This window comes from Suncus etruscus, chromosome 8 (genome assembly GCF_024139225.1).
Source record: "Suncus etruscus isolate mSunEtr1 chromosome 8, mSunEtr1.pri.cur, whole genome shotgun sequence".
NCBI lineage: Eukaryota > Metazoa > Chordata > Mammalia > Eulipotyphla > Soricidae > Suncus > Suncus etruscus.
The window spans coordinates 11,694,925-11,836,635 of record NC_064855.1 but is presented as its reverse complement, the minus strand read 5'-3'; the positions used below and the strand labels follow the sequence as shown (position 1 = coordinate 11,836,635).

General features: G+C 49.5%; 2 protein-coding genes across 5 annotated transcripts; one reads left to right on the top strand and one right to left on the bottom strand.

Moving 5' to 3' along the window:
- Positions 1–24,977: 24,977 nt before the first annotated feature.
- GRAMD1B (GRAM domain containing 1B) lies at positions 24,978–107,002 on the top strand. 4 transcript variants are annotated; one of them, XM_049777918.1, is made up of 20 exons: positions 58,551–58,889; positions 74,731–74,941; positions 79,344–79,364; positions 85,401–85,485; positions 85,856–85,959; positions 86,560–86,655; positions 87,997–88,077; positions 89,206–89,321; positions 89,953–90,109; positions 90,964–91,153; positions 93,337–93,480; positions 94,168–94,286; positions 94,392–94,534; positions 96,917–97,020; positions 97,511–97,714; positions 98,151–98,241; positions 99,972–99,983; positions 100,351–100,458; positions 100,764–100,881; positions 102,509–107,002. In XM_049777918.1, the coding sequence occupies exons 1-20, from the start codon at positions 58,831–58,833 to the stop codon at positions 102,596–102,598; spliced, it is 2,253 nt and encodes a 750-aa protein (XP_049633875.1). In that variant the 5' UTR covers positions 58,551–58,830; the 3' UTR covers positions 102,599–107,002. The 4 variants fall into 4 exon arrangements, 1 of the variants encoding a protein (XP_049633875.1); XR_007498236.1 differs by lacking the exons at positions 58,551–58,889; positions 99,972–99,983; positions 102,509–107,002 and adding an exon at positions 24,978–25,179 and having other exon boundaries at positions 98,151–98,253; positions 100,764–100,805; XR_007498234.1 differs by lacking the exons at positions 99,972–99,983; positions 102,509–107,002 and having other exon boundaries at positions 98,151–98,253; positions 100,764–100,805.
- A 3,166-nt stretch (positions 107,003–110,168) lies between these two features.
- On the bottom strand, positions 110,169–125,402 carry SCN3B (sodium voltage-gated channel beta subunit 3). The gene is made up of 5 exons (XM_049777974.1): positions 124,689–125,402; positions 116,412–116,575; positions 115,097–115,322; positions 112,896–113,034; positions 110,169–111,280 (listed from the first exon to the last, which is right to left on the bottom strand). The coding sequence occupies exons 1-5, from the start codon at positions 124,741–124,743 to the stop codon at positions 111,217–111,219; spliced, it is 648 nt and encodes a 215-aa protein (XP_049633931.1). The 5' UTR covers positions 124,744–125,402; the 3' UTR covers positions 110,169–111,216.
- Between the last annotated feature and the right edge of the window lie 16,309 nt (positions 125,403–141,711).

The following is a 141,711-nucleotide window of genomic DNA, read 5'->3' as shown; positions in this document are numbered from 1 at the left end:
GAACCTTCTTTTGGGGCTGGACCAGCCCTTGCTGACTGTCAGCAGATCTGTGCAGGTGAGCCGTCACCTGCTCCCAGTTTCTCCTGCTCCAGCATTTCTTCTCTGCCTGCAGAGTTCTTCCTTAATGTTCTGCAAATTGCTCCTTTCATTGCCCAGGTCATTGCTGAGATTCCCATCTGGACAAGCAGCAGGATGGGTGGTGATGGGAAACTGTGTGGCCCTGAAGGAAGAAAGACCACCCCACTCTTTTTGGGGGGTGGGTCATCCCCGGTGGTGCTTACTGATTATTCTTGGCTCTGAACTCAGAAATTGCTCCTGGCAAGGTTGGGGACCATATGGGATGTCAGGAATTGAAACTCTGGCCAGTCCCGGATTGGTTGTATGTATGCAAGGCAAACGCCCTAGAGCTGTGCTGTCACTCTGGCCCCACCTCCACTATTATTGTTGTTTGGTTTTGTTTTAGGGCCATACTCAATAGTGCTTAGGGATTACTCCTGGTAGGCTTGGGGAACCATATGGTGGAATTGAACCTGGGTTGACTGTTGCAGCCCAATGCCCCACGACCGCCACCATTTTCTAAGCCAGGTGAGGGAGGAATGATGGTGAATGGGTGATGGGCCAGACTGCCTCGGCATACCCTATCTGCCTTCGTTCTCCACCTGCTCTTGCTCTGGGGCTACACAGTTGGGCCTTCTTACCTATATGGCCCAGACCAGTGGGTCAGTGCTGGGCAGCAGATGCTGTGGGGTCAGCTCCTCGCTCTGCCATCATGGGCTCAGGAACTAAGGGACCAGAAATTGAGCCTCTGGGATTTTGCAAACCTCTGTCACAACAGTTATGCAAGTCACACACAGGCATTGCTGCACGACACCTGCTTTGAGTTACCTAACAAGACAGGACTTTTGAGAGGCTTTGAGGGAAGGAAATGCAGTTTCTCTGATCTCTCCCTGCATGTGGGCCTGTGTGTGGGCATATGAGTCTGGGAGACCAGGCTTGAAGGGTTGCCCTTAGAACATGGCTCAAATACTGGGCCTTTCTGCTGGCAGCCTGCTCAGTCCTGCTCTCGTGATGAGCCCAGACAAGGAATTTCAGTGAGCAAGGATTTCAAGTATTTTCTATCCAGGAGGCCCATGCTGTGACACTTCCCTGCTCTGACTCTTGTCCTGCAGGACTGGGCTGGGGAGGCCCATCTCTCCCATTCCTGGCTTCTTCTAGCAGTCTTTGACCCCCATCTTGGGAACATGCAGAGAGATCTTTGGGTAACGCTGTGTTGCTCTGTCTCTCCTGTAGTGCATAAGTGCCGAAGGCAGTTGGGGCTATAGAACTAAACTCCATAGTGTTGTTTGATTGCTTCTTCCTTGGACTGTTCTCAGGGCTCCCTCCCTTTTGGCCATTTCTCCTTGTCTGAAGAGGTTGATCTTCTGTGATTCAAAGAAATCCATCACCCCAAGTTTGGGGAGGAAATGTAGGAGGATGTGGTTGCTGAGTACCCTCAAACACAAATTCCATATGTTCTTTATGTGACTGTACTAGGAGAGTTAATAAGTCAAGTTTGGGGTCAAACTTCTGAAACCTCTGGTTAGCAATTTGGCCCCATTGACTGCTTGACTTTGGGCACTGCAAAAGGGCCAGTTCCACCTGCCTGATGCCCTTGTAGCTAGAAGTGAGACTGAGCTATGGTGGTTTGGAGCATCTTAAGCCATAGGTGGAATCCCCTGAGATCAAGGATTGAAGTCAGCTGTCACTCTCTTAAGATTTGTAGAGATCTCTCTCATCAAGAAGCCCTGAGTCCCATGCTGCATGCTCCCACCAACTCAAGCACCCCTTCTTAAGCACTTAGCCCACTCTCTGAATAGCTTCCATAGTGGGACATTTATAAAAGCAATGACGTGGGAAGGGGAGGGTGAAGGATGCAAATTCTTCATTAAACAAACTAAAGGGCCAGAGTGATGGCACAGTGAGGGAGAGCATTGCCAGGGTTTGAGCCCTGATATCCCTTGTCCCTGAGCCTGCCAGGAGTGATTTCTAAGTATAGAACCTGACCCCTGAGCACCACTAGGTGCTCATAAAACAAGAAAAATAATAATAATAATAAAAAAATCAACCAGGATCTTAGGAGATGGCTGCAGAACTGCAGAGCTAAGCAGAGACAGCTCAGGGTGTACTTTGCTGGTGCGTGAGCAGTGAGTGGGAGCCTGGAGGTTTTATCTGTCATCACTAATGACAGCTGCTGTTTAGGGAGTTTACTGCATGCTCTGCACTGTCCTTCACTGGGGCTGCCTTGTTTAATCAGGACAGTCGTCTTGATGGTGATGGAGCAGCCCTTCTACACGTTCTGTAGAAAGGAAACTGGTGCATCATGTAAGTGCAAGAGCTGAGATTGGACTCTTTGAAAGCTGAGTCTAGGGAAGCTGCTGGTGTGTGTGTGTGTGTGTGTGTGTGTGTGTGTGTGTGTGTGTCTGTGTCTGTGTCTGTGTGTTTCTGTGTCTGTGTCTGTGTGTGTCTGTGTGTGTGTATCTGTGTGTGTGTCTGTGTGTCTGTGTTTGTGTCTGTGTCTTTGTGTGTGTGTGTGTGTGTGTGTGTTTGTGCCCTCAGGACTGGAATTACACATGGGCCCTCTCCCCTCCACACTCCTTTTCTCCCTACTGCCAGCTTTTCCTGCCTCTTCTCCTGAGAAATTGCCACTATAGAGCAGGACAAAGAAACAGAGTGGCCTGTCCAGGTCTTATGTCTTTCTAGTCCCATGCTCTGCAAATCTGTTTTTCTTTATAGTCAGTGTCTAGATGGTAATGAGACTTTTACCTTTTTCTTTCCTTCTTCCTTTTCTTTCTCTTTCCTTTCTTTTTCCTTCCTTCCCTTTCTCCCTCCTTCCTTTCTACCTTCCCTCTGTCCTTTTCTTTCTTTTCTCCCTTCCCTCTTTTCTTCCCTTCTTCCCTCACTCCCTCCCCATGTCTGTAGTTTAGGACAGGGAGCCTGTTTTATCCAGCAGCCTGGTTTATAGGCACAGCAAAGATGGCTACACCATCATCACACTCAAAACTACATCTCCCATGATGCAGCAGCAATAATTTGGGCACCCTGGGCTTTGAGCCTGCTTTACTGGGTTTCTTTGCAGCCTTGGCCTCCAAAGGCAGGAGTACTTTCCTGCAGAAGTAGGTGCAGTGTCCTGCTTTCTAACTATCCCCAGAGCATGAGAGTCTGGCCTTCCCATCACACTGTAACTAGTCCTGTCTCTGAAGCCTGGAGCAGAAGGGACTCCATTTTGTTAACATAAAATTTAGTTTCCATTTAAGGCTAACAAGGTTAAGTTTCATGTAAGGGCTAAGCTTCTATCCCAGCAATAATGACGCAGACCTCAAGGCCCTATAAACCACAATATATCGCCCCCAACAATAATGACACAGACCCCCAAGGCCCCATAAACCACAATATAGCACCCTAGATATCTAACCATAAAATGACATGATGTAAAACCCTAAAAACACCCTAGATAATAGCCAATCAACTTAAAGGTCAAGACATCCTACTTCTAGCCCTATATAAAGTGGCTTGTGACCCCTTGGTGGGGATTTTTTTCCTACAGGAGATGGTCCTGATCAATCAACTTATGGCTTGTTGGTTGACCAAATAAAGCTTTCCTTTGCTTTATTTCAATTGTGTGGTCTCGTCCTTCAACTCTGGACCCTAACATTTGTGGGCTTGTCTGGGTTCAAATGACATAGACCAGGTCACCAACATAGCTACCAAGGTCTCCTGGATATTCTGAGACCTCCTCGAGGTAAGTGAAGGCCTAAGGGAGATGGGGCTTGAGGTGTGGCCCAAATGGGAAAACTAGATCCAGAACTGCCCCCAGGCTGGAACTAGTAGGGAGATGCTCCTCTCCTCCCTAGGATAGTGGTAGGATCCGTGAGGTTTGCAGCTGGAGCTGCAAGGTTTAGAGGAATCCTAGAAGTCGCAGAAGGAGCTGCAAGGTAGAAAGGACTCCCACTACCCAGTGTTCTGAGAGGGTCAAGGGTTGTGGCAGGAGCTATGAGGGTTTGGGGTGACGCAGGCAGTAGCAGCCATACATTCCCATATCTATTTTGGGCACCCAGTGTGTTGTTATTGTTTCTGTCTTTTGTGTTGTTATTATTTCTGTCTTTTGTGTTGTCTTGGTTGGGACTATGAGTCAGGGGAACTCTAAGGAAAATGCCCCGTCCCCTTGGGGTTGGTGGAATTTAGTTTGAGCTCAGCAAAATTGTGTGTTGTGCTTTTTGTGCTTGTGGTTGAGTCTTGTGTCTGTCTTTGTTGTATAGTTTAATCTGCAAGTCTGATATCAGTCAAGGATTGGAGTGGAAGTTGACAGGGGCTCAATGGCCCTGGGGACATCTGTGTTTGTTGACCAATCTCAGCTGCCCTCCTGTTTTCTTAGGTGAGAGCAGAGGAACACCAATTGAGCTTATCTGCATGCATATGGAGAAAGGGGGAAGGAGCAAGAGAAAATGAAGGAAGGAACTCCCAAGAAGCCAGGGAGGTTGTTCCCTGTACTCTCTCTCCATGAGATCCATGCCCCAAGGGAAAAACAGGAATCTAAACCCCTTCTTCTCTTTCTATTCACACTGCAGTACTGTAAGAGTTTTTCTTGAAAACTAGGGACTGTGGGAGGGCCTGTGTGGAACCAGGAAGTCCCGACTGGATGGGGCTGGCAGCTGACAAGGGTTGGGGGCAGAAGCACTAGTCTAGCCCTTTCCAGTCGTGGAAACTAGCTGGAGAATAGCAGGAGAGAAGTTGGATACTGATAAGACCAGCAAAAATGGGCTCTGGCTATTAAAAAAAGAAACTATTAAGACATTGGGCGTTGGAAGACTTTCGAAACTCAGGCCTGAAGGAGTAAAATCCTCCAGAGAAGAGACTAAAGAAGCCCAAGGTCTGGTTCTCTCTCTCTTTAACCCCTACTCCCCAGGAATTTCTTCACTTTGGGCATTTATTTAGTCTTTGTTTAGGAATCATCTGTAAATAGCACTGCTCTAACCTAACTGCCTATGCCCCAGAGTCTGGGATCTTCCTCTTTACCTTGGTTAAACACAAGCACCCTAAATAAGGGTTTGGAATGTGATACATAGAGTCAGAAGTTAATGCGAATTGCTCAGGAGAAAGGATCTTACAGTGATGTAGTGCTCCTCTTTTTCTCTCTTCCTCCCTTCCCTCCTTCTCTCGTCTAGCTTTTCCACTAAAGACTTGACTAAAAGGAATGAGTGACAGAAGTGGGGGCTTCTGGTTTCTGGCTCAGAAAGCAAACACAATTCTGAGATCTAACTCAGCATGCTGGAATGTATGCTTTGCATGCAGTGTGTGTGGGTGTGTGTGTGCTAAGTTTGATCTCTGGCATTATGTACAGTCCCCTGAGCACCATCAGGAGTGACCCAAGCTAGGACTAGCCCTGGAGCACTGCTGGGTGTGGCCCAAATCCAAACCCAAATCCAATACAAACCGAAAGCTAAGGCTTCAAACTGACACGTGAATTTTCTTATTCACATCCGGGCTTCTCTGGTTAGGATCAGAGACATACACATCCAAGCACATTTTTTTCAATTTTTTTTTTATTTGAGTCAGAGTACAAATACTCGCTCACTGAGTAGGGTATGTGCCTCATAATTGCCTTTGAAGCCAATCCAGGTTCAAATCTCCAGCATCCCATATGGTCCCCTGAGCCTGCCAGGAGAGATTCCTGGGTGCAGAGCCAGGAATAGCCCCTGAGAATTGCCAGGTGTGCCTCAAAAACAAAAAAATGATTTTATTTTTGTGGTGCCAGTTCCAGGGATGGAACCAAAGACATATGAAAGACAAAATATCCTGCCTCGGCATTTGGTCTGTTTTTCCCCTTTCCCTTTCAGCACTGGTCTTTTGATGTTTTCCTTCTTAAAAGTATTTTTGGTTTCTAGAATTGCTTCGTTCCCTCCTGTCACGAAGCCTTGTGTTCGCTGGCTGCCAGCCCTGCTCACCTTCTGTATGTCGGTTGGTTCCTGCACTGGCATCCCAGGATTACTGATGTGGGTTCAAGGCCAGACACTTGCTTTACATCAAACCTTCATACATGCATCCTGCTGGGCGGCCATTTCGCATCTGCTTCTTGTGCTGGACCAGTTGATGCCTTTAAGAACTGAGCCCAGTTCTCCGAATGTGGCGAGACTGGGTGAATGCCACAGCTCCCATGTTTGTGAGAGTTGCTGGAAATAGAACATCCTTGATGGGGACTGGCCTTCTGCTTTTTGTTTGCCTAAACACATAATAGTCAGCCCAGAAACAGACACAATTGCAGGCTACTGCAAGCACCAGGTTCATAAGCAGATATGTAGTTCATAAGTAGTCCAGCTAGCACAGCCCATTTTCTCTGCCCTCCTTTTGGGAGGTGATAGAACCCCTTCCTCAGATCTTCCCTAGACTTGTACCTTTCTCAGGCTGCAGTATTTATGGCAAGACCTCCAGGACCCAGGTGCTGAGGGCCAGGAAGTCAGTGCATGGCCCAAGCAGCCATTGGGTGGCCCTTTGCTTTTTTCTTGTGCCTACTTCCCACCCATCTTCCTGGCTCATGCCATGGCCCCATGTCTGAGCCATTCACCTGTGGTCCCCTTGGAATATCTAGGTGGCCCACAGAGCCATATGGCCTTGATCAAGGGATGGTTTGAGGGCCAGTCTGCTGCTCCCTACCCTGTTCTTAAATTGAGATGGTTCTGTGGAAATTGGCTCCCCTTGGTGCCCTGGATAAGGCGGACAAGGAAAGGGAGAAGAAAAACATTCTCTGCTGGTGGTGAAGAAAGAGTCAGACCTTCAGAAACCAGCACTCCAGTTTATCCCCAGGTCTTCATGTTAGTCTCAGCAGGTGACAGATTTGGGTAAGTGTCTTGGATAAATTTTCTGCCTAAAAAAAGTGAAGGTGAATTTTTGGTTTTGTTATGTTGAGGTTGTTTTTTATTTTTATTGGCCATGCCAGGGGTCAAACGCAGGACTTTACTTGTATTGCCAGTGTTTCACCACTAGCCCTGAGTCTTTAAGTCTTATTAAAAGCATTTCCCCTGAGCACAGACTCCTAACCCCTTGGGTAGCCCAAGATTCTTTTGTCCCCCTAATGATTAATAATGCACTTTTAAAATATGGTATCATCTCCCAAAGGAGGAACCCCAAAGGGAAATGTCAGATTCATTGACTCTTATTGTCTACTGCTCTGAGGACAGGAATGGGGGACAGACTGAATGGGGAACAGACAGGGCCAAGTCTGACAGTAAGTAATATGGGGGCCAGAATTGAGGACATGGGGGGGAGTCTACACTCTACCAAGTTGTGTGGCCATGACCTTGGGCCAGTCAGTGAAGGTCTGTGGGTCTCGATTTATCCACAAGGATTTAGGAGAGTTAGAAGTGCATGTACCTGGGAGCATTTTGCATGGGGGGTGTCTTCTCATTTTGGGGGGTGCAGCCGGTGCTGTATAAACTGATAGAATTGTTGGTGACATAGGAGCATTCCTCAGCTGGTGGGCCTGGTGTGTGCAGTCAGGCCTGAGCAGAGCAGAGCCAAAGTGGGATGGGATAGAGGGGATTACAGGTGGGAGCAGTGACTTGGGATCTTGTCCACCCTATTGCACCTACTGATTTTTCCTTCTTATGAGGTAATGTCAGTTTACTGCACTCTAGTGACTCTCCTATATATGTTTATTTTTATTTTGTTTTGGGGGGCTGTGCCTACCATGGCCACTTGCAGGCTCAGCTCCTGGGGGGTGACTCCTAGTTTTGTGAATGTCCACGTAGCTGAGGGTTCAAATCCAGACCTCTTGCATGCGTAGCCCATGCTCTTAGCTACCCGTCCATTCCTGCTCTCATATCTCTAGCTCTTGCTCCAGTCTATGCCTTCCTTCCTTCCTTCCTTCCTTCCTTCCTTCCTTCCTTCCTTCCTTCCTTCCTTCCTTCCTTCCTTCCTTCCTTCCTTCCTTCCTTCCTTCCTTCCTTCCTTCTTTTCTCCCCCCTCCCTCTTTCCCTCCCTTCTTCCTTTCTTTCTCCCTCTCTCTCTCATTCCCTCTCTCCCTTTCTTCCTTCTTCTGATATTCAGTGTTTCAACACTAATCCCACCACCAGTGTGACCTTCCCTTACCAGTGTCAGCACAAACAAGTTTACTTCCTATTGTTTGTTACAACACACAGGCAAATGGATTGATCAAAACTTAGGTCAACAAGGGCCCATTTGAAATGATTGTTCTGTGTCTATGTTGTTCACCAAAGTCATTGTCTGAGATTTTCCTGGGTTGTGGTTGGTGCTAGCTGAGACTTCCATGTTGCTGTTGAGGCGCTCCCACAGGGATTGGGAGATTCCTATAAAACTTTCCCATCAGGTTTGCTGTGACCAGGGTTGCTCTGCTGTGGTTTTCATGCTGGGAGCTGAGAATGGAAATGTGGGCTGCTTCTTTTTCTTCGGGTCATACATTTCCTATGCACAGCATCTCTGTGGAATTGGGAAGTGAGATTGTTTTTTGTCCCCCCCCTCGGGTTCTCTGTTCCAAATCTATAAACTGAAGCCAGAGCCTTGGGGATTGTCTACCTGCCCCAAAGTGTGGGTCTGAGGTCATCACCCAGAGGACATCATTCATATTCCACTGAGAGAGCAGAGCAAGGTCAACAGGGTTTGGGAAAGACCTGCAGAGGCGTGAACACATTTGGTTTAATTTTCTTGCAAGAAGGCTATGGATCCTTATGTGTGTTATGCCTTGGCTGTCTTTGATGGCTACCCCTCGCTGTGTCCCTGCTAATCTCTGTGCCCTGGCTCAAAGCCTCAGAGCTCTGCGTCATATCATAAGGGCATGTACCCTGCCTCCTTCGTCCCTCTAGAAATGCTATTCTTTTGGCTTGCTCACTGCTGCTGACTTAGGGAGAGCCAAAGCAAAACTCACAGGCACCGGAGAGGAAACCTGGGTCTCTCCCTTCCAGCCACTGGCCCTGCTGGGCAGGGAACCTCAGTGATGAATGGGGTGGGATGAAGTCATCCGGCTCCACCAATCAGGGAGCGCTGCTGAGCCAGGGCCTCTGCAGATGCTGCCAGGCTGCTGGCTGCTCTCATGTACCTTTAGGCAGAGTCTGGCAGTCTCTGGGAGGGGTGGGTGCCAGTGAGCCGCCAACCTCAGTCAGGTTGGCCTCCTGTAGGCCTCAGTAGTCTGAAAGTTAATGCAAGGTGAGTGCTCCGCTGGGTCAGGGCCTCTCGCCACCTTGCCTCTGCACCTCTGACCTTCAGCACCTTCCTCCCGATGCCCTCACACCCCACCCCTGCCCCCCTCATCCCTTTCTGCTCCCCAGCTCCCGCTCAGTCCTGCCAGCTGGCCAGTTCCCACAGGTTCCTCTTCCTGGCCAGTGGGTGCCATTGACCTAGGTGATGGGTGGGTGTCTCCCCCTCTCCTCTCTGTGCGTGTACCCATTAGGGGGTGCCCCGGAGAGAACCCACTTACACCCCCCAGGCCAGGGGACAAACCCTTCCTATCCCACCTCCCTTTCCACCTGGCAGAGGTCTCTAGAAGGGGAGTCTTCCCCACCAGCTTGCGGGGGACTCCGGGCCTCTTTGCTCCCCCCCACCAGAGACATGGGGCTCTCTCGACCCCCCAGAGGTGCAGGCTGTCACTACTGACCCTGGTGACGCTGCCTTTTCTCTCTGTGGCTCCGCACCCACAGGCCAAGCAGGGATGGTGGAGCCAGCCGACGTGGCCACAGCAAAGGTAGGGTGGAAATGCTGCCGGCCGCACTGTGCGTAAGTGGCTTCGCTTGCCCAGTTCTGCCTTTGGTTCACTTCCCTCTCCCCTCCTCTCCTGCAGCACCCCAACTCCTCAGCACCCAGAGGGGTTGTGTCCCAGTGGAGGGGAGGGAGGGCACCAGGCTCCACAAGACACCGGAGAGGTTGGGGGCAGTGGAGGAACCTTATGGTCTTAGCTTCTCCTTAGCTCCTAGTTTTCACTTCTTTCATCCTTCTTCCTCCCTCCCTCCCTCCCTCCCTCCCTCCCTCCCTCCCTCCCTTCCTTCCTTCCTTCCTTCCTTCCTTCCTTCCTTCCTTCCTTCCTTCCTTCCTTCTCTTTCTCTTTCTTCCTTCCTCCTCTTTCTCTTTCTTCCTCCTCTTCCTCCTCCTCCTCCTCCTCCTCCTCCTCCTCCTCCTCCTCCTCCTTCTTCTTCTTCTTCTTCTTCTTCTTCTTCTTCTTCTTCTTCTTCTTCTCTTCCCTTCCTTCCTCCTCTTCTTCTTTCCTCCTTCCCTCTTCCATCTTCTCATCTCCTTCTCTTCCTCACCCACCTTCTCTTTCCTTCCTTCCTCCTCATCTTTTTTCTCCTTTCCTTCTCCTCTACTTCCTCTTTCCTCCCTCCTCCTTTTTTCCATTCTCCTCTTCCTCTTCCCTCCCTCCTCTTTCTCCTCCTCTTCCACCTCTCCTCCTTTTCCTCTTCCTCCCGCACCCCCTTGTCATCCTTCTCTGCTCTCTCTGCCTCTCCCCTGCACAGTCCTGTCCTCTGTTCCTCGCCACTGTCACACTCACACCTGCCCTTGGCATCTCTCTTCCCTCTGCTTGCTGTGTGGAGAATGGGTGGGGCTGCCGCAGGCTGGACAGACTCACCCTGCAGTGGATCGTAGCTTTGGGATTGGCCAGACCTGGCTTTTGAGTGGCAGCAGATCCCCGCTGTCCCCTCCCACAGGTCTGCAGCCACCCCCATTGGACAGCCGCCTGTCTCTGCATCGCTGGGTGCTGGAGAGCAGGACCCTCTCGGCCCACGAGAGGGAGCTCCTGAAACGCTTTCTTTCCTCTCCTGAGTCCTGCTGTCAACTTAAAATTGGAGTTTTGATGGTCTTCATCCTCCTTCCCCCAAACAAGGGGCAGCTGTGTGGCCTGTGTGTGTGCAGGCAGGATGGTGGTTGGAAACCCCAGTGGCTAGAAGCTTGGGGCACCAGTTGGGGCGGCTTGTTGTGTGGTCTGGGACTTTCGGAACCATTCTGGGCATCTTTTTCAGGCTCCTCGTGTTGTGTCATCTGGTCCAAGTTGCTTATTAACCTTCTCAGGGCTTGTATCTGGGGAATCTGGTGATGAGATTGCATGCATCTGTTGTTCTAAGCAGTCCAGAACCGTCGATTCATTCCTCCTCTTTTAAGACTAGAACTAGAAAGCCTGAGATAAAGCAGTAAGGAAGGCATTTGCCTTGCAGGTGGCCAACCCAAGTTCGATTCCTGACACTACATATGGTCCCTTGAATCTGCCAGGAATGATACCTGGCTGCAGAGCCAGGAGTCAGTACTGAGCACAGCCAGATGTGCCCAAAATCAAAACAAGAAGAAGACAAGAAGTAGGGGAGAAGAGAGCAGGATGATGCACAGCACCCCCAAAATTCCGTCCTTCTTTGTCCCACTCCTGTGGTACACACCTGGCTTTGGGTTTGGTTCCAGCCAGCCCTGATTTCTCTCATAACACCCCCATCAGTCTGACACCGCTGTCTCCAGCCAGGTCTGCTCCAACCTTACAAACCAGAGAACCTACAGACCCCTAAATGTTTCATCATCAACCAACCAGCTCTGAAAGCAGGGCTAGGGGCTGTCCTGGGAGAGGCACAGCTGAGGGGCCCAGTGATTTTTCTTTGTGGGGTTGTGTTTACATGGATATGTGAGGGTGCCTCTGCTCCTCCCACCCTCCCCCCTCCAGCACAGACTGCAGGTGACTGGGTAGGTGTCTATCCACCTCCAGCTGTGCCTTTACCCAGCTTAATTTGCTTTTTGGGCCAGCTGGTGAGTCTCATCAGTCATTAGCACAAGATGGCCTTTGACTTCAACTCTGTCATTTCTTTTCTCTTTAACCTTCTCTCACTCTTAGTCGCCACCGGTCAACTATGGGCTGTGACTCATAATTGAATGTGACGTTGACAAACATATTGAAAAATTTGTTTTAAATTTCCATACAATTTATTACGGGTGAATGTTTGGTTTGCATACGTATTTTATGTATCCATATGCCTGGGGTCTACAGATTTCCTGTATAAAGATTTCTTGAGGGGCCGGGAAGGTGGCGCTAGAGGTAAGGTGTCTACCTTGCAAGCGCTAGCATAGGACGGACCGAGGTTCGATCCCCGGCATCCCATATGGTCCCCCCAAGCCAGGAGCGACTTCTGAGCGCATAGCCAGGAGTAGCCCCTGAGCATCAAACGGGTGTGACCCAAAAACAAACAAACAAAAAAAGATTTCTTGAGTGGAAAGTTTAAGAATCCACTCACTAGTGAGCCTGAATGAGAGACCAGTGGGCAGGGCACTTGCCTTGCACGTGGCCAACATGGGTTTAATTTTTGGCACCCCCAAACTCCACCAAGAGTGATCCTTCAGTATAGAGCCAGGAGTAAACCCTGAGCACTGCCAGGTGTGGCACAAAAAAAAAAAAGGCTTCGTCCATTAACCACAGCCTTTGAAGGGGGTTAATTCAAGTGTTTGCAGTTTGTCTCAATGGAGTTTTAATCATTTGTATTGATAGAATTTTCTACCTCTGCATTTTTCTGGGAAGAGAATCCAAGATTTTCATCAGCTCAAAGACTCAATGCTCACAAAAATAGAAGAATCATGGCCAGGTCTAATGCTGCCATAAGAATCTATTTGCATTTTGTAACCAGGAAGAAAGGGAATCTGTCATGGCTGAGTTGTGGGATCTCTGATATTCTGTGGAATCAGCTGGGCCACTCAGGAAAAATCCATCACGTGAGGGCGGAGAGATAGTACAGGGGTACTATAGTACAACCCTGCTCCATCCCTGGGACCACATGGATCCCAGACATCACTGGGGGCAGACTGGGGGCTCCCCAAACACTGCAGTGTGGTCCAGGTAATTCCTGGCACCAAGGATCTGAGCAGCATTGCTTTCTCCCACCTTTGCATCGTCCTAGCTGCCAGGCTGACAATTTCCAAAAGTTGCCCCTGGGCCTGGTGAGCATTGCTTGGGAGACTCCCCCTTGTCCCCAAAAATAAAACACGTAATTTTGTGACATTTGGGATAAGGCGGGGAAGTTGTCTTCTCAAAACCACCCTCTACTTTTAGGACTCAGCCCTAGTCCTGCAGAAACTGTCCCTCTAGCCAACTGCAGGTCTCAGAAATGCGAAGCCTGCTGCTACCTTTTATCCTGAAATTCATACACGTTGGAGGACTGGGACTGGAACGATAGGATTGCAGGGAGGGCATTTGCCTTGTACATGGCCAATCCCAGTTCGATCCCCAGCATCCAATATGGTCCCCCGAGCCTGCCAGGATTGATTTCTGGGCCCAGAGTCAGGAGTCACTCCTGAGTGCTGTTGGGTGTGGCCCCCAAACAAACAAACAAAAATTTTGGAGGACTGAAACAAAATTACCAGACTTATTTTACCTCTCAAAGGGAGCAAGAGAGAATTGCACAGTCATATCTACCAGCAGCCTTGTTTATATTTCAAGAACACTTGGGGGAAGGGGTTGAGACACACACGGTGACGCTCTGGGGTATGCACTGAAAAATTGCTCCTGGCTTGGGGGAACCATTGGGATGTTGGGATCAAATTGAGGTGCATCCTGGGTCAGCTGCATGCAAAGTAAATGCCCCACCACTGCTCTACAACGCTCCAGCCCCTCAAGAACTTTTTTTTAACAGAAAATTTAAGAGGATGCTCTATCTAGCATCCCAAATACAAAATACTGAGCTTTGTGAGACGTACCTTTTTTTTTAATTGAAAAATCTTTTCCTATGCTTAAACCCCCCCCCCCCAAGATCCACCAGTGTGTACATCTTGCACCAGGTGTCCCCCTCCCCCTGAGGGAACTGTGGGGAGGAGGGCAGTGTGTAGAGGAGGATGGTCCCCTCACCCACTTGCTCTGCTCACACACAAGCCGTACCTCCACTTTGGGGTTAAACTTACCATAATGCCCGTCTGTCTGCTGGGAGGCCCAGAGTGTGGCCTGAAGCACCTTGAAGTGTATTTTTCTTTCACCTTTGAAGATACTAAGCAGAAACTCTCCTGACGGCAGGAAATGAAACCTCAGAATCCAGCCCACTAGCTGCAGTCTGCTCCATGCAAATAAACCTGCCTTTCTTGGCAGAGATGTTGCCCACGAGCTCCAGAGGCACTATTTCTGGACACCTGTCATGCAAATAGGAAGTTCTTGTCTTCATAAGAGGATGACAAATATTGGATTCTTTTTCTGGCAACCTTTTTTTTTCAGACCAGACTAGTCAAGAACTAATTCGCAACAGACAGATTTGAGTAGGTCAAAAGATAATCTTCACCATTGCTTGTTCATTGATGGGGGAAAAAAAAATTAAAAACAATCTGGAGGTCCTCAGGCTTTTCCGACTCTGTACTCAGGTTCTGGCATATTTGGGGAGCAAATGAGGCAATGGGTTTTATCTGGTGGCCATGTCAAGGCAATCACCTTATCCGCTGAACTATCTCTCTCTTGGGCTCCAGAAAAAATATTATTTAAATGAATTTCATTTTAAAATCTATGCCTCTCATGGCTTAAGGCTTTCAACTTGGGTTAGAATTATTGAATATAATTACTTAATTCCCATGTCCTTATCTGTTCTATTAGTTTTTAAGGGCTTCTAGTGATAAAAAAAAATTGGGATTTCTTTCATTGAAAATAGCGTCATGAATTGCCTAGGTCATTCACTGGTTGGGTACTCAAATAATGGACTCAAGTTATTGGTATTTTCTTTTCTTATGGTATCATCATGATTTTACAAAGTTACAAAGATGTCTGTGATTGAATATTGGGCAAACAATGTTTCAGCACCAGTTTCTTTCTATCCATATATGAAAGAGATCATTCTGGTTCTGAATCTCTCTCTGTGTCTTATTTCATTCAATATTAATACTCTCCAGATTTATGTAGGCAGCAGCAAATTATATAATTTAATCTTTTCTTACGGCCAAGTAGTATTCCACTGTATAGATCTACCATAGTTGTTTTTAACCACTCATCTGTTCTCAGGCACTTAGGTTGTTTCCAGATTCTGACTATTATGTTGCAATGAACACAGTAGTATAGGTGGCTTTTCTGCATTGTGTTTTTGGGCCCTTGGGGGCATTTTTTTCAAGAGTGGAATTGCTAGGTCATATGGAAGCTTAAGTCCAAGTTTTCTGAAAAATGTCTATCTTCTCTTTCTTAATGGCTGGACCAGTTGATCTCCCCCCCCAACAGTGAATGTGAGCTCCCTTTCCCCCCAAATCCCTGCAAATACTGTGTGTGTGTGTGTGTGTGTGTGTGTGTGTGTGTGTGTGTGTGTGTGAAAAATGTCAGTCTCTGTGGTGTGAGATAGTATCTTGTTTATATTTTGAGTTACATTTCCTGATGATTAATGACATTGTTTAGTAAGTAGTTGGAAGATCTAACAGAAAACAGCCCATCCATACATACCCCATATAGAAACTCTACAAAATTGAAAATACAAACAAATAAACTAGAACTTGATTTAGGTCCATGTTTCTTCAAACTCTGGATCTTCTATCCTAGGCTTTCTCCCTGTGGCCATGACCATGGTCCATACTAGTTGGTTGCTTTGAATTTCTCAAATTGTCCCCACCACTAGTTAGTCTGATGCCTGGGCATCCCATTCAATGAGAATTTTTTAACCTGTTGACCTCTTGGAATATGCTGAGAGTCCATGGAGGTAGAGCTACATAAGGTAAGATGTGCTGGTTTTGGGACCCAAGCTATAGCATAGCAAGTATGGTAGGACCCTAGTGATAGTACAGCAGGGAGGGCATTTGCCATGCATGCAGCCAACCCAGGTTTGATCCTGGGCATCCCATATGGTCCCCCGAGTACCACCAGAATTGATCCTTGATTGCAGAGCAAGAAGTAACCCCTCTGAATGGCCAAAAGACACATGAAAAAATGCTCCACATCACTAATCATCAGGGAGATGCAAATCAAAACAATGATGAGATACCACCTCACACCACAGAGAATGGCACACATCACAAAGAATGAGAACAAACAGTGTTGGTGGGGATGTGGAGAGAAAGGAACTCTTATCCATTGCTGGTGGGAATGTCGTCTAGTTCAATCTTTATGGAAAGCAATATGGAGATTCCTCCAAAAACTGGAAATCGAGCTCCCATACGATCCAGCTATACCACTCCTAGGAATATACCCTAGGAACACAAAAATACAATACAAAACCCCCTTCCTTACACCTATATTAATTGCAGCACTATTTACCATAGCAAGACTCTGGAAACAACCAAGATGCCCTTCAACAGATGAATGGCTAAAGAAACTGTGGTACATATACACAATGGAATATTATGCAGCTGTCAGGAGAGATGAAGTCATGAAATTTTCCTATACATGGATGTACACGGAATCTATTATGCTGAGTGAAATAAGTCAGAGAGAGAGAGAGAGAAAAACACAGAATGGTCTCACTCATCTATGGGTTTTAAGAAAAATGAAAGATATTCTTGCAATTATAATTTTCAGATACAAAAGTGAAAGGAGCTGGAAGTTCCAGCTCACCTCAGGAAGCTCACCACAAAGAGTGATGAGTTTAGTTAGAGAAATAACTACATTTTGAACTGTCCTAATAATGAGAATGTATGAGGGAAATGGAAAGCCTGCCTAGAGTACAGACGGGGGTCGGTTGGGGAGGAGGGAGATTTGGGACATTGGTGATGGGAACGTTGCACTGGTGATGGGTGGTGTTCTTTACATGACTGAAACCCAAACACTATCATGTATGTAATCAAGGTGTTTAAATAAATAAAAAAAAAAAAGAAGTAACCCCTCTGAGCACTTCCAGGTGTGATCCAAAAACAAAACCAAGAAACACTGGTAAGAAAGCTCAGAGATAGAGCCTACGGTCTCAGATGCGGGGGACCTGGATGTGCCCTGACTGGGAGAGATTGTTATGAGGATCTGATCACACTTTCTATTCTCTCATGTCAGGGTGCAACTTTCTGCACAGTCTGCCTCTGCCCTTTCTGATTGATGGACTCTGGACCCTAAGCTTGGAGAAAGGAACCAGGGGACTCACTTAAAGTCACAGAACCCTTATGGGTACTTGAACTTGAAACTCCCCCTGGGGGGGGGGGGGCTTGAACTCAGGTTCAAATCCAGAATCCAAGGCTAAAAGCCTCAACATCACACAACACATACCTCCGGACCTGGTGGCAGGTCCCACCAGTTAAGTTACAATAGTAGCTTTCAGAAACCCATATGAGGGGCTGGAGAGATAGCATAGAGGTAGTGTTTGCCTTGCATGCAGAAGGACGGTGGTTCGAATCCTGGCATCCCATATGGTCCCCCAAGCCTGCCAGGAGTGATTTCTGAGCATAGAGCCAGGAGTAACCCCTGAGCGCTGCCAGGTATGACCCAAAAATCCCACACCCCCAAAAAAGAAGCCCACATGAGCTCATCTTCTCATAATGGTGAGGCTCATAGGTGCTGAACTCGAGAAACAATCCTGGGGGAGGGGCACCTTGAAGCAGCTGGCTGTGGGGGCGTAGGTGTTCCCTCCCTGAGAGAACCTGGCCCCCTAACACCCTCACCCCCCCCCTCCTTGAGTTCTCCGGAGCCTAAACCAGGAGGCGAGGGGGCGGGGTGGCAGGGAGCCTCCTGTCCCAATTTTTCCAGCTGGCCTGCGAGCTGCTAGCAGGCGCTGCTGCATGGAATTAGAAGGGCGAGAATTAGGGAGGTGTGTGGGGGCTCCCTAGCCTGGGGGCTGTCCTGGGGTTCACAGTGGACAGTTCTAGATGCTTGTCTAGCCCAAGGGGTCTATGGCCTGCGATCAGGGGGCAGTTCTGGGCATTTCCGCCCCATGTGCAAAGAAACTCTGCCTTCCTGTTTTCAGCTCAGGACCATGCAATGCCCCAAGTGGGCATGAGCTGCTTCCACAGGGGCCTGGGTGCCAAGTGACCCAGAAAAGCAGCACCCCCTGCCGGTGCATAGAAGAACTTTTAGGCCAGGGTTGGGATACAGGGGGCCTCCAGGAACCAGGTTTCTCTTATCACTGGTACCATTTGGAGAACAGCTGGGAGAGGAGAGAAATCCTCCTCAGGCCTCCTGGGGTTCTAGGCCCCCTGAATTTGCTTTAGCATCCTGTCACTCCTTGGTGGTCGACAGAAGCCTGGGACTCCTGCATGGGAGCCATGTATTACTTTGTAGTGGACAGACACACTGAGGAAGTCTGAAGCCCCCCAACTGGAGTGTGGCTTTGTCCTCACTCGCAGGAGCTGAAGGAAAGTTCTAGATCAGCTTGCAGGGCAGGAGGGAAAGAGGAGGTCACTCTCCTGCTCTTCCTACAGCACCCTGAGTTGTGGGGACATGGGAAGCTTTATTGTTCCTATGCCCCCGCCCCCGTTGCTCTGAGGCACCCTGTCCTTGTAGTTGGGTTGGGCCCAGTGTGCATGGGACCCCTCATTGGAGGAGGGGCTGGGCCCTGACACAGATGAAAAGACCAGCAGGCCAAGCCACTGCCGGCAGCCCACAGGGTCACCCGAGGGCCAGTGACTCATCCTAGCAGAAGGTGGAGTGAGGCAGAGGGAGGGGGGCAGAAAGGGGGGGTGAGGTGCATCTGCTGGTCCCTCGAACAGGCAGGCTGCAGTTGGAAATGTGGATTGGGATTCTGGTTGCAGGTGGGAGGCTGGTTGTTGCGATGGAGAGTCGGGGTGGCTGCTCTACTCCCCACCTCCTCCTTGTTCGCTTCCTGACCTCCAAAATGCTCCTTAAATATAACACTCAGCGCCTGATTCCCCTGCCTGAGTCTGGAGTTCCAAGTCCCTAGCGTGTGACTGCAGCACGGATCTGGCCCAGATTCGCTAGATCCAAGCAGCCCGGTTCTGCAGCTCCTTTGCAGACCCCTGAGCAAGGTGGGGAGTGCAGCTGAGAGCCAGGAGGAGCTGGACAGCCACCCTGGGGGTGCTCTGGAGAGAAGCGCTGCTTCCTTCCTGCCCCAGATCAGCTCCCCAGACACCCCTGGGTCAGGCTGTGAGCTTCTGGAAGAGGAGCCCCAGTGTGGGGATTGGGGAATTGGGGGATTGGGGGTTGGAGTTCAGAGGTCTAGGTCCCCTGGCGGTTGCTTGATCTTTTCTATTGGTGCTGGGTTGGAAGTTCTCTCTTCTCTCTAGGAGAGGTTGGGTAAAGGGAAGAGGGTTTTAGGGAGGATGAGAAGAAAACCGTTGACATTGGCGGGAAATGCTCACAGGTGAAGGTTGTCCTACATTATATGAATGTAACTCAATCGTGAACAATTTTATCTGTGAATCAAAAAATCGTTGCATGAACAAACTTGTAACCATGATGTTATAAATAATACACACACACACACACACACACACACACACACACACACACATATCCACCAAGATAAATTTTTCTAGTTCTCCCCCCCAAAAAGGAAGACAGATATAATAGAGAAAAACATGAGGTCAGGGAGCTCCCAGCTTCAAGGACTGAGCACCCTGACTATCTTTCCAGTACAGTACTCAGAATTCAGGGACAGTCAACCCAGGGGCTGGGTAAGGGCAGATACCTATCAAATGCTAATAAAGCCTGAATGGGTCTTTACATCTCAAAGGGGGTGTGTGAAGGGAAGAGGAAGCTAATGCAAAGTCTCTGTATTGTCTTTTACTTCACAGACAAAAGTTGAGTGAATGCTGCGTTCAGTCCTTACATCATCTCTTTCTGCCACTCTCCATGAACTATCAACTCTCTAGCTAAACTTATTTGTTTCTTGACTGTCTTCATATACAACAAACTTGTCCTCCTCTTCACCCCAAAGCTGAGCTGGAGCTTAGAAGTGTACTAGCGAACTCTGGGAAAGCCAGGATGAAGACTATGCCCACTGCAGGCAGGGACAGTTGGAAAAGCCATTCTCGGTACTGGCTGAGTTGGAAAGAGGCAAAGAATCCCAGGGGTGTCCTGGATTGCCACCACCCCTCCCCAGAATGAGCTGAAGCAGAGGTAGGAGGACAGGGAATAGTCCTCGATTTAAAATTAGGTGGTTTTTGTTTATTTTGCTAAGTAGTTTGTAGCTGCAAAGATAAAATTTGGGGGTGCCTCCTTGGAAGTCCCTCCTAGGAATCTTCTGCCAGTCAGGCCTGCGGTTCCACATAAGGATCTCACAGTGTGTTGCGTCTCCCACCCCAAAGTCTGGGGATTTCCTGGGATTTCCTGGGATGTGGTTGCCTATTTGTGAACTAGGAGCCAAAACCCCAGTACTGTTTCTCTAGTCCTTATAGAGGATAGTTCTTGCAAAATTACGTAGAAAGATGAAGTGACACAGGTACCTAATACCTGTCCAGCCTGTTCTTCACAGGTCACCTTTCTTCTCCTTGTAGTGGGAATGTATCTGGTCTTGGTCAGGGAATACTCTTGACTCCGTGCTCTAGGGTTGTCCAGTGGTGTTTGGAAGACCCAGGAAATCGGTAATCAGAGCATGTACTCACAGTTTAAGCTCTCTCTCTCTCTCTCTCTCTCTCTCTCTCTCTCTCTCTCTCTCTCTCTCTCTCTCTCTCTCTCTCTCTCTCTCTCTCTCTCTCTCTCTCTGCCTTACTAAGCAATATTTCTTTCTTTTTGGCAGTGCTGGGGATCCAACTCAGGTCCTTCCATAAGCAACGCAAACACTGCCTCAAACATCCCCCTTCCCAATCTTTCCAAAGTTTCATGAACTTTGTTGTTCATGAGGTTATTCACCTCCTGCTCGCTCTCTCCCCCTCCACAGTGGATGCAGTTTCCTTTGACTTGGTTTCTCCCTTCTGCGTGGTACCCAAATGTACCTCTTCTGTTGCATGTGATGATAACTCATAGACGTTGTGCTGTTGCTGAATGGGGTTCAACTTGTAGAAAGTGGTTCACCTTGGTGCTGTTAAACAACTCTATTCTATTTTTCCATTTTGCTTGTTTTCTCCAATCATGGGGTCACCTCAGGTCTGTGGGAAGTTTCTCTAGCAGGTCCCTAAGGGGTTGCTTCATGCAGTGAGGTGTCCTGCCAGGCTCCTTTCTTGATGCTTCTGTAGACACAAGTGGCTTTCTTAGTTCCAATACTCAATCCTGCTCCCCAATAATGTGAGCCCTCAACCTTTTCCCCATCTACTAGGTCTGAAGTGAGTTCTGTTGGCATTTTAATGTGTGTTTTCCTAAGTAACCGGTGAGATGAAGTCTGTTTCGGTTTCTCTCTCTGAAAGTGCTTATTCAAATCATGACTTTCTTTTCCTCATTGATTCGTGGAATTTAAAAATGATTAAAAAAAAATCTTGCGAAGAGTTTCTCTTTCAATTACCTAGGTACACAGCGAATAGCATCTTCTAGAAAAACCTGCCTTTTTTTTTTTTTGGATGATCAGATGAACTAACTTTCTTCTACCTGGGGTTCAACTAATCCATTTTCTTGTTTAGAAATTTGCTTTCTGGGCCCGGAGAGATAGCACAGCGGCGTTTGCCTTGCAAGCAGCCGATCCAGGACCAAAGGTGGTTGGTTCGAATCCCGGTGTCCCATATGGTCCCCCGTGCCTGCCAGGAGCTATTTCTGAGCAGACAGCCAGGAGTAACCCCTGAGCACCGCTGGGTGTGGCCCAAAAACCAAAAAAAAAAAAAAAAAAAAAAAAAAAAAAAAAAAGAAATTTGCTTTCTGCGAATTTTTCTGGAATCTCTCAGGCAGTTGCCTATTATGGGGACTTATCAGCCAGATCAGGTTTTTTTTTTTTTTTTTTCATTCCTTTGCTTACTGCCTAACTTTGCTACAAGTTTCCTGGAAATAGCCTACATGTTCAAACTCAATGTAGTCTTGTGGGTCTTGCCAGCAGCTACTATCTAAGGTTCTCCCGCTTTTCTCGGGGTTTGAGGGTTGTCCCCTTCCCACTGTGCTCTGTGACACCAAGAAAAACCACAACTTAGTGTTGCAAAAAAATCTGTGAGGTTTTCCTGGTTGATCTGGTTTTCTCTGTTCACTAGATCTGTGATCTCTTCATAGTCATTGATCTGTTGATAATTCATCCAACATCATAAGACATTCTCCCCACCAACCCTTCTAAAATCTTCTACTGAACTGGAAGTTTTAGATGTTTTAGCTGGAAGACCTATTGGGACATCTAGTCTACCATGTTGCCAACTTCAGGATTTCAGTTTTATTTTTCTTGCCCTTCCTGATTTAAGAAATCAAAAAAGTAATCAGATTGCAGTATCTTGAGGAAACCAGAGCCTGATGATCATCTAACTAGCCCACTCTAGTAAGATATAAAGCTTCACATCTTAAAGTTGGGGGGGTCATGACCTATATGGGTAACTGTAGGTGGGGGTCGTGGGAACTTTAGCAGCAGTCAAAGGTTCTGAGTGCTTAGGGTTCAAGTGTTAACTTGAAATCAATCCTGTAATGCAGCCCAAGTGTTTGTGACTACATTTGCCTGGGTTCACTTCCTTAGGCAAAGAGGGGTCACGTGTGGGACAAGTTGAAAACATGTCTCCTCAATTCATTCTGACAATTTATAGGTCAAGGCACCAAAGAGGAGCCATAGAGGGAAGAAGCATTAAAGGAGAAATGTTTCTGCTGCCTGATCCCAGGCAGTTGTTTCATTTGGGGAAAGGCAACAACTTTCTAAGGCCATGTGTGCTGCATAATTGGAGATTTTCTTTTGGAGGGGGCAGAAAATGGCAGGCTCTCTCTCCAACAAAAGTCCTGGTTTCAGGGAGGGGAATCCAAGGGGGATTCCAAGTCAAAGATCATCCCCTAACCAGCTGGACTCTCCCTTTCCCCTTCCCTTAACTTATGCATCTGTGTTCCTCACATGGACACACAAGCCAGTTAACAACTGAGAGACAAACAGACAGACAGCTGGAATGACTTAAACTCTTCTTAACCTGGATTCTCTTTGTCCCAGGAACCTATATGCGAAACCCTTAGACACCAGCAGTTCTGATAGAGATTTTTCTAGAAGGTAGACTAGAGTGCTGAGTTAGGAATCTGGGCCTGCCTGCCTTCTTCAGATCCCAAGCCTGCATCCTGCTTACTGTTTGACATTAGCCAAGTGCAGACACCTCAGGGCTCAGCCGCATTGCCTGAAAAGACCAAAAGGCCATGGCCTTGCTTGAGAGGGAGAGTGTGCCAAGTACGTGAGAAAATGCATGCAGGTGTTGAGCATGATCCTGGACATGATGAGCCCACGACAGAGTCTTCCTGGTGACGCTGCAGTAGAGGCAGGTAAAGAGTATAAGGCAAAGGATTTGCGGTATTAGATTTACCTTGATGCTGGCCTCATCTCCCTGTCATTCTGAGTGACAGCTGTCTTGGGGCAACATCCAAGAACAGGGATCTCCCGGAGGGAATTTTCCTCTATTAAGAAGGACTCAGTGTTCTGGTCTTTTGTTCTTCTGTCCATGTGGTTTGTAGGGGCAATACTGTCAGTGGTCTGTAGGAATGTTCTTCAGTCTGGGCTGATCTCAGAGCTGGACACAGAGACTCTATTGCCCTCAGCCTGCTTTGGGAGCATTGTTGAAGGCCCAGCAGGCCTCCTGGGGGTTTTTATAGGCTCACCTGGACTCAGAAAGAGACTGTGGGGTGGGAGGCCAGCAGGGAGGAGATGGCTTCAATCTGAAACTTGCCCCATGGTCCAGTTTCACCAGCCTGTGGATGCCTTCCTCTCCTCTCTCCTCCCCTCTTCTCACAAGGTATATTGGCTCTGCCTTTTGGAGGGAACCTTGAGGAAGAGGAAGGTGGAGCTAAGCCATGACAGGTGCTCTGTGTGTGACCCCTGGATAGTATGTTAGTCTTTAAGGGCTCAGGTATGAACCAGATGCAGATGTCCCCGGAGTGTCTGTGGGTTGGTTGCTTTGGGACAAGTTTCAGGGTGAAGGCTTCTGGCTGGTTCAGTTGGAGGTTGCAGTCTCCTAATTAATCCGCTCTTTGTTCATTCTCATTCATCCATCCGCATTACTGACCCAGATAGTCATCTAGGGGAGAACAGAAAGGGCTGCACAGCTTGGGGTGGGGGGTGTCGGGCCTGCGGGGAGGACAGTTAGAGGAGTCGCTTCCCCTTTCCCAGAACTGTGTCAAGAGCTGGAGTTGGGCATCTCAGTGAATCCTGATCTCAGTGAATCTTGATCATCTCAGCTTGTATTGGAGAGAGAGAAACTTGATGGAGTGAATCCTAACCCAGGTCTTGGGGCCACCTTAAAGGGGGCCCCTCAAAAATCCCAGAGCATGGTGTGTTCACTCCAGACAGGCCCCACCTTGCTGCCTTGCAGGGAAGGGGGGTGAGGAGTCAGACAAGGTGGAGCAAGTGGGGGGGGCACACACACACACACACACACACACCCCTAATGCACTTCAAACAAGTCTGCCCAACTTGATCCCCCATATATTTGGAGGAGGCTGAATGGGGTGGGGTGCAAACCAAGACCCCTGCCTTCAGGAGAAGGGCCTTTGAACCCTTTGGAAGAGGACCCCCAGAGACAGACACAGCAGCCAAGCTCAGGGCCCCCCTCTTCTCAGTCTCCGGCTCCACATTCCTCACCCGCCCTCTCCCTGACTTTCGGTCCGGGCTGGAGCCAAAACATGTGCTGTGTCTTTAAATGGGCGGAAGTGGCTGGCAGTGCTTTGCTTGGGTACTGCATTGATTAGGCGATTATATGGAGCTGCAGGAGCTGCCGCCTGGGGGAGGAGAGGTGCAGCTTCTGCTGGGGTTCTGCTCTCCTTGGGCTCCCCCTGGGCTGCCCGGAGGAGCCCCTGGCCGGCTGTGGTGGGTGGGTTCAGGGTGAGTGACCAGCCAGCCAGCTGGCCTGCTGACTGTCAGTGCAAGGCTGGTTGTGGGGCTCTGCTAGCATCGCCATCCCCGCCTCACCTCACCTCTGCAGGACCTACCGTGGCAGCAGCCGAGCTCGGGCATCAGGCAGGCCTGGACCGGACTGGGGGGCAGCTTTGGGGCTGAGGAAGGGCGAGGGGCAGAACCCCAGAGCCAAAGCAGCCGCTCTCCCCCCAGCCCCCACTGCCTAGGCTCTCTCCCTCCTGCCTCCCTCCCTGCTCTCTCTGCTGTCTCCTGTCTCTTTCTGTGCTCAAGTCACATTACATGGGATTCTGTTCCGGGGGGGCCTTCGTTATCTTTTCCAATATGTCCTGGGACTGGGGCAGCTGTGCTGGGGATGCGAAGGCCACGGTCCGTGGCTGCTCGTGACTGGACTGATGAAAGGATTTAAGCTCTCCTGGTAAGTGAGACACAGCAGTCATCCCCCCCCCCCCAACCCTTCAGCCTGCACCCCGCACCCCTGCTGGCCTCTCCCCTCTGCTGCATCCTGGAGGGCTCCTTCACCTGGTGCTGGGAACCACCAGGCACTCTGCAAAGTTGGACTCTTGATTCCTAGAGGGGAGGTAGAGGGGACGTGAGGGGCTGTGGGGAGACCCTGCTGCAGTGCAAGCGTCTCCTCTTGCCAGGTGGTGCTGGCTGATGGAACTTGATGAAGAAGGAGCCTTTTGGGGGGGGGGGTGACTTGGACTCCATGGCATGCTTTCTGCCAAGGCAGACAGTGGGTAGGTGGTGGGGGGCTTGGACAGCTAGAGGGGCACTCTGGTCTTGTCTCGGGAGCCTCCTCAGATGCCCCCACCGTTGCAGATTGTGAGGAGCACCCCCCTGGAAGTACAGATGTATTCTGACCCCCTTGTGCTTGGAGTGGGGGGGGGGGCACTGTATTGCGGTCATAGAACTACTACAGTGTTTTTTAACCTGCGCTTGAAAACGAAAACCCTTCTTTCTGCCTCCAGCCCCTTTGAAGCAGCAGGGAAGGGGACTGGGTTAGGGGTTTGTTTTGATTAGGTTTGGTTTTTAGGCTTTCAGGCCACACCTGGTAGTGCTCAGGGCTTACTCCTGGCTCTGCCATCAGGGTTCACTCCTGGCAAGCTCGGAGGACCATATGGGATGCCGGAGATCAAACCGGAGTCAGTCGCGTGCAAAGCAAACGCCCTCCCTGCTGTGCTATCGCTGCAGCCCCAGAACATTGGTTTTTCAAAATCTGACTCAGATACGAAGAGATTTTGCTGGGGGAAACTTTGTCAGAGCATTAATCTGGACCCCTGTGGTGGGAGGAAGGCTCCTTGGGCTTACTGCTGGGCTTACTCTCTTCTGAGAAGAGGATGGGAGCTGGAGGGGTGGGGAGAAGGGCCCCTAAAAAGCCCAGTCCTGTGGTCACTGCAGCTGCAGGCTCTTTGGAGGAATGTAAAAGGTCTGGAGCACTTTAATGTCCGGAGCCTGAGCCTGTCCGGAGCCTGAGCCTGGCCTGAGGCCACATCCTGCTGTCCAGATCCTACTAAGTCAGATCTGTCTGTCCTGGAGACCTTTTAGTGAGTCTTGAAAAGGCACGTGGAAGGGGGAAGGAGGTGCTGAGGGCTTGCAAGCTCTTAACAACTGCAGGGGTCTGGAAGTGGCAAACTAGCATTGCCTGCAGTTTCTTAGGGTTCACCTCCCTGACTCTGGGCTTTTTCCTTGCAGAGCTGTTATGCTGAGCACTCCCAAACCTCCTGCAGAGGGATGGGAGTACCAGCTTCCTGGGAGGGGACCAGTTAGAGTCTTTAGTCTAGGTCTGTCCACACCTAAAGCTGGGCCTTAGGGCCTAAGCGGAGTTGGGCTAGGATGGGGGGGGGGACAGATGTCCCTCTGTGCCCCTTCTCAGCAGCCCTGGCTAGGGGTGTGGATGAGGGGGCTTGGCTGTCATTTAGGCTGAGACTACCAGCTCCCCCCAGGAAGTGAGTGCTGCAGGCAGAAAGACATTTATTTGCCTTTGGAAACTAGTCCTGGCTCTTTCTGGCTGTGTTCCTACAAGGAGAGCAGCGCCAGGCCAGGAGCCAAGACCCAGAACCCCGAAACCGCAGAACCCCAGAGCCCCCCAAACCCCATCCTGTCCAGCCAGATCAGGTGTCTGAGGACAGGAAATGTGTGTGGTCCCTAAGGCTCTGACTCTCTGTTCAGGTACGGATGCTGCAGCCTGAGTTGCTCTGCGGGTGGGTATGGTATCTGGGCTCAAAATTGGACTTCTCTGACCAGAGAGCCCTGCCAGGTGCTTTTTTTGCACCCATGGGGAAGCTGGGCACAAATGCCAGGTCAGACACACAGGCCAGCTGGTCTCAGTACCACGTCTGCATGGAAGGGGATGGAGGAGTGACCTTTCTGTTTCATTTCTAGAAACATCTCTGGAATGCCTGCTAGGGGTTAGTGGTATAAATATGTGGCTGAGAATGATAATGATAACAGTGACAGTGAGGAAGAGGCAGACACTGTTTCTTGCGTACTTCAGTGGGACCATATAACAGTCTCTCCCCACATGTTGCTTGACATGGGGTGAATCGTGGGGGGCTCGAGAGCATATTGTGCTGGTCTCTGAGCTCTATGACTCAGGTAGGCAAGGGCCTCCCCGGCCACACAGCTGATTTCTCACTCATCCGCTTTACTGTGCCCTCTGGATTTAGCTTCATGCTCTGTTGTGTCCTTTCTCGGGGCAAAGTTGTTCCTGTCTTTGCTATTGGTTTGGTTAGTTCATTAGACTCGTACATGTATGAATATGTAAGTATATGTGTGAATATGCATCGCCTCATTCCATCCATCCTTTCTCTGCTCTGTGAAGCAGCCAGTCTCCCTTTGAGAGCTAAAGACGTAGAGAAGAGGATTCGAATTGAGTTTATGCAGCTCATTAGTGAAAAGGGGGGCACAGGAAAGACTGGGGACCAGAAAAGGCCAGAGTACAGACTCTTTGCACTTGGCTACTCTTCCATTTGGACTACCACCCCCAATGTGTGTATCTTTTGTGTGTGTGTGTGTGTGTGTGAGAGAGAGACAGAGAGAAAGAGAGAGAGAAAGAGAGAGAGAGAGAGAGAGAGAGAGAAAGAGAGAGAGAGAGAGAAGCATACAGAGTGTGGGCTTGGGGGTCCCTAACTCTGTTACCCATCTATCCCTCTTTTCTACAGTTGTTGAACTGGTGGGAAAACTTTGGGGAATCATTGGCACTTGGGGGTGAGGGTGGATGGTCTCAGGCTGGCCAGTAGCTGCTGTCTTGAGCACTGGCACCTCATCTCATGGAGTTGTAAGGTTTTCTTAGGGAATGTTTTGAGGTGCAGCCTGTCTATGGCTGACACTGGCCTCCCCACCCTCCTTTGATGGGGCCCTTAGGCTCCCTGAAGGGGATTCAATGGAGTGGCCTCCTGAGAGTGAGGGGCAGACATGGAAGAGAGAGAAGGTGGTACCGACAGGGCTGAGCCAAAACAGAGATGGTTGTCACCGGAAGTGTGGATGCCAGGTGCTTTTCTTAAGAGAATAATTCAGCAGTGCTTAGGTCCTTCATGGTTATTGTGTGTGTGAGAGAGAGACATACACACAGAGATAGAGATACAGGCAGAGAGAGAGATTCCTCACTCCTTTGGGGTTTCAGAACCTTAGATGACAACAAGGCCTCGATATTATGGACTCTGCTTCCAGTGTTGGTTGTCTTGGTTCCCTCTGGCCTTGGCAGATGGTAGCAACATCTGTCTTGATTCTCTGTCCTTGTATTCCTGAGCCTCACATCTGTTGGGGTTGGTAACACAGTTTCCACAGAGCCTCAAGGCAGGGGCAGACCTTGAGGAAAGGCCATGACCAACAGTGTGAACCCTGGTCCAGCACATGAGGCCCAGCTGAGAGAAACTGGGTTTCTCCAGGCACCTGAGCCTGCTATGGTCTGTAGTGAGAACTGTGGGAGAAAGCCCATCCTTGCACACATGTTTGTACTGGGTACCCAGGCCCCAGATGCAGCTCTTTCTGTAGCTGTTAGGCTGCATGTGGGAGAGAAAATGGGTAGTTTTGCAGCAAGGAAAAGTAAGTAAGATTCGCAATGAGGAGAAACTGCAGAACTCTGTCTCTAGAAGATCAGGCGAGATTTCAAACCTTTGAGCTGCATAGAACTGGCCTCCCTGGGGCTCCAGTTCTGGGCCTATGTGTGGGATGGAGATGTGGATCGCTGGTCTGTCTCATACTTTGAGGACTCCTGGATCTTCCAGGAGAATCTGAATCTGGTCACCACCCTTTGACCTGCTGTGTGGTCTGACAGGGGATGAGTGTTTGCCTCAGGTGGCTGCTGGTTTTGAAAGTGAGATTCAATGACTGTTTGGGCCCTGTCCTGAGAGGCCCTCCAGGATTTTCTGTAACCAAGAGCAGAAACTGTAAATAAACCTCCACTTGAAAATGTTCAGTATTCATCTACAAACATCCCATAGTGGTTGAAAAGGGGGACCAGAACTTTAACCTTGGCCTGGGAAATCAAGTCTGACTGTCACCATTCAAGCATTGGTATTCGTGAAGGCCTGAGTGAGAGAGCAAGTGATCGAGACAGCTTAGGGCAATGAGTACCTCTCCCAAGGCTCCAGACTTCTTAGAACTGTAGGCCTGTCTCTCCTCTCTCCCAGGATACCCCTGTGAAGTGCACCTGGCTGCAAAAAGGCCTCCACCATCAGGCTTGGCTTTTGTCACTTGTTTGGTTAGCAGCTTTGAAGGAGGAAGAGATTTCTTTTGATAATATGGAAGCTTTGGGAAGACAGATTGTGTCTGATCATACTCTTGAGTACTTGAGGCTCTTTGCTGCTGGCTAGGAATGTCTTTTAACCATTAAGAAACTTCTTGTCAATAAATTGCCTTGCTGGTAGAAATAACCCAGATTTCCAGAGATGGAGTTAGAGCAAGTGATGAGTATTGCTGACTGGTGAAATTGTTGGGAAAGCTAAACTCTTACTCCCTCCATGAGTGCTTTTTTCAGTCGAACAGACTATGAGGAGCTAGAGAACACTGATGTTTTTTATATTGACTTATACAGACTCTGTCTGTTTGTTATTTTATGTTTGCAGAAAGACACTAACGTTTTCTCAGGGGAAAATAGATCCTGAAGAAACTTTTGTAACCTTGTGCCAAATCAGTACATGCATGGCCTGTTTTCGAACAGCTTAGCTTCCCAGCTATGTATTTTAGACCTTTAAGAATGGTTGGAAGAAGCAAGACTGGTATTTATTTATTTATTTTGTTGTTGTTGTTGTTGTTTTGGGCCGCATCTGGAATTGCTCCTTGCTCTGCACTCAGAAGTCAGTCCGGGAAGGTCAGGGGACCATATGGGATGTCAGGGATCGAACAAGTGTTCTACCCACTGTGCTATTGCTCTGGACCCTTGTTGTTGATGTTGGGTTTTGCTTTTTGGGTCATGCCCAGCGATGCTCAGGGATTACTCCTGGCTCTGCACTTCTGGCAGTGCTCAGGGAACCCTATTGGATGCCAGGGATGGAATTCTGGCCAGCAACAATGCAACGCAAGCACCCTCCATGCTGTACTATGGCTCCAGGCCCAAGAATATTATTTAAATAGGAGTGAAAAATTATATGAAATTCACAGATCAGTGTCCATGACCAGAGCTCCATTGTTTCACAGCTCTGGTCATTTGTTGGTGGAGAGTTGATGGCTCTTCCCAGGTGCTAATATTCGAGTTACAGGATTCTTATGATCACAAAACTCAAATACTTATTACCTGGTGCTGGACTCTAAGTTTGCTACCCCTTACATGAGTTAATGGAGATGCTTCTTGAGTGCAACAAAGTGCTATGGTTTTTTTTTGTTTTTGTTTTTGGTGTTTGGTTTTTGGGCCACACCCGGCGGTGCTCAGGGGTTACTCCTGGCTGTCTGCTCAGAAATAGCTCCTGGCAGGCACGGGGGACCATATGGGATTTGAACCAACCACCTTTGGTCCTAGATAGGCTGCTTGCAAGGCAAACGCCGCTGTGCTATTTCTCTGGGCCCCCAAAGTGCTATGTTTTTTTTACTGGATATATCCTCCCTTTCTCTGGACCCTAACAAAGTTATAGTGATGGCTAGAAGGATGCAATAACATTAGCACTATTGTTAAGTCCCAGTCTAAAATTAAAGGAACATAATAATAGAAAATATATCAACCCAGCAAGGGCCAGAACTATAATGCAATGAGTAGGACATTTGCTTTGCATGCGGCCCATTCAGGTTTAGTCCCCAGCATCCCATATGGTACCCAGGGCCCAACAAGCTCATCTAAACTCAGAGCCAGGAGTAACCCCTGAGCACTGCTGGGTGTGGCCCAAAAGCAAAAACAACATAGTGGCTTTCTCTGTGCATCATGAGACATATTTCAGATGTTCCCTATACCATATTGTGGAGCTCTGTATAAAGAGTTTGCAAGTTCACCTCTCTGTAAATTTTTTTTTTTTTCGGTTTTTTGGGCCACACCCAGTGATGCTCAGGGGTTACTCCTGGCTATGCGCTCAAAAATCGCTCCTGGCTTGGGGGGGAACCATATGGGATGCCGGGGGATCGAACCACGGTCCATCCTATGCCAGCGCTTGCAAGGCAGACACCTTACCTCTAGCGCCACCTTCCCGGCCCCACCTCTCTGTAAATTTAAAATTTAAATTTTAAGTAAATTTACGGCACAGATTATGCAACTGATCCAAGGTCATACAGCCTAAAAGTATACGGACTGGCATGCCAGCTTTCAGCTTCAGGTTCTGAACCAGTCTAATCGCAAATAAATCAGAAGGCAGAGATAATAATAAATAACAAATAATAAATAAAATAAATCAGAAGGAGAGAAGCAAGTTGAATTCATGAAAGGTTAGAGTAAGTTCTAAGACCATAATTTCCAACCTCCCTCCCACAAGCATACAATGTTTGAGGTCCACTGTTCTGAGTCAGTAAAGACACTTGTGGTATGAATTACAACTGCCAATGGCTTTTTAGGAACAGTGGGAAAGGTTGGGGGCTGTGTGGATGAGGCGATGTGTCTCTTGATCTCTGAAGAAGGAAGGCCACTGAAATTTCTAGAGCAATTAGACTGTCTGCAGGCAGGACAGAAGCAAGAGCGAGGATCCCTGGAAGGAGGGCCTGGCAGAGAGTGCCGGGTCACTGGGCAGAACAGGGAGAGGTGCGTGGGAAACTTGGGGTAGAAAGGCAGGCACCCACCTGCAGCACTGCTTCCGGGCTTGTGGGTGACTGCACTGAACCATGAAGACCCTCTAACTCTGGACGTCCCAAGAAGAAGGAAATGTACTGGATGTCTAGGCTCAATGAGCAGGTGCCCCGGGCAAGCACTGGCATGTAGGCAGCACTTGGGAGCAAGGATGAGGAAAGGATTGAGAAATGACAGCAGCACATATCTTGAGAATATTGAAACCATATTTTTACCATTGTTCCAGCTTTTAAAAATTGAGTTGAGAGAGGGCGGTGCAATAGCACAGTGGTAGGATGTTTGTTTGCCTTGCACACAGTCAAACCAGGACAGATCTCTGTTTGATTTCTGGCATTCTATATGGTCCCCTGAGTCTCCCAGGAGTGATTTCTGAGCACAGAGCAAGGAGTAACCCATGAGTTCTGCCAGATGTGACCCTCCCCAAAAATTAAATTGGTGGGCCAGACAATAGTACAGTGGGCAGGACATTTACTTTGCACATGGCCAACCCGGTTCAATCCCTAGCATTCCATATGGTCCCAGTACCTGCCAAGAGTGATTCCTTCGTGTTGGAATAACTGGTTTTCATTCTATTCAGGATAATTCTTCTTTGCTGGTTCTTATCACTCATTGGATTGAAGCACCTTTTGGATCGGTCTCTTACCCTACCTGTTCTCCACCCCAGGGGATGGTCTTTCACTTCCAATAAAGACCCCGGATCTCAGGGAGAAACGGCTTGCAGTTTCAGTTTTTCAACAACTGAGCTATCTGCCTGCTGGTCTTAGTGTTAGAAGCAGAAAGCTTGTGGTGAAATTTTTTTGGACATGTACCATCCCCTTTAATTTTGTGTGGATTATTTCCTGTGTCTGCATTTGCTCCCAGACCCGTATCTCCCCAATCCCTTGCTTGGGATTGAGCCATGAGACTTCCACATCACTTGAGTACAGAGTTAAGGAGTAACCCTTGAGCATCTCCAAGTATAGTCCAAAAGCCAATAAAATAAAACAAAATAAAATAAATAAAAATTGGGCTGGAACAATAACACAATGGATAGGGTGCATGGCTTGGGCACAGCCAACCTGAGTTTGATCCCCAGCACCTCAAATGGCCCCTCAGCCCTATGAGGAGTAAACCTAAGCACAGGTGTGTGGCCCAAACATTTTATATATATGTATATATATATTTGTATTTATATATATATGTGTGTATACACACACACACACACACACATCATACAGCTTTGCAGGAAAGGTGGCGTTTTTCTCATTTTACACATAAGGAAATGAATGTAGTTAATAACGGCACTGAGACCGTCAGGGACAGCTGAGCAAAGCAGGAGATAGATACCAAGATCCTGACAATCTCCCTGAGAAGAACAAGGAAGGTCAGTGTGGTAGAAATACAGGACTTCCACGGTGGACTGTCCTTTCCCTGGCTGCAGATGCTTGCCTGGCCAGGACAGCTGCTCAGTATTTGGCGAAAGGCAGGGCCCAGTCTGTACTAGTCTGGTGGCTGCCACTTCAGCATCAGCTCTTTGCAAAAATTATTCTAGGATTGAAGCGATAGCACAGCCGGTAAGTTGTTTGCTTTGCACATGGCTGACCCAGGTTTGACCCCAGCATCCCATATGTCCATTCCCTCCGAAGACTATCAAAAGTAATTTCTGAGCACAGAGTTAGGAGTAATCCCTGAGAGCCCACCAGATATGACCCCCCCTCAAACAAAACAAAACAAACCAAAACAAAAATTGTTCCAGTTTGTGGCATATTCTCAGTACACAAGAGTAGTGTGTGTGACCAATGTCTGTTGTTTGAACCATTGGACACTGGCTCTTCACCATAACTTAACACTTTCAATGCCTATTTTTTTTAGTTGTAGGTGATGTTGTCTTAAGATTTATGAAAGCAGGGGCCAGAGAGATAGCATGGAGGTAAGGCATTTGCCTTTCATGCAGAAGGTCATCGGTTCAAATCCCAGCATCCCATATGGTCTCGCGTGCCTGCCAGGAGCAATTTCTGAGCATGGAGCCAGGAATAACCCCTGAGCACTGCTGGGTGTGACCCAAAAACCACACACACACAAAAAAAGATTTATGAAAACATAAATAGGCTGGTTGGACAAGCCCCAGTGACAGTCTATCTTGGGAACAAAGCATGATGTAGATTTGTAGGTTTGACTTGGGGGTCCCCCACCCATAGGTGGTGACTGTGCTTCTTAGTTCTCTTGCTGGTGTATGCTTCTGTCTACACTCCCTCCTGAAACTTTATCCCTTGTGACCATGACTGTGGGCAGCTCTTAGGCTGTCCCTACCTTTTATTGCCTCATCCACAGTTGGGCCTAAACCCTTTTCCCTTGAAGGGGCTTTGCAGAATTTGGAGCATTACATACAGTAGTTCTAGGGGTGCAGAGAGACTGTCCGTCTGATATGTGGACAACACATGTAAATGTTGTAAATGTCAGCTGCCCTTAAACCCTTCGTTTTTTTTCTCTTTGGCTTTGGGTCATGGTCTTTGGCCTACAGACACCAACAGTCCATGATTATTTCTCACAGCCCAGGCACTGTTGAACAAAGTCATTCATCTTTACCCTCCTTGTTTTCTTTGTTTTGTTTTGTTTTGTCTTGTTTTTTGGGGGGTCACACCTGGCAGTGCTCAGGGGTGTTACTTCTGGATCTGTACTCAGAAGTCCTTCCTGGTAGGCTCTGGGGACCATATAGGATACTGGGATTTAAACTGAAGTCCATTGGTTGTGTTGACTGCATGCAAGGCAAATGTCTTACCTGATGTGCTATTGCTCAAGCCCCTGGTTTTTGTTTTTGACAACACAAGCAGTGCTTACTCCTGGTTCTGTGCTCAGGGATCAGTCACTCTTGGCAGTGCTTGAGGGACCATATGTGGTGCTGGAGATCACACCAGGCTCAGCCATGTACAAGGCAAGCGCCTTAACCCCTGTGCAGTCTCTCATGCCTTTGACTTACTTTGCAAGTTCAACAGGCCCCTTTATCACTGCTAGATACTGCCTCCTGGCCCTCAAGGGGACACAGCAGAGGGTCACATCACTGGAGGTCACAAGCGACTCACGGGGTGCTGACCTTTGTCAAGGTCCTGGTGCCCACTTGAGTTGATGTGTGAAACAGAGCCACACATGTGACTGCACATGTGACCACTGGAGTCTCCTCGTGAACTTATGCCTAAGGAGCACGGGGCTCTTACTGGTCTCCCTTGGGTCTTTTCATATTCTCGGGTTCTTCCCAGCTTCTCCAGTTTCTTAGTTCAGTTCATTTATTCCTTGTTACTTTATTCATTGGCTCCCTTGGGCTGGTGGCAGGCACAGTCAGTGGAGTAAGAACTGCTCCTTATCCCAGAGGGGAGTTGCCAGCAGTGGGGGAGCCTGGAGCAGCCCAGCCCCCTGAGTCGGTTTGCAGCAGTCCTGCATCTTAGAGGAAAATTCCACAGAGGGCCTCAGATGTCTTCCCGGCTCTAGTGCAAATAGATTTGTCTTTCAGTTAAGATCTTTTTTTGGACCCTTTCTCCTGAGCCTGAAAGAGAGAGAGAAAGATAGAGAGGGGGAGAGAAAGAGGGGAGAGAGAGATAGAGAGAGAGATAGGGGAGAGAGAGAGAGAGAGAGAGAGAGAGAGAGAGAGAGAGAGAGAGAGAGAGAGAGACTGACTGACTCAGTATTTCATAAGAGCCTTCCTGCAGCGACCTCAACTTTTTATTCCATTGAATGATCTGAGTTTTTATCTGGTAGTATTATGACATGCAGAGTGCCTTTGTTTTCCAGTCTTTGCTTGAACTCAACAAACCAAAGGTGCCGATATGGGAGACTTCAACCATTGGTCTTTGGAAGGTGATTTACCCTGCTGCTAGCCCATAGTATTTTTTTTCTCCTTTGCTATTCTTTGGGGCTCACATATACTTCTTAAGTATATTACTTGAATTTGTGTCTGTTAACTCTGGCCTAGAGAAATGAGTGTGTGTGTGTGTGTGTGTGTGTGTGTGTGTGTGTGTGTGTGTGCGCGGGCGCGCGCTCTTAGGGGCCACATCTGAGGGTGCTCAGGGCTTACTGCTCTATATTCAAGGTTCACTCCTGGCAGACCTGGGGGGGACCATCTGAGATATCAAGGATCAAACCCAGGTCAGCTGCATGTAAGGCAATTATCTCTTCATCTCCTCCCTTTTGGTGTATGTGAAATGGTTTGCTTTAATATTCTGATTTCATCAACCAAGAGTTCTTTCTTCAAGCTCTTGCTTTCTTTGATAGAAACAAACAAAATACCTTGTACACAACTAACCCAAATTGGATTTCTGGCATCTCATATAGTTTTCCTGAGCACCACCAGAGTCACTAAGCACAGAGCCAGGAATAGTCCCTGAATATCACCAGTCCAAAAATAAATAAATCAGGGGTCTCAAACTCACGGCCCGCGGGCCATTTGTGGCCCTCCGTACAACATTGTGTGGCCCTGCCCTAGAGGAATCTTTGTTTTGTTTTAGTTGTTTGGGTCACACGCCCCCCAATGTTCAAGGCTTACTACTGACTTTGCACTCAAGGATCACCCCGACTTTGCCTCCTGCGGCCCCCAGGTAAATTGAGTTTGAGACCCCTGAAATAAATAAACCAAGCCAAAAAAAAATCAGTAGTCTTAAAAGACTACAGTTTTGGGAGCCAACTACTGCCATTAGGTCTTGAGCAATCTTTGTATGAAACGTATTTCCAGCTGCAGTGACGGAGCCTTTCTCTTTGGGGTGGGGGGAGTGTATAGCAGGCATTGGACTGTACTCAGCTCAAGGGTTTTTCCTGGTTCTCTGCTCAGGGGTGATTCCTGGTGGTGCTTGGGAAACCATGTGGTACTGGAGATTCCAGTCAGGGTTGAGAGGATGCAAGGCAAGTGCTTTAACCCTACACTTTCTCTCCAGCCCCATTGCTCACCCTTTTACTTCTTTTTCTTTTTCTTTTTTTCGTTTTTTTTTTGGGAGGGGCACACCCAGTGATGCTCAGGGGTTACTCCTGGCTATGTACTTGGGGGACCCAATGGGACGCTGGGGGATCAAATCCCGGTCCATCCTAGGCTAGTGCTTAAAGGGCAGAAGTCTTACCTCTAGCACCACTGCTCCTCCCCCTTTTCATAATAATTAGGACCTGTGGGGTTAATGTGATAATATAGCAAATAAGTAGCTTTTTTTTTACATGCAGCCAACACAGGGTTAGATCCCTAGCACCCCACAAGGGCCCCACAAGCTCTGAATGCAGAACCTGAAGCAAACAATGAGCCATCACTAACTGTGGCCCCAAAATATTAATAACAAATATTAGGCCTTGGAGTGGGAAGTCCTCAACTCTGTTAAATGCTGTGACTGTACAGCTACAGAACTGGATTTTCTTTCTTGCTGCAGTCAAGTCTCTCGGCTTAAATCAGGCCAAGTTTGTGCTAACTGTGATTACCAGTTGTCCTCACTGGGTATCAAAAACTTCAGCCACCATGGCCAGGGGAACTGTTCACCCCAGATCTTAGATCCTCATGGCCTCTTCTTTCTCTTCAAGAGTCAACCTCACCTTCAGTAGCTAGGGGAAACTTAAGTGTCATTTTCCCACTTTTTTTTTTTCTCACACCTGGTTTGTTCTTTTCTTTGTTTGTTTGTTTGTTTTTGGGTCACACCTGGCAGTGCTCAGGGGTTACTCCTGGCTCTGTGCTCAGAAATCGCCCCTGGCAGGCACAGGGGACCATATGGGATGCCAGGATTCGAACCACCGTCCTTCTGCATGAAAGGCAAACACCTTAACCTCCATCTCCATGCTATCTCTCCGGCCCCTGTTTTTTTTTTTTTGAAGCCAACTGGGGTCCTTTTTTGAGGGCATTTCCTGACCAGGTCTGACAGTCTCCACAGAGGCTGTTCAAATAGCACCTACCCTCAGCCTGCAGGAAGAATATCTGCTGCATCTGGTGGGAAAGGGTATAGTTGCAAGAGGAGGCATGTGTTGCGAGAAGAGGTATGTGCCAATGTGTCCTTTTGTCAGGTTAAGAATTTTCCATTGATCTTGCAAATAGGTCAAGTGGGTTCTCACCATGGTCAGTCCTCTTGACTTAAGGTATGGGCCAACATCCTGCTGTGTTTCCCCCTCTCCAATCATCCTACCATCATCCAGTATCTTCAGTTGTGACCTCCCCTTCTTGTGGAGGTGGGACTGCCTGGTTTTCAAGCCCAGCAAGCCTGTATTCCAATGATTTTGATTATACCAACTTTTTCATGTTACTTCCTATGGAAAGGGGCATTGTTTATGGCCCAGTGCTATCAGAGGGCCTTCACCAGAGGAGTCTCTGGGGTCCAGTGCCTTAGTCGATACCAGGCCTCAGTTGCCTGCATCTTCTGAGTCTGGAGAAGATTGAGTTGCAGCAGCACCTGATTTTTCCTTTTCCTCATTACTATCAGCCATCTTTATTCATCACCTTCCCCAGCCTCGCTTGACCCATCACAGAAGCCAGCTGACTCATTCTCATATTGAATCATCTAGAGGACCATACCAGCTAGTGCTCAGGGACTACTCCTTGTGGTACTCAGGAGTTCATATACAGTGCCACAAATCAAACTTGGGCCTCCTGATTACAGAAAGTGTGTGTTCTGGGGCCGGAGCAGTGGCACAAACGGTAGGGTCTTTGCCTTGCTTGAGCTAACCTAGGACGGATGGCAGTTCGATCTCCAGGTGTCCCATATGGTCCCCCAAGCCAGCAGCAATTTTTGAGTGCATAGCCAGAAGTAACCCGAGTATCACTGGGTGTGACCCAAAAAGCAAAAAAAGAAAAGAAGTGTGTGTTCTGGGCTATCTACTTATCTCTCTGGCCCTATCAGTAGTTTTAACTTGTTTGATTTCTTTCTTTTTTCAACACAAGTTGTGTAATTATTTGTTTGTTTGGGCCATACTCATTTGATGCTCAAGGGTTACTCCTGGCTATGCACTCAGAAATCATTCCTGGCTTGAGGGGACCATATGGGATGCCGGAGGATCAAACAGTAGCCGGTCCTAGGCTAGGGCCTGCAAGGCAGATGCCTTACCTCTAGCGCCACCACTCTAGCCCCATGTTGTGTTTATTTTTTTTTTCTTTTTTTTTTTTTTTGGTTTTTGGGTCGCACCCGGCGATGCTCAGGGGTTACTCTTGGCTGTCTGCTCAGAAATAGCTCCTGGCAGGCACGGGGGACCATATGGGACACCGGGATTTGAACCAACCACCTTTGGTCCTGGATCAGCTGCTTGCAAGGCAAATGCTGCTGTGCTATCTCTCCGGGCCCGTGTTTATTTTTTAAAGAAAAAAAAATAGAGGCAAAAAGAAATACTCAGTGATTATGCCACCCTTTTGTGTCATTCCTGTTACCATATTGGTTTTATTCTATGAACTGCTCTTTGTATATGTCATGTGCAGAATAAAATAGTCTTTACAGGTACGGTCAGGATATTACCGTATTTTACGGCATATAAGACAACTGGGTGTATAAGACAATCCCCTAATTTTGCAGTTAAAACATAGGTTTAGGCCTATATTCTCTGTATCAGACAGAACGTTCCTGTGCTGCATGTGTTCCTGTGCTCATGTACCACAGTGAGCCAATCCCATCAAGCAAAGGTTCAAAGGTTCTACTGTCATAGACTTCCTCTCTGACTCTGGCCAATCTGAGCAGGCTTTTGACAGTGTGGATTCGGATCCAGAACATTGTCTAATTTGCATGCATCAAAAGCCTGCTTGGATTGGCTGAGTGAGAGAGGCGGTCCGAGCAGCCTTGCAGTGATTGGTCCCTTATCATAGGCACCTTTTCTGGCAATTCCCTGGTGGGTCAGTTAATCTCCCCAACTACATGAACCAAACAACACCCCATCCTTGGACCCTAGCACTGAACCACCAACACAGTTAGCTGGGTTTTGCCAGAAGTGGCCCCCAGATCTCCTGAGTACTGTTTGGGAGCCCCCAAGAAAGAGATTTGGAAACTCTGCGGCCTGATATTTTTTTTTGTTTGTTTAATTTAGTGGCATATTGAAACATTTTTCGGGATATACTCGGCATATAAGACGACCCCCGATTTTCGGTTGACTTCTTTTTGTTTCAAAAGTTGTCTTATACGCCGGAAAATACGGTATTTTTAAGGGTAGCAAATAGGCAAAAGTCTTTGTCCAGGCTCCTGATTTGATATGTAGGATATTTCTGATTTCTCCACAGTAAAAATAATATTATGCTAACTAACAGTTCATAGATATAAATGAGGAAGCCAGATTTCTAGGTGTTTTTTTTTTTTTATGTCAAACAAGTTTGCCCTTGGGAAAGACCGTTCCAGTTTACACATCCCAAGTTATCAGGCGAGTGTTCCCCTGTCCTTGCCTGCCTTTGTAGTCTGCCAGCAAGTGAGCTGGGAGGTTTATTCCCTGCCCTGCCCGTCCTCGCTGGCCTTGGTTTCACTGTTGTCCTTAGTCTCTGCAAAGCTGATAGTCCCCCGACTATTTCAGAGCTGTGTTATTTACATTCATTTGATTACTGCTGACATGCTTTTAATTTCCTTATTATCCATTTCTATTTCTTCTTGGAATCATAATTTGGGGGGGTTTGTTTAGCTTCCTGTTGAGGTTTATCTTTCCCATTGCTCGGGATACTTAATAGAATAAGCACATTAACCTCGTCATCCATCAGAAATATTTGCCCTGGAATGTTTGCTTGTAACCACAGCCCATAGAAGTCTTGGTCGAATGTGGTTGAGTCCTACCCTCTTCTTCCTTCGCCTTTGCAGTATCCATGACATTTTCCATGGACAGTGTCTCCCACCCTGGGGAATGCACATGGTCACTTCTGCTTTGTGTCCTTCTTTGATTCTGCCTTGTCAATGTGTCTACTTTAATATTTTTGTGAAGTTCAAGTAATTTAAACTTGAGTCATGGCATGAGACTAGGAGGAATTCTGAGGCTGTCTCCATTTTTCTACCTTCAGAACATCAGCCCACCTCGTTCCATAGAATAATGCTCTACTCTTGGCTCTCGGTGGCACATAAGCTTATAACTCCTTCCACCATCATCCCTGTCACATCTATCGCCATGGGGTGCTTTGGCGAATGGACAAGTTTGCAAATGAGATGACAATGCTCATCTGCAGCATGTTGCTTAGCATGTGTGTGTCCCACCTCTGTTCGGTTGCATTTGTGAGTGATGAACGAATAAATGGGGATGTGAAGAGTAGGGAACACTGGAGTAGGAACAATCTGGCCCAAGAGTGTCTACATGGATAAGGTAGAAACTGGAAGAACAAAAGAAGGATTTTAAGAAGGTGACCAAGTGTCAGACCCTAGTCTGTGGCCCTTTACCACCACACAGGAGAGCAAATACAAGTACAGCCATAGAGGAAAATTCCCCAGGTGCTGGGGGTCCTAAAGAACCTCTGGGGGGTGCTGTGGTGGGGGAGACAAAAGAACCAGAGAGGAAAGCTAGGGCCATGGTGGGGATGGATGTGTGTGGAATGAGGCTCTTTTATGCAGTGAGAATGATGTCACTGAACAAGATTTCTCTGCTCTGTGTTCCCTTCCTTCTCTTCGGATCTCATTGTTTTCCTCATTCTTGGCTTTTCTTCTCTTTTCTTTTGGCTTTGAGTGCCATTTAGAAATGGCCACGATCGAAGTTGTTAGTCTTGTGGAGAATGTTATTGTCAATGGGCTCTTGCTCTTGGGCCAAAGGGCATCAGGGATCAGGGGATGAACAGGGCTTACAGTGGCCTGAGGAGAGGCCAGCCCAACTGCTTCTTCCCATGCTGCCCTGGCTCCTTCCTGGCAGCTTCCTGGAGTAGTGGATCTGCTCGGGACACCCCCAGATAGCAACCTGGTGGGAGTGTAGCTGGATGCTACAGTCTGGGAGGTTGGAGAAAAGATCCTTTGAGAGGCGTCCACGCTGCCTCTCTCACCACTCTTCACCCCAGATTGTACAGACCAGCCCACCACACTCTAGAAATGGTAGCTCAGGAGTGCTGACAAGGATCATGCCTTGGCCCCTGCCAGCCTCACTGTGTTGGAGCCATGGTTTCTACGGGCTCAGGCTCATGCTCCAGATCTAGTGGCAGTTTTCAGGATGAGCACCCCTCCTGCTCCTCACCCCACATGTCTGCATGAAGGCTGGCTGGAACCGGGCCTCTGGGGGACGTTGGCCATGTGGGCTACCACAACACCCAGACAGCTGATGGCTGAAATAACTCGTACCCTAAAAATAAGACTGTTCATCTCTAGTACCTGTTGGGGGCTCAGTGTGTGTCGGTGTTGGAGAATGGAGGTCTGGAAGTTGAGAAAGGAACATCTGGCCAAATAGAGTGGTGGGTCTGAACATCTGGCCACATAAAGTGGTGGGTCTGAATGTCTGACCACATAGAGTGGTGGATTTGACCTTGCGTTTCCACTTGCCTCCTACTTAACCTTTTGTCCCTTACCCTCCTTCCTGTGACTTCTGGGTGCAGCTGTGATCAAGAGGAATTAGCTTTGCCATCAGTGACCCCCCCCCTCTTATTTTGTTTTTTTTTTTTGGTTTTTGGGTCACCCCAGCAGCACTCTGGGGATTACTCCTGGCTCTATGCTCAGAAATCGCTCCTGGTAGGCTCGGGGGACCATATGGGATGCCAGAATTCGAACTACCAACCTTCTGCATGCAGGGCAAACGCCTTACCTCCATGCTATCTCTCTGGCCCCCCTTTTATTTTTATTTTATTTATTTATTTATTTTTGGTTTTGGGGCCATACCCGGCGATGCTCAGGGGTTACTCCTGGCTGTCTGCTCAGAAATAGCTCCTGGCAGGCACAGGGGACCATATGGGACACCAGGATTCGAACCAACCACCTTTGGTCCTGGATCGGCTGTTTGCAAGGCAAACGCCGCTGTGCTATCTCTCCGGGCCCTTATTTTATTTTTTAAGTGGCCCCCTCTCTTAACCCTGCCTCCACCTTGTGTCCAACCCTGCTTCATTTCTGAGCGGACATTTCTGTGAAGCAGAGAAGGGCCTGGGGGTGACCCTCACTTTAGCAGGGCCCCTATACCTGTGATAGCTTCCCCAGGTGCTCTGCTTTCAGGAAGACAGCTGGAAGGGGGAGCTCAACTCAGGACCCCGGGGCACAAGAGTGGCAAGAAGGCAGCCGCTGGCAGGGCAGGCTGAGCTGGCATGGCTGACCTTTGTGGAGAGAGGCTGTCCTTAAAGGGACAGGGAGCCCTTTGCTTCCTAGGTGGCTGGCTGCCAGCGGAGATGCCAGTGTTTGAAGAGGCCATTGTTCCCGCCTCAGAGTGGGGCCCAGACCGCCCTGTCCTTTCTTCTGTTCCCGTTACCAACTGCATGTCCTCTCTGTGCCGGCTGTCAGGCATGGAGGGAACCTTGACTCACTCCAGCCTCCTCCCCCATCTGAGGACAGCTGCATTCTCAGGCCAAGGAGTGGGGGTTCCTTCTTGGGGAGCCCTTGCCTATCTCCAGTGAGCTCAGGAGACCACTTCACATCTCCTTCAGCTCTAGAAGTTCTATGGGCGTAAGAGCCCATTGTTAGTCTTGGTTCCGCTTCTAGAACTTAGGGGCCGAGGTATCTAAGCACACTCTAGTTGTGGACCCCGGACTTAGTGACTGACCCCCAAACTTCAGTAGGATGATGATGAGTGGCTATGTGGAGCCTGAGTCCCTGTCTGAGCCCCCCATGGTGAAGAGCGGGTCCCCTGGAGTTGGCTCCCTGATGGAGCTGAATCCTGGTCACCCCAACTACTCTCTCTGTGACCTCGAGTAAGTTTCTCAGCCACCTTGGGGACAGGTTTTGGGGGTTTGGGCAGGGATTTTGTGCTTGGTTGGGGTTTTTTTTGGCCTTCTAAGCCATGGTCAAGGAGGGCACCAGGGTCCACCCTCTTAGAGACTCAGCTAGCCCTGTCGCCTGGTGTGCTGCTGAGTCCCCTTAGAACCACACCTAGGGATGGGCTTTACACTAAACTGGAGGCCATATTGGCTACAGAAGGGGGAGCATTTCTGCTTTTAAAAGTGACCAGGGGAGGGGTCAGAGCAGTGACGAAAGCTGTAAGGTGTCTGCCTTGTGTGCGCTAGCCTAGGATGGACCATGGTTCGATCCCCTGGCATCCCATATAGTCCCCCAAGCCAGAAGCGATTTCTTTTTTTTTTTTTTTTGTGGCTTTTGGGTCACACCCGGCAGTGCTCAGGGGTTATTCCTGGCTCCAGGCTCAGAAATTGCTCCTAGCAGGCGCGGGGGGACCATATGGGACGCAGGGATTTGAACTAATGACCTTCTGCATGAAAGGCAAATGCCTTACCTCCATGCTATCTCTTCGGCCCCGCCAGGAGCGATTTCTGAGTGCATAGCCAGGAGTAACCCTTGAGCATCACCAGGTGTGGCCCCAAAACAAAAAAGAAGTGACCAGGGTAAGACCAGAGTGATAGCACAGCAGGAGGGAATTTGCCCAATACCCCCATAGAGTCTCCTGAGTCTCCTAGGAGCAATTTCTGAGCACTCAGCTAAGAGTAGTTCTGAGCACTGTGGGGTATGGCCCCAAAGCCAAAACAAGTTTTAAAATAGTGGCTGGGGAGGGGAGTTCTGCCTTCAGAGTCAGTGTGGCTGTTGCTGTCAGTGGGGCAGCCCTGCCATGTGCCTTCTTTTTTTTTTTTTTTTTTTTTTTTGGCTTTTGGGCCACACCCGGCGGTGCTCAGGGGATACCCCTGGCTGTCTGCTCAGAAATAGCTCCTGACAGGCACGGGGGACCATATGGGACACCGGGATTTGAACCAACCACCTTTGGTCCTGGATCAGCTGCTTGCAAGGCAAACGCCGCTGTGCTATCTCTCCGGGCCCTGCCATGTGCCTTCTAAGGAGTTTGGCCACCAGCATGGAGGAGGGAAATCTCTGCCTGGTTTCTGCTTAGAGCAAGGGTATGTTGATGAGAACAGGGACACTGTGGCAGGGAGATCCGAAGCCACATCTATCAGGCAGAGGGAATAAATAAAAGGAAGAGAAAACTAGCTTGAACACCAGAAATAGCTGAGCCTAAACACAAGGTCTCGTAATTACTGTGCACACCCAGCCCAGTCCCTGAGTTCAGTCCGAACCTCTCTGCACACCCTTTCTGACCTCAAGGAAAATGCCCAAGCAGATATAAATCCCTCTTGGACCTTAGGGGTGAGTGCCAAGGCAACGTGGGGTGCCTGGCCCTCGCCCAAGGCAGAGGGAATACAGTGGAGTGTGCGTCCAAGTTTGATTATGACTTTCTGGTTTTCCTGAACCACTGCTTCCCTGACAAGGATCGTGTCGGACTTGATGTTGCCTCTTTCAGTGTCCAGTGCAGGCCTCCTTCCCCTGCCAGTACTCTCTAATTTCTCTTTGCAGTCATTACTCAGCGTTGTGGTTAGCCAGTTGCTTCTAGAGACACGGGGGAGGTGGCAAGTGTGGGGGAGACACAGGCCACAGAGAACTGGGTCTGCTTGCTCTCTACATGCCCTCTGGAGCTTCTGGGAAATAAGGCTGGCTGGTTGGAATGCCCACTGGTCCTGGTAGAAAAGAGCCTCCTCACTCAACCACCCCCCTCCCTGCAGATCCCCAGAAAAAGAGTTTGGGCAAATCAAAGTTCTGATTCCTTAAAAGCCAAGTCTTCCCGGGAATAACTCTTGAAAATGGCCTCTCAGTTACAAGTGTTGGCAGGCAGGAATCCCGGCAGTAGGCAGAGTTTTCTCAGCATTCGCGGACGCCCACTTGAGCATGTTTGGTTGGATCTCCAGGGAGCTTCTCAGCAATATTTCGCTCATGGCAGGGAGTGTGGCGGATACTTGTGGTGGTTGTAGACCCAGGTGGGTAGGCTTAGGCAGGATCTCAATGGGTAAAGAACATGTTTTGTCCATTTCTCTCATGAGAAGGGTTTGATTTCATGCTCCTGATTAAGAATATTGATCCAGGAGCCAAAGGGATAGCACAGCTGGTTGGGCATTTGCCTTGCACACAGCAAACCCAGGTGTGATCCCTGTTATCTTGTGTGATTCCCTCCAGCCTGCCAGTAGTGATTTCTGAGTGCAAGCCAGGAGGTAATCACTGGGTGTAGCCCCAAAACACACACACACACACACACACACACACATATATACCTATATATACATACATATATAGGTATATATATATATTATTTTACACACTGTATTTTTTTGTACCCTAAGCCCCACCACCAGGCTAAACACCATTAGAAATGGGTAGCCCCTGTATTTCAAAAATGGAGTCATTAGTTTGGAGTTTCACTGGAAATATCTGCCAAGGTATTTACTTTGGTGATGCCACAGAGGCTGCAGTGGGTGAGACGTTGTGGTGAGAAGAAAGACAAGGCTTCGTGTGAGAAATTTTTGGAGGAGCGGGTCGACTTCTGTCATCTCCTCCTCCTCTTCCTCTTTCTTCTCTTCCTACTTCTCCCCCTCCCATTCTTCCTCCTCCTCCACAAAAGTAGGGGGGCAGCAGCTACCAGGATATCAGATAGGTACATGTTGTACACCTCTCCAACCTGGCTCCTTAAGAGTTCATCTGGTACCTACTGGGCTTCTACCGGAAGAGTCTGCACATGCCCATGTTCCAAGAATTGTTAAAGTTGAACCGCCCAACCCAGGAGTGTCCCATCCCAGTGACTTTGCCACTCTTTCTCTGGAACAGGAGATGGGGGATGGAGGGGATGCAGGAATTGGGGGGGGGGCAGAAGACACAGCCAATCTGAGGCTGTGAACTGGTCCAACCAGAAGCAGAAATTTGGGAAATTGGGTTGGCTCAGCAGACCCAACCCCATCGGCCATGATCAGTGTAGTCTTCTGTGGCCACAGTTGATTTTCTCTGCTTCTTATTAACCCTAGAGACAAGTAAGGCAAAGTTGCACCTCCAGGGCAGGAAATAACTACGGAGTTGCTCTGGAGTAGCCCGTCCTTTTTGGTTTGGTTTTGGCCCATACCCGATGATGCTCAGGGTTGACTTCAGAGTCACTCTAGGCAGAGCTCAGTGGGGGACTCAGCTCATGTTCTTGGAATCAAACCTGGGTGAGCAAGACAGATGCCCTTGCTGCTGTGCCACTTGCGGGGGGAAGTGGGTGTGTCCAGAGAGATTTAGGAAGCATCTCTCAAGCTTTGTTCTCTGCCTGTTCTTTGTATTCTTCCCAATGCCCAGTCAAATGTCTGCACTCCCTGGGTTTGGGGACAGGGTTGGACATGGCAGTAACTTTTCTGGCTGACCCCTGCCACCCACAACTGAGGATAGGCCTCACCTTTTTTTTTTAATGCTTGTTCTAATGTTTTGAACTGGATTTTTGTTTGTTTGGGGTCACACCCGCAGTGCTTAGGGGATACTCCTGGATCTGCACTCACGAATTTTTACTGGTGATACTTGGGGGACCCTATGGGATACCAGAGTTTGAACCTGGGTCATAGGTCAGCTGTATGCAAGGCAAACACTCTAACCACTGGGCTATTGCTCTGGTAAGAATAAACAAGAACTGGATTTTATTGAGGGAGCCTTGGGTTGTGATAGTATCTTAGTTTTTGATGTGTGGTGTTGAAATTTGGTGTGTGTCTTCTATATTGCTGTCCCCACCAATGCTGGACTCTGTCCACTGTCATATGCTCAGGGTCTTTGACTTGATCCTCCTATATCACCACAGTCCTCTCCCTCTACCAGACCTCCCATCCCCAATTACTCTTTTTTGCTTTTTCACCAACTTCCAGTACAGTACATGCACCTGACAGGAGCATTGCCCAGAGTCAAGGGAGACAGAGAGAGGATCGCATAGCTCAAGATCTGCTCCTAAATCTGTGGCATCTTAACTGGGGCACCAACCAGCAGGCTTCTGTCTGTAGAACTTAATCCAGGATTAAGAAGCAGTCACCTCTGCAGATAGGTGATTTGGAGAGGAGTTTAGTCTCTCCGTATCCTAAAGTGGGCAGAGAGGTAGAAGGCAGGGCATGGCTATCTGACCATCCCAAGGGGTAGGAAGGACACAAAATTTGGTTGTTTGTTTCTGACCCTGCAATCCAACCTTTTCCTTATTTAGTTCCTGGAGGTCACATCTAGTGGTGCTCAGAGCTTACTACTAGCTCTGTGCTCAGGCATCACTGCTGATGGTGCTTGGAGGACCACCTGGGATGCCAGGAATGGAACCCAGGTTGGCCACTGTAGAACAAGTGCTCTACCAGCTGTTCCTATCACTCTGCCCAACTCCGTCTTTTCTTAAACTATAGCCACATGTCTTGGTACCTCCCTGTTCACACATATTTTTTATTAGTAATTTGTACACATCTTAAATTGGAAAGAGACCCCACAAAGACTTGGGGTTGTCAGCAGCAGGCTGATTGGGGAACCAGCTTATAGGTAAGAGGGAACCAGGTTGGGCAGAGAAAAGAAACACTGATATACATGCAGGGCACTTGGCCAATCCCCTGGGAAGCTCTAGTTCTGGGATAACCCAGTAGAGTTCTCTCCAATGTGCCAGTCTTTTGTTCTCTCAAGGACTAGCCATGGGGTCTGTTTGCCAGGAGGGGACACTCTTAACTTAGGCTACTGAATGGTGATAGCAATCCCCAGAGAGGATCTCCTATGATATCCAGGGGCAGCTCTTCCTTCCAGTGGCTATGATGATGGGGCTTTGTACCTAAGGGAACATTTCACAAAGAAGTCATTGTGTCTGGACTTCTCGTCTCCCCCCTTGTCTCCCTCATGGCCACCATCTTGTAGAGCAGATGCTGTCTCGGGTGCAACTGGAGAGTTCTGGACCAAACCAGGAGACTTTGGCCACTAAGCACCCACTTCAGTTGTCAAGATACATGGATAGAAGGAATATCTGTTCTCTCTAACATTACAGAATATCACCAGAGATACTTGCCTGAGCTTATCTTCTCTTTCCAATGGCACTTTTCAAATCCAGAGGACTATAGCCAATGTAATTGTTGAATTAAAATCCAAAGATGGGAATGGGGGAAGATGACCTGAGAGGGGTCTTTTCCCATGAATAACCTAAATCCCTGGTGCACTGAATACATTTGTAGGCCTGTTCATAATCTCTCTGGCTCAATTGCCCATCTGCAAGACTAGAATAATGAAATTAAACATCATATGACCCTCCATAATCTAGTCTAAATTCTAAACCTTCCATAATCTACATGCTTTATAAACTACTTGGAACAAGAGCTTCACATGAATACTGAGGGGTTCTTGGGAAATAATTAAAAAGAAGGAAGAGTCCTGAATTAAAAGAAAATTTCTGTAAAATATCATTCCTATGAGTATACTTTTAGAAATCATTGCCCTGCTTGAGAAGGACAGTGGACATTGGGAGGTCCGGTTTTGCCTGTGCTTTTGCTGTGTATTGCAGTCACCAGGGGATTCTTAGAAAACGCTTTTACCTATCTCTCACCCATCCACTCAGCTGTGACTGGGGCAGGTGTCATCTGCATGCTGAGAGTTGAATAGACTCCCTGGTGGCCCTGAAGTGCAGCAGAGATGGGGATACACCATGTAGGCCATTGAGCATTCCGTGGTGATGTAGTTGATTGAAAAATCTAGGCTTGACGGTTGGAATATTTTGGAGTGAAAAGGTTGATGCTCATAGTCCATTGTCCTATTTGGGTGAGGTTACAAGATTTAAGAGCTGGTGTGCATGGTGGAATAAAATTTTAAAATATACTTTTACGGGGCTGGAGAGATAGCATGGACATAAGGCATTTGCCTTGCATGCAGAAGGTAGGTGGTTCGAATCCCGGCATCCCATATGGTCCCTTGAGCCTGCCAGGAGCGATTTCTGAGCATAGAGCTAGGAGTAACGCCTGAGCGCTGCTGGGTGTGACCCAAACCAATGTGTGTGTGTGTGTGTGTGTGTGTGTGTGTGTGTGTGTGTGTGTGTGTGTGTGTGTATACCATGCCACCACCTCCTGCCTCTGCCTGCCATCATAACAGGCACCTTTATAAGTTTGTTATAGTTTTTAACAACTTCATAAGTTGTTAAAGTTTTTGGGTCTTATGATATCAGTGTTTTTGACTCTATGGCGTGGATATTTAGTTCTGTTCATCCTTAAGACCACCAATGCACCTGAGTCCCATTGGCCCTTATCTCCCCATTATTTCACATCTGACCTTCTCCTCCATTCAATGTCTTTCCTTCTTATTTTTATGTTTTTATTTTCTGATTTTTTTGATTGTTAATGTACAATACTTTCTCACTTTGGCTCACACATTTCTGTATTGAAGTGGTTCTTTATTCTTCTTTTTGTTAAATGGGCCTTTGGGATGTTTATATTCTTTCTGTTTTGACCTAGAAATCCTGCCTGAGAACTACATGAGTTTTTTTTAGAATTGCTAATATTGAGCTTATGACTTATGTACATATATATGTCAACTATACCCCCCTTTTTTTGTTCTGGGACACTTTGGGCCTTTTGGATCTCAGTGTCTGTTTCTCAACTTGGGGAAATTTTTTTTTTAATTTTTAAAGTTTTTGGGCCACACCCAGCAGTGTTCAGGGCTTACTCCTGACTTTCTACTCAGAAATCACTCCATTGTTCTTTACAGGACTGTAATCATACAAGTACAATTATATTTGTAATCACGGTGTTTAAATAAAGATAATTAAAAAAAAAGAAATCACTCCTGGCTCAGGGTACCATATGGGATGCTGGAAATCAAACCCACATTCGTCCTGGGTCAGCTGTGTCAACTATACCTCTTTAAGAAGAAAGTGTGGTTATGTTTCTACCACTATCAAGGTGATGGTTGCACAACTTATATATTTACCAATATGTATATAATTATAATTAAGAGGATTGGGGCTGAAGAGATAGCACAGCGGTAAAGCATTTGCCTTGCACATGGCCAAAACAGGAAAGATCCCTTCCCCGCATCCCATATGTTCTCCCGAGCCTGCCAGGGGCAATTTCAATGTCTTTCCTCCTTGAAATGAAATTTGTTTTTTGTTTGTTTGTTTTTGTTTTTGGGACCACACCTGGTGACACTCAGGGGTTACCCCTGGCTATGCGTTCATAAATCACTCCTGGCTTGGGGGGACCATATGGGATGCTGGGGGATCAAACCTCGGTCCGCCCTATGCTATCTCGGGCAAGGCAGATGCCTTATTGCTTGTGCCACTGCTCCAGCCCTTGAGGTGAATTTTGGTCATAAAAGAGCTCAGTATAGCTTAGCAAGCTCAGTGTCTCAGTAGGGCAGCCAGGCTAGGTTCTATTTATGCTCCTGGTCTGCATTTGGTAAAATCCAAATCAAGGAGGGTGGCACTGGTTCAGTGATGGTATTGGTTATGGTGAAGAGGGGAGCAATTAAAATGATCCTCCGGATCCTCAGCTCCATCTTCCCTCATCCTTACGGCTGTGTTTCCTTCAGGTTTTAATTACATAGACATCACCGCTGCCGTCATGTGAGAGATGCAGTATTCATGAGTGCTCTTGGGTTGCAGCTGGGTCAAAAGCAATCAATATGCTCATTTGGGCACCTTGGCCCCAGCCTCCATCCAGTGAAGCCTGAGTAGAAGAACTCAAAGTGTAGAAATCGAAGGGCAAACAGTTCTCTTGTGTTATTGGTTGTTGGGTGCAAAGTTATGGATAGTATCTGGTTCTGGAAAGAATGAGGGCATTCTTGTACCTGCTAAAAACATGCAGTGCAAGGCACTGATTTAGAAGACCCCCATCTCATTTTTCCTTTCACTCTTTCTTTGTTTCCAGACTTTGATTTTGTTTGTTTGCTTGCTTGTTTTCGGACCATACCCGGCAGCTCTCAGGGGTTACTTCTGACTCTGCATTCAGAAATTGTTCCTGGTGGGCTTGGGGGACCATATGGGATGCCAGGAATTGAACCCCGGTCTGTCCCAGTAAGGCAAATGCCTTACTGTTATGTTATCACTCCAGTCCCTTGCTTCCAAGCTTTGGAAAAGGCTGTTGCCTTTCTGTGTTTTCACTTCTGCTTCCTTCCTTCCTGCTCCCTTCTGGCCACAGTGTGACTCAGAAGGCCCAGCCTGGTTTCTCCAGCTATGTAATCTGGAGCAGTGATGGAATCTCTGAGTTTTCTCCATCTTCTCCTTGGCAAAGTTCACTGATCTGAGGATGACATGAAAGAATACCTATTCACTGTATGAAAAGGTGCCTCTGAGGCTCCTGAAATGTTCTGGATGTGGTTCTGCATCTGATTATTACTGAGCAATCCAAGAGCAGACCATTCATCTAAGCTTCTTCTCTTTCATTCCTGTAGTACATCAGAGAGTGTTCACTCAAGAAGACAACCTACCCTGATCAGACGAGAAATGGTCATGTTAAAAAATCAGGAACAGGGCCCGGAGAGATAGTACAGCAGTGTTTGCCTTGAAGCAGCCGATCCAGAACCTAAGGTGGTGGGTTCGAATCCCGGTGTCCCGTATGGTCCCCCGTGCCTGCCAGGAGCTATTTCTGAGCAGACAGCCAGGAGTAACCCCTGAGCACCGCCGGTGTGGCCCAAAAACCAAAAAAAAAAAAAAAAAAAAAAAAAATCAGGAACAGGGGCCGGGCGGTTGGAGCTAGAGGTAAGATGCCTGCCTTGCCTGCACTAGCCTTGGATGGACCTCGGTTCGATCCCCTGGTGTCCCATATGGTCTCCCAAGCCAGGAGCGACTTCTGAGTGCATAGCCAGGAGTAACCCCTGAGCATCACCGGGTGTGGCCCAAAAACCAAAAACCAAAAAAAAAAGAAAAAATCAGGAACAAATACTGTGGACAATGCAAGAATGAAAAGTATAATAGACAGAGGACACAGACACTACCTTTAGGATTGAAGCACCCCAGGAGAGAAAAAATAAATAAACTCCTTCCGGATTAGAGCTCCTTAGAGAGTCCCTGACTGTGGCCCCAGTGAATGGTTTAGATACCTATGGCACGCGTGCCAGCAGTGGCACGAGAAGGCCTTGCAGCTGGCACTCGGGAAGGTCCGCAATTTATAAATTTATAAAATCTATAAAGAGTTTTTAGAAACTAAAATCTTGTTATTAAGGTTTAAGTGACGTGCTGGCACTTCGAGGAAATCTTTGGTTTTGTGTGGCAGTTTGGGCACTCGGGCTCAAAAAGGTTAGCCATCACTGGCCCTAGAACATTTCAGAAGTGTTGTCAGCTATGGCCTTGAATGCCAGAAAAAGACCACTGAGGTGTTGGTGGGCCTAGTTTGCTGTACCTTTCCAGTGAAGGAAGACAAAGAATAGACTCAGTACTGAGGCACAGTGAAGGGAAAACTGGCCGGAGTAGAAATAACTTAATACCCTCCTTCAGGGAGATATTCTTTTATCTTTATTTAAACATCATGATTACAAACATGTTTGTAGTTGGGCTTCAGTCATAAAAAGAACACCCCCCCCCTTCACCAGTGCAACTTTCCCACCACCAACGCCCCCATCTCTCTCCTCCCCCATCCCCTGCTTGTATTCAAAACAGAAATTCCATTTCTCTCACTCATTAACATTATCACGATAGTTGTTAGTGTAGTTATTTCTCTAACTCCACTCACCACTCTTTGTGGTGAGCTTTATATCTCAAGCTGGTCCATCCATCCCTCATCTCTCTTGTCTCTGAATATTATTACAATAATGTCTTTTATTTTTCTTAAGACCCATAGATGAATGAGACTATTCTGTGTGTCTCTCTCTCCCTCTGACTTATTACACTCAGCCTAATAGTTTCCATGTCCATCCATGCATAGGAAAATTTTATAACTTCATCTTTTCTGATGACTGCATAGTATTCCATAGTGTATAGGTACCACAGTTTCTTTAGCCATTCATTTGTTGAAGGTCATTCAGGGAGATTTTGAATTGAGTGTAATATTATGATTGTCACCAGTATATGCCCTAAGTGCATTAACCCGGGAAAGGTTTTTTAGTACCACAGGGGATGAAAACAAGACTTTGGAACTATGTGGACTTGAGTAAGGACAATTCTCTAGACCTGGTTTACTCATTTGCAAAGTTCAAGAAAAGTTTCTGAAGAAAATAAGTCTATAAAATATGGGCTGGGCACACAGTGAGTGTTAGATTTCTCTTCCTTGGCCTTCTTTGATTTACTCCACACACATATTTCAGGAACCTTCTCTCCAAGGTGATGGTGCAGAATGGGGAGGATGTTTCTAATGAATCAGGTTTAGTCCTGCCTAGTGTTTGCCATGATTCTACAAATTCTGATGTGGTTAAGAAGAGCGATGTGGAAGATCACTTCCGGTCATCACTTCCTCCCCATAATGTCCTCTTTATTTCTCATGACTAGAGTCTGGATTGTTGTGTTGAATGGACAATATGGTTTGATTAGATGTGCAGGTGTTTCTCTCTCTCTCTCTTCCTCTCCCTCTCCCTCCCTTGCTTTCTCACTCTCACTCTTTAGAAAGTGGTTTAGCTTCTACACAGAAAACCATGAATCTTCTTTTCTTCTACATGTAGAAACTAGTGTTTTAGTATCTTTAAGGCAAAGATATGATCCTTGAAGCAGTGTGTATTTTTACCCTGACTTCCTAAGTTCATTAACATCCAGACAATAAAGGAGCCTGGCACCAAGAATAGATGAGCTGCTCATAGACACCAAGGGGTTCTGTGCAGGGTTTCCTAAAGGCATCTGGCTCTGTGCTGTCCCCTCCCCGTGGCTGACCACTGAGCCTGTTCTGGAACCCAGAAGGATAAAGGGAGCAATCAAATGTCACCCCTGAGTGGAACAGCCGTGCCTTCGAGCACTGTCTCCCTTCTGTTGGTGAAGAGCAGGTTGGGCCTGCTAGGTGCACGCAAGTCTTGTGGCATTGTAAGAAAGAGTGAAACCTTCTGCCTCTTAGTTTCCTTCTCAGAAATCTGGGATGTAGGGCCAGAGCCATAGCATAGAGGGTAGGACATTTGCCTTGCATGTGGCTGATCCAGATTCAATCCTTGGCATCCCACAGGGTGCCTTGAGCCTGCCAGGAAGTGACTCCTGAATGCAGAGCCAGGAATGAACCGCAGAGTACTGCCAGGTGTGGCCAAAAAGAAAAAAAAAATGGCGGTGACCAGCACCTGTTTCTCAGGTTATTTATTGGTTGGCTCATTCGGCACCGGAATTGAGCAGATTATATTGCACCAAGAAAGGACTTTCTGCTGTTGTTGAGATAATGCTGGTTTCCTGTCGCTTGTGCAAACAGCTGCTCATCATGAAAAATAGGCTCATATTTTACAACAGTGTCTTTATGTTCAGAGTCTCAGATTCTCTGGCTCTGCCATTTTCTTACTGTTTTGGTGATTCGGTTTGGGAGGAGCCAGCAGAGTACACTTGGGTGCGTGGGGAAGATGTACCCATGAACCTTATCTACCCCAAGGACCTGGCTTATCTGAGATTCCAACTCCGGTGAAGGTTTTTGAATGCTTGCCTCAGCACTGAAGAGATCTTGTGTTGGTTTATTTTTTTTTCTTTCAGAAATAACTGGTTTGTGCTAATCTCAATCACATTGATAGTTACCTTTATTTATACAGAAAGGATTTGTGTTATGACATAAAGCTTGTGATATACACTTGCCTGTCAGTGCTTCTACAATCCAGTACTTTCAATTCCTTGAAAATCTGGGACCAGAAGATAATAATACAATGATTAGAGCCCATGCCTGGCAGGTACCCAATCCACGTTGATCCCTGGCACCACAAGGTTCCTCAAACATCACAGAGTGCATCCCTTGGGACTCCCAAGTCTTGCCAGCTGTGGTCCTAGAGACGTCCCTGACACTGCCCAGGGTGGTCTGGCTATCCCTAGAACCACAGGAAGGACCTGAGCAGCATCACGTCTTCACCCCCTAACATTGAACTCATAGTCCTATTGGTGGAAAATCGCTGGTGGGGCCTTCTGAGCAGAATTGGGGCAAGGGAGATATTAAGTCACATCTGAAGCTGAGGCTAGAGCAGTAGCGCAGCAGGTGGGGCATTTGCCTTGCATGTGGCCAATCTGGGTTTGATTCCCAACGTCCCATGTGGCCCCCTGAGCACCATTAGGTGTGATTCCTGAGTGCAGAGCCAGGAGTAACCCCTGAGGATCACCGGGTGTAGCCTTAAAAAAAAGTCTAAAGTTGGACTAAGGAGAGAACTCTAGTGTGGTAGAGTCCGTGCCTCCTGCGTGTGAATGTCTGGCTTTGATCCCCAGCAATACATTTATTTTTGTCCTACTTCAAGAACTATCGTGTGTGTTCCTGGGGATTCTTGAGCCCCCCTGAGGGATAGGAAGGCCCCTAGTTTACAAAGACTATGGGAGAACCAGCATTCAATGACACATATGCCTCATCTCCCATCTTTTCAGCCATGATGCTCAAAGCTAGATGAGGCCTCTGCAGAGTGGTTTTAGGGGAAATGTGGATTTCGCAGGTGGTAAGAGAAGGAGCAAAATCCCTGAAGAGGCAGCATTATCTTCCCAGAGGCACAAGGGCACACAGATGAAAAGAGCTGGGAGGCAGAAGGAGGGCGCTGGTCAGTCGGCTGTGTCCGCAAACCCTTATTCTTAATGAGGACAGGACAGTCAGGGCAGGGAGCAGTTCATTGCTTCCTATGCTGTTCCCGGTGCGGATGGCCGCACTCTAGTCTCCTACGCCCATGAAGGCTCCCTCCCACCCCATCCCGTCCCTGGTAGCTGAGAGCAGCAAAAAGGGCAGCTCTGCCTACAACTGGGTTGGTGCTTTGTGCTGTGAAGTGTCATCATAGTGTGGGAGAAAGAGCCAACTTTCCTTTTTTGGGGGGAAGGAACCACACCCAACAATGCTGAGGTCTCCCTCCTGCCTCTGCACTCAGGGATCACTCCTGGTGGGGCTCAGAGAACTGGGTCTGGGGCCAGGATTGAACCCACGTCACCTGTGTGCAAGGCCAGGTCTCTGCCTGCTATTGCAAGTAGCCAAATGCTACCTGAGCAAAACTTCTTTGAAGTGTGGCTGTGACTCTGCCATCCAGGGTCAGAGACAGGAGGACCAGGAAGTCATTGCAAGGGATTAGGCCAGTGTGTAGGGGGAGATCTGAGACTGTGGGTCTTTGTAAAAATAGCACCCACATACCCATCTCTGGAGCCAGAATCCCTCCAGGTAACAACCCACACGGCAGCCATGTTAACCCCAGGCCTAGATGGAGCCAGTCCCAGAAGGGCTTTTTATGATATGCCAGTCACAGACCCTGGCCTGCCTTTGGTGGTCTGTGTGGTGGCAGCACAGGGTGTCTAAAAGCTGCTTAGAAAAACTGACCTTGGCCCCTCACAGACCTGCCCCCTCAGAATCGGACAGAAGGTGACAGAAGCTCAAAAAGCACCGGAACTTTGGGCATTAGTTCTGTCCTCTTTGGCCTCTCCTGAGGAGATAGCAATGGCCATCCAGAGTTTGTCCTCACAAGGAGAGAGTGGCTTGCTTGTTGGGAGTTCTGGAACCTGCAACAAGGTTCCTTAAAGCAGTGAAGTTGAAGGGTTGGAGAGATGGCATAGCATGCGGTCGATGCAGTAGGGACCTGGTTTGATTCCCAGCACACATATAGACCCCCAGCCTGCCAGGGATAATTTCTGAGTGCAGAGCCAATAGTAATTTCTGAGCACTGCTTGGTGTGGCCCAACAACCAATGAATCAATAAATAAAGTTTAAAGCATTGAAGTCGAATGAAAGTGCTTTGCGAGCCATACAGGCCTAGATTTTTGCAGGTCCAGTCCTGTAGCTGAATAAAATGTCTCTATGGGACAGACTGAATTTGGGGGCACCATTTCAGCATGGACGAGAGAGGGAAAAAGAGAGACTCAGTGATTGGAGAGGCCATCGTGGCTCTCAGATGAGCCTCTGTGCTTGGCATGAGTTGTGTGATTTTGCTCTGCCTTGTACAATTCTGCTCCTCCTCTGCCTTTGAGTGGCGATGAGGGGAAAGAGGTGATCCCCACTTCCTCCTCCACAGCCTCAGGTCTCCCTCCAGCAACTTTCCCCCTCATTTTCCTTGGCTCTCCAGCCCCGAGAGTGGCTGTCACACCGCAAGCAGCTCTATTTCCAGCCTGGTGCTTGTGTTTTGATTTAGAGATTCTGTCTCGACACAGGTTGACCTCATGTGCAACACCTGGGAAATAATTGGTGGCGGTGCAGGGAGCTGAGTCTCTTGGGAGCCTCATCTGGTGTTCTGTCGGGTTTGGGGTACATGAGGAAAAGTGCCTGCAGGACTTGCTGCTCTGTCCTCCCGAGCTGGCATGAATAATTGAGAGCTGGCAAGCCGGCTGCACCCGAGAGTTGCATTATGTAAAGTGGCAGGCGGCAGCAAGCGTGTATGCATATGTGTGCGTGTGTGTGCGCGTGTGCATGTGTGTGTGTGTGTGTGTGTGTGTGTGTATGGGCGCTAGCAGGGTGCATGTCTGAGTATGTCTGCGCGTGCGTGTAGGAGCTAGGGAACAGCTGTGTGAGGGAGTCAGGACTAGAGAAGAGAGAGAGAGGAGAGGGAGAAAGAGGAGAGAAGAGAGAGAGGAGAGAGGAGAGAGAGAGAGGGAGAGAGAGGGAGGGAGAGAGGGAGGGAGAGGGAGAGAGAGAGAGAGAGAGAGAGAGAGAGAGAGAAGAGAGAGAGAGAGAGGTGCACGCAAGGGTCTCCGGCTCGGGTTGATCTGCTGGTTCCCAGGACCACGCCAGGGAAGAGCCACAGAGAGGGAGGTGTGGTAGTGGGGTGGCAGTGGGGGGGGGGGAGGAAAATCAAGGCAGGGAAGCCATGCTTCAAATTCCAGAGCCCTTTGAAAGAAAACGGCAGAGAAAGGAAGCTTCCCCCTGCTTCGAGCAGCCCCCAGTCCCTTCACAGTAAGCCCTGAGGCCGTAGGATGGTCTTGAAGGTGGTGGGTGCCCTGGTGCACCCCAAGGTCCCGCTCCCACCCCCACCCCCACTGCCAAGTGCGTGAATGAATGAGTTCCTCCCTGCACTGCACTGCACTCCACTACCGTTCCCAATGGCGTCCAGGTTAGTGCTCACTTGTGCTGGTGTATGCATGTGTGTGTGTGTGTCTATGTCTGTGTGTATGTGTCTGTGTCTGTGTGTGTGTCTGACAGCGTGAGGGAAAGAGAGAGATGGTGTGTCAGTTTATCTTTGTCTCTTGGGGGTAGGTGGTGGAGGGATTGGGGGGAAGCCGTGCCTCTGCTGGGACCCTGGGGCCTCCCATGAGCACCCATCTGTCGAGCTGGATGCTTTCCCCAGCTGGCCTGGGCGGCTCGGGGCTGCCAGGAGAAGCCAAGTGTATCCGGAGTCCATGTTGTTTGCTTCTGTTCCGTGCTGGGGAGCTGACATCATGCGGCAGGAGCCACTGGCTTTTCTCTTCTCGCTTGGCTAATCGCACACACCCCCCCACCCCACCCCCCACCTCTTCTCCCTTTCTAGAGGAGCCCTGGCTGGAGCCCTGGCTAGGATACTGAGGGATAGGCCAGGGTGGGGCATTGGGAAGATGGGGTCCCCTCAGCCAGCAGATCCCAGATCCCTCTAACTCGGAGCCCGATGGGCAGAGGGATGAATTAGTGATGCGTCACGGAGAGCCAGATAGAGCCGCTGGGGGGTACGTGTAGTCAGACCATGTGCTGCTGGGTGCTTCTCCGCCCACTAGTTCAACTCTGGGGTGTCCATGGGTGGGGGAGTGAGAGGTAGACTGGGCTCTGGGGAAGCAGAGTGGCCAGATATAGGTGGCTTTTCCATAGAGACTGCCCCTTGGGGTCAGTGGGTACACGTGGACCTAGAGTAATGTGGCCCATGGAAGCAGGTGAGCAGGGGAGATGCCAGTTCTTGCTCGAGGGGATAGAATGGTTTGAGTCTCTGGCGTTGGACTCAGAGATGTGCCATATGTTTTCAGAAGATAGATACCCAGTGACTGGGTCTTCCTCCCCATCGCACCCCAAAGCATTGTTCCTTCTTGTGAGCTTGACTGGGGCAACTGAAGGGGGCGGAGATGGGAGCAGGTTTTCGCTGAGGATTGGGCCAACTATGAACCCAGGGCTGGAAGATAGAGGGTGAGTTTTGCTAGGAAACTGCTTCTGGAGCGCCCCTACAAATGTCTGTCCCCTTGCCTTTGCTCCTGCTTTAGCTAGACTCCAGTGACAGGCATGATTGCTTGGAGAACATTTCACTAGTTAGAGAGAGAAATTAGGGCCAGGATGCACCTTGGAAGGAGGCAAGGCGAAGTGGAAGTTGGGACCAGATGAGTGCAAAGTGAGCATGCAGGTTATGACTCTGGGGAACTCTGGGAAATAAAAATACTTTCCTACTGGTCAGGGAGCTTCCAAGTTGTCAGAAAGATCTTTTCAAGGTCATACAGGACAGATTGGTCTGTTTCTGGGCAGGACCGGATAGGAGACACTTCAGACAGAGTGGGACGCTGTGTCCCAGTGGCTCACCTCTGCCTTGGTCTTCGGAGGCCAGGGACCAGCCATGAACGCTCTAGCCTCATTGTGTGTCTAGGGAAACTGGGCTCTGAAAGGCCCATTTTGTAGAATTTTTATACCACAAGGTATTCTTTTGCTTTGTTTATTTATTTCTTTTGCAGCCACTTAAAAATGGCTGAAGCAGTGGCATGGAGCAGTAAGGTGTCTGCCTTGCTGGCACTAGCCTAGGATGGACTGCGGTTCGATCCCCCGGCATCCCATATTGTCCCCCAAGCAAGGATCGATTTCTGAGCACATAGCCAGGAGTAACCCCTGAGTGTCACTGGGTGTGGCCCCAAAACAAAACAAAGAAAGCAAAAAATTGGGGCTGAAGCGATGGCTCAGTTCTTAGGGCATTTGCCTTGCATGTGGCCAATCCGAGTTTGATCCCCAGCATCCTATATGGTCCCCGGAGCCTACCAGGAGTAATTTCTGTGTGCAGAGCAAAGAGTAAAGTGTAAAAGGCAGGCGGCAGCAAGCATGCATGCGCGCGCGCGTGTGCGTGTGTGTGTGTGTGTGTGTGTGTGTGTGTGTGTGTGTGCGCTAGCACTGCCAAATATGGCCCAAACACCAAAAAAAGTGAAAACTGTTCTTAGCTTTGGTCTTGGGTTTTCATATCTTTGTTCACCCCAAATTCACTCTTGTTTGGGACATTTTGATTATTGTCTTTCTGAAGCCTCTTTGGAAAAGTGAGAGGTTGCCTGCGATCTTTGCTGAACACATGGTCCTCTCTCTGCTTCAGGTTGTGGGCCAGAAAGGATCAATCCAATGTTCCTGTAGTCTTTTAGGTGATGGATGGCCTTGGATAGAGAGAGTCCAAGGAACAAAGGTTTGGTCTAGAAGGAGGAAAAACATTTGCTAAAGACTTAACCTCTTGAGGTCAGAGATACTCTCCAGTGTGACTGCACAGCTGGCCCAGAGCTATGCATGCAACATCCTAGAAAGTCAAGGATGGTTGCTTGAGTTTGGTAGAGAGGAAGGAGCTGGGGCATCCCCTGCAGGGATGCGTTTGCCTGCACACCCTCCTCTCTCTTAGCAGGCAGTAGTTGGGAGAGTCGTCAGAGATCCATGACTAATCCCGCATCTCCCCTTGATTCAGGAGATGACTCCAAAAATATATGTTTGCACCGATTTCCAAGGCACTAAGTGATGGTTCTGCTCTATTCTGGGCTCATCAGGCTACTTCTCTGCAGCATCACAATTATTTCTGGGAAGCGCAGTTGCAGGGAGTTTAAGATGACCTGGAATTCTGTCAGAGGCAAGAAAAGACCCCTGACTCACCTTGAATTTTGTCCTTGCTCTGTGAGCCTTGCAGACCCAGCTTGCAGAGAAGGAATTGGATTTCTCCTTGGACTGCGAGGGGGGTGCAGAAATATGACCTGGGTTTGGAAGACACAAAATGCAGTCAGCCCTCAAGTTTACCCATGCCCAAAGTTAAATGAATTGTACCTTTCATGAACAGGTTTTTCATCACTCAGGATCTGACCTCAGTCAAGACTTAGTGAAGAGGTAGGAACAGTGATTTTTTTGTTTGTTTATTTGTTTGCTTTGGGTCACACCCAGTAGCACTCAGGGCTTACTCCTAGTTCTGTGCTCAGAAATTACTCCTGGCAGGCTTTGGGGTGGACCATAAGTGATGCCAGGGATCAAACCCAGATGGGCCACGTGCAAGGCACATGCCCTCCCTGCTGGGCTATTGCTCTGGCCCCAGGAACAGTGATTTTAAAATGAAGCAGGTTTGAAGAAGCAGGTTTATTCCTGCCAAGGCAAGAGGGCAGGAACAGAGAAGTTCTAGCAGGTGGAGAATAATGTCAGGGGGAGCTATATTTCTCTTTGAAATGTGCTAATAAGGAACTAGGGGACAGTACGTAGATGAGATCCTGGCTTTGATTCCCAGCACCCCAAAAGGCAAAAATAAAAAAGGTTTCAGGAGCCTTATAAGAGATGTTTCCATTTCCATCTTCGAAGGCTCATCAGGGAGTTTGTAAGGAGAAAGAAACTCTGGGGTTAGTCCTGAATATCCCAGGAAGGCAGAGGTTTGGCCGCCTAAGTACCTTTTTCATTTCAAAGGGGCTGATTCTCATGTTCTCAAACCTTCTTCTGTTCCTTTTAGATTTCTAAGTCAGTCAGGGTTGGCTGCTCGCTGAGCACATTGACATTGGGTCTTAGGGACTAAGTACAGGGGGCCTTTTATTTCCCCCTCTGCCCCCCCCTCTTTTCCATGAGCACCCCTGAGCTTGGCCTTGCAGCTTCCAGTTCACCACTAGGTGGCCCAAGCAAAGGACAGGTGGGGCCTCAGAATTTGTGGGGAAACCAGATGGATCTCCTGTCTAGCCAGATCCTTTACCTGCTTTAAATCTGAGTCTCTGCATCTCAGGTTTGCTGTACCTTGAGACTCCCAGCTGCACTCCTCTATGCCCTCTGCTGCCTATTCCTGAGCCCTGTGTGTGTTAGAGGGGAGCGTGCATTCAGGGCTTGTCCTTCCTGCCCTGCCCATCCACAGTGACATGGCGGGAGCCCCTGATGGCAGGTACTCGTCACATGTTTTGTCTCTGTCAGCTGGGAGATGCCCAGGTGTCACCTGGCATGGCACATGGGCTGTGGGTGGCAGTGTGAATTCACTGCCCTCCCCAGTGGCAACATCTCTCACTGCAAGGGGAGTGTAGCAGTTGAAAGTTCTGCTCAGTGGAACTCCCCAGATTTCCCTCTGGGCTCCTGTGGCCACCTTCCACCTTTTTGATTTGTTGAATGACCGTGAATGACAGAAATACAGTTGATCATTGAGTTTCTGGGGTGCGGTGTTTGAGCACCACTTCCTTCACAGTGTCCACCACTTCCTTCTATCAGTGACCCCAGTTTCCCTCCTGTGCACACCAGCCTGCCTCTCTGGCAGACATTTTTTTCCTTTTTTCTTTTAGGCACCATGGTTTGCAATAGCGTTACTGCAAGGGTATCACACGTTGTATCGCTTTACATCCTTCCAGCACCCAGTTCTCATCCAGAGTGACCGCTTCTCTCTGTCATTGTCATAGTGCTTCTACCCTCTCCTGTGTCCCTGTAGCATCACGCTTCCCATGAAGGACATACTGTCCTGCCCTCATTTCTGTTATCTTTCCATCACCTCACTTTAAAAAAACCCTCTTATTTGTTGATTAATTAATTGATTGAGCACTGCTCAGGGGTTACTCCTGACTCTGCTCTCAGAAATCACGCATGGCAGACTGGGGGACCTTATGGGTGCCAGGAATCGAACCAGGACCCTCCCAGGTTGGCTGCATGCAAGGCAAATGCCCTACTGTTGTGCTCTCTCTCCGGCCCTCTATCACCTCACTTTGGAGGAGCATCCTACGATAGCTGAGTGTCATCATCTTGTTGCTGTTGTTGCTTTTGCTGGATTTTTGAGCCACATCTAGTGGTGCTCAGGGCTTAGAAATCGTTACTATGCGCACTCAGGGATCACTTCTGGCAGGGCTCAGAGGACTTTACGGGATTCCAGGGATAGAATTCAGGTCAGCCGAAGGCAAGGCCAGTGCCCTACTCTCTGAACTATGGCTCTGGCCTCCTAATTCGGTTATTTTGAAAGGATTTGACCTCTCATCCTGGCAAAAGCTAGGTTAGAATTCTTTTTGACACAGACCAGAAGTTTGGATAATCTAGAATGATAAAGTGATGTTTCCCAAGGAGAGATGACAGACAGGGACTGAAATTCAGTACTTGGATATCTAGACTAATGAAAAATCAGCCTGCAGAAGAATTTGAATCTAAGGTTATAGTTTAGTTCTCCTGGATGAAGAAGTCAGAGAAAGAATGAATGAGCAAGTCTGACAGGAAGCAGACTCAGGGCAGCTCAAAAAGGAATGTCTGACAGGGTGATTGAGTGGCTTTCAGAGAGTTCATTCCATTGTTCTCACAGCTTGATGTGTGAGTCCACTTGGGACCAGACATTGTCCTTATTGGAGATGCTGGAAATGGTCAGTCCAGTGCTGAACAACCAGGGACATCAAACCCCAGGGGACTTCAGCTCCTCTTTGGTGCCAGAAAGGAGAGAAACAACAGCATTGTGAAGTGATTATGATGGATGAAGGCCAGAGAGTTCAGGCCACTGCCCCCAGGGACATGTCACTTTGACCCAAGGTTTGAAAAGGAACTGGATTTAAAGCTCTTAGAGTTGAATTTTAACCCAAAGCCATGAATCCAAGATAGTCCTGGGCAGAAATGAGTTTGGTGTGGTCAGGGAGCAGAACTGGTCAAGTTTGCAAGAGGGAGGAAGAGGATGAGAAGAAGTAAAGGAAAGGAGCAGACAGGAAGCAGAATGAATTCCGAGTGTGTGTGTGTGTGTGTGTGTGAGAGAGAGAGAGAGAGAGAGAGAGAGAGAGAGAGAGAGAGAGAGAGAGAGAGAGAGAGAGAGAGAGAGTATGAGAGAGAGAGAGAAGAAAGAAGAGATTTCTCCCATGGTTCCTTAGGCATTCTTAGCACTTTCAGAGGCCATCTCCATCTGGTCCTCCTCAGCTGCCCATAGAGATAACAGGAGCCCTGGAAGAACCCAAATAAACTAATTTTGTTTTTGAAGGGAAAAGTGGGTCAGGCTATTTTGGCATTTTGGGCATGGAGTCCTGGTTCTGTTGTAGGCCCTGGTCTCCATGGGAATGAAAAATAGTGTTTGTCATGCTTGTTCCTGGATTGAATTCCGAACAGAAGCTGCAGGGAGCAGAGAAGTTAGTTGACTGGACAGAGGCTGGGCCGTCCGCTGATGGCACCTGTCACTGCCGCTGCAGCCTGATCTTAGTGTCTCTCCCATCACTCTCTGGACCCACACTCCAGGAGAGTTGAAACCTAGTTCTGCTTTCCTTGGCCCAAGACAATCCAAGCAAGATGTGACTTCAGTGTTACATCTACTGCTTAATGAGAAAAATCAACATCTAGAACTTGCCCCCATACCAAGGGATCCTGCCCTGCTGGTCTTAAATCAGCCTTGATATGCTGGCACTTTAGTGATGAGTCACTGGCTCCAGAAATTTGGGATAGGCACTGCTATCTTCAACCTCTTTCAAAAAATTTTTTTAACTTTCCAGAAATGCTTGAAGCAGATGAGAAAGGAGGGGAGGGGCCAATGGGCTTGTTGGCCATAGGATATACTTGTTGAGTCTACACTTCCATGAGTGTTTGAATATAATGAAGACCAGTAAAGGACAGAGTGCAGAGTAGATGGGTTTTGTGAGTGTCTATGGGGAGAAGGGTCAGGAACCCCAGACTCCTTGGAGGTTTCTGCTTGTATATGCCAGTGATCAACTAGGCAGTCCTCTGGCTTCAGTTTTTTAGTTCCAAATTTCAGGCCCCAGATAGCTTTAGCATTTCACCTAGCAACTGGGTGCAGGAAGGTCTTCATGGGATTTCAGCAAACTGGAGAAGAAAGGGAAATGTTCCCCTCAAAGTCTAGCCTTGGAAAGCAGGTGAGAGAGGCCTGTTTCTTGCTGGGCAAGGAGGTGTCATTGGCACTGGAAGAAGTTCTCTGAGAAGCAAAGACATTGTGGGTACCTGCTTGCTTGTGAAATACTTCCTGTTGCCAACCTGGCTGGGCATTGAGATCCACCATGCCCTCTGCACCTGAGCATCTCTCCTAGAAGTTGCCAGGCATCTTGGGGAGGACAGAGAGGGGAAAAGCAGCTGTCAGTCCCTTCAGAGAAGGGCTGGGACCTGGGACAAACCGAGACATTGGACATGCTCATCCTTCGGCATCTTGGATGATGTGTCTATCAGGTGAGATTGAGAGGGGTTAGTCACCAAGCCCGAGCTTGGACAGGCTGTGAGATGCTAGCTGCCTTTTAATTCCTTGGTGGACACTTGGTGTCCATGATCCTGAGCTTCCCATCCCTAACAGTGTGAGCAATAGACTGAAGGGATCTTCTGTCACATAATTGGTTTTAATTTGTCTGGAAAAGAGCAGGCCAACCTGGAAATGTTTCAGCTAGAGTGAAGCAGGTTGGAAAGATTTCTTCTAGCTCATGTAGTTTCTTGTGCTTTCCTTTCTAAGGAGGAGGAACCATGAGGAGCTGAGGGATACTGCAGGGTTGTAAATATGAACCATCCCCCCAGCTTTAGTTAGGGTGTCCTGCTCATCTCCTGGGCCCAGGCTTGTCTTATGAGGGTGCAGAGATGATGGATGCTAAGTGAGCAGCAGGAATCCAGAGTTGAAACCTCATTGGTGGACAGACTGGCCAATGAAGGCTGCATGTAAGTATCAGGCAAATTTTATGCAAAAACACCAGTTGAACTTCCTGCCACAAGTTCCTGCCTACAGGCAGAGGGAAGATGAGAGGTGGCCTGCTCCTTCCCTAGGTTTTGTTTTGTGCAGTAAGGGTTGGCCATGAAACTTGGGGCTCTGTGATGGGCTGGGAGGGGAGAGCTATCTGAGAAACTAGTCTACTAGATATTCAGGGCCCCCAGAGAACAGAATCTACTTCCATCAGATGTTGCTCCGAGCAAGTAGGAGTGAGGTGCTCAAAATCTGGCTGTGGCTTCAACCCCAAGAACCTCATCCTCATTCCTACCTACCCCCATCACTGTCCCTTGGCTGGACTCCATGGGCACTTCTTGAGATGTGTGGCCACGGATAGACACAGAAACATCCTACTTCTGCTTTTAACCCAAGGGAGTAACACTTGGGTAACTTCAGGGCTGGTCCACTGCATGGATGGGCAGGGATATTTCTCCTGCATCTCAGAGAGGGAAACTAAAACCTTTTAGAAAATAATGAGCAACTTAGTAAATAAAGCTCATGGGGCTTTGGGGATTATTATGTATCAGGGCTTGGGCTACTTTTAACTTAAATTTTGTTTGTTTTTGTTTTGGCAGCAGTCAAGGTTTATTCTTGTCTCTGCACTAAGAAATTACACCTGGCAGGTTTAGGGAAACCATTTAGGATCCCTAGGATCAAACCTGTGTCAAATATATACAAGGCAGACACCCTCCCCACTGTGCTATCGCTTTGGCCCCGACCTTTTACTTTTTATTAAACACAATAGACAGATTGTTTTCTGGAAAATGGGTTCAGAGGGCAGGATCGAATTGCCTGTTGTCAATCTGGGCCTCCCTCTCAGCCCATTGCCACACAGTCAGGCAATGAGTGGCTGATGAGATACATGAAGGCTGCGTTTGAGCTGGCTCCCTGTATGTCTGGCCCACTGCCCTCTCTGTTGGCTTGGCATGCCCTGGAATAGCCAGGCAGTTTTCAGAGAGAATTGCCAGTGTCCTAGCACACTCTGCCAGCCTATGCCATCTAGGTCACCAGGAATGGGCTTAGGGGATGCAGTTAAGCAGACATGGTGTCCAGGTGTGGGAAAGTAGAGGTCCATCTGACTGTATATGATCCAGGAATCCAGGACCCGCTGCCCAGAATGACAGAGGAGTCATAGCCTCTGCCTTCCAGAACCAGGTGGAGGAGGTGCCAAAGCAGGTGCATATTTGGCAGCCTCTGAATCAGAAATGATGATTCTTGGAGGACAAACAAGTGACCCAAATGAGGAACACTGGAACTGCCACTGACCATTATGCCTCAGGAGGGACAGGTGACCGGGCAGGCAGTATCCTGAGGAGAGCTGACAGACCGGGCCCTTGACTTTCAGAAGTGACACATGCTAGAGGGAGAGTCCCACATTAGCCAAACACCTAGAGCCCTTGTGCTTTCCATTTCCCCAGGACGTCAGCCACCCCAACTTGAGGCAAAAGAATCCAGCAGTGTCTTGAGGCACTATGGGCAGGCCTATCCTTCAGAGATGGCAAGCAAGGATATTGCCACCCCACATGCCTACAGCAGGTTCCAGGGAATGTGGGTGTCTTGTTACTGGGGGGAATTGAGAATTGCAGAACTTCTGTTCTGGGCTCCATTAGTTGTTTCGGTAGTACATGGCTTGCTTATTTACTATTTAGGTGGGATCTTTCTCAGCAATACTTGGGTCTCCAGGAGCAGACTGTGGCACCCTGAGCCTGTCAGGTCTGTGCTCCAGCCCCTGGGGCCATCATAACCCCCCAAGCCTGCTGACTTTAAATTTAGTGTCAGCCTAGCTGCTTCCAGTCTTTGTCACTGCTCAGAGATGCATCTCTCTGTTAGAGGGGGACATTGTCATTTTTCTTTCTGTTTCATCTAACTACATAGTCTTCTGTTAAGCTGAGCAAACTCTGGACCTCAGCTGCCTTCCTGACCCCACTTTGCTGTCTGACTTCAACTAGCCTGTCCCAGCCCAAGAAACCTCTCCTCCTCACCAGTAGGAACATGAGCCCTGATTTCTATTGGGGCTGAGAAGATGATGGTGGAACAGCAGCCCCCACATATATTATCAAAGCCCCCAGCCAGAGAAATCAACCTCCTTTATTCTCAAGCTTCTTTGGTATTAAGTGGAGAGTTGAACGACTGGATCCAAAACTCAGGGACTTCCATGCATAGCTCCTCTAATAATGGTCTTCCTGTCCTTTCTGCAGCAAAGCTAACATCTCTCCTCATAGCTTTATAATCTTAAGATTCTGAGGTCACATGATGCCACAGTAGGGAAGGCACTTATCTTGCATGTAGCCAGCCAGAGCACAGAGCCAGGAGTAAGCCCTGTGTACTGTCAGGCACTATGGCCCAAAGCTCCACCTCTTCTACTCCCCCAAAAAGAACCACTTAAAACCCTGGCATTGTCTGTTCATGGTGGCAGAGTCTGAGAAATGATGTCTCCTAGTTTGTTTGAAAGACAACACCTTGTGTTATGAGACACATAGGAAGTGATTTTACTTGCTCAGGAAAATATCGAAAGTTGTAGGATACTGATGTGCAGTTAGTATTGGGAATCCATACTATATATATGGGATTCTATACTACAAATGGCTTCAGTTCAAGGGATCTTTTGCCAAGTTAGAACTGTAGCTCCAAGTATTTTTTTTCTTGTACAGTTAAGAGTTCAAGTAGAGGGAGAGCTTGGGCCAGGTCAAGTTTTATGGGTACTGGACTGACCAAGTCTTCAATAGAAATTTCAGTGTTGATTGGGAGGCCCAGAGAAGAAAATTTCAGAGGACAAGACTACCATGCTGTGTGGTAAGAGAGGGCATGGTACCAAGGCCTAGGGATGTCCCCATGGTTAGAGCAGGAGTTTCCTGGGACAACATTGAGTCAGGTCATTAAGGAACCTCTACACTATAGTTTTGATTTTATCACCAGAGGATAGGATGGTTGAAAATGCCAATGAATTGTCTAAAGAATTCATGTTAACAGCAAATTTAAGGCCTAGGCCAGGAAGTAGATTCCTTCCTTCCTTCCTTCCTTCCTTCCTTCCTTCCTTCCTTCCTTCCTTCCTTCCTTCCTTCCTTCCTTCATTTCTTCCTGATCCTTCTTTCTTATCCAGACTTCTATATATTCCCCAACAAATGAATTTTGAATTCTTGGTTTTGAGGACAAACTATCATTACAAGGCTTTATCCTGTTTTACTATCTGTGTAACTTAGGTCTATCACTCAATTTGTCATAATTCATCTGGATCACATGAATAAAAAAAACTTACAATAATCATGAATACATCATAGGTTGTTTGAGGATATTAGGTGGGATAACATTTAATAATTGCTTGGCCTATTCCAGTACAAAAAAAACTTCCTTAGCCTTCCTTATTCCAGTACAAAAAAAACCTTCCTTAGTCTTCCTTATTTTCGTTCTTATTAGTAGGTTGGGGATACAGACTTACGAGTTTCATGATATTGGGGTTTGTTTAAATCATGTATATAAAGGCATCTCCTAGAGAAGGTTGTGCTTGAAGTGGTGGTGATTTTATGGGAATCAAACCCAGGGCCTCATGCATAATCCCATAAAAACTAAGAAGCTCTTAGATCCCTGGTGCCCTTGGGATGAGATTTGATTCTGCAAGATATCTTCGCTGTTATCTTGGCTGGGTATTTGTGAATCCAAGAACAGTCCCCAGAATGAGAAATTACTTCCCATCCCCTTGTCCCCTTTCGGGGGAAGACCTTGGAAATATTTATCCGCAGCAAATAATAATCCACACAGACCAGAACGATAGGGTTTAAAAGATCGGGCAAGGAGAGCCAAAGAATCCTCCTGCAGCCAGCAGCTTTTCCCAGAAGGACCCTTAACTCCTGTCCCTCCAGCTATTTATTCCCAACTCCACAGCGCCCCACCTGGAAGGGTTAGGTGGGGCAAAAGTCACAGAACAATCCTAAGGAAACACTTTTATATACAATTCCAGGAATCATCTTATGGAAACTTTTTCATATGCTACAGATTCCACCAACCTTTGGGGGTGAGCATGTAGGATCTAGAGAGTCACACTGGGCCCAGGAGATACAAAAGGGTGTACCCCAGGAGTCCGTAGATTAAAATCAGGCAGAAGTACTCTAATGCTTTTATCCATGGAGATTTTGAAAACAAAACAAAAAACAAACAAACATTGAGAAAAGGTAGGACTTGATGGAGTTGGAGACATGAACAGAACTCTTGTAGGAAAACCTGGAGGACAAGAACTCTACCCCTCTGGGCCATGAATGTTCTGAAAGGCTGGAGAGGAGAATGAGAAGGCAGTAGGACTAAAACTCTTGAATAGGATGAAGAGAAAAAAAAAAACATTGAAAGCAAACACAGCCAGTATTCCTATTTTCTGTCCGGAAGATTCTGTTTGGATTCTGTTCTGAGGATTTCGTGGCAAAGAAGGGGGTAAAGGAGGCCACTTGGGAGAAAAGCTCTTAGGCAAGAGCCCTGAGGCCCGTGGACATGGGAGGTCTGAGTACTCAATTCCCTCACTAGAGGGTTTGCTCTGGCTCTTCAAACCTGTGTTCTCCCTCAACCATGTATCTCGCTTGCTTCTTTCTCTTTGTTTGCCTTTGCCATTCAGGAGAAGCCTGTGTTCTCTCTTTAACACATATATCTTTTTTTTTTAATTATCTTTATTTAAACACCGTGATTACAAATATAATTGTAGTTGTATGATTACAGTCATGTAAAGAACACCCCCCTTCACCAGTGCAGGATTCCCACCACCAATTTCCCAGATCTCCCTCCTCCCCACCCCACCCACACCTGTACTCGAGACAGGCTTTCTTTTTCCCTCATTCATTCACATTGTTATGATAGTTTTCAGTGTAGTTATTTCTCTAACTGCACTTACCGCACTATAACACACATATCTTTCTGCTCTGTCTCCTCTCACCTTTCTAAATAAGTTTGATCCCATGATAATTATCTTGCTTTACTGGGAAAAGAAGCTCAGTAGAAAGAGTTGATGGGCTATAGAGGCTCAACAGTGGAGGGACAGTGGCCAGAGAGATAGCATGGAGGTAGGGCATTTACCTTGCATGCAGAAGGTCAGTGGTTTGAATCCCGGCATCCCATATGATCCCCCGAGCCTGCCAGGAGTAATTTCTGAGCATAGAGTCAGGAATAACCCTTGAGCACTGTTGGGTGTGACCCCCAAAATATATACATATACATATACATATATATATATATACATATACATATATATATATAGGAGTGACAGGAAGACACTGTCCCAGCTACAACCAGGGTGATGATATTGGGTACAAGCTACAGAGCTGGAATTGGGAGGAAGGAAAAATACCACTTGCTTTGGGACCTGAGGGGCTTGATAGTCACTCATGGGGCTGACATTGGGGTCTTCTGCTTCCCAGGTTTGAACTCCTAAAAAGTAAAAGCTGGCTTGAGCAATGTAGGGCATGGTTGCCCTTGGGGAAGGACAGTGTGCCATGGTAGCCAGACAGGATGCAGTGACTGAAGGAGGAAGAAGGCAGAGAGTGAGAGCGTTTGCATGCGAGAGAGAGAGAGAGAGAGAGGAGAGAGAAGAGAGAAGGAGAAGAGAGAGAGAGAGAGAGAGAGAGAGAGAGAACTGGAGTGCAGCTGATGGTCAGTTTCAGAGCACAGAGCTGAGGGAGGCCAGAGCCCTGGAAGTTGGTGATGACTGACATAGAAAGGGAAAGTTCCCCATCATTGGGGGTCTAGAGGGACCCTTGTGGACATCTGGTCATGGAGGGTGACAGTCCCACAATCTGGGAGAGGTGGAGTGAGTTGGAATTTCAGCCTTGTAGGCAACTCCCCAATGACCAGTGCTTATTCAGAGCTCAGCAAGGGATATACTTGCTTTCCACCCTGGATAGGGCTTCCCATGCACAGATGTCTCTTAAGGAAAGGAAGGACAAGAACTGAGCTGTGAGTTCATCCTATCTGAGATGCCATGTGCTTGCTTAGGGCTGTCCACACCCTTGAACTTCTGAGCCCATTGGCGTCAGGGCTTGTGTAACCCTGGAAGGGAGTTTCAGGCTTCGCATATTTTGACTGTGGGTTGCAGTTGGCCCAGGAGTACCTATGACCCTGGGCAGCAGGACAGCTGTGGGTGCTCTCAGGGGCTCCCCAGATCCCCTCCTAGTCCAGCCAGGGCCCCGTGCTACATGCTGAGGATTTGCCATGGACATCAGGTGTAGGTGTGATAATTAAGGTGAGTCAAGAGATCTGGGGAGAAAGTACAGAAAAATCACAGTGACTCTAACTTCTCCCAGCACCTGAAGCCAATCTCTATCCTCCTTGTCATGTCTCCAGTGGTCCCCAACTCACTTGTTTTGGACTTGGTCTCCTTCCCTTCCTCTCAGCTCAGCATCCCTAGGTTCTGCTGAAAAGGCCATGGTTTTCATTGCAAATGGTTCCGGAGCAGAGCTACAATTGATGTCCATTCAAATGACAGTGTTCCCGGCTCGCTGGGAGCAACCTGGGACAGAGTTGCCTCGGGTCCTGGATGGTTCCCAGTGCTGGGCTGTGGTCTGCTGGGTGGGGGGCCTTGGTCTTTCTGTACCTCCCTATATTTATTTCTGCAGATCTTTCTTTCTTTCTTTCTTTCTTTCTTTCTTTCTTTCTTTCTTTCTTTCTTTCTTTCTTTCTTTCTTTCTTTCTTTCTTTCTTTCTTCTTTCTTTCTTCTTTCTTCTTCTCTTTCTTTCTTCTTCTTTCTTTTCTTTCTTTCCTCTTCTTCTTCTTCCTTCCTTCCTTCTTCCTTCCTTCCTTCCTTCCTTCCTTCCTTCCTTCCTTCCTTCCTTCCTTCTTCCTTCCTTCCTTCTTCTTCCTTCTTCCTTTCTTTCTTTCTTTCTTTCTTTTCTTTCTTTCTTTCTTTCTTTTTTCTTTCTTTCTTTCTTTCTTTCTTCTTTCTTCTTTCTTTCTTTCTTTCTCTTTCTCTTTCCCTCTCTCCCTCTCTCTCTCTCCCTCTCTCTCTCCCTCTCTCTCTCTCCCTCCCCTGTATTATTTCTACAGACTTTCTCACTTTTTCTTCTTTCTGTTCTTCTGTCTCTCTCTCTCTCCCCTCTCTCATTGTTGGGAAGTCATGTGATGCCATAGTCCAGCTCAGAGTCTCACAGATAGATGTGTGTGAATCTTCAGGTGTGCTAACTACCTGACACCCCCATTCTCAGCCCAGTCTCGCTTCTGTGCTCTTAGCAAAGCGAGTACTTGTTCAACGAGCCTTCTTTAACCCTTTCACACCTATGGACAAGCACCCAGATAACCACCACACCCCAACCCAGCAGTTAGGAAGGACCAAGGCAGTAGACACTGGGTTCTAACCTGTCTACATCTGCCCTGGACCAGTGGTGCAGTCCATTGTGTTGGACCCTGGAAGCACCGTTCTTTCCCTCTTCATTGCTCAGGTCGACTCCTTCTGTTCCATTAAGTAAACAGGCAAAATAGCAAGTCAGTATTTACAGAGTTTGTAATCTCGGTATGAGTATTAGGGCATGGTGGGATGAACTGAAGGGGAGGGAAGAGAACCCAGATCACGAAGACATGTGTGTCCTCCAGTAAGCATCAAGTGGGTTTAGGAGGATGAGAAAAACTGCTCACAGGGCTTAGCTGTCTCTAACAGGCATTGGGCCTTTATTTTCTAAATAGAGCCTTTGGCATTGCAGGGGTCTGTTTAAAGTTGCCCTGTCTGTGATGTTTTGAAAGTGAGCTTACTTATTATTTGTGTTGATCCTTGATTCCGAAATCAAGTGAAGAATTCGGACCTGCTTGTGTAAAAAGGTGTCATTTGCCTCGAATGAGGCTTTCAGTCCTGGGATTCCATTTTTTCCCTAGGCAGTTCTGCATCTAATAGGGACAGGCAGTTCTTGGGCAGTGGGCAGGACTGGTGGATTCTACCTTCAGGGCTCTCATGTCCCTCTTGTGGCTGCCCAGAGCACCAGCACTCTCTCCTGGCCACCAGTGGAATGACCTCAGCCGCCCAGCAGGACAGCCCCAGGTCCCCCTGTTTCTCTCCGGCCCCTCACCCTGGCTCCTGAGCTGGCCCTTGGGACCCGCCCAGCTTTGGCCTTCAGTGACCGACCACCCACCCACCCCTGCCATTTCTCCTCCTCCCTGCAGCACTGCCAGTAACTCAAACCGTAGCACGCCTGCCTGCTCCCCGATCCTCCGGAAAAGGTCCCGTTCGCCCACCCCGCAGAACCCCGACGGAGACACCATGGTGGAGAAGGGCTCGGACCACTCCTCGGACAAGTCTCCGTCCACGCCCGAGCAGGGCGTGCAGCGTAGCTGCTCCTCACAATCGGGCCGCAGTGGGGGCAAAAACTCCAAGGTAAGCTGCACCTTCACGCATGGCACCTTAGATGGGGGGACTTGGAGGGCTTCCTCGGGAAGGGGTCACATTCATTCCCAGGTCCCAAAAGAGCCCACTGTCCATGGCCAGGGCCTGCAGGCTATTCTGTGATGGGGAGGGAAGGGACCTACACTGTGCAAAGAGGTAGGTAGGCCTGGAGACGGTGACACTTGCTGTACCTGGGCATTAACCCTATGGTGCCCAAATGACCAGAGGACAGTGCCCAAATCCGCCATCTTCTGGATCCCAGAGCCTTCACAGCACTTAGGGGCCACATGGTAGCTGTGTTCCAAGGCTGTCAGCTGCTCCCCATTCCCAGGACATCTTGCCCTGCTGGACTCAATGGCAGGAGGGAGTGGGACCTCTTGAAGGGCGGGAAACTGATTAGGGGCGGGGCCTGTGGGTGGGCGGGGCATAAGTTGGGGAGAGGGCTGTGAAGAGGCTGGGCACTTGGTTAGGGGAGAGGCCTTTGGTGGGCAGGGCTCTGAGATGGGCGTGGTCTCTAGATGGGTGGAGTTTCCTGAAGCAGAGGGTCTGGGCCTTTGGAGGGTCAGGGTCTTGGGGAGGGGCGGGGTGGGGTGGCCCCATCACCCCAGGATCTGCCTTTTGATTCTTGTTGTTCCTCTTCCTCCCCACTGTTTCCCAATACTTCTTTGCATGCACGGTCTTAGTCTCACCAGCGCCTCTCAAAAGTAAGCCACCTTCTCTGTCTGGTCTCCTGCTGCCCTGGTGTGCTCCGTGCCCCCCCCCTCCCTTTACCCCTTCTGGCCGGTGTCCTGCTTGGTCTATGTCCCCGAGGCTGGCCCCCACTGCCATTGGTGGGCTGGCTTGAAACCACCAAAGGACTTTTCCCAGTGCACCCGAAGTCTGAGACCTGGCCCCTTGTGCTCCCTGTGTTGCTGCCTGGATTTAGAACCTGTTTTTTGGGGGGTAGGACGGTTGCAGATCCTGACAATCCCCCCTACCCTCCCATCACACGCACGCACACGCGCACAGACACACACACACACACACACACACACACTGCTGTGCTGTATTGGGCCCTCCCTGCAGGTACAGGAACTGACTCCTGGCTGCTTCCTGCACCACTGAAAACCTCTGCCAGAACCCCCATAAAGAGGGGGATCGTGGGGTCCTCAGGGTCCCAGGCAGTGTTGTGGGAGGAAAACTTTGCCCTGGAGTGGATGGCCAGTGACAAAGCTGTGAGCCAGGAAGCAGAGGGGCCTAGGGGACAGTGGGCATTTTAGAAGCCTGGCAGGAGGTCTAGATGGAGACTGGTTCGAGCACTGACTTACAGTAGGCTGGAGCTGGGAGCTGGGGATGGGGCACATCTGTTCCTTTCTGAGGACCAGCCAGAGGCAATGAGCGAGTCTACAGCCTCCGTTTCCCAGTTCCACTTTCTCTCAGAGCAGAAAGAATTGTTGCTGGCATGGACCATGGCTTAGGGGACCAGGGAAGGGATTTGAGGAGGTGAGGAGATAAGAAAGTTGAGGAGGTGAAAGGAGGAAAAGCTGCAGGTATAATGAGACAAGGAGTTGAGATGGCTGCGGGGGTGAGGAGATGAGGGAAGGTTGCATAGGGTGGGAAGTGAAGGGAATACTGCAGGAGAATTGAGGAAAACTGGAGAGAAGGGAAGACTATAAAGATGAGAGAAGGGGCAGCTGCAGGGATGAGTAGAGAAGGAATGGGTAAAGGTGAGGAGAGGAAGAAAAACTGCAGAAGTGAGGAGTAGAGGAAAGGCTTCAGGAGTGATGAGAGGGGAAAGGCTATAGGGTTGAGAATAGGGAGGACTGCAGGGAAGAATAGAGGAAAAATGCAGAGAGGAGGGAAAGTTTTAGAAATGAGAGGAGGGGGCCCGGAGAGATAGCACAGCAGCGTTTGCCTTGCAAGTAGCCGATCCAGGACCAAAGGTGGTTGGTTCGAATCCCAGTGTCCCATATGGTCCCCCGTGCCTGCCAGGAGCTATTTCTGAGCAGACAGCCAGGAGTAACCCCTGAGCACTGCCGGGTGTGACCCCCTCCAAAAAAAAAAAAAAGAAAAAAGAAATGAGAGGAGGGTAAGCTGCAAGGTTGAGAAGAGGAAGGGATGGCTGCAGGGGTGAGAAAGGAAAGGCTAAAAGATAGAGAAGAGAAGGGAAAACTGCAAGGATGAATAGAGGGGAAAGTGCAGAGGAGAGGAAGGAAGGCAAAGGGTAAGGAGAGGAGGGCCGGCTGTAGGGGTGAGGAGAGGAGGAAAACTGTAGAGTTGAGGAGTGGAGGTATGACCGCAGGAGTGTGAATAGTGAGAAAACTGCAGAAGGGGTGAGAAGGTGAGATGAGAAGACTGCAGGGGTGAAGAAAGAAGGAAAGTCTGCAGGAGTGAGGGCTTGCAAGAGATGCAGGGCTACAGAGATGAGGCGAGACACCTGGTAGCCAGAGCTGTCATTCTGGCTTGTGCTTCGAGCTCCTGTCCCCAGTCCAACTGATTGGAGGGGATCCCAAAATATGCAGGCAGAACAGCTCAGGGCTTAGCTCTGCCTCCCTCGGGGATGCCGATGGCCAGCAGAGGGCACCATCAGTTCCCTCCTTTGCCCTCTGTTCAGAGCGGGTGCCAGACCAGTCCTCCCTGTGCTGGGGTGCTTGGGCACTGTGACTCTCCCTTAGACTTTCCCCAAGTGTGGATCCTAATTTGTATGGTTTTCTTTCCAGTATGACAGACTTAAGCTGATCAAAGTAAGAAGCTCCTATTACCCACCCCCTTAAATGTAGAGCTACCTGCCCTCTGCCCTGTTTGTCTGTATACTTAGAGGCTTCTTGGGTCTGTTCCCAGGGCACTGCGTGCTTGCTCCTCTCCAGGAGGCAGCAGAAACCATGGGCTTATGGGTCCCAGCCCCTGGCGCCCCCTGCCAACCCTCCCCAGCTCTGTCTGCAGGTGCTTCTCTGGCCCCTTCTCCTATCTGGCCAATCCTGCCCAGCTCTGCTATAGCCCTGCCCTTCAACTGCTCCTCTGCTCTGTGCCACCTAGGCCAGTGCAGGGCCAGCTGAGGCCTTGTTCCCAGGCTCAGGGGTCCCCTCTGCTTCACCGCCCCAGGGTCCTGCAACCGACTTCTCTACCCATTCTGTGGGAAAACAGAGCCCTTTTGGCGACCAGACTCAGCCACCAGAGGCTGGTGAGAGTTCGGGGCTTTGCTACGGGTTCCTTCACAAACTCCATCACAAGGGGCAGAATGCCAGCAAAGGGGCTCTGTTCTGGCCACCTCTCAGCTCGGGGTCTTGGTTCCCAGCAGAGTGGAGGGATTGGGGATCTGTGGCTGTTGCAACGATAGAAAACCACTTGTGTATGCTGAGACAGAGAAACGGGGTCTCAAACAACTTCCCTGGACACCCCCTTCTAAGGTCTTCAAGGAGGCATGAGGCTATACTGGTCTCAGCTGTGGGATTTGGGATGAAGAAGCAGGACCAAAGGGAGCTCCCTCATCCCCACCTTTGACTGTACCCCACACTGCCTAGCTCTAGAGTCTGGACTAGGAAACAGCTGTGCATAAGTGGGCATAGTGGACAGTGCCAGAAACCCTCTGGGCCACATTCTGCACAGGGAGATCCCTGGTCCCCTCCATGACATGGCACCCCACCTCTTCCCTCCCATTGCCTCCAGCTTGCACACAACAGACAGCCTACCTGTTTCAGGTAGCCAGGCCCCTCAAACAAGAATAGGGATGATGCTACTATAGGTGCCCAGGGAGAACACCACTTGTCATGGGGCTAAGATCTCACCTACAGGCAACAGTTCCCCCTGGATATACCCAGGCCCCGGGATACCTAGGGAGGGCATCTGGTGGGTGGGGGTTGTGTGTTTCTGGCCCTATCTGCCTCCACCCATATCCTTAATGAAGGTGCACCCTCTACCCTTGCTTCCTTTCCTGAAGCATACCCCCAGGATGGGGGATATGGAGCCAGTGGCATCTGGCTGCTGGGTACAGGAAAGTGGGGAGAATCTTTGCATGTGTTCGACCTTCCCACATGGGCAGCCCCTGCGGCTGAGCCTGAGAATGGGGCAGGAGGCCTGACAGTCCCTCGTCTCCCCATTACCCCAATGGGCCACCCTGCCTTCTACAAGGGGCCAGGCTGCGCCTCATTGTACTTGGCTTTAGTTCAGGGTCCTCCGGGCACAGGGGCCTGAGATGCCCGCGGCTGAGGTGCATCTCGCCCCGTGGACTCTGGTTGGCACTACTGCTGGTGCCCGTGGGCTTCTGGCATGTCCTGCTCCTGGTCTCCTTTCCTGGAGAAAGGAGCTGGAGCAGCAAGGAAGCCTCGACAGCCGCTGTCTGCCGCTGCTGTGTGCTCTGCCTTGCCCACTGCCTCCTGGCCCTCACTGACGCTGCCTTCTTTCTTTGTTCTTTCAGAAAAGCCAGAGCTGGTACAATGTAAGTATCCCCATTTTTCTTCATGGGGGGAGCATTCTGGGTAGGGGGGGGACCCAGGAACTGGGGTTCCTGGGTGGTGCTGAGCTAAGAGGTCCTGGTAGGAGCTAAGGCCCCAAGACTTGGACCACACAGCACTCAACCTGAACAGAGGGTCCAAAGACCCACTCTAAGACCTTTCAAGGACACCCACGCATGGCCAACGTGGTTGCTTGGCCTAGGCCGTTTGGCATAGGCAGAGACAGAGTCAGGGGCAGCTGCTGGGTAACATGTGGCCCAGCCTTGTCCTGTCCGCTTCCTGCTCTCACTGTGACTGTGAGCCCTGGGGGTGCCTCTTTCAGGGGGACCCGCACCCCTTCCCACTCCTTTCTCTGTCCTACCCCAATGCCTCTCCCTTATTCTCTTAGGGCCCCACTTCGTCAGCTGTCCATCTCCACTGTCCCATCTCCTCTCTTCTGCCATGTTCCCTCTCCACTATCCCGTCCCCTCTCGACTCTCCCTTGGCAGGACACAGCTGTGCTGTGGGCTCTCATGGTCTCTGCTAATGAAGCTACAGACCACCACAACCCACCTGCCCTCTCCCAGCTTCTTACCCTGCCCCCCCTGCTCCGGGGCGGGGGTACCATTCAGTCCCAGCTCCCAGTGTTTGCCCTACTGTTAATGTTTAGCCCAGGGCCAATTCCCTGCAGCCTGTCCTGCCCTGGTGAGGAAGCGCAGAGACAAGGGTTGACTGAGGCCGCCTCTGTCTCAGGGTGTGCCTATCTGCCCCACCCCATGGCCCGAGACACCCCCCATTTCCGGGAGACTGTTGTGGGCCTCGGAGGCAGCGTCACCCCAAAAAAAGTACCCATACAGGATGGGGAAGGCCTGCAGGAATGCTCACAGAACTGGGGACTGGGGTTTGGGCTGGGGGAACCCATAGACACCACGTGACCAGCCTAGTGGAGAGTCAAAAATCTGTCAGGGGAGGAGGGGGCTGGAGAGATAGTCCAGTGTCTTGCATACAGCCGACCCAGGATGGACCAGGGTTGGATTCCTGGCATTCCCATATGGTCCCCTGAGCTTGCCAGGCATGATTTCTGATTGTAGAACCTGAAGTAACTCCTGTGTGTCACCCAATGTGGTCCAAAAAACAAACAAAAAACAAAACTCAGGGTGCAGGGGGTTTCCTGGGGTACTTGCTGACAGCAGGGCCCAAGGACTCAGGGACGGACACTCACTGTCCCTTTTTTGCCTTACACAACTGCCCTGGCCATCTAGCTCATTCCCTATGACTCGCACCCCTGCCAGTATCCGAGTAGGGACACACATTTTTGGTGCACTCGCTGGGAGGACCCAAAAGTCTGAGCTTCTGAAAGTCTGCATGGGGGTGTGACCAATCGACGAGATTTCCCAAGACAAAGGTCCCCTTGTGTTAGGATGACCCTCCTAGTCCAGGGACACTCCATGTGTCATAGGCCCTCTTACCCAACTTACTTTACCTTCCCTTATACCTTACTTTGCTGAAAGGGCTCACCTTCTGCTTGGAGTGTGGCCCCGAGGCTGTCCAAGTTGGGCTCCTGAACCCCTTCAGTGAGTGCAGGAAAGGAAGGGGACACCTAAGATGACCCCAGAGCTGCCCCCAGTTGCCATGCACCCCACTTTTTCTTAGAGGCATTGGATGGGTTTCAAAGGAAAATCAGCTTCCAGGCCTCCCTCCATGCTGCAGGGTAAGGGGGCAAGAGGCTGGGAGGAGAGCTGCAGGCATTTCCCTGTGTCCCAAACTGGGCATCACATTTCCAATGTCTTCATGCCAGTGGCGCCCTGGCATCCCTCCTCCCCTCCCCCACCACAGGACAGCAGTGCCCAGATGGGGAAGCTGAGGGTTACTGCAGGACGTTGGCCGGGGCATCTCCCAGACCCTGTAACTTGAAGCATGTGTCAGGCCCTGGCCCTGCCCGCCCACCCACGTCCCTCCTCTCTGAGGCCAGGGGGCACTTGAACAAAGAGGCTGTTTGCTGGTCAGCCTGGAGGGGCAAGGGCTGGGGAAAAGGGTGTGGGGGCGGGGGCGGGCCTAGGCACGTCCCCCAGGAGGGGACATGAGTCACTCCCCAGTGCCCGCCCCAGGCGGCTGCACATTGGACCAGGCTCCCCTGGGAACGGCCTGGCTGAGCTGGGGTTGCAGTTTCAGCGTGAGAATGAACCGCTGCTGGGCTGCGTGCGTGCAAGTGGCCGGTGGATAGATTTAGGTCGTGACAGCCCACGGGCACCCCTGTGCTCCTGATTCCACTGCCCTCACGTGCCAGGACGACGGGCATCCCAGGCCTGACGACCAGCCACCCTTGTTCTACGAGAGAGCCAAGTGGGCAGAGCCCCAACTTTAGCCATGGGAGCTGGGCCAACTGGATGGTCCCGGGTGCCCCACTGACCACACCCAGGACAAGCTGCCGGCCATAGCCCCACTGCTTCTCGGCTTTTGGCTCTGGCGGGGGGGCCATGGAAGTCCTGACGGAGTCTGCTGCCCTTTGTGGCCTCCTCCTGCAGACTGATGGCCGACCTGACCATTGGTACCTCAGCCAGCTTGCAGGTGCTGCCACGGGTGCTGAGCCCTGCTGCGGGCACGGATCCGAGCAGATCCCAGCCGTGAGTGTGTGTGGGTGCTGCTGCCCATGGTGGGCATCCCTCTGCCCCTTGTCTTTCCCCACCGGCCCTGCTGCCCAGGGGCAGGAGCAGAGCACTCCAAGCCCAATCCTCTTTGGCCATGTTGAGATAACTTTCCTCTAGAGGGTGGGCGCTGCAGGGGTGAGGTGGTCTCTGGGGTCCATGGTAGGGGCATCTTGTGTAGAGGCCAGATTGAACTTTTACTCATGAGCCTCTTTTTACCTCAGACCTGGGCTTAATTGTTTCTCTGTCCTTACTACAGCTTGTTTCCTGCTTTCTTCTGTTTTGTTTTCTTTGTTGTTTTTGAGCCACATTGGCAGCCTACTCCTGGTAGGCTCAGGGATATGAGATATAGGATCAGGGATATGGGATGCTTGGATCGAACCAGGTTGGGATGCTGGGATTGAACCCAGGTTGGCAGAATGCAAGACAAATTCCCTCCTCGCTATTCTCTGGCTCCTCTATTTTCTTCTCTCACCAGACTCCTGAGTCCCCTACTCTCTCTGGGGTTCCTTGTTGCTGGTTTCTGTTGAATATGCAAAAGCAAGGGAAGGGCCAGCAGAGGAGAGTGGGCCAGCTCCAGGACATTGGTGCTTATAAAGACAATAGGAGGGGGCCAGAGCTGTAGCACAGCTGGTAGGGAGTTTGCCTTGCACATGGCCAACCTGAGTTTGATCCCCAGCATCCCATATGGTCCCATGAGCCTGCCAGGAGTGATTTCTGAATGCAGAGCCAGGAGTAACCCCTGAACACCACCAGTGTGGCCTCCCAAAATTAATAAATAGTAAAGACAGTGGGTAGTAGGGCTCACAGTGAGGGCATATCTCCCTCTAACCGTGTTCTATGACAGGACACTGCATGGCCCCCATCTGACCCTGGGCCCCCATGACAGCTCAACAGACATGCAAACCTATATGGTCTGTTCTGCATGGGAACCACCAACCCTAGGCCAGTTGCCGAGCTCCAAACTGGGCTTCTTGTGTGCAGAGCTGGGCAGTAGAATCAGGCCTGAGAGATGAGAATGGGTGTAGGAAAAAGTGTGTCTGCGTTAACACCATGGCTCCAAGATGGACTTGCTGGCTGGGTGTGCATTCTGGTTTGCCAGGCCATGGCCCCTCCAACTTGACATCTTGGTGTCTTTTTGTGCCTGACACACAGGCCAGAGGAACATTATGTCCTGAGGTCCTGCTGGTCCCGAGAGCCCCAAGACATGCTTGCTTTCTGCTGCTCCAGCTCCAGGGCAAAGATTTGGTTGTAGCCTAGGATAGCAGATTTCTGAAGTCTGGGGCTCTGGGAAAGATAGGGGGAGCAGGGTACAAGGACGGCTCAGAAATAAGCTGAAAACCCAAACCTTCTAGATTGAAAGCAAGGGCTGGGATAATGCACAGTAGAAACGGACAAAGCCCTGGTGGTGACCCCTCTCCTGCATTTTATTAGAACAAAACTAGGGCCAGAGCGATAACACAGCAGTAGGGTGTTTGCCTTGCACACGATTGACCCAGGATGGACCTTGGTTCAATTCTCTAGTGTCCCTTATCGTCCCCCAAGCCAGAAGCGATTTCTGGGGGCATAGCCAGGAGTAATCTCTGAGTGTCATGGGGTGTGGCCCAAAAACCAAAAAAAAAAAAAGGGAACAAAGCTAAAATCAAGTCCAAATAAAGTATAAAATGTCAAAGCACTCCCTTGCTGATAGGCTCTGCTTCTGTCTCTCCTCCCCACCCCTGCCCCTACCCGCTTCTCCTTTACCTAGAGAGAGCCTGTGCTGTTTCCCCTCACTCCCCTAAAATCCCATCTTCTGGAATGCCCTGTCCCCTTTGGCACTGGAGACCCCGACTCTTAGCTTAGGCGTTTGTTAGCCATGGCTGCAATATCTTCTTGCTCCATCTGAACTTGCAGAAAGCCAAGCAAGAGTGACCATCCCAAGCTTGTTTGCCAATGGATGCCCAGGTCGTGGGCGAGGAAATGCAGATAGACAGAGCCAGGTGTCCTTCCAGGCCAACCAGCTGCCCTGTGGGCTTGGGCAGAGTCAACGTGGAGTGTGGGTGCAGACGAGACTATGCAGTGATGGGGCCCAGCTAGGTGTGGAGCTTTATGCCTATCTGGGCTGGTGGGGTGAGGGGTGGTCTTTCATGATGGGACATTTACCTTTGTTGTTTTGTTTTGTTTTGTTTGTGTGTGTGTGTGTGTGTTTATTTTTGTTTTTCTCAAATCATAAGCTCAGAAAAGATAGCTAGCTATGGGATTGTGATTCAGTGGTAGGGCATGTATATGAGGCCTTGCATTTGACAACCCCCCCCCAATAAAAAACAACAAGGGAGGGGCCGGGCGGTGGCGCTGGAGGTAAGGTGCCTGCCTTGCCTGCGCTAGCCTAGGACGGACCGCGGTTCGATCCCCCGGCGTCCCATATGGTCCCCCAAGAAGCCAGGAGCAACTTCTGAGCGCATAGACAGGAGTAACCCCTGAGCGTCACAGGGTGTGGCCCAAAAACCAAAAAAAAAAAAAAACAAACAAAAAAAAAACAACAAGGGAATAGAAAGAGCAGGAATTTACATGTCTAATATTAATCCATAAAGGGTTTGCAAGAGAGTTTGGGGGTTACTTAGACACTGGGGCTTCACAATGGTGAAGGCAGTAGTAGGAACTGGATTATTTTTCTAGAAATGGGGTGGTAGGCCAAGTTAAGTCTGAGGATTTCTCCATCCAATTGCTTGGGTAGATGGATATAAGAACCAGTGTACCTGGATTCCTAGAGCTGCTTCCAGTAAGCACTTGGCCTTCTTAACTGTCCTGCTTCTCGGCTTGGGGTTGGTTGGGGTTTGGGTTAGTCAAAAGTAGTGTCCCTTGGTTTTTTGTTGTTCGTTTTTTTCTTTTTTTTTGCTTTTGATTTTTGGGTCACATACGGCAGCGCTCAGAGGTTACTCCTTACTCCTGGCTCTATGCTCAGAAATCATTCCTGGCAGGCTCAGGGAACCATATGGGACGCTGGAATTCAAACCACTGTCCTTCTGCATGCAAGGCAAATGCTCTACCCTCCATGCTATCTCTCCGCCCCTGTGTCCTTTGTTTTACTGAAACAACCAAAAGAGCATCTTGCCACTTTGGTGTTTTAAGACTGAAGTCAGGAATTTTACAACCAACCAATAGCTTCTGGGAGTGTCCTGCTATCATAGAGAGGGAGTTGGGGAGCCCCTTCAGGTTTGGCTGAGGCTCAACAGATTTGGTTCCTCCTCAGTGAAGGATACTGGGGTACAAAGCTTCTCCACCCCCCAGAATGAACCCTTCTGCCTACCCTTCCCCTTTCCCTGTGCTCTGCTGACTCTGGGCCTTTTCACGAAGCCGGCAGGTGCCCCAGCTTCCAAATCATGAAGGGGCTCACAGATTTTACCCCTTGTCACACAGGTGCTGAGTCCCACATACAAGCAAAGAAATGAAGATTTCAGAAAACTCTTTAAGCAGCTTCCTGACACGGAGCGCCTCATTGTTGGTGAGCAGAGATGGGATGGGTGGACCTAGAGGGATGTTTGCATGGGGGCTAGGAAAGGGTGTCCACATGGGTGACTCTTCTCACTCATCTCTGCAGAGACCCTGACATGGAGGGTAGGTAGGGCAGGAACACTAGTTGAGTCTGGAGACCCATCTTTGGAGCTAACTTCTACTCCTTTCTCAGCCTGTACACGGAAGTGCGTCCCACTTCCTTCATTGTCCCTGGATGCCCCTTTAAGGGAGTCACTCCTAAACTCTGGGGGGGGGGGGGCAAGGAAAGAGGTAGGGGGAGGGAGTATTCCATAAGGCAGAGTGCTTTATGGACAGTCCTTCCCTGAGTGTCTTTCCCCTGCTCCCACGTCTCATCACAGATTACTCCTGTGCACTCCAAAGAGACATTCTTCTTCAGGGCCGACTCTACCTCTCCGAAAACTGGATCTGCTTCTATAGCAACATCTTCCGCTGGGAAACTCTGGTAAAGAGGGGTGGCATGCAGTGTACCCCCTCCCCCTCTGGCTGATTGCGTCTTCCCACAGCATTGGGTCTAGCTCACCAAAGTGTCAGCTTGGGGCTTGGCGTTTGGTCAGCCCTGGCTTAACTTGGGGGGTGGGAGGTTCAGAGGACTTTCTGTCGATGAGTGCAGGTCAGAATTTGGGTAGGAGTCCACTGTAGAAGGTGGCAGGGGTCACGGTTGGCATGAGGAAAGGCTCAAGACTGCTGGATTCCTGCCTGCCTTGTCTCAACAGTGAGGAAGGTTGGTCTTTTAGTTTCCGTCTAGTCGTGCCTCTAGCCAGTAGTAGCAAAACCCTCATGTCTAATCACAACTGTAGAAACAAGAAAGAAAGCTGTCTGGACAGAGACTCCAGCTCCCCTTGAGGAAACCTCCCCCCCAAGCCCACCTCCTGTGACCTCTGTGCAATGAGGACCTCCCCCGCAGGGTGTGGAGGGTGACTAAGCTTCCTGGGGTCAGAAATAGCCTTGCTCTGGCCTGATTTCCTCTCCCTGAGCTGGTGCCATGCCTCCACTCAGTTAACGCCGCCTCTTCCCTCCTGCCCTCTGTCCCATGCGACTCCAGCTGACTGTCCGTTTGAAGGACATCTGCTCCATGACGAAAGAGAAAACAGCTCGCCTCATTCCCAATGCCATTCAAGTTTGCACTGAATCAGAAAAGGTAGGCACGGCCCTGCCCATGTGGACTCTCCAGGTGGGAACTGAAGCCTACACCCCACCCCACGTTGCCATGCAGTGTGATCTTGGGATGTCCCCAGGCATTATGGACACAGAATTGCCTAGCACTGGTCCATGTGAAACATCTGTCATTGCATAGCAGCAAGGATGGCTATGTATGGTCCAGAGAGAGATGAGCAGTCTCAGCTGGGGTTATAGCACAGAGGAGAAGGTGCTTGCCTTGCACATGGTATGACCAGGGTTCGATTCCAGGTGCCCCAGAGTCCCCTGCACCTGCCAGGAATGATTCCTGAGTGCATAATATTTAGGGGGGGGGAGTGGAGCAGTAGCATAGCAAGAAGGGCATTTGCCCTCAGTAGACGGTTGACCCAGAATCCCATAGGGTCCCCCCAGACTTACAGGAGTATTTCTGAGTACAGAGCCAGGAGTAATCTCTAAGCACTGCTGAGTGTGGCCAAAACCCTCTCCCTCCAAAAATTTTTTTGTTTGTTTGTTTTTGGGCCACACCTGGCGGTGCTCAGGGGTTACTCCTGGCTGTCTGCTCAGAAATAGCTCCTGGTAGGCACGGGGGACCCTATGGGACACCGGGATTCGAACCACCACCTTTGGTCCTGGATCGGCTGCTTGCAAGGCAAACGCCGCTGTGCTATCTCTCCGGGCCCCTCCCTCCAAAAATTTAAAAGAAGGTATATTCTGTGACCTCCAGATCAACTCACTGCAAGGCCAAACAGTGTTTCTACTGAGCACAGGGTCACCGTGGCAAGAACCAAGACATTTGGGGTTCAATATGGTTTGAATGCGGCATGAATAAGCTTTGGGGTGAGGCAAGCCGCCTTCAAAGAGACCAGATTCGGAAGTGGCAGGTCACTGAGCTCGGGATTCCCTTTGATCATTTTCTCTACCATTTGTCACTGGGAAAGGACAGATGTACAAAGGAGGAGCACTCGGGTGTGGGTGGCAGAATGAATAAATTAGATGAAAAGTGGGAACTTGGAGGTCCCTGGGCTCCAAATGCATCACTGACAGCTAAGCAGGGTTCGAAGGGGACATTAGTGACTTCATTTGTTTGGTTTATGAGTCATACTTGGTGGTGCTCAGGGTTACTCCTGACTCTGCACTCAGAAATTACTCCTGGTCGGCTCGGGGGGCCATATGGGATTTGGAAATCAAACCCAGGTTGGCTACGTGCAAGGCAAACACCGTAACCACTGTGCTATCATTCAGCCCCATCATCAGTGACTTCTTGTAAAAGGAAGGACTAAGTTCAATGTTGCCATGATATTGGAATCCTAACAGGCATATCTCGTTTTCTCTTCCAATCTAGCACTTTTTCACATCCTTTGGGGCCCGGGATCGGACATACATGATGATGTTCCGGCTCTGGCAGAATGCGCTCCTTGAGAAGGTTGGTGCCACCCCCGCCTGGGTTCCTGTGCTCCAGGAACAGTCCTCATGAACGTCTGCCCATGGGGAGCAAGGCCGCACCAGAGAAGCTTGTTTCCTGGTGGTTCCACTGGGCCTCCCTGGTTTGGCATTGCCCAGCTCTGCACGAGCGTTTCCTCTCACTGCGCAGCCTGTTGGCACTTCAATTCTGCCATGTTGATTTAGTAGGACACAGATCTGGAAGGGACACAGTTCAACTTCCAGGTCGGGACAAACTCATCAGACCACACATGACCCCTGGGGAAGTGGGGGACCCTGGTTCCTTATCAAGAATCCTGTCTCAAAGCATTGCCCAAGTTTGATGAATATTTTCATCCTATGTTCCTTATTTTGGATATTGGCTGTTCCTGTTTCTTTTGTTTTCTTTTGTTTTGTTTTGTTTTTGCTTTTAGGGGTAGAGTAACTACACCTGATAGTGTTCAGGGCTTCCTGCCTCTGTGCTTAGAGGTCACCCCGAGAGAGATTCAGAGGGCCATACAGTATGCCAGGGATTGAACCCAGGTTGGCCATGTGCAAGTGCCCTCTGACCTGTTCCTGTTTTCTGAGCTTTGCCCCCCCCCCCTCATTTTTCCTGTCCTTCTGCTTATTATCTGGGACTCAGCTTGGGGCCTCACACCTGTATGTGCTTCCAGGGTTGAGGAGAACCTCTGGAACCTGATGTCCTGTATACCAGTGTTCTGGACAAGGAGATTAGAGTAACTGAGGGGGTCAGCACAGGCCGTGGAAACAGAAAGGACTTGTGTGGGTGGGAGGGAGTACAGAGACCCCTCACAGGGAGCCCTTGAAATGGAAGAAGGGCCCTGTGAGCTGCCCTGAGCTTTAGGAACCATCAAGGCCACCTCTGCATGTCATTACTTCCCTGGGCCTGCCCAGCAAAGCCCAGCAAAAGCCCTGAGCACGGAAAAAGCCTGGGGACAGGAAGGTTGTTGAGTCCAGACCTCCCTCTCTAGCTCTATCTCTACCCCAGAGCACTTGGGCGAGGCTGAAGCTTGTCTGTGAAAGTGGATGGTGGACAGCTGTGTTCCCAGGGAGGAAAGAGGAATCCCCCCATCTGTCCTCTCAATGTCTTGTCACTCTGTCACCCCTACAGCCACTGTGCCCTAAGGAGCTGTGGCACTTTGTACATCAGTGCTATGGCAATGAGCTGGGCCTTACCAGTGACGATGAAGACTATGTGCCCCCCGACGATGACTTCAACACCATGGGGTGAGTGCAGCCGTGCTGTGGGGCTAATCTCTCAGGAGGCCCTGAAGGAAGTAGGAGACCCAAGTGCAGCAGACCTTCCCCCATGCACAAGGGACACAGGCTGGGCCCTGGGAGCAGGTCAGGCAGAGGAGGGAAGGGCTGGGCCAGTCCAAGCCTTTGGGCAATTGGATTTTTTTAGTATCAGTCACTTCAAGACACTGACTGGATAGTCTCCACAGCCTGACTGAACCTTGAGGTCCATTGGCTCAGCTGAAAGTAGACTTGAGGAGGAGCCAAATTAGACAGAATCCGGAGGCTGTTGATTGATTCAGAGCCTGTGGATGAGGGGCAGGAGTTGATGGAAATTTCTCAGACGTTGTGAAGAGGAGCTCCATGCTGTTTCCTGAGGGATTAGGGACTAGCCTCCCATGTCTTTGGGGCTGTCTTGGATTTATTGCTGTGAAGGGCAAAGCTTGATGGAGAAAGCCACCAACTCATCTGTGGAGACACCATGATAGTATGTCAAATAAAAGGTGTACCCCATGCCTGCAGGCCAGTGTCTTTTTGTGGGTACTAAGAAGGGTGGTGGCTGTGTCCACTGAAATGAGGGTCTTCCAGATGCCCACCTCAACCCACCCCCTGTGTCCCGCAGCTACTGTGAGGAGACGCCTGTGGAGGAGAACGAGGTGAATGACAGCTCATCCAAGAGCAGCATTGAGACCAAGCCAGATGCCAGCCCGCAGCTGCCCAAGAAATGTATCACCAACAGCACCCTGACATCCACTGGGAGTAGTGAGGCTCCAGTCTCGGTGAGCACCAGCTCAGGCTTGTGACCAGTTCAGTCAGCTCCCTACATCTCAGACAGTACGGCATAAAGAGGGGCATTGGGTTCGACTGACATTCCGAGCCAGAGGCTGGCCTAAGACCAGGTACAAGCACACCTGTAGTAGGTGAAACTGTTCCACATCCAGTTTCTGGGGACAGTCTTAGTCTTATAGTCTTTGAGGTCTTGTACTGCCGTGAACAGACCAGCGAAGCGAGCACTTCTAGCCACTCCCTGGTTTCTATGTTCCCACAGCCCTCGGCTTTCTTTGTGCATTTGTTTTGTTTTATTTGGGGCTCAAACTCAGCAGTCCTCAGGGGTTCCTCCTGTCCCTGCACTCAGGAATCACGCTTGGCAGTGTTCAGGGAATGGAACCCAAATCGGCCATGTGCAAGGCAAATGCCCTCCCCACTGTGCTGTCACTCTGGCCTACCATTCTGGGCTTTCTGCCAGAGAAAATGTGTCAGAAAGAACTTTGTCACCTGAACCTGGGTTCATGAATGGATAGACATCTGATGAATGGAGCGAGTGGATGTGGGAGGTGGCTGAGGATGGCAGCAAGAGGCAAGTCCCCAAGAATGAGACCCTCCTAGCCCCGCAGACCAGCTCTTTGTGACTTGCTCTGTACTTCCTGGGTTTGAGTTGTCTCGAGAATGGAGTGTGGCTTTAGCTGGAACCCAACATGCTGAGGCTCCTTTCAGAGGCCAGATCACCTCTCCCTCTGGGCCACTGGGATGCCTTGATGTGGTGACCGTGAGAAGGCAGACCTTGTGCTGAGTCCCCAGTGCTGCGGCCAGAACACATGAGCCTGAGTCCTAGTGACTCCTATTTCCACTGTAGTTTGATGGACTGGCCATGGAAGAGGAGGTGCTGGATGGAGATGGTAGCCTGGAGAAGGAACTGGCCCTCGACAGCATCATTGGAGAGAAGCTGGAGATCATGGCGCCCGTGAACTCTCCGTCCCTGGACTTCAACGACAATGAGGACCTCCCTACGGAGCTCAGCGACTCCTCTGACACCCATGATGAAGGTGAGTACAGAGCAGACAGGAGCCTGGTGCCCATCTGGGGGGCTCTCTGAGCTGTTATCCCTCTTTCTGTTCTTCACATTGATTGGGGACCCATGGGCACAGTCGTTTCTCTTTTCCCTGGCCCCTCCCTCTGTACCATATCAGGTCCTGTAGTCCGTCTCTCTGTCTCTCTCTCTGTCTCTGTCTCTGTCTCTCTCTCTCCCCTCTCTCTCTCTCTCACTCTCTATGTCTCTGTCTCTGTCTCTGTCTCTCTCTCTCCCCTCTCTCTCTCACTCTCTCTGTCTCTATCTCTGTCTCTCTCTCTCTCTCTCTCTCTCTCTCTCTCTCTCTGTTAGACAGATGGTACTCTATCATGCCATATCCACATTGGCTTGCCATCCCTAGCAAGGCATGGGTCATGTAGTACAGGGAGTTGTCACTCTGCTCTCTGAATTGTGCTCACTGTGGTGGCTCCTAAAGAGGCTTCTGAGCTTCTCTTGCAGATCCGGACACCAAGCAGGCCTCATTTCCTGTATCCCCTGTCCTCTCTCCTTTCCCACAGGGGCATGGGGCCAGCCCCTGGTAAATGGGTCCACAGTAGCGCTGCAGCAAGAATTAAGAAAACAAGATACAGAGCCAAAGCAGTAGTACAGAAGGGAGGGCTCTTGCCTTGCATGTGTCTGACCAGGGTTTTATCCCCAGCATCTCATATGGTCCCTTGAGCCTGCCAGAATACTTTCTGAGGACAGAGCTAGGAGTAACTCCTGAGTACCACCAGATGTGGCCCAAAAATAAAAAAAGAAAACACACAGAAAAGAAAAGTCTAGGGTCGGGGGGCTTCCAACCTTGTGACTGAGAGCTTGACTGTCTTCCCAGTATAATATTTACTGGTTAGGATCAGTGACCAACAGAAGAACATTCTTTGGCTGGGTGCCTCACTATCCTAATCTATCTGGCTAAACTTTTACATATCAAAGGGGACAGGGGAAACTGGTACAGAATCTCAGAAATGTCTATCTCCTAGGAAGAGCTGACCAACGTGACACTTCTCTGGGAGAGGTGGCAGAGATAAGAGGTTACAGGACTCCCACTGAGAGGGCAGGCTGGGAAATCAGGGTTTCATGAACTGCCTCACTAGCCCCTCTCCTCAGTCTGTCTCAGTGAACGTACCTGGTCATTAATGTGTGCAGATCCAACGTCAGGGTGGCATGGACTCAGCATGTGAAGTCACACCCTTGGTCCCATCCAGGGGGATGTGTTGGTTGCTCCCCAGACATGGGTACCACTCATGCATAGCAGGTGCAGGCACTCAAGGTTCTTGCAAGCCTTCTGGAGTCTCTAAGATGCAAGCATCCTGCTGCAGGTATGGGAGGAGGAGACTGTGAAGAGCCAGGGCCTGGAAGGAGGGATTGGGCTTGAGCAGCTCTCTAGGAACCCCAGACATGCCTCACAGGAGCCATCGGTTCAATGAGAACCTGGGACCTGATGGAGGAGAGTAGGGAGTTGAACCCAAATCAGGCTCACGACCAGCCCCACCTAGAGTATCTCTAGGACACATGGTCCGGGTCTCAATGTCCTAGAGAGACACTCAGCAAGGTCAAAATATTTGTTGTCAATTGTGGGGCCAGGGAGTGAGCTCAAGTGGTAGAGCACTATATGTGCCTGGCAGGCAATCTAGGTCAGATTCTATCCCTCATGCCATATGCTAGGTGTGCCCCCCACACATGCATGTCCCCAGCAATGCTGGTTTGGTCCTCTTACAACATGTCCCCAGCAGTGCCAGTGTGGCCGACATACCTGTAGGTCTCCAGAAAACTCGGAAAGGAGGAATTTGCTGATGTTCTAGTAAGACTAAGATCCCTTGGGTCTGAGAGTTTAGAAGACGAAAACCAAATAGCAGAGTCCCAACTCTTTTTTTTTTTTTTTTTTTGGTTTTTGGGCAACACCTGGCAGTGCTCAGGGGTTACTCCTGGCTGTCTGCTCAGAAATAGCTCCTGGCAGGCACGGGGGACCATATGGGACACTGGGATTCGAACCAACCACCTTTGGTCCTGGATCGGCTGCTTGCAAGGCAAACGCTGCTGTGCTATCTCTCCGGGCCCAGAGTCCCAACTCTTGGCACCTCCAGCACCAAGGGCTTGCTGCTCAGCCATTCCAAGTGGAGAGTCGCCAGGCCGACCCTATCCCCTTTTCGTCCCATGCAGGGGAGGTGCAGGCCTTCTACGAGGATCTGAGTGGCCGACAGTATGTAAATGAAGTCTTCAGCTTCAGCGTAGACAAGCTCCATGACCTCCTGTTCACCGACTCTCCATTCCAGCGTGACTTCATGGAGCAGCGGCGTTTCTCTGGTCTGTTGTCTTCCCATCACCTCCCTGCTTCACCCTCCTGCCCCTGTCTTATGCCCAAATGTGGGGATCATGATCAGAGGAGTAGCTAAGAGTCAGACGTAGCACAAAGGCTGCTGCTGCTTCCAGCGGCACTTACCTGCATCGTATTTCTCAGTGACAAAGAAGAAGACAGTCCTGGATTAGGTCACAGGCAGCCCATCTTATGGGCAGCCCCCCCACCCCACACGCCAAGCCTATCCCCCCATGTCATCCTCAGATGTGCTCTGTGAAGAAGCCTACCACACCTGCATTGCTTACCTGGGGCCACTCACTGGTCGGGCCTGGGACTAGCTGTCCCAGGCTCGGCTTAGACCCATCGTGGGAAAGCAGGCGGGCTCCCCCATCACATACCCATTTCTGGGGGCAGAGGCCACATTCGAGCCCTGGGAGGCTCATTCCCCAGTCCCTGGCCACAGTCACACCAGTGTTGTTGGTGCTCCCGTAGGTGGCCCCCGACCCCATGCCCCAGCCCAGGAACAATGGGCTTGTGAATTTGGGCCTGTACAGAATTCAGTCCCAGCCACAATGAGCCTTTTTCAGGCCTTCTTCTGCCTGGCCTGGCGGCTCCTGCTAACCATCAGGATGGCAGGTTCAGACGGGGGCACCAGGGCTCCTTCCTGCCCTCATGGCTCCCACTGCTGCCCTCAGATATCATCTTCCATCCCTGGAAGAAGGAGGAGAATGGGAACCACAGCCGAGTGATTCTCTATACCATCACCCTCACTAACCCACTGGCTCCCAAGAGTGCCACAGTCAGGGAAACGCAGGTGAGTGGCTCAGGGACTCCTGTCCATCTTCCCCACCTTCCACAGTTCTGGGGGAGAAAAGGAAATGGGGGTGCCCTCTCCACGGACTGCCTCTTCCTCCCACAGACCATGTACAAGGCCAGTCAGGAGAGTGAGTGCTACGTGGTGGACGCCGAGGTGCTGACGCATGACGTTCCCTACCATGACTACTTCTACACCATCAACCGCTACACCCTGACTCGCGTGGCTCGAAACAAAAGTCGGCTCAGGTATGCATGGGCTGGGGGTCTACTTCTAGTGTGTGAGGGGCCACAGCTGGAGAGGAACGTCGTGACTTCTGAGCCTCAGAGAGTCCCTTTCCTGCCCTCTGAAGCTCTTCAGTGCCTAGGATGGATGAAAAGACTTCTTTAGTACATGGCTGTTTTTTTTGGTTTATTTTGTTTTAGTTTTGGGGCCACACCCAGTGATATCTTGGGTTACCCTGGCTATGCGCTTAAGAAATCCTTCCTGGTTTAGGGGACCATACGGGACTCCAAGAATTGAACCCAGGTCTGTCCTGGGTCAGCTGCGTGCAAGGCAAATGCCTTACAGCTGTGCTATTGCTCCAGCCCTGCTTCTTAGAACATGGGTCAAGATCTTTCTAGCAACCCAAAGTGAAGAGGGTGACCTTATTTTGGGCCACACCTAGCAATACTCAGGCTCTGTGCTCAGAAATTGCTCCTGGCAGGCCCAAGGGGCCATATGGGATACCCAGGATCAAACCAGGTGTTGGCCGCGTGCAAGGCAAACACCTTTTCCGCTACACTATGACTCCAGTCCCACAAATAGGATGACCTTTGCTCAGCTGAGAAACTGGACAATACTTGAGTTCAGTGGCTTTTCACAGAGCCAGGGCCCCAAGGAATGCTGGGTCTGAGCAAAGCAGGTTCCCAGCATTTCCCCTTGCCCTGTGCATGGCCCTGGCAGTGTGTGCTTGGGTGATGATGAGGTCATGGAAATCAGGAATCCCCCCAGCTCTTCGAGAATGTGCAGAGAATGTGGGCCAGAAAGGGATGACATAAGGGATCATGATAATGCTCTTTGAGGTTGGAGTCCTGCTGAGAACATGGGGACTTGTGTTTATGGAAAGACTGGAGACCTGTTTCAAAACCTTACAGCAAAGTAAGCACATCTAGAAATACCCTTCTAGATGGTCTTGGCTGCCCGCAACTGCAGTGCCTGTGGTGGTTCTCATCCATGAGGGGCTCTGTGGAAGTAACCCTCTTCCTCACTCTTCTCTTCAGCTATTGTGCAACTCTCTAAACTTCTACACCTTGCTTTCTCTTCCTTTCCCTCCCTCTTCTTTCTCTTTGTCCTCCTCTGCAGTGTCTCAGTGTCCCTCTCCTGGAGGGAGCCAACATCCTTGTTGCTGGAAAGAAACTGACCCATGTACTAAGAAACTTTTTGATCTTAACAGACAGGTGCCCAGGTGCCCAGGAGTGAATGTGGGTGAGGAAGTAAAATGGCACCTGGCATAGGCATGTGTAAAATAGATCCCCACATTGTGAAATCATCCCATATGCCATGTTTCCACCCCAGGCAGACAGGTCTGAAGCGGGTAGGGTAGCAGTGAAGAATTAATAAACTAAGCCACTCAGGAGAGAGTCATGGAGTCAGTGATTTTTCTTTTTCTTTCTTTTCTTTTTTTTTTTTTTTTTTATTTGCCTGTGGTCCCTCTGCCAACCCAAAGCCAGATTGACTTTTCTTTATTCTCAGTACAAAATCCAACTGGGTGGGGAGGATGGAGTAAGATCCAGCTGAACTTTTACATATCAAAGGTTTGGATGAAAGGGAAAGAAGAAATTGGGGAAATGCCTTTGATTTGGGTTAATAGCTGGATGTTATCTTACAGGCAGTGCTCTTCGCCATTGGTGGAGGTCACTGGGTAGGCAGCATGACCTTGAGAGCATAGGCTGAAAGAATCCCTTCCAGGGCAGGAATGGGGAGTGTTTGAGCCTGAAGAGAGGCTATGAGGAAGAGGAACCGGTACTGGGAAGGGAAAGGTGGTGGCAAGACTCAGGATTGGGGGAGACAAAACAAGGGAAAGGCTTAAAGGCCTTTGCAGAGGCAGGAGCCAGGTACTAAGGGCACTGCTAGTCTCCAGGGCCTATAGGCCATTAGGAACCACTTGAGTGTCCTTCTGGGAGGAGAAACTCTGGGGGAGAAACTCCAGAGAAAGTCTGGGGTCAGCTTCCATGTTGGCTCTAAGACAGGGTCCCAGGATGGGTCCAGGGTGGAGCATCCATCATTGAGTCACTGGAGTTTGACACCCAGCTCCTGCCCACACGCCCAGTGCCTTCCCAGTAGTACTGTCATCTGGGATCCCTGGTACCACATCAGTTTTGTAAGCACAGCCATGAGTGTGACCCCCATCACCACAATGGCCTGAAGGAAGGGGGAAACCAATATCAAACACTGAAGCTCTGTTTCTCACCTGTGGAGTGTGGGTGGCCAGAAGGACCAGGAGCGCTGAGGTGAAGGACAGTAATTGGGTGTAAGTGGGTTTGCAGGCCAGGTGCCCACCATTCTCTATCTCTAGGCCCGCTGCTCCCCACCCCTTTCCTTGCCAGCAAGGTGCTGACTTTGTGGTCTTGTGTCTGCCCATTCCCTAGGGTCTCCACAGAGCTACGCTACAGGAAACAGCCCTGGGGCTTGGTGAAATCCTTCATTGAGAAGAACTTCTGGAGTGGACTGGAGGATTATTTCCGCCATTTAGGTGAGCACACTCTAGGAGCCCTGCATGCACCCCAGTGCTGGGACTGAAGACTCCAAGTGAGGATCCAGGCCTTGCTCTGACCTTGGAGAGCAGGAAAGGGTCCATGAGCACTTCCCTTAGCAAAGGACAAGCTCTGGCATCTGGGAGGGGCTGGAGTTGAGCCTACATCTCTGCCTACTGGGGCACTGCTCAGGGCAGATTTGGACTAAGCCGAGCATTGGTCTGAATGAGCCCTGCAAAGTGGCTTCTCAAAGTAGACATGTGGAGAAAGCACAGCTGAACATCAACAGCTCTAAAGAGAGTCCTGAGGGTTGGTCTGGAAGTAGAGGAAGTACAGGTCCCCAACTAGCCATTGCAGATCAGTACAGGAAGTACAGGTCCCCAACTGGCATTTTGTGGGTGAATACAGGAAGTGCAGGTCCCCAATTATTTGCCTTTTGTGGGTCGGCACTGGAAGTGCAGGCCCTGCCGTGACACCTTGCCTCTGCAGAAAGCGAGTTGACCAAGATGGAGAGCACATACCTGGCTGAGATGCACCGGCAGTCCCCGCAAGAGAAGACCAGCAAGCCCACTGCCGTGCGGAGGAGGAAACGCACCCATAGCCACCTGCGGGGGCCACACCTGGAGGAGGTGATGAGCCCTGTGACCACACCCACAGATGAAGAAGTGGGCCACAGGATCAAGCACGTGGCAGGTATAGGCCAGTGGGGCTCAGGCTGTGGCTTGGACAGTCTTGGACGGTGTTCGTTGGCCCACACTGACACCTCAAACCCAAGGGCCCACATGCTGCTTTGCTGCTTCTCTTTGCCTGGTCATTTCTTTAGCCCCTTATCACTCACACTTGCCACCTTCAGGCCTGCTCTGTAGAATGAGGCAACTCCAGGGGTCCCTGCCACCATACTAGAGCCCGAGGCTGCAGCATCCTTGTCCTACCTTTATTAATTCACTCTCTCTACAATGACTTTCATGGTCTTCTGGGCTGCCCTCGAGGAGTTGGCCTGATGCTGCGGCCAGCCCAGAGCTGTTACTCCCAAGCAAGCAGCATGGATGGCCCTCTGCACCCTTTGGGGCCTTTAAGGGGCAGGTGTGGGTGGACCTAGGGGCCTGTGCTCAAGCCTCTTTCTCCACAGGCTCCACACAAACCCGGCACATTCCTGAGGACACCCCCACGGGCTTCCACCTGCACAGCGTGTCTAAGCTACTACTGGTCATCAGCTGTGTGTAAGGACACCCGTGTCCCCCAGCCCTCCCCACCCCATCCTCTCCTGGGTTCCTGGACATCTCTGCTCTATGCTCTGGCCTTCTCCCTCTGGGTTTTCTTTTCTGGTTTAATCAGCTTCCAGTGCATGCTGGGTCATCAGTGTTTCTAGTGGGAAAGCTGGAAAGGACCTTTCAGATAGCTTCTCTTACAGCCAGAGAGATTGTCCAGTGGTTAGCACACTTGGCCTCGCACATGGCCTCATACCAAATTCCATCTCTCACATCCCCACAGGGTTCCTGTGCCCCCCACCAGGAGTGACCCTTGAGCACAGAGCCAAGAATAAGCCCTAAGCATGGCCAAGTGTGAACCCAAAATAAATCAAACTAAACTAAGTTGGCTCTACCTCTGGAGAAATCTCGCCCCTTAGAGATGCTGTGGTATGGGGCCTTTGAGGAGCTTTTGTACCCCTTAGGGGTAGGGGGGTTCAGGGATCCAGTGTGACCCTCAGGACCTTGCATTCTGGATTCCAGATCAAATCAGTGCTGTAGTGTGATCCAGGAAAGCTTGACCTCACTCTGCATCATCCTATTCCTTGCAACACAATGAAACAAAAAGGGCTGAAACCTTCAGAGTAGTAGTTTGGCCAAAGGGAGCTGAAAGAAGGAGACACAGAGGGTCCAGCACCACTAAGTTTCAGCCACTACCTGACACCCAGTCCCTTTCACTGGGAAATGGGGAGCAGGCAGGTAGGCTCCCAGCCTGGGGACAAATCCTGAAGACCCCTCAAAAGTGGTCAGGGAGATACCAAGATGGATGGAGGTCTAGTGGGTGGCTCCATCACAAACCCCCATCCTGTAAGTGAGATGTGCAGATGGACCAAACCACTTGGGACTCTCACCATTGCAGCTGCAGCTACTGCAGGACTCTGGGTTTCTCTGATCCACGAGTGCAGGAGAACATGCTGTGTCTGGCATGCTGTGTAGACAGCAGCTCCGAGGTTGGCCAGCAGTGAGAGAGAACATAGACGGGCAGTCCAATGCTGGACTCCAACTTGGGTCCACCTGCTCTCAGAACCTTTTGTCTTACCTGGCTGGGGAGCTTCGGACTCAGAGAAAGAACCCTACTCACGATGCTGACCCCTGTGTCTCCATGATTGCCCTAACAGGCATTCTCTTTCTCTGCTCAGACACTGGTCCTTAAAGGGCTTGAGTGGGCAGAGGCCCTGTGGATTCCTTGAGCACTGCAAAGTGACACATGACAGTCTGAATGCAGGTGCGATAGCACAAGGGAGGGAATAGTGACATCAGACACAACATCCAAGGGACCTTCAGAGGCCTCAGAATTCAGTGGCCACTGTGAGGCTGTGAGATACAGGGTCTTACACATATCTGTACATTCATATGCTAATGGCAGAGACTTTTACCTCTTTACCTACCCTGGCTCAGACTCACTCTCCCCACCCCTATGTTCCGGCACCTCACCGAGTGGCTGGTACCAGGCATCTGGATGGGGTGGGTGGGCAAGAAAACCCATGGAAATTACAGGTTACCTCCCATAGCTAGCTTGGAGAGAGTCTGAGCCCACTTATCACCCCTAAAATCAGAGTCCCGGTGCCTTGAGTGCCTGGTCCACCCCTTCCTGGCCAGCTGGACTTGTCCACTCTCTGCCCTTCCTTTCTCAAGGTGCTGGATGTTCTTACCCCAGGCACCCATTTCTAATCTGTTTCCCCTTTTCCTTCCTTGCTCTGCAGGATCTGTTTCAGGTACTGGCTTTGATTGTCTTTTTCCTTCTGTTCTGTCTCCTCTCCCCTGTCCCCAGCATGCCCAGGTTCTGAGGGCATATGTACATCTCCTTCCCGTGTGTGTGTGTGTGTGTGTGTGTGTGTGTGTGTGTGTGTGTGTGTGTGTGTGTATGTGTGTGTGTGTGTGTATGTGTGTGTGTGTTGGGGAGAGTCCAGGAAGCTTCCCTCTACCTTCTACCCTGGCAGCACCCCCAGCTCTCTGGTCCTCTTCACAGCATGGTGGGTGACCCCAACTCAGACGGGAACCTGGAGAGTGTGGTTGGCCCAGAGAAAGGGGCATGCTCAGCCCAGTGCTCAGGGCTCTTTCTCCTCCTCCTCTCTTTCGCAGTCTGGTCCTGCTTGTTATCCTGAACATGATGCTTTTCTACAAGCTCTGGATGCTAGAATACACCACCCAGACCCTCACTGCCTGGCAGGGTCTGAGGCTCCAGGAAAGGTAAGCCCGGCCACCCCTCCGCCCTACCTGGCCCTGTTCCCTTGCTCCTACCCTCTCTCTGGGACACTGCTTCCTGCCTTTGGCTGGGGGAAGAGGGGAGGAAGGAAGAACGCTTGGGTAGGGACTAGCACAACCAGCCCTTCCTACAGCTTTCCCTCTGTTTACAATTTGGGGCCTGGACTGGGGCATGGGGCAGAGGACAAAGCACTCTGATGAGAATCTCTGTCCTTTAGGGGTCTGGGAGCACAGGACAATCTGCTGAGCGTAACTCCAGCTGCTGGGGCACCCCTTCTTCTAACCCACAGGTTACCCCAGTCCCAGACAGAATGGGCCCAGCTTTTAGAGTCCCAGCAAAAGTACCACGACACTGAGCTCCAGAAATGGAGGGAGATAATCAAATCCTCGGTGATGCTTCTCGATCAGGTGAGAGAACGCCCCCAGCATCTTTCATGGATGAAGGGACAGACGGACTGGGAGGGCCTCTGATCAGTCACCCCCAGGCTCTGCCACCATCTATCCAGCCTCAAGTGGGGATGTGCAAGCACAGGGGCACCCCTCTCTTTAATCAGCAGCTACAACTTACGCCTGGATCCCAGAATCATCTGGCTAGTTGGGAGCTCCCCTCCTGCTCTGGGTAACTTGTGGGCTCCCAGCGGCATCCAACAAGCTCCATTCCATTCCCCTACTCCCCCCAAAAAATGTCCATCTCTTGATTTGCTTCTCCCAGTTTTCTTTTTTTTTTTAAGTTTTTTTGGTTTTTCGGGCCACACCCGTTTGATGCTCAGGGGTTACTCCTGGCTAAGCACTCAGAAATTGCCCCTGGCTTGGGGGGACCATATGGGATGCCGGGGGATCAAATCCTCCAGGATTCACTTTTAGGCTGAGTTTCTTGAGATGGTAATCTTTTACTTGAAAAATCAAAGAAATCAAAACTAAACTATCAGTACTGAGATAGGTAGAGGGAAGGGGGAGATGCAATTCTGAGTAAGTACTCGGGGTCATTCCCAGTGGTGCTCAGGCCACTGTGCTCCATGCATTCAACACCAAGTTCCCATAGAACTGTACTCAGCCCACTAAGTTACCTCCCACACACATTTACTTCACTGCTTTCATTCCCCAAAAGAAGACAGTCTCATGCTCCTCTTCTCTAGAAAGCAAAACAGACAGAAGGACTGGAGGGGAGAAGGCAGTGGGGTAGGCAGAGAACAGGGCATTCAAAATACAAGGTCTCTGACCCAGGAACTACCCCTTGTCCTCTGCGGAGGCCCAGCCGGTCATTAGTAACCCACCCAAGACTGAGGAATGTTCATGCCCTTGATATTGAAGGTAAGAAATTCAGGGCAGGGCCCGGAGAGATAGCACAGCGGTGTTTGCCTTGCAAGCAGCCAATCCAGGACCAAAGGTGGTAGGTTCAAGTCCCGGTGTCCCATATGGTCCCCCCGTGCCTGCCAGGAGCTATTTCTGAACAGACAGCCAGGAGTAACCCCTGGGTGTGACCCAAAAACAAAAAAAAAAAAAAACAAAAAAAAAAATTCAGGGCAGGGTCTGGAGAGATAGCATGTAGGTAGGGTGTTTGCCTTGCATGCAGAAGGACGGTGGTTCAAATCCCGGCATACCAGATGGTCCCCTCAGCCTGCCAGGAGTGATCTCTGAGAGTAGAGCCAAAAAAGAAAATGAAAAAAAATTCAAAGGAAGGCAGCAGTGTGGGCACAAGCTGGGGCAATTCTCTCCTTGGCACTAAAGAGGTGCAGGCCAAATCAGGCCTGTCTGTCCAAGCATGCCCACAGCCAAGCAGCTAAGGACAGTCCAATGCTGGCGGATTCTGGGTTTACAGAGAATCCAGATGGAACCTCAGGGCAGTGCCCAGAGAGAATTCCCAAGTAAGTGGCTACAGGATGGCAGAGTCCTGGCATTCTGCCACCAAGACCCTCTGGGGTGCTCATGTTACTTAGACCTTCTCCCTTATACTGCTAGGTTAGGAGCCCCCAGCTGGCTTCTTATTCCCCCCTGGAAGGGCGCCCACCCAGGAACGGAACTTCCTGTCTTGCAGATGAAGGACTCACTCATCAACCTCCAGAATGGCATCCGGTCCCGGGACCCCACGGCAGAGAGCGATGACAAGAGGAGCAGTTACCACTGAGCAGGCAGGAGCAGGGAGGCTGCCGCGGCCCGTGCAATACGTGTACATAGACCCTATAAATATATATATGAATATATATATACAGAATATAAATATATATTATATACAGATTTTAAAACAGAGAGAACGCCTATGTACCAGGGAGAAGGAGTGGCCCCTCTGCATGGCTGGCGGCTGGGCCCGCCGCCCTGCAGCCCTGCACCCCCCTCCCCACTCCTCACCCCCATGTCCATCCCTCCCTCCCCTGTGCCGGGAACAGCGGCTGAGCCAAAGTCATGCCCATGAAGGCCCCAGGTCTTGAAAAGAACCTCTTGGGGCATTGCTTCAGGTGCTTCACCCCTATCCCTTCCCCTGGCCTGTCACCCCCCAGTGAAAGAGAATTACCCTGATCCCCCTTCTGTGCTCCCCAGTGGGTGTCTTGGGCTCCAGGAAGCCTAAGGCAGGAAACCAGCCTCAGCTCCCCCTACCCTTCCTGTGGGGCATACCCCCAGGGTTGGGGGAGATACAGGGGGAGCCAAGGGGCAACAGCCAGGGGATGGGGCGCCCAAGGTTTTGTGTCTTGAGGTTCAGCTGCCCCAGCACCTTGCTATGGCTAGGTCCTGTCTGGACCCTGTAAGGGCTGGGGGTGGAATTATGCTTCCCTCCCCCCTTCTCTCTGGACTGGCCCCAGGCTGGATCTGGGCAAAGCCTCCCTTCTTAGTGCCTAAACCCCTGTTGTTCCTCTGCACTCCAGCGTGGGGTGCACTAGCCAGGGTGGAGCATATCTGAACTTGCAAAACCTCTTCGTGGTTGGGAGTCAGGTAGGGGAGGTTCTGAGTGTGTTTCTTGGAGCCTGCCTGTTTGATTCCCAGGATGAATCAGGGTTCTCCCTCTCCCCCCCCAACCTCACCCCCGGATTAGAGAGAGTAATGCCCTCCTCAGCATTATTTGACTTGTGGGAGGGCCTTGCTCGCCCCAGAGGGCTATGCAGCCATGGGCATCAGGCCCTCAGCTAGCCATTGGCACCTCATCTCGGTGGAGGGACAGCTGGGTTTCAGACGCCATCCCCCGTGTATGCATGCTCAGGAAGACACCTTCCAAGGCTGAGCGTTTGGTAAAGGTGCGTAGAAGGCCGCAGAAAGCCAAATCCAAGGAACTGTCCAGGCACCCAGCTGCTGGCTCAGTGCTCCAGACCTGGGCATGGGCACCAGCAGAGGGAGCCCAGTTCCTGCTTCTTCCAGCCCAGAGAGATTCGAGATGACTCAGGAGAAGAAAGAGGGGCAAGATCTCTCCAGGGCTGCTCATTGGTGCATCTTTCCACCCTCTGGAGCTCTTCAAGATGCATCTGCCATCTTCAAACGATACCCGGATGGTTCCTGCTCTGCCCAGTGGAGCTGGTGAAGAGTCCCAGGAAGGCCGGGTTGGCATGGAGACTGCTGCCATTTTGCTTGAGCTTGTGGGCCTCTCCTGATGCCAGAGGTGAGGGAAGGAAGCGTCACCACTCATCTCCTACCCAAGAAGAGCAAGTTGATTACTTTCTCGGACCAGCCTCTCCCACCATCTGCCTGAGACCTTGGCCCAGCAATTCCACTATCAGGACAGGAGGAGATGCCTATGGATTCACCCGAGAAGACTCTGTGGATGTGAGGACACAATTGAATGTCAGGACTGTTAATATGCAGGGGTGCAGGACCCAGTGAGGGGTACCAAGCCGTGTTACTGGGCAGAGCCAAGGAGGAATGATGCAAAATGCTAGAAACATCCCCAACATAGTAGCCAAGAGCCAATATCATTCCCAGACCCTTTAGAAAGCAAAACCCATTTTTAAACTCTTAATTTATTCCATAGGCTTTTATTTATTTAAATTATTCATTGAGTAACTGCCTCATGATAGGACTTTGGAATGGCTTAGAAAGGTGCTTTGAGGGGTGAAGGCATGGGGTCTGAGCCTATTCACGACTTAGTTCATCTGTGCTTTGCTATCGGGACCATTCAGGGGAGGAGCAGGCGGTCTGTTCAAGGAAACCTGCTTTGGGGCGGTCTGGACCCAGGCAATAATGAATGAGTTCAAAGAGAAGGTACACTTGGGGTCGGTACTGCAGAATTATAGATCTCCCATGGGCATGTCTGCCAGCTGTGGGCCCATTGCTTGGAACGGGAATCCAGGTACGCCAGAATCCACAAGAAATCTGGTTGGGCACTGTCTAACTCTGTGCTTGTTTCTGTTCACATAACTGGGGGGAGAGAGGAGTCCCTGTGGACTTGACCGTAGAGCTGCTTGGGGTCAGAATTGGCAGTGTCTCACCAGGACAGCTGTGTCCAGGCTGCAGGCTCCAGCCTCCCACTGGCCTTGGAGCAACTGGTCAGGCCTGCTTCCCTCAACACCTCCTGAAATGGGATTGCAGCTAACCAGGGAGCTCAAACAGAAGACACGAGATTCTGTCTCTAGCAGCAAAACTTAGCCCAGAGCCTGGTGGGGTTCCGGCTCTGTTCCCACTCAAGTTGCTCCCTCCTGAATTTCCAATGGGAGGGTTGAGCTAGAGGACCTGTAGGGTAGATTCCAGTGTTCACTTAGTCTTTGGGGCTGGGCAGGAAATGGGCAAGATTTGGATTTTGACAATGACCTGGTGCTTAGATCTATCCAGTGTTTAGAGAAGTGAAGGGGGGAGTGTTTGATTCTCAGGGAGGTCAGATGAGTTCAGGTTTTTATGGAGGTCTAGTGAGAGAGAAGGAAGGAGAGGGAGGCTCGGGCATATTGTCTGGTCAGTATTAACCTAGAAGAGCCTTTCTATCTTCTGTGCCTCATCTGAGTTGGGCAGAGATCTTTCCTGGGACTCTCGAGGCAATAGGAAGGGAAAAGAACCAGAAGGCTGGGACATCTTACACCCTGGACTATAAAGTCTCTCTCACCATTCTTCCTTGCCTGAGGAAATAAATGGTGGCAGGAGTCTTTGGGTTCAGCCCAGACCTGGTTGGGATTAAGATTAATTTAATCTGTGCAGCCCAGGTTTACAGCCTTGGGAGAACACACTGAAGAGAATCAAGAGCTCTCCCGAGGAAAGCGAGGATAGGAGCAAAGTCTGCAGCTGGGCTGGCTGGACGCCTTCACAGGCATGACTAGGGGGAAATGTAGCAGAGCAGAGCAGCTTTTCTGGCTGATGGTGGCCTCCAAAGGGCCCTTCCCTTGCCATTCCTCATTGCTTCTCTAGCTCAGCAGAGCACCTGCCTTCCTCCTAAGAACCCCAGGAGAAATCATCCTTTTGTCCTGTCTCCCAGGCAATGGAGGTGCCCCTCATCCCCAGACCCTCCCTGTCCCACTCCCTCAGCACCCTTAAGAACTCTTTCATCTCTCTGGCTCCAGGCCCTGCTGTCTAGGCTCTGGGACAATCATCCCATTCACCCCAGCTGCCTTGACTCTGGGCCCCACGGTTCAACAGGCTGGCCCTACTTCCTTCTACCGCTGGGTTTTCTTCCAAATGATGCATTTTGGGATCCGGGCGGAGTGTGGTGGTGGTGGTTTGTTCTGGAAGGCCGTCTCTCCACCCCTCTGCTTCCCTGCCACAGGGTAGACATTTGCACACGGTTAAGAGTGCCCTGTCTCACCTCTCTGCCCACCCTCATTACCTCACTCCTGCTTCAGCCATGGCCTCCCTGGGCCCAGCCAGCTCTGGTTGTATCCAGGCAGCAGCTCAGGGGTCTTGGACTGCTTTCTCTCATGATTTAAGACCCTCAGCTGGCCTGGGATCCTGAACTGGATGGAGCCTGAGCCTCTTCGAGAAACACCTTTGCCTGCTAAGAGGAACTGCTGCCAGACAATCTCCCCTACATGTGACGGCAGAAAAGACGTTGTCTGTCTACCCCTTGCTCGGCAACACTGTGAGACATTACAGGAGCCAGTAGGGGGAATCTCATCTTGAGGTAGGGCCATGGCCCTGGACTTGGGTGCCCCATGCCGAGGTCATATCACTGATGCAACCATTTTGCCAACAATTGTGTTTCCCCCCAACATCTCCCAGCCGCACTGTAGGGCCAGACCACTCTCTGCATGCACACACCATCTACCCAAACCCATGGTGCTTACCCCCACACATGCACTCGACCGAGACCTGTGGGGAAGACTGGACCAGAGGCCAGAGTGGCCCCTAGAGCTTCCTGACACAGGGTAGGGGTGGGATGAGGCCAAGGGTGGCAGCCCTCACCATGCACTGGGCCATCTCTGGGCGGGAACATGACCCGGCTGCATTTGAGTGGTCTGACCACCTGTATTAGGGCCCCTCGCTGTACTTGACCTGGCGCTGGGCGCAAGGGCTGGAAATGTACTACTAGTTCCTAGAAACATACCAGGCTTCCCAGCCAAATCAATGTCAAATAGCTAGAATCCTGGAAGTAAAGTATGAATTAAAAGACCAATTCTTGAATTACCAACCAGCGGTGGTGTGAATGTTTATTTGCTGCCAGCCTGAGTGCTCAGCACCCCAAGATGACTGGTCATTCCTGGTCTTGATTAGGGCCGGTGTGAGAACCCTCAATCTCTTAGTACAGTACTGCCTGGGTTGGAGAGCTGAGCATGCGTCTCCTTTGACCAACTTGGGCCCCATCCATGCATGTGCCCAAAGAACCAGGATTGTACTAAGGGAGCTATCTGCTGTTTTACTCATGAATATCACCTGTCTACAGAGACTATGTGGGGCTATGAGTGACTCAGTGACAAGAACTGAAACTCACTCCTTTGGGCACTCAGGTCCTGGCCAATAGTGGCACTGGGACATAGCTGGCTCCAGGGTCTTTTGTGTCCCCTCACATATTGGCTCAGGCAGCCCCTCTCTCCAGCAGATCCAGGCCACAGGGCAGTACCTTTTGCACATCATTGTATCTGGATAGAGAAGTGGGTTGCAAGGAACTCTGGCTCAGCGTACATTCAATTCTGGCCTGTGGGCTCCTCCCTTTCTCAGAGAATGCACTGACCGAGAGCAGAGGGAGGTGTAGGGGAGGCAGGGAGGGTCGCTAGGGGTTACTTGACGGTTGAGTGAACAAGAACACACAAGTTAGAGACACTTTATTGACTTTCCAGACATCTGCTGCAAAACACACTACACAGGCATGAGCACAGGGCTGGGTTGGGCAGAAAATGGAGAAAAGGCCATGTGAGGGGACATGAGGAAGGGCGTTCCCGCCATGGACAGTGAGGGGGAGTCTAAGCTGGATGGGGGAGCTGTGGTGCAGGGCCTGAGGCAGGGTGGGCTTCAGCTCAGGTTTGTGGGCCTAAGGACGTGGCGGACTCTGAGCTATGCCCCAAGTGCATCCTTAAGTCCTACCGACTCTAGTAGTGGTTGAAGTGGGAAGACAAGCATGAGAGCTAGGCCCAAACAAGGTCTCCAGAACAGGAAAGTCTCCTTTATTGTTTTCCAGGCCTAGGAAGTATGAGGCAAGTGATGAAATGTCGAACTAGGGACACCCTACATTGTGTCACATACAACTCCCTTATGAATGCACTGGGCTGGAGGGATCACTGCTGCAGAAGTGAGAGAATGGACTTTTCTGATTAGTCTTTCCATGTCCCGTTGGGGCCATGGTCTGGCTAGAGCACCTCTGGTCCAGCTAGGTCCACAAGCCTGAGGTGGATGTTTGCATTTGGGAGTGAATGGCTTGGGAAGGGGAAGGGGCAGTCTCCCCTCCTTGAACCATGACCTACTCACTATTATATACCACCTAGTTCCAGCATATGCCTGCTCAGAAACATTCCCATCCTGCTACCATTTCTAGTTTGTTCATCTCAGAATCAGAAATCATGATTGTGTGAATGTTCAGGACGGGAGAAAGTCTTAAGCAGGCAATGTGGCATTAGAATAAGTACCCACGAGAGTTGGTCCACGCAGGGCTAGGTAGGGGCATTCTCAGCGACAAGACCAAGCTGACCAGAGAGGTCAGGGTGAGGAGAACTCACAGCTGTTTCGGTGTCAAAAGGGGAAAGGCACCCATGGTGTGGCCATGGGTGAACTATCTGGCCATGGACCAGTCGTGGGAAATAACCCAGCACCAAGACAGCAGATGCATCCCTAAAGTAAATAGCCCTTGAGACCACATCGAAGCCCTTTCATTAGAACCAGGTGCCAGATATAGCTTCCAGAGCAGTGCCCATGGGGTGGGTGGGGAGCAGCAGGGAGGAGCAGGCATTAGTTGGTAGTCACAGTATCTTGCCAAAGGACAGTCATGGTCAGGAATCCTGGGAATTATCTTTACAACAGAGGAGAAATAAATATGGCCAAGTCATCCTGGAAGGGAAAGCCCACCATGAATGAATGCTCAGAGCACAGTCCCAGCATCTCCCCAAGAAGTCGAATGGCAGGAAGATGATCAGTCAAGGGGACTTAGGACGAGTGAGAAGAGATGGGCCTCATGAGGACAAGCAAGAGGCAAATATTCGATGGAATTCCAGGAATAGTGAAAAGGGTACTGCCGTGTTGAGTAGAAAACAGGCAGAGTTGGGGCCTGCATGATCTCACAATTTGGTACAGAAATGTGTCCCTCAGAGCTTCTGTTACCAGTAACGTCCCGCGTGGGATGTTGACACCCCCATGGCTCAAATCAAAGTGTGAAGGATGGAAGTGTTGTCAAGTTCAAGAGAAAATAATTTTTAAAAAGCTATTTGTAAATTTTACTTGTAAAGAGTAAGTAAGGATACAAAGTGGTACCACTTCTTAGTAAAGGAAGCATCTGGCTTGGGCATCTGAAAAGGGGGTGCAGGCGAGCATGTCTCTGAAGGACTCGTTCAGCACTTGATGACAGGAAGCAAAGCGGCAAAAACAGTGACTTTTCTGCAAGCTGTGCTGTGGGCCTGGCCAAGCTTGTGAGCCAGAAAATAAGGAATGGGATCCAATTCTATCCTCTCCTCCAACTTCAGAGGGACAAATAGCCAGGGAGCAAAAAACATCTTTGCCCATGAAGTAGAACTCAAATGTGTACCCTCTTTTGAATTTGAGAGGGGGCATGAACGCAGGGTATCTAACTTAAGGCCTCTGGGCTACAGCCCAGAATTTCAATGTCAATGTTAGGACTGTTTTAGGCCCTTCCCCAGGGATGGGAGAGAGCAAAGGATAGTGAAGCCCAGAGCCAGCCAAGATGGCATTTCTCCATTAATCATCACTGTGTTGGCCCAATCCTCAGGACTCGATAGGGATCAGGAGACCTAGTGACTGTGGGCTCTCTCCCCTCCCCAGTTCTAGAAGAAAAGGTTAAAATGTGTTCTACCTTCTCTGCAAGGAAGGGGAGTGTCTCAGATCCGCCTGTAAACCATTTCACACCCACCTGTCCTTCCTTTTAAGAAACACGTGAGCTGACCAGCCCTGCCTTCCTGTCTGTTTCCAGAACCAATTACTAACCTCAGTGAGGCCCTTGTCCCAGTTTGTGCTTGGGACAGAAGCCTGGACACTGCCAGTTCCCTGTCCACATCTTTGAAAACCAACCAACCAACCAAGTTCTCCCAGCTCAGGAAGTCCTCAGCCCACAGTTCTCACCCAAGTGCCCCCCGATCACCTTCATGCTGCTCACAGTCACCTCCTGTAACGAAGAATAATATTGACCCCCAGAAGTGTTGAGGGAAGAACTCGAGTTTTTCCTGTCCCCACACAGGAAGGAAATGCCTTCCAGCTGTGGGTGATTCCACGCTGGCTGGACAGAACACCATCTCCACACAGAGGGGCGGGAAGAGAGTGACTGTGTGAGTCCTAGCTGAGTTCTTGACTGAGAGCAAATCAAGCCCCTCCTCAGAGACCACCCAGGATCCAAGCAGGGGCTACCAAGCCCTCATTTCAGTCTGGTTCATGGACTCACTGCCCCTGGGGCCTTGGAGGGACTAGCTTTGTTCCATTGCCCATATCAAGTTGGGGAAGAACTCGAAGAATTGACTTTGCAGAATCTTGTGTTGGGCCATGTCTTTGCTTCCTCCTGAATCAATCCCTCCTGCTTGCTTCCTGAGGGTGTCCAGGGGTCTCAGAGCAATGGCAGATGGCTGATTCCGGCCAACCAGGAGCAGAGAAGTGTGCCCTTTCCCCATCCTGCCCAGTTGTCACTGGGGAACAGAAATGCAGCTGGCCTGGGAGCTGCTTGCTTGGAAGCTGAGAGAGGTCTTTGGAGAGTCCATGTAGAGTTAGTTGATGGTGGCACCTCACTTCTGGTAGAGCCTGATGGTGTGTGGCACTCTGATGGTGTCCCGGAAGGAGTCAGAGGTGAAAGTACAGAGGTGGAGGGTGCATGAGAAATGATGAACTGATGAAGGGAAGCACTCTCCTGAATATGGAATTTGCTCAGTGCCCATAACCCTTAATGAGAAAACAGCTCATTGAGTGTCCGGCCCAGCCACACAGCCCTGATGAAGACTCGGACCCTGGCAATGGAGGGAGTAGAGGAGGCCCATGCCTTAGCATCATCTACAGGTAAGGATGCCATATCAGAACTGGTCAACACGACTCATCTTTCCAAAGGGCCTCACCTTACCTACAAGCTCAGACACTCAGGTCCCAACTCAAACAAGTATTCTGAGGGTGGGGACCGAAATGCAAGTCTCCCCCACACCATCCCCAGGCTTCACTCAACCTCTGTCTCCTCCCGTGCCCTGTGCATCGCCTCGGCCACATCCTTTTCTACTCCTCCACAGGCACCACCGAGTTCTCTTTGTTCTCCGAGGGGACAGCGAGGTAGTCAGACCTAGAGAAGCAGATGAGGGGAGAGAATCAGTGTTTTGGTATCCGGATGTAGGGAAATGAGAGGAGACTTGGTCCCGGCCTTTCTCTCTTTCTCTTGGCCTTCTCACTAGATTCTGTGCAATTTAAATTTAAATTTCACTGAATTGACTGTTGACTTTTAGGTTTATGGTTGAATTTCTACTCAAGTCTGTCTGTCTGTCTATCTGTCTGTCTCTTTCTCTCTCTCTCTTGCTTAGTTTTTGTTTCCTACTTGGATTGTTTTATCCCTTTTAAGAAAACCTACCTTTTTTCCCTAAAGCTGCGTTTTATTTATTTATTTATTTATTTATTTATTTATTTATTTATTTATTTTTGGCTATACCCGGCAGTGCTCAGGGGTCACTCCTGGCTCTACGCTCAGAAATCGATCCTGGCATTCTCGGGGGACCATATGGGATGCTGGGATTCGAACCACCGTCCTTCTGCATGCAAGGCAAACTACCTTTTGTATGCCTCCAAGCTATCTCTCCAGCCCCTAAAACTGCTTTTGTATCAGAAGTTCCTGAACTTATTCCTACCACTTGTCATTACTTTGACCTGAAATGGGTTGTTTTATGCTATATATCTTAGTTTGAGCTTGGGCTGTTTGATAGATTTAGTCCTACATTATCTGTGGACACATTCAGTCTCCCTTCTTCCCCTCCCTCTCCTCTTTTCATCCCTCCCATCCTTCTTTCTTCCTCCATTCTGTGTGTATATGTGTGTGTGTGTGTGTGTGTCTTGAGCCATACCCAATGGCTTATTGAGCCATACTCAAGGCTTATTCCTAGCTCTTCTGTGCTCAGGGAGCATACCTGGCATGGCTCAGGTGACAGGAATAGAAACCAGGTAGGCTACATGCAAGGCAAGCACCCAAGTACTATTTCAAGTACTGGCATTTCTCTTTATCCCATACTCATGGGATCATGTCATGCACTTCCCTGAGCCTAACATCATGATTTTATAAAGTACATTGGTTATATTGGGTCAATAATGCTGCCAGCCTTGTTAGCAGATGAGGCTCTTTTCTCCTCCTATTCCCCCCCCCCCCACATACACACAACAGACCCTTGTAGCCTCTTGGATCCTCAGACCTCGTCATCTTTAAATGCATGTACTAAGGGAGCAGGACCTCAATGAACAGCCCAGGGATGGCCCGGCCATGGGAGGAAGAGGCTGGACCATGGGGTTTGCTCACTGCCAGACTCCTAAGGAAAGGACAAGAGAACAGGTTTCTGGGCAGCCTGGTTCTCTGGAGAGAACTGAGTGTAAGAAAACTGGGATAGACCCAAGTTCAGAGCCCACCTGTCCTCAGACCTGGCCCCGGCAAGCCCCTTCTTGCTTCAGAGTCTAGAACATGGTTATAGTCCCCTGGATTGGTGGGACTGAAAGAATAGATGTGAACAAGAAGTTAGCAGGTATGATCCAAACCTAGCTTTGACCTTAAAATGGTTTGGGGGGCAAATTCAAACTCTTGTTCTTCTCATCTGGCTCACAGATGAGCTGCCCACCTCAAAAGCGGCAGTGGGGACTGTAGAGGGGGTCTGCACCTTGGTCATGCCTCGCCTGAAGCTGTGGCCTGACATCCCTGAACTTACGCATTTTCCTGGGCTGCTTCTTCAGCCTTTGAAACCTTTCTGTAGCAATAGACCATCTCTATGAGCAGCCACAGGGTGAGGAAGACCAGGAGGATGTACATCATAATCTCGGAGACCACAGAGGTGAAATCTTCTCCAGCTGCAAGAGAAGGGGGCATAGAAGGATGCAGGCAACATCCCCGGGACTGTCCAAGTCAGAGACTCGTGGGGCCTGCAGCTGAATGTGGCCTATGGCAGTGCTTCTAACCTTTCCCAGCTCTAGCCCCAGCCAATCTTGCTTCATTGCTGTGACCCAGGCAACACCACAGATGGGCCAGACAGGGTTTCCCTGCTGCTCTCAGCCAAGGCTGGCCAGGGGGTTCCCTGGCAGGGAACTGTGCCCTGCGGCCTCCTCTGCCCAGCAGGCAGGACGTGGGCCAGGAGATGGCAATTTCTGGTAGTGGACAGGAGAGGGCGCTACTCTCTCAAGTCCCTTACTGGAACAAATGTGGAAACAGCTCTGGGAGTCAGCCCTTAGAGACAGTGGGGATGCAGCTCAAAGGTCTGGATTCTCACAGCCTGGGAGCTGTGCACTTTTTTTTTTTTTTTTTTTTTTTTTTTGGTTTTTTGGGCCACACCCGGTAACACTCAGGGGTTACTCCTGGCTATGTGCTCAGAAGTTGCTCCTGGCTTGGGGGACCATATGGGACACCGGGGGATCGAACCGCGGTCCGTCCAAGGCTAGCTAGCTCAGGCAAGGCAGGCACCTTACCTTTAGCGCCACCGCCCGGCCCCATGTGCACTTTTTAAATATTTATTCATTTGGTTTTTGGACCACACCCAGCAATGCTCAGGGATTCCTCTGGCTCTGCACTCAGGAATCGCTCCTGGCTCTGGTGACCCTTTAGGATGCCAAAGACTGAATCCAGGTCAGCCACCTGCAACGTCAGTGCCCTCTCCACTGTGCTATTGCTCAGGTCCCCACCACCCTCTCTTTGACAAGTGCCCTGTCTTCTGTCTTACTCCTAGGGATGCATGACTAAACCCCGACCCTTCGTTTTCTGCTATGAGGTTTGCTTAGTGTATTTGTGAGAACAGGATGAAATAAACTAAGATGTGAACATGGGGTCTGGCAGTCGGGGCTCCTAAGGTCTTTTCTCAGGAGGACTCTCTGCCCTGGTTTGAACTTGCAGGCACCCCATGCTTCTTGCATGTCTCTGTCCACGTCCATCCTGACCCTTGGGGCAGCAATTATAAGATCAGAAACCTGCTGTGTAGGCTGTTGGACAAAGCAGCCCTGCTGGAACCGTTCCGGGCCTGGGCCACAGAATCTGAAGAGACTGAAGTGAAGGAATGTGTGTGTATGTATGTGTGTCTGTGTGAAAGTCACAGACCTCCAGGCGTGTGTGTGTGTGTGTGTGTGTGTGTGTGTGTGTGTGTGTGTGTGTGTGTGAAAGCCACAGATCTCCAGGCCTCTGTGTGTATGTGTGTGTGAAAGTCACAGATCTGCAGGCATGTGTGTGTGTGTGTGTGTGTGTGTGTGTGTGTGTGTAAGCCACAGATCTCCAGGCCTGTCAGATGCCAGGATCCTGAGCAGCATGCTAGGATGCTGGGGCTCACCTGAGAATCCAGATCACAACAGATGCTGGAGAGTCCAGAGGGAGGGGGGATGGAAGGCCCCACACACACACTGGGGTGTTCAGGAGGGCAGGGAGCTGACTGGGGTCATCTGGGGACTCAGCTGACAACTGAACATTTGTCACTGCCCCAAAGCTGGATAAGTACAAACTTGGAGTCTTTGCTGCTCAAACCCCAAGCCTGGGTTTGAACAGATGCATGGGATCTGGAAGTTCACAAGGACTTGAGCCCTACAAGTGTGGGTGTGTGCTACTTCCAGATAGTCTCACCTGGGAGTGTTTCTCACCCGCTCAGTAGGGTGTTGGGGGCTGACTCTGCAGCTCAGGCTTCAGGAGCTGTGCTCCCCAAAGGTGAGGCCAGGGTCCAAAGGAAACCCTCCATGACCCCACCTAAGCTCATGTGCTTGGAGAGACAGATGGGCAGGCTGTGGGGTTGGTCAGCAGGATACAAACCAATAGTGCCACGAGGGGTTCTGCTCCCCAGGCTTGTGATCCAGGGAAATTCACTGTCCTCCCTCCCTCCCTTCCTCCCACAGAGCAGGGTCCCTATGTCCCTGGGGTCCCCCAAGCCCGGTCCCCACTCACCCTCCTCGGTGACCCGGAGTGGGATCTGCTGCGAGGTCTTCACAAAGGGCCGGTGAGCCTCGAACTCAAACTCTCGAGACACGTTGCAGGTGTAGATGCCCGAATCGTTGAGGGTGATGTTGAGCACTGTGATGGACACATCCTGCAGGTCCTTGCTCCCGTTCCACTGCAGGCGGCCCTGGAAGGGGCTCTCCACCTCCTGGTGTCCATTCCGGTACTCGTAGATCTGCCAGCAGAGAGGCAGCAGTGGGCAGGGGCAGGGGCAGGGGGTGGAGGGAGAGCCAAGGGATGGGACAGGGAGAGGGGAAGGGGACACAAGGGCAAGATAGGATGGGGACACAGAGGCATGAGGAAGGCAGGGCAGAAAAAAAGTGTAGGGAAAATGGCTCAAGGCAGATCCAGAGGGGAGAAGCAGAAATAGCCAATGAGGGCCAGGGTGATGGCTCAGTGGCCAGAGTGCTACTAAACCAAGATGCAAATCTGCACCCCAGCTCCACCCCCGAGACTACTAGTGTCATTTTGGGAACCTTGAAAAATTGAGCAACCTGACCAAGGGGCCACAATGCCCTGAGCAGCACTTGGAGAGCCCCCAAAAGAAAGACATTGGGAAGGAGAACAATGGACCTGCCAGGGGCCAGGAGGTAGGAGGGAGGACTGGAGGCAGTGGTTAGAGAGAGTGTAAGGGGGGCCGGGCGGTGGCGCTAAAGGTAAGGTGCCTGCCTTGCCTGCGCTAGCCTTGGATGGACCGCGGTTCGATACCCCGGTGTCCCATATGGTCCCCCAAGCCAGGAGCAACTTCTGAGCACATAGCCAGGAGTAACCCCTGAGCGTTACCAGGTGTGGCCCAAAAACCCAAAAAAAAAAAAAAAAAAAAAAGAGAGAGAGTGTAAGGGCCGGGAGATTTGGGGCACAGAGGCCTCTGACCACCTGTGTCTGACTGGGAAGTTCCCTGGAGAGGACATAAGAGGGCCACATGCAAGGCTTGCCTGACATGTGTACAATGCAGAACTAGTGACATGTTCTTCATTTGGGGGTTGGAAGTCAAACTTCCAGATCCCCAGTACTGCTTTGCCCTGAGCGTGTCCTGGCCACTGAGCGCCCCCTGGAGTCCATCTGTGTCCAGCACAGCACTGACTCCATGAGAGTAGAATGGATGAGACCAGGGAATCCGGCCACAGGTGCCTCTGCTCTCTAAGCCTGACCCTGCTCTCCCTCCTCACTCATACGAGGATGCACAGACCATAGTGGCCCTGCCAAGTACCCAGGGCACCCTCCTGCTTTCTGCCCCAGCCCATGGTGCCCCCCTTGCCCATACGAGGAAGTCCTTGCCGCCCTCTGGCCGGTAGAACCACTCCACCACCGTGCTGGCCTCCACCTCCTCCCGCTTCATGCATGAGATGCAGCGCAGCTTCATGGGGGTGCCCTGCACCGCCTCTGTCTCCGAGGGCACCTCCACACATACGGGGGCACAGGTGCTCACTGCAGGGGAGAGAGAGAGAGAGAGGAAGGGTCATGAGAGCCTCAGGAAGAGCCTGTCTCAGCACTCCTGTATGTAGCCCAATAGCAGGTTATAGAGGGAGGAAGCCCAGTTACCCGTAGTAAACAGAGTCGGTTGCTCTGAGCTCATCACTGAACCTGCCCTCCAGGACTTAACATGGATGGACATGGGGGTCAGGGCATATTGTATCTATTTTTGATGCCCTCCTGCACACCTCCATTTAACCAAGAGGCCCCAAACTTGATTCTGCTCCTTGGGATGTGGGGCTACAAGGCCAGAACAAAACACACGCCAGCCTCAGAGGCATTTCTGGTCAAGGGGCTCTCTCACACACACACGAACACACACATATAAGAACACAATGCATATGCACACATACAGTACACTTATACAATACACAATATATATACAATCACATATTATGCCCATATACATACACACAAGAACATTTACACACACACCCCACTATGCATTCTTCAGAGAAGTGGAGGTGTGGGTGGGAGGCCTGATCCCCATGGACTGTGTGTGGGCAGGGAGAGATAGGTGCAAAGACATGACCCAGAAGGCAGCCCCACATGGTGACCCCCTCTTCCCGCATCTCTCCCAAGTTAAGGGACAGGTGTTAAGACAAGAGAGACCTGTACAGGGGTTTGGACTCGGATGAAGGCTGTAGCAGGGAGCGGCACTGCTCTTTTGGCATGTAACCCTAGGCTAAGTCCAGAAGTGACAAACTGAGGTAAAGCCTAGAGAGGCAAGATGGTGGGATGGGACACCCATATACAGAGGCCTGAACCCCCAAGCCCTACCCTTTCCAAACACATAGTCCATTAAAGCAGGCAAGAACATCTGACTGCAAATCCCAACTGAATTCAATACGGGGCGGAGCTGCCAACAAAGCAGCCAACAACCAAGGGGCGCACAGCAGATGGGCCGTGAGCAAATGAAGGAGGAAGTGCTCGTCCACGCTGTTTAGAACAATCTGGAACATCCGATCCGCTCTGGGTGGCACATTTGACAAAAGAAAACTGTTAGCTGAATGTGCTCAGGATGGGGAGTGGCGACAGGGCTGATGACAGCCAGTGAAGAGCAAACAGGAGGACTCGGGTGCTTGCCAGAGAAAAGCTCATCAGAACATGTTCAAATGCTTAAAGGCTGGCCAGGAAAGTGAGGTAGATGGTCTCCCTCCAACAGGTACAAGAAGGTAAGTTTTCTGAGAGCATAGCCAGCATAGGGAAGGTACTTGCCTACGTGCAGTCAAGCTGGGTACAATCCCTGACACCCCAGAGAGTCACCTGAGCACTGCCAGGAATGATCCCTGAGTGCAAAACCAGCAGTAAATCCTGAGCACCACCAGATGTGGGAGCCCCCTACCTAGCCAAAGAAAGTTCATTTTTCTCAAGTTAAAACAAAAGAATGTTTTGATGCTAAAGCTGTTCACAAAAGCAAAACAAAACCAGCTGAGTTTGCACTTCACTACAGGAAGGATTCAAGAGAGGTGTGTGTCACATATTCTCATATCAGGACCCTCATGAAGTAGGAATACAAACCCACAGATCCACAATAATTCAGGGGAGACACGTGTGCCATGCTGAGACCTGCGTCCAGATATGGGGCATGTGCTTCATCACTGAGCTACATTGCCAGCACAGACCATGAGAGTGCTTTAAAAAAAATAAAAATAAACTAGACGCCGGAGAGATAGCATGGAGGTAAGGCGTTTACCTTTCATGCAGAAGGTCATCAGTTCAAATCCCGGCATCCCATATGATCCCCCTTGCCTGCCAGGATCAATTTCTGAGCACAGAGCCAGGAAAAACCCCTGAGCACTGCCAGGTGTGACCCAAAAACCACACACAAATAATAATAATAATAATAATAATAATAATAATTAATAATAATAATAATAAACTAGTGAGAGCAGGAATGAAACTTCCTCAAAAATCAGTCCCAAAAATCCTTAGAAAACAGCAACAACAATTGCATGTTGTTTAAAAATTGGGCAGGAGGCATGCCTCAGTGGTTAGAAGGCAGCACTGCTACATGACTGAGGTGAACTTCAAGGCCTCCCCCTCCCCTGATCATCTTGACACACACACAGCAAAGGGAAATCGAGAAAATTATATGACCACTCAAGGTTAGTCCAGCATAAAATCATCAGTAGGGCTCAACTACTGGCAAGAGTGCCTTCTAAAAACTACATGGAGAAAAATCAAACACAAGGAGAGCAGTAGAACTCTCGGTAATAAAGTGGAACTTATCCACAGACTAAAATCAATAGGGTTGGGGCCGGAGAGATAGCATGGAGGTAAGGTGTTTGCCTTTCATGCAGGAGCTCATCGGTTCGAATCCCGGTGTCCCATATAGTCCCCCGTGCCTGCCAGGAGCAATTTCTGAGCTTAGAGCCAGGAATAACCCCTGAGCACTGCCGGTGTGACCCAAGAACACACACACACACACAAAATAAAAAATAAAAATAAATAAATAGGGTTAAATTTTTTTGAAATGGTAAGAGGGTCTGGATGTTCTTCAGCAGTAGAAGACTTAATATGCTGTGAGAGATCCTGGCTCAATCCTATAGAGGAAATTCTTTTGGAGGGGACCATACCTGACAAGGCTCTGCATTTGGGACTCACTCCTGGTGATGCTGAGGGGACCACATGGTATCAACCCGGTTCAGGGCATGCAAGGCAAGTGCTCCACCCACATTGCTATTGCTCTGGCCCAAGAACACTTTAAAAAATAGGGGTCATACCCAGTAGTGGGGATTGCAGGTGAATATTTCCAATTCCAGTTTGAATGCCAGTACCTAGGTTCCCAGGTCCAATGGTGATGAGGGGTCTCTAGGGAGTACTCAGTGAAGTCTACATCTATCTCAGGGGAACAGTATTATACTGAGTGGGGGGTTCAACTCAAGGGCTTCATATACCTAAGGCATGTGTAGCTCCTTTCATGTTTAACCTCCTGTTGAGGAACAAGAGGCCCTTTCAGGCTCAAAGTGTCAGTGAATGAAATGTGATTGTTCTGAAAACTCAGAGAGCTGGAGTTTCTGCAGTAAGTCTTTTGGGGAAGCTCCAGCAGAAACAGGGTCTGCTGTGATAAGAAGGATGAGAATTCTGGGTGCAAATAAAACAGAAAGCCTTGGTGCAAAACATGGGGAGGGAGGCTGCAGGGACAATGGCAAATTTAAGCAGTGAGCATTCTAGGATGGGGAAGAATGACAGTGGGCAACTGAGGACCTGGATTTGAATCATTGTTTAACCTCTCAGACTCAGCTCGTTCCTTCACAAATAGTCCCTAATAGACTTGCCATGGGAATTTAGGGACTAATTTATGAAGGCCTGGTATAAATGTCACTTGGTGATGTTCCTTTTACCCATGATTTATTTATGAATTGACTCCAGAAATACACTGAGGGCCATGCATAGAATCTCTGAGGACATGAAGTCATGGTGGCACCATCTCTGGATGTCAAAGAAGGACCCGTCAGTAGCATAAAGGGGCTATGAGAAGGACAAGGAAGACATAGCCAGGGGCTTTGAGGGGCAAGCAAGCAGGCTCTGAGGAAGAAAATGAGAGGAGCAAGCCAGATGAATATTTGGGTTAACGCCCCCTAAAGTCAGGAAGGAACATTGAGGATGGGAATATGAGATTTCCAGAGAGCACACGGGTGGAGCTAGGTTATCACTCAATGTGGGGAGGATGGGGTGTCATGACTTAGTCCTCCAGCACCTCTGGCTTTGGACCTATTGCACTTTCCCCCATTTCCATCCCTGCATGAAAGCAGGAGACAGACACGAGAAAAACAGGACTAGATCATGGCAAGTCTGGGAGGCCACAATCAAAATTTTGGCTTTTACTTAAGACAACAGAGGGTTGGCTGGAGTGGTGGGAATGGACAAATGGCCTGGCCTGATTTAGGCAGAAATGCCTAATGAGACTTGTGTGCAACAGAGACTGGAATAGTGCAGGACAATAGAGGGCAAGGAGAACAGGAAAGAGAGCCAGGGAGAACTGGCTTAGACCAAGTGGCATTCCCTGAGGCTTAAAGGGAACCCTTAGCTGATTGATAATGGTGAACAGGTGATCCGGAACTCGAACTCCTGAGCCATTGGTAGTTTAATGGGTGAGATCATCTCTGGTTAAGGCAAGTGAGAGACAAGCAGTCAGGTTGGTGGAGAGCTCAGGGCATGTGCTTCCTCTGCTGGATTACACTGAAAATGACCTCAACCCAGGCAATCAGTTAAGAGCAAACCCCATTGCATCCTCTTTCCTGTCCAAGTTCAGTGTCAAAGGTCTGAAAAATTGCCTTTGAGGTCCCAAAGAGCAGACTGCCAAGTGGCCACAAAGTCCCCACTTCACTGGAGTTTGGAAGTTGGTGCAGATAGAAAAAAAATAACATTCTTTTGGCTCCACCAAAAGAAAAACAGAGAAATATTTGCCAAACATTGCTATGATTGGCAGAGTGCCCTATATCATGCCCCTCCCAAAAAAATAACGGAAAAAAAGTGTGTGTGTGCATTCTCAAGTCTTTGCAGCCTGCATGTTGCCAAATGAAAATTATTATTGCCCTTTGGAATAATTTTTTTGCTTATACCATGAGGGCTAGTGTTTCTCCAGCCTAGGTATTTCCAGTAAGTCTGTCTCTCTCTATAAACCTTGTAGACAGACAAGAAAAAGCTGGAAAGGTGTTCAGCCTACACTGCTGACTGAAAAGCTAAACTTTTGGGAGAAACATTGGCCCAATTATTTTATCTTTTTGTCATGCCTTTAATCTCTATAATAATAATAATGAGACTTCTGAGAATGAAGACTATCAATGATGATGATGTTTAAAAAAGGAATAAACATCTCTATTGTGAACTAGATAGAAATGTATATTGAACCAAAATTATTTCCTAAATCATTCTCTATTTAGGTATTGCTACATTGCCTATCCCCTGCTGGTTTAAGAAGTTCATTTTGCATTATCAGAGGCTTTGATTTGAATGTAAATAATTTCCACGTGGGGAAACTAAGCCTTAGCATCCTAAAAAGTCACGTTCTATCAGATTAGCCAATCACTCTAAAGAACTCTTTAAAGAAAAGGAGGCAAGAAGCACTTGTGTCTTGAAGGGAGAAAAGAAATCCTTCCCCTCACAGGAGACATCTGGGAGAAGCACCTGGCAAGAGGACCAGGCTGGGTAAGGGCCAAGGATAGGCCTTGAATGGGAGAGGATGGAATGGTGGCATCCAAAAGGAGACATTCACCGAGTCATCTAAAGAGTGCCAAGGGGAGGCTGAACTCAGGAAATTAGTGCCTGCCAAGCCTTCCTCTTGCCTGAGTGTTTCTCACCTCCAAGATGGAAGTTAACTCCCTCTCTTGACTGCCCCATAGGTTTGGCATGGGGACCAAAAGAAGTAATGCATTGAAGGTCATTTTGCAACTTCCAATGCACTAGGCAAAGGTAAGGGCCATCCTATTCTCACTGCTCTCATGACTGCTAGTTGTATTTACAAAAATATGCAGAAAATAAAAGACTAGGAAAGAGTCTTCCATTTATGCTGGCATTACATGAGCAATCAGCTTGAGGAGGGCACATGCATCTATGTTAAGTGCTTTTCAAGTGGTTGGCATATGTTGAGCAGTGTCAAGCTAGCATGCCATGCCATGAAGGGGACATTGCTTTTGTAAGGCAGGACTCTTGGGCCTGCATTTGGCAACCAAACTTTCCAAGCTCTGCATTTGGCAACCAGACTTCCCAAGATACCTGTCTCTTCCTTCTGTGATTTTCATTTTGGCAACATGCAGTTTGCAAAGACTTGAGAACGAACAAACACACATTTCTTTTATTTTTTGGGGGGGGTGGCATGATAGGGCACTCTGCCAATCATAGCAATGTTTGGTAAATATTTCTGTATTGTTCCATCATGGAGCCAAAAGAATGCTAGAATTATTTTTCTTATCTGCACCAACTTCCAAATCTCAGGAACCAAGTACTCTCAGATAGTTACTAAGCAACCCAGCAACAAAACTAATATTTAAATTAATTCGGGCTACATAGGAGCTCATCAAAAGGGCCTGAGAGTCCTCTTCTCCTGCCTTTGAATTTTCAGGCTGGAACACTAAATTTCAAATTTGGAAAGAAAGACTCAGTTTTATCCAAGTCTTTCTCTACAACTTGATCTCCTGTTGCCTTTTGCAAACTTGTCCTTATACAACCAGACTAAGCTCTCCTAAGCTTGGTCCTCACCTCCCTTGAGGCAATTCCAGCCCCAGACCAGCAAGGCAGGTGAGATCACCGAGAACTTGTGCTATCTGCTTCATCTCCAGCTCTCCTCCCTGGGGCCTGGATGGCAGAGAAACTACCCTAAGGACTGGCATGACGCACCTGATTCGTCCTTTCAGCCAGTGTTTTGTTCAACAAGCAGCGCGACTGCAACATTGGGTCAGACACACACAATCCAGATGAGCTTGGGTTACAGACTTAACATAGTGATCACAGCTCAAAGGCATTTGCCATCCTCCTATCTGCTGCTGCAGGGGCTATGCCAACCATGGAGCATGCCTCATACGCCAACTTTTAATCAGAGAGATGGACACAATTGCTTCCAATGATCCTTATTGCTTTGTTTTGTTTGGGGGGGAGCATAGCCAGCAGTACTCAGGAATTACTTCAGGTTCTTCACTCAAAAATTATTCCTGGCAGGGCTTGGGGAACCTAGATGAGGTGCTATGGATCAAACCAAATTATCTTGAATTTTTTTGGTTTGGGGACCACACCCAGCAGTGCTAAGGGTCACTTCTGGCAGGTTTGGGGGACCATATGGGATGCTGAGATGGAATACAAGTCAGCCATATACAAGGCAAACACCCTACCTCTGTACTATCTCTCTGACACTATCCCAATTATTTTTGGTGGTTTTTGGGCCACACCCAATAGCATTCAGGGGTTGCTCCTGGCTCTGTGTTCAGAAATCGCTCCTTGCAGGCTCTGGGGACCATATGGGATGCTGGGGATTGAACCCAAGTCAGTCCTGGTTTAGCCACATGCAAAGCAAATGCCCTATTGCTGTGCTATTGCTCCAGCCCCTATCCTAAAAAATTTTTAACATGGAGAAAGGTAGGTAAAATCACTAAACAGTTGATTAAAGAGAACCTCTATTCAACCTAAGAGTCCTCAAGACAGAGGCTCTCATAACTGCATACACACACACAAACACACAATACAACGCACACACACACACACACCATCCTCACCTGATGCCTACAGAGTTAAACCATATCGCATAAGCATGCCCATTCACACACCAACGCAGACACTAATTCGGGGAAAACCTTTTCTCAACCACAAGTCAACTCATTAACTCCCCTTACACATATGCAAGCAGACCACCTCCAGACCCAACTCTAACCCAAATCATCATGTACGAGACCCCATTATTTGGAGTCAGAAGGCCAGTCCACTCCCTTTCTGAAAACAAGCAAGAATTTATTCATCTTTGGAGGCCCAAAAAGGAAAGCCCAGCCTCCCTAAGCCCCAGAGCCCTTTTACCCAATATAGTCATGAAGAAACAAGGCATTTCTTAGTGCAAGGTGGCAAATGGCTGAAGTCCTTTTTCCTCCCGTTCCTGGTGTAAACTCAATGAATGCAACAATGCCTGGAGTATTTTCACTCTCAAAATTCAAGCATCCAGTTTTAAATTAATATGTGCGCGCGCATACACACACACACACAAACACACACACACACACACACACACACACACACACACACACACACATGGATGAATTTGAAGAGACAGAAGGTTTCTAAATGCCTCTCCCTTATCCAAGAAAATTTAACTGCCACCGAGGTGTTTTCTAATGAACACGACTGCGAATCCCTTGCAGCAAAAAGCAAAGGGTAGAAAACGACTTTGGGGTTATCAAGAGAGCCGGAGGGAGCGTGGTGCCTGAGAAGCATCTTTTCCCATCTCTGTTCTCCTGGAAACCTCTGGTTCTTCAAGCTGGCGGCCATGCACAAGAGAGGCGCCAGTGCACCCGGGTGCTGTTGCTCTTAGCGTTATCCCTGCTGGCTGTGGCTCTACCTCGCAGGCCACGGTGCCCAGACTTACCCCAAAAGAGGAGCACGAGGGAAGCCGGGACCAGCGATGGGCTGAAGACGGGCATCGTCCTGGTGGGCAATCTCGAAGGTGCCAAACGTTGAGCTCCCCGAGTTATGAGCTGCTGCGTTCTTGGAGACTTTCGAGGAAAGCCTTGGGGACAAGCTGCCTCGCAAGGGGCGACCTCTGCCCTAGGCTGGGGAGCTGGTGGGAGCTCGGTGCCAAGCTCCCCCTGGCCGCGGGCCCTGGATTGGCCTGGCTGCAGCCCAAGGATGCTTTGAATGCGCCCCTGGCCGGCGGTTCAGCACCGTGGACAGCGCCCGAGCCCTCCCAGCTTGGAGAGGCAGCTAGCTGGTCTAGGACCGGGTCCGAGTCCAGAAGGTGCTGAGCCACCTCTCACCTCCTCCTGCTTTTCCTCCTCTTCCTCTTCTTCCTCCAGGAGCTGCGATGATCCGGCCTGGATGCACCGAGATGCCGAACTCTGGCTGCATCCACCCTGGAGCTGCGCCTCTCGCTGGGCGTGCCCAGGGCGCACCCGCCCGTCGGGGCCGTCTACACCGCCTGCAGCTCCCTGACCAGGGGCGGGATCCCTGCTCCGGTCCGGATCGTTGCAAGGTCTCAGCGACCAGCAGGAATCCCACTCCAGGCGCCCCCCAAACTCTGCTGCTGGATCAGGCTGACATGCGCAGGCCAAGCCAGGCGGCCACCCAGGAGGGCCCACCCTCTCGTGCATACACTCCCCACCCCCAAACAGGCGGAGCCCGGGAGGCTCCGACTCCTCCTGCCCCGCGAGATCTGGGCGGGCTAAGGGGTACACACACAGACACACACACACACACACACACACACACACACACACACACACACACACACACCTCACCCCTGCATCGCTGACCCCTGAGAAGGTGCCCCTCCAGCCCCCCGTCCCACCCTCAGACACACCAGCTGCAGGTCCAGCTCCTATGTCTCATGCAACATGCCTCTCTCTCACTGCCTGCCCTCTCCAGCCCCTCTGGGCCTCCCGCTCTCTCGCTCTGGCCTTTGTCTGGCACATACCTGCCCAGGGGACAGTGGATAGAGGTCTGCACACCTGTGTGATTCGACTCCAATGGGGTATACCGATACATATGCCGCTCTAGAGGGTGGGGGTGGCAAAGCTCTGGCTCAAGTCAAGTCACTTTTTTTCATTCTCATTTTTTGTTTTTGTTGTTTTGGTTTTGTTTGTTTGTTTGTTTGTGAGCCACACCCTCCAGTGTTCCTGGCTCTGTGCTCAGAAATCATTCTTTGCAGGCTCAGGGGACCATATGGGGTACCTGGGATCAAACCCAGGTAGGCCACATGCAAGACAAAGGCCCTACCCGCTGTGCTAACAAGCGTTGTTCTGATGTTACTCCTGGCTCTGTGCTCAGGGATCACTACTGGCAGTGCTTCGGAGGACCATATGGGATGCCAGAGATTGAATCCGGGTCATCATGTGCAATGCAAGCACCTTCTCCTGCTGTTGTGCTGTGGCTCCAGAGCCTCTTCTCTTTTCTTCTTTTTTTTTCTTTGTTTATTGGTTTTGGGGCCACACCCGACCGCGCTCAGGAGTTACTCCTGGCTCTGTGCTCAGAAGTTGCTGCTGGCATGCTTGGGGGACCATATGGGGTGCCGGGAATCGACCCCAGGTCTATCCTGGATAGGCAGCGTGCAAGGCAGCCCTACCACTATGCTATCTCTCCTCCTCCGTCTCCTCCTTTCTCCTCCTCGTCTTTCTCCTCCTCCTCCTCTTTCTCCTCCTCCTCTTTCTCCTTCTTCTTCTCCTCCTCCGCTTCCTCCTTATATTCCTCCTTTCTCCTCCTCCTACTTCTTTCTCTTCTTCCTCCTCCTCCTTCTTCTTCTCTCTTTCTCTCTCTCTCTCTCTTGCCTTTTTTTTTTTTAAGTAGGCAGCTTGTGGTTTCCCTTCATCTAACTCTAAGCTGCTCCCTAGTGTAGCAGCTGCTTCAAGCCTCCAACCACTTCTACCTCCCCCCCCTCCCTCCTTGGAAGAGAAACTTGAACCTCTAAATTCAGTTACAAAAGGGGACTGACATAACAGATCTGGAATGCCCGGAACTGGTGAAAAGTTCACAGAACATCCCCACCTCCCGCCTTGCCTCTTTCCAAAAGGGAAAGCTTTACACGGATGTTCCAGAAAGGAATAGCCAGAGGACAGCTGGGTGTAAGTGAGCCCTCCAACCCTCCCCAGGAAGCACTGGCTCCTGGGGTCATGGCAGCAGAATGTCCCCTGGGCAGGGAGCCACTAGGCCTTAAACTCTTGTTGTTAGGAAACTTCACGTGTTGTTGGACTTGGAAAGAAGTTGATGCCAACTACCTACTTTCCAACCTGTGAATTCCCACCAACACAAGCCGGATGAGCTTGCCCCAGTGGGGGTTAAATTTCTACTTTTTTTGGTCTCATCTATCCTTAAGGGAGGTTCTTCTAGTTATCTGAATTGTTATTCTTCCTCCCTCCTAAACACCTTTAGGCCAAGCCTAGGCTGTTATTGAAAGCTGCTTCTTCACACCCCAGTCCAAGACCCCTTTTGCTTGCTGCTAAACTCTCTATATTACTTCCAGCACATTTCCTGGTAATTTCCCATCCTTAGCTACCTGGTCACTTTCTCAGAATAATTTTTATGATTCTGTGTGATTCTCTAAGTGACACACAGAAAAGTGTGATTTGTGTCTCTGGGTGGTCTGAGCGCCATAAATCAGGATCATTATAGTCATACTTGTCTTGGAGAATATATGTTATTCACATCTCTATAGGGTCAATTTTACTTATAATGCACTAAATTAAAATTCTAGGTTATTTTGGGCCGGAGAGATAGCATGGAGGTAGAGCGTTTGCCTTTCATGCAGGAGGTCATCGGTTCGAATCCCGGCGTCCCATATGGTCCCCCGTGCCTGCCAGGAGCAATTTCTGAGCCTGGAGCCAGGAATAACCCCTGAGCACTGCCTGGTGTGACCCAAAAACCAAAAAAAAAAAAAAATTCTAGGTTATTTCACTCATCCCTTATAGAATCATTCAGTACTTATTCAGGGAATTTGGGGGAATGGTTATGCAATTCTCTATTGCTTGATGTTAAACATTTTTCATTTCAACCAGTTACCACATCCTATTAATACTAAATGCAGATCCAATCATCCAACATAGCTGTCCATTTTAATGCTATTTCATCTCTAGACTTAACCATTTTATCTAAACATTGTTGTTGTTGTGTAGTTGTTGTTGTATGAGTAGGAATAGTAAAGTGTCTTTTTGTATGCTTTTAGAGACTTCACTTGAGCTCAACAATGAACTGCTCATTAGACTTAGTAAGGTTGTTGGAACACAAATGGAGCCCTAATCATTTGTCCTTATTTTCCAAATATATATGAGAAACTACTTTCTGAACATTTTTAACCAAGGGACTCATGGAAAAGGACTTAGATTTAGAGAAACATAAATAGGATCTGTGCTTTACATTTATAATAGAAATAGATTTTCAGCAGTATATATTTTAAACCATTCCAAAATGGAATGTCTTTTTTTTTTTTTTTGTTATATTCAAGGTGTTGTTATTTAAGCAACTACCAAGATGTTGTAGGAGAAGGAAAAAAAATAAACTTCTGTGGGTTGGACAGTAAGAACAAATTACTCAGAAAACACCAGCTATCTTTAAGATCTATGTAGGGTGGTGGTGAGGTGATGAGAAGGGAATTTAGGAAAGCAGGGGTCTCAAGGACTCTGAGCACCAATGAATCCTGAGACCATAAGACATACATTGGGAGCCGGGCGGTGGCGCTAGAGGTAAGGTGCCTGCCTTGCCAGCGCTAGCCTTGGACGGACCGCGGTTCGATCCCCCAGTGTCCCATATGGTCCCCCAAGCCAGGAGCAACTTCTGAGCGCATAGCCAGGAGTAACCCCTGAGCGTTACCAGGTGTGGCCCAAAAATCAAAAAAAAAAAAAAAAAAAAAAAAAAAGACATACATATTGAACTTGGCAAAGCAGGAAGCAAAATGATCAGGGGGAATAAGGGATAGGGAAGAACAAAAGAGACAGTCTGGAGTCACTTGGCCCCTTCGGGATGCTGAGAAGACACCAAGGGAAGCATTTTAAGATCAACGTGTACCTGAAATGAATAGGCAGGATGTAGGGCTGGGCTGGACCAGAACAATTGCACAGCAGGGAGGATGTTTGCCTTGCATACTGCTGGCCTGGGTTCAATCCTGGGCATCCCACATGGTCCCCGAGGAATAATCTGAGCACAGATCCAGGGGTACCCTGAGCACTGCCAGGTGTGACCCTAAAACAAACAAGCCAGCAAAAAAAGATGTAGGACTGGAGAAGGAGAAAGGACTCCAAGGGCTGGAGCACTTGCTTTGCAGGCATGAGCCCTGGATTCAATCCTGAGCACCATCTCAGGATGAAAATGGGAGTGATTCCCCAGCCACACTGGGTGTGGCTCCCCATAAAAACAAAGAAAGAGAAACCATTTTTCAAATGAACTAGAGAAATAGCTCAGAAGACTAGAATACATGTTTTGAACACAGGACACCAAGCATGACCTCTGGAGTCACATAGTTCATCAAACACCAGGGAGGGAATAGGCTAGAGGAGGGGTGGTGAACAAGTTCCACACAAAGAGCCAAAATTTTAAACTGTGAGAGTCAGAGAGCTACACCATGCAGTGACCTGCCAAACAGACACTCACACAAAAGCATATAATTTATAATAATTATATAATAATAATAATATAGTAAACACGTATTGCATTTTGCCTTTTTGAGTGAGGGTAAAAATCCTGCAGTGATGGTGAGGGTGTGCTGCATCCTCCACACTAAGAACTATCGGCAAGATGTGACCCAACATGTGACACACATGTCCCCTGCTCACTGGCCCATGCAGTTGTTTCCGAGGGATGGGAGATGGGACTATGCGCTCGGAGATCTCTCCTCAGAGGTCCCTCCTCAGAAGCAGCAGAACAAAATCCAAACTTGGCAAAGAGCCACAGTATACAAAATAATGATAAGAGACAAAGAGCTGCATTCATTTTGGCCGGGAGCCATATACGGCTCGAGAGCCGCGTGTTCACCACCCCTGGGCTAGAGAGATTTTTCTGTGCTTCCCAAAACAAAACCAAAAACTTTGACATCAAGACGCAGCAGAAAACAGAGACCAACAGAGCAGTACAGACCTTTTTTGGAAGCTTCTAGGTGAATTCTGGAAAATAATATGTGTCCTATGAGACAAGGAAAAAAATGTTTATTTGAAACTGATGCCCAAGAGTGTTAGCTCTGGACTTGAGATCTGACTCAGAAAGACTACTAGGAGGAATGATAGACTTCTAGACTAGAATGATAGAACAGTGGTAGGGTGTTTGCCTTGCAAGCTTCTGACCCAGGACGAATCCAGGTTCGAACCTTGGCATCCCATATGGTCCTCCAAGCCTACCAGGAGGAATTTCTGAGCACAGGGCCAGGAGTAACCCCTGAGCACAGCCAGGTGTGGCCCAAAAACAAAAAAACAAAACAACAAAAAAGAATGACTGTCTCTAATACTAGTAGGGAGTGGGGAAAAGTGAGATCAGGGACATTGGTGATGGGAATATTGCACTGGTGAAGGGGGACTGAAACCTAGCTACAATCATGTTTGTAATCACGGTGTTTAAATAAAGACATTATAAAAAATAATGCAAATGAAGGGGAGTTTATTACCAGCATGCTGGACCTGCACTTCTCCCAGGTGGCAACGACTCAGATGGGACTTGCAAGCTCTTTTATAAGGCTGATGGGGCTTTAGTCTAGAGGCAAAACTATATGTTCTTTTTTGTTTGTTTGTTTGTTTTTGGCCACACCGGCTATGCTCAGGGGTTACTCCTGGCTATCTGCTCAGAAATAGCTCCTGGCAGGCATGGGGGACCATATGGGATGCCGAGATTTGAACCAACCACCTTAGGTCCTGGGTCAGCTGCTTGCAAGGCAAATGCCGCTGTGCTATCTCTCCGCCAAAACTATATGTTCTTAGCACATGTTGGGGTTTTTTTGTTTGTTTTTTGTTTTTTGTTTGTTTAGGAGTCACACCGGGTGACTCCCTTCTTAGCACATGTTGTATCAGCCAGGTTTAAACTGGTTGGCTGAAGTACTAGAGGAGGGGCATGGGCACCCACCAGGCACCTGTGAACCTTGGTGTGCAGTTACATAAGTTTTATCTCCCACAGGCCCTCCTGGTGTTGCTAGTTTATCAAACTGTCCTGTTCCGTGCCCTCAAAGTTCCTGAAACTGGCTATTCTGGCCTAGTACCTTCTGCCATATATGTGAGACCTGTCATGGCAGTCCATATGTCTAAAGCAAAACATGGTTACAGAAGCAAAACAGCAACAGTTCATTCTAAACTTATAAAGAGCACATGTGAAGCCAACAATGAACGGAAGTCTCCAAATCCTTCCCTCCCATGTCTGCCAACTGTGGGGTTACTGCCAGCTACCAGAGGAAATCTAAGGGTGGCCAAGAGGCACTGTGACCATGCTGCCCATTTGGTTTCCTGTATGCACAGACAGAAGCTGTCAGGTAAATGAGGCTCCAAACTAATGATTGAATAGAGTCAAAAGACCAGGAAAGCCAAAACTTTCATAACACTGGGAAGAACCCTGCTTTTCCTCCTAAGCATCTCTCTCTCTTTCTCTCTGCACAGAACGGGCTATAGCCTGCCCTCAGCCAATCTGCTGGAATCCTGTGCCACCCCAGTGAAAGGAGCCCCAAGAAGAAGCCACAGATAGTGATGGCAACAGAGAAAATGTGATTGATGCCACAGAAGTTCCTCAAGAAAAATTCTTTTTTTTTTTTGTTGTTTTGTTTTTGTTTTTGGGCCACACCCTGCAGTGCTCAGGGGTTACTCCTGGCTGTCTGCTCAGAAATAGCTCCTGGCAGGCACGGGGACCATATGGGACACCGAGATTTGAACCAACCACCTTTGGTCCTGGATCGGCTACTTGCAAGGCAAATGCGGCTGTGCTATCTCCCGGGACCCCTCAAGAAAAATTCTAATATTTCAAGTCTTGTTACCAGGATCATGTGTCATGTTTCATCCTACGTGCCTTTCTGCTCCAGAGTGCTCTGTGTAGGCCAAAAGAAAATGTCTCTTGGTGAGATTTAGACTTAGACTTGTCAAGGATTTAAACTCTCCAGGGTTGGATTTCAGACCTCATATGTGTGCCCTCATTCTTGGCTCCAATACTTATCTTTGATTTATTTTGTTTAGTTTTGTTTTGGGGCCTCACCCAGCAATGTTTAGGGGTTAATGCTGGCTCTGCACTCAGGAATCATACCTTCAAGACAAACACCCTACGCTCTTGCTATCTCTCTGGCATTGGTTTTATCTTTTATTTTTGTTTTGCTTTGTTTTGTTTTTGGGTCACATCCAGTGACACTCTGGGATTACTCCTGACTCTGTATTCAGAAAATGCCCCTGGTAGGCTCGGGGGACCATATGGGATGCTGGGAATTGAACCACTGTCTCTTGGGTTGGCCATGTGCAAGGCAAAAACCCTACCACTGCGCTATCTCTCCGACCCCTGGTTTTATCTTTTTAAGATGTACAAAAATCCATTGGATTTATGTGCCTGATGTCCTTGTGGTTTCTGGCTTGAGAACAGGACCTATGGGGCTGGGTGGTAGAGTCTGTTGTGCACAGGTGGCCTGGAAGATGCAGAGGGAGACTTCTTAGTGCTTGGTAGTGGGGGATGAGCTGGCATAATTTGCAAGACAACACATCTAAGTGTACGTCTAATGAGTTCAAATTTCCAATAGGAAAAGAGAAAGGTAGAGGTATGGTCAGGCAAGATAGTCTCCTGGTTCCCCCCAGTGACGTGGCCATTTTCTTGTCCGGCTGTGAAGGCACCAGAAGGAGCAGGCCAGCAGGATTCCTGAGAACTCTGCTGTGTTCTTTTTCCGGGAACTTGAATTCATTCTCCTGGATCTGTTTCCCTTCAGTCACACAAGGGAGAAAGATTTGCAGCAGTAGCGCCAGCCTGGTATCTGCCCATGGTGGGGGACAAATAATCTAACCTATAAATCACCAGCTTCTACACCTGGCCCTGAGCCTGAAACCATTAGATTGGAGTTTTTCCCCATTCTTCATAGGAAAGCAGGCATTATTAATAGCTTCTTTTGTCCTTTGGGTAAACTCAGTTTATGAGATGTGGAATGAATGACTTGACCACTCAGTCTATGGGGGCAGAGCCCTCCATGGTTACGGTCCAGTATCCTCATGGGGCTACGCTACCCAGGTATCTTTTCAGCCCACCAACCCCTGAATGCACAGGAAGAAAGTGGGTGCTTGCTGTGAATGTGCCTGGCTTCCCCAGATCTGAGAAAGGCTGGGAGCAGGCCCAGGCGCTAGTGACTAACAAGGATTAATGGCCCAGGCTGAGCCAGGAGCCAAGGTTCCCTGTCCTGCCTCCAAACTCTCCCTTCCACACCACTCTTACCACCATAGTCCATAGAACAATCTCCCACGAACTCTTCTAATCTCCCCAGGGAATGGGTGTTCTGGGCCCCCTTTCTCCCTCATTAATCTGTGGGGCCCCTTTAATGCAAAGGTGGGGATCTGAAAACATGCTTGCCCTTTGCCTGAGTGATAAAGATGCTGCTGCTTTTCTGTGTTCTTAGGGGGCTGCATGAGCACCCTACCTTGGAGGTAAATGAGAAGCCTCCCTGGGGGTGGGGGAGGTATGAGAAACATGAAAACAGGCTTGCTCCGGGTAAAAAGGTTTTGTGTTTTCTAGGAAAATGCATGTTTGTTTCCATCTTTGGCTAAAAGGAGTTAAGTCCTTGGAAGATGGTATTTGGGACCAGACCTTAGTGATGAGAAGGTGACAGAGTGACATGCATTTGATCCTGATAAAAGGCAGATAAAGAAGAATCCAAGGGAAGCCAGAGTGGTGGCACAAGCCATAGGTGTCTGCCTTGCACGTGCTAGCCTAGGACGGACCGGGTTCTATCCCCTGGCGTCCCATATGGTCCCCCAAGCCAGGAGCTATTTCTGAGCTCATAGCCAAGAGTAACCCCTGAGCGTCACCAGCTGTGGCCCAAAAAGCAAAAAAATAAAAAATTAAAATTAAAAAATTAAAAAAAAAAAGAATTGAAGAGATCTCAGAGAATGATCTACATGGTTTGGTAGACCTCAAAAGACTGGTCCAAGTGAGAGAGGTTCCAGGAAGGGCTGCTAAAAAGAGGGCAGTGCCTGGCTTGGTGGTTGGAAATTACTGATGGGTCTATTGCAAGGCATAACGGATCAAGTTTAGCCAGTGGTGTGTGTGTGCAAAGCTTGCAGATATGAAGGGATAACTCATGTCTAAATATTGGATAGTGGGGCTGGAATGATAGCACAGCTAGTAGGGAGTTTACCTTGCATGCCACCAGGGTTCGACCCCCAGCTTCCCATATGGTCCTGCAAGCCTGCCAGGAACAATAGTACAGAGGGTTTGGTGTTTGCTTTGCATGCAGCTGACCCAGTTGGATCCCCGGTATCCCATATTGTCCCCAAAAGCCTGTCAGGTGTGATTTCTGAGCACAGAGTTAGTAGTAACCCCTGAACACTGCTGGGTGTGGCCCCCAAACAAAAAACCAAAAACAAAACAACATCTTGGTGCTCAAAGCATATACTGCAGGGGAATGATATGAAAGGTATAGAAAAGTGATTCTTTTTGGTTATTGGAGGAGGGGGCTTTGTGATGTGCAGAGGTTATTCCTGGCTCTATTGTCAAGAGTTAACTTGGGTTTGCTCCCCAGCATCCTATATGGTCCCTGAGGCGGCCAGGATTGATTCCTGAGTGCAGAGCCAGGAATAACTCTTGAGCACTGCTGGGTGTGGCCCAACCCCTCCCAAAAGGAAAGGGTTTCTGTGGCACCCACTAATACAGTGAGTAGGGCAAACTATACAGTGTTATGAGGGCACACCTCCCACGCTAGTGAGTGAGGATGATGAGGGTGACTTCTGTGGGAGGGCCAAGTATGAAGCACAGGCTGGGAAAGGACCCCAACTGGTAGCATGGAAACCTGGAAGTGGTACGAGAGGCCTATGACCAAAAGTGCAAGACCCCAACATCCAACCTGGGGAAGGTGCTTTTACCCAAGAGCAAGTAATAGAACATCCTGTTTCTGTGCAACAGGCGCCTCCTTATAGAAATAGAACCTACATAAATAAGCAGCTGTGGGGTGTCAGCAATTCCCAGGGGGAGTTTCTAGGCCTGTGGGGGCAGAGCCAAGCCCCAGAGCAGGAAACGGCATTTGTTTTGAGCATGAGGGAGACTCACCTCTGTCTGGTTAGGGGAGATGCCAGGCAGCAGGGAGCTGTGGCCATGAATCCCTCACCAATACCCACAGCCCAGAGTGAAGATGCTGGCACTTTTCTGATGCTCATCAAGCTGATTTTTTTTTTTGGGGGGGGGATTGTTTTGTTTTGCTTTGTTTTGTTTTTCAGAGCACCTGGTGAGATCAGGGATTACTCCTTGTTCTGTGTTTAGGGGTCATTCCTGGAGGTGCTGGGGGACCATATGAAATGCTAGGGACTAAACCCTGGTCGACTATGTATGAGGCAAACAGCCTGCCCATTGTGTTATCACTCGAGCCCCATGTTTCTTTTTGTTGTTTTGGTTTTAGTTTGGGGGCATATTTGGCGGTGCTTAGGGGTTACTTCGAGCTCTGCACTAGGAGTCATCCAGGTGAAATGCTCAAGGGATCATATGGGATGCCAAGAATTGAACCTGGGTCAGCTGCATGCTAGGTAAATGTCCTACCCATTTTACTATCACTCTGGCCCCCAGGTTTCTTTAGTTTTTAAATCAAGAATAACAACAGATCTTGATTTCTCTTAAATGTTATTTTGAATAAGTTAATGACGAAACAAATAAATAAAACCTCAGGTCATAGGAATAATATTGGTAGCACCTAAAATGAAAGAAAAATAGAAGAAAGAAGAAAGGGGTTTCATTGAGGGCTGGGCACATAGGTAAACACATGCTGGTGGGGGCTGTGCTAGATTCTCTTCCCCTGCAGTATATGCTTTGAGCACCAAGATGTGAGTAGCCGAGGAGGTGGCCAGATGTGGCTGCCTGACAAACAAAAGGATTGTTGAGCTTGCACTCGGGTTAAATATATCACGATTGGGGGGAGGGAGTACAATGCCAGTGTCTTGACAATGCTTGCTGGCTGCTCAGATGAGCTTGGCTGGCATGCAGTAGAGCCCTGGTTGTGGGACTCACACAGGGCCTCCCTCTAACCTCCCAGCCACTCCCAGCTTGTATCTGGTAGAGGACACGGGAGGAAGCTGGAGCGTTGCAGTTTGCAGCCCCACTGGCCCCTCTCATTGTGCCCTGCCCCCTGCAGGAAAGTGACTGTGACCAGAAGCTAAGTGACATGGTCTGCTCATGGACTCTGCCCCTCCACCCCTTCCCCCTGACAGCTAAGGTCCTGCTTGAAGTCGCCTGCAATAGCCCCAGCCAGGCCCACTGCTCACTCAGGGACTTTCCAGGAGCAGAAGCTGTGGTTCGAACTGGACATTGCTAGAAGCTTCTGAGCTTTGTGCAATGCACATGAGCCCGCCACATAGGCCAGGCCCATTGGTCCAGTCCCTGCGTCCCCTCTGTCCTGGATTCCAGCATCCTGGCCTGGCACTGATCACTCCCATGCACCCTAGTATCTTTGGAAGATGCTCAGGCCTCAGAACTCCTGCTGGTGGCCCCTCTGGAAAGGTCACTGCTGCCTTACTTTAGCTGATCCAGGAATGCAAGGGAGTACAAGCACAGCTTGACCAGATGAGTCAAGGAGGGAGGGCCCCCGTCCTGGGGGTATGCTTCTGTCCCTGGGAGGCCCCTCCTGGTGTTGGTCTGTGTTGAGGCCTGGGTTTGTCCCCTCTTGCCCTTCCCACAGTATTGCAGCCTCCAATGGGGGGCACTGCCCGTCCCCAACCACCCCCCAGCCAATAAAGGGACATGCAGTTGAGGTGTCTCCCCACAACATCCTAAGCAGATACAAATACTGTTGGACAAATTCAGGACCACACAGAGGCAATGCACATAGTCTGCACAGAAATCAGAGTGAAAGGAGAGACAAGGGAGGACCAATTACTGAAAATCGAAGGTCAGGCCAAGTCTTCAAGCCTTTGACATTTAGATGTCTGAGCTCAGCATGTCTGGGCTGGACACAGCAGTTTCCTAGAGCTGTTTAAAAAGCTGCATTTTTTTTTTTTTTGCCATCCCTTTTTTGAAACTCTTATCTACATATTCCGGAATTTTGACAAGGAGAATGGAGCTCTTTTGTTGTTGTTGTTGTTGTTCTTTTTTGGTTTGTGGCCACACCCAGCAGTGCTCAGAGGTCACTTCTGGCTCTACACTCAAAAATCACTCCTAGAAGGTTCAGGGGACCATATGCAAGGCAAATGCCCTGCCCCCTGTGCTATTACTCAGTCCCCCAGAATGCAGCTCTGAACAAAATGTAAATGTCAGAAGCTCAATACAAAGATGGAGTTCCATCTTTCCATCGAGTGCAGACCCAGCTGGTAAAGCTTTGTATGAACATACTTGAGGATCCCACACCTGCCTCTAATTCTGGGGTTATGAATGGTTCTGAGGCAGCTGGGAGGGCTGGAGTGGGCATGGGTACCATGCAATGACATCCCAGAAGCGTCTGTTCACTCTCTTAAAAGTATGTTTCTGGGAACAATTGGAAATATGGATGGTGGGTTTTGGAAACAGAGCATGGGTTTTCAGGTGCTTGCGTGTGTGGGGGTGACAGGCTTAATCCCTGTATCACATATGGTCCCCACAAATAGCTCCAGGTGGTCCAATTCCCCACCCCCACTCAAGAAAGAAATGAGGATTTTAAACATTTTCTCATCATGTGATGAAATACTGATGGAACAATCCATCATCTATCACTCCTGGGGAAAAATGTTTGACCCAGTAACCATGATCTGTTACCTAGCTTAGATTACATCTTGAAAGCTCTGGAAAGAGTCCATTATTTAGACGTTCAGACCCTAAGTTATTCCTGTCTGTGGACATGGAAATAGGACCATGCTTGGCTCATTTTGTGATTTGGAGACTCACATGTAAAAAAAAAAATAAATAGAAGTGCTCTGTAAATTTCAAAATCCCTCAGAAACCCACATTTTTACAAGTGTGCTGCCTTTCTGGCTATGGCTTAAAATTACCCTTCGTGCACTTATGGTTGGAAATAGCCACAAAAGAGTTTCATGCCTTATGTAAAAATCACAGAACTTAGAGTAGGAAGGATATTGACAAAACCATTTTGTCCACCAAGTTCCTGATTACTGAAATGGACTGAAATCATCCCAGAAAGCAAGCCCAGGGACAACATTTGAATAAGTGATGTGAAGAAAACTCATCTTAATACTCAAAAGTCTTTTTCCAGTTTAAAAAAAAAGAGCTATGGAATTTTATATGCAAGTGTTGGAATAACTGACGAGTAAGTCCCCTGAGAGTAGAATCTATAGAGAATTCAATGAGTTGTAATTTTCCATTTTCCTTGCTTTTGATAAGCCAGTATTTGAAATAGATAAGTGTATTGAGCATATGCAAATGTACTAGGGGTGATAAGCCCACCCCTGGAGTAGTCTGAGTGAATAGAGCAGAGCAGAAAATTGCCTACTTGCTGGTCTGAGACCTTCTGGGTAACAGACTACAGGCCCAACTTTCTGCAGTGAATTGGCATTACCGGTTCTGTGTAAATCCTTACATTCTCTTCCGGGTCACACTTGATGTCACTTCTTTCAACCTGGCCCATCGTGGGAGTTTGTATGAGATTCTACAGGTCAATTCAGTTGACCCAGGAACTGTGATTCCATGTTCTACATTAGTGCTGACCCAAAGCAGGGCTCTAGAGATGGAGACTCAGGGGTGTCATGGACAGGTAGATGTGAGGTGTGTGTGTGTGTGTGTGTGTGTGTGTGTGTGTGTGTGTGTGTGTGTATGTGTTTCAACCTCCTTTTGCTCTCTTGCGCTCTGTCTCCAGCTTTGTACCACCCCAAACAGACCTAATGTTTGGCAACAGTCAAGGCCTGGCTGTGTTGAGGGCCACATAGAGCACTGGGGCCAATCTCTCCTTTGCTTGTAAAGGTAAAAACCTAAACAAAGGTGTTGCCCCAACTTCTGATTCCCAGTAACTTCTTCCTTTGAGATGTAAAAGCCCACTGGATAGTTACTTGACCTTCTCCCTCTTGGGACTGGGCGTTGGTTTGATTAAAGAAAGGAGTCTGGCTTTGGGCTTGAGAAAGGCAGAGAGAAGCCATGAGGCAGAAAGGCCGGGAGGAAAAAGCAGACTAACTTCGATTAATCTTTTGACTGGCTTGGGATTATTTCTCTGCTGTTACCCTGTTTCATCAGACCCATTGTCCTAAGGGGATAGAAACACTGTATGTGGGGCAGTCTCACCACTCGTGGATATTTTAGTTTTACTGGCTATTTTGAGGACCATATAGAGCACTGGGCCAGTCTCCCCTTAGCCCACCTGAATACTTGGCATTATTGCTTCCAAGAATTTCTTGTTGTACCCACATTCGCACTCCAGGAAGGCTCTTTGGTGAGTTTTCTGACTTTGCACATCTTTACAACCTCATTTTCTTGTACATCCGAATTCCTCACACTTGTCTATATAATTCCTGGAATGAGATTGAAGGTCTAAATAAAGGTATTTTTTCTTTTATTTTCTTTTTTTCCCCCTCTCTTCTTTTCTTGTCTTTCTTTGATTTTGGGTCAATGCCCTACTGGCTCTGTACTCAGGAGACCAAATATGATGCCAGAGATTGAATTCAGATCAACAGCATGTAAGGCAGTTGCCTTCTTTGCTGTACAATCTCTCTGCCCCTTAAAAGTCCTTTTAAGTTTGTTTGTTTTGGCCAGAATTGGTGCTCAGGAGGCACTAGAGCCCCACCAGTGATTCTTCTCTAACTGGGAGAACAGTTCCATGGAAAGCTCAGAGAATATGATGCTGAGCCTTGCATGGCCATCTGAGCAGTGCTTGGGGAACTCCAGGGCCAACTTAACCCCTCTTTGGTGTCAGCACCTGACCTTCAAGGACCTGAACCCAAGTTCTAATGGGTCTTGAGAGATAGGTCTAAGAGTTGCCCATGAGATGCTGTCATGGGTGCATAACTCACATTTCAAGATGTTGATCATTTTATTGTTAAACAACTAATTGGCAGCATGTGAAGGAAACTTTGGGGACCAAGGTGATTTTACTGATGTACTTGGATGACTGAAGTAACTCTAGCAACTTGTGACAATATATTGATTTACCTGTTTGAAACCCAGGAGCATTTCAAAGAATGATAGTAAATGATTAGAATTAGGGGCAGTGAACTCAGGTGAAGCTGCTTTTTCTGCTCTGGTTTCTTTACCAGAATGAATTGGCAAAGGATAGACCTTGATGTAGTCACTACTTTGGCAAAATGTTTTTTTGTTTGCTTTTTGCTTCAGGACCACACTTGTCAGTGCTCAGGAGTTGCCAGAAATCATTCTGGCAAGCTCTGGGGACCATATGGGATACCAGGGTTAGAACCCTGGTCAGCCACATGTGCGGCAGATGCCCAGTACTATTGCTCTGGCAAATACTTTTGTTTTTTGTTTGTTTGTTTGTTTGTTTTGGGGCCACACCCTAATAGTCTGTAGGGGGGGGCATTGCTACTCCAGTTTTGTACTGAAAGTGGTTCCAGTTGGTGTTTGGAGGACCAAGCAATGCCAGAATCTAAGCAGAGAGATAAGGAGCAAATTACATGCCTTGTATATATGTGAAAAGCCTACATTGGAGTCCTGCCCCTCCCCGCAATCACATAGCTGGGAGTAGTACTTGTGCCCCAAACAAACCAAAACATTCCTCAAAATATAGTAGTATTTTGATAAACTAATATTCTATTTGATACCTAACATATCATCACATACATTTATGTTGTAAAGAAGAGGAGATGAAGGAGGAAGAGAGAAGAAGAACCTTGGGACAAGGCCGTACAGAAGGAAGTGGCAGAGAGAGAAGTCCCCCAGTGAAACTGTGTGCAGAACTGTAAGATGACATCCAGCCATTAACCCAAAACAAAAGCATTTTTCCACCTTCCTATTTCCTATAAATCTTTCCTTTGATAGTCAAAGCCCACCTAGATCACTCTGCTCTGCCTTGCCCTGGTGGATTTTTTTCTGGGATAATAAAGAAAAGTCAGTTCTGGCTTTTGGCTGAGGCAGAGAGACATGAAGGCAAAGAACAGACTGGCTTCATTGGCTCTTTCCTGACTGGCTTGGCTTATTATTTCTTCGCCTCTTCCCTGCTTCTTCAGATCTGCCTGCCTAAGGGATTAGAAACACGGTTTTTGGGATGATCTTACACCTCTTGGATTTTTATTTTACACAGACCAGAGGCATCCACCATAGTAAATCTATGGAGGGGAATTTCCTTTTCACCCTCCCTATGTGAGAAGGCCCTCAGAGGGCCTAGGGATTTGGACTTTTTTTTTTTTTTTTTTTTTTTTTGGTTTTTGGGCCACATCCGGCGGTGCTCAGGGGTTACTCCTGGCTGTCTGCTCAGAAATAGCTCCTGGCAGGCACGGGGGACCATATGGGACACCGGGATTCGAACCAACCACCTTAGGTCCTGAATCGGCTGCTTGCAAGGCAAATGCGGCTGTGCTATCTCTCCGGGCCCGGGATTTGGACTTTTCTTGAAGGATTTATCAAGCAGGGGCTTGAGAAATCATAAGGAAAGGATCAGGAGGTGCTGTCCTTTGTGTCTCCCTGAGGGGTTGGGTTTGAAAACCCCAGGACAGGTAGGTAGAGGCGTATTCCAGTATGAGGGGGAGTTACCTCAGGTAGTAAGGCAATAAGGAGGAGAATTCAGGGGGCAGGGAAATGGGAAATGGAGGGGCAGGGGCTATTAGTCCCCTGGATGCAGGTACTAAGGATTACAGGACTGAGAATGCTGGGTACCTGGGCCCAGTATTCCTGCTACACATCTAGTTCCCAATGCC

Coding starts and splice junctions, on each gene's coding strand:
- GRAMD1B (XM_049777918.1), top strand. CDS start 58,831: ATGAATGAGTTCCTCCCTGCACTGCACTGCACTCCACTACCGTTCCCA. Junction 91,154..93,336: donor CTCTGACACCCATGATGAAG/GTGAGTACAGAG, acceptor CGTCCCATGCAG/GGGAGGTGCAGGCCTTCTAC. Junction 94,535..96,916: donor CGAAACAAAAGTCGGCTCAG/GTATGCATGGGC, acceptor CCCATTCCCTAG/GGTCTCCACAGAGCTACGCT.
- SCN3B (XM_049777974.1), bottom strand. CDS start 124,743: ATGCCCGTCTTCAGCCCATCGCTGGTCCCGGCTTCCCTCGTGCTCCTC. Junction 115,323..116,411: donor AGGGCGGCAAGGACTTCCTC/GTATGGGCAAGG, acceptor CTCTGCTGGCAG/ATCTACGAGTACCGGAATGG. Junction 113,035..115,096: donor ACTCCGGGTCACCGAGGAGG/GTGAGTGGGGAC, acceptor CTTCTCTTGCAG/CTGGAGAAGATTTCACCTCT.